General features: G+C 55.2%; 6 protein-coding genes and 1 long non-coding RNA gene across 15 annotated transcripts; 5 read left to right on the forward strand and 2 right to left on the reverse strand.

Moving 5' to 3' along the window:
• Window positions 1–454: 454 nt before the first annotated feature.
• ARID3B (AT-rich interaction domain 3B) lies at window positions 455–33807 on the reverse strand. 4 transcript variants are annotated; one of them, XR_010614750.1, is made up of 10 exons: window positions 33586–33807; window positions 30319–30998; window positions 21735–21806; window positions 20169–20241; window positions 9336–9519; window positions 8133–8392; window positions 7310–7567; window positions 4997–5098; window positions 2496–4360; window positions 455–1353 (listed from the first exon to the last, which is right to left on the reverse strand). XR_010614750.1 is itself a non-coding variant. In XM_065688993.1 (9 exons), the coding sequence occupies exons 2-9, from the start codon at window positions 30907–30909 to the stop codon at window positions 4206–4208; spliced, it is 1692 nt and encodes a 563-aa protein (XP_065545065.1). In that variant the 5' UTR covers window positions 30910–30998; window positions 33586–33807; the 3' UTR covers window positions 455–4205. The 4 variants fall into 4 exon arrangements, 3 of the variants coding, with proteins under 3 accessions (XP_065545065.1, XP_065545064.1, XP_065545063.1); XM_065688993.1 differs by having other exon boundaries at window positions 455–4360; window positions 4997–5095; XM_065688992.1 differs by having other exon boundaries at window positions 455–4360.
• A 47-nt stretch (window positions 33808–33854) lies between these two features.
• On the forward strand, window positions 33855–35845 carry LOC136019136 (actin, cytoplasmic type 5). Of its 2 annotated transcripts, none has more exons than XM_065689014.1 (2): window positions 33855–33964; window positions 34462–35845. In XM_065689014.1, the coding sequence occupies exon 2, from the start codon at window positions 34473–34475 to the stop codon at window positions 35601–35603; it is 1131 nt and encodes a 376-aa protein (XP_065545086.1). In that variant the 5' UTR covers window positions 33855–33964; window positions 34462–34472; the 3' UTR covers window positions 35604–35845. The 2 variants fall into 2 exon arrangements, with proteins under 2 accessions (XP_065545086.1, XP_065545088.1); XM_065689016.1 differs by having other exon boundaries at window positions 33922–33946.
• A 488-nt stretch (window positions 35846–36333) lies between these two features.
• Window positions 36334–42551, forward strand: UBL7 (ubiquitin like 7). 4 transcript variants are annotated; one of them, XM_065689012.1, is made up of 12 exons: window positions 36334–36434; window positions 36748–36971; window positions 37493–37612; window positions 38247–38329; window positions 38437–38521; window positions 39169–39226; window positions 40011–40144; window positions 40485–40534; window positions 41171–41338; window positions 41519–41641; window positions 42009–42172; window positions 42255–42551. In XM_065689012.1, the coding sequence occupies exons 2-11, from the start codon at window positions 36788–36790 to the stop codon at window positions 42144–42146; spliced, it is 1143 nt and encodes a 380-aa protein (XP_065545084.1). In that variant the 5' UTR covers window positions 36334–36434; window positions 36748–36787; the 3' UTR covers window positions 42147–42172; window positions 42255–42551. The 4 variants fall into 4 exon arrangements, with proteins under 4 accessions (XP_065545084.1, XP_065545085.1, XP_065545082.1 ...); XM_065689013.1 differs by having other exon boundaries at window positions 42292–42551; XM_065689010.1 differs by having other exon boundaries at window positions 42009–42551.
• Window positions 42552–47293: 4742 nt separating this feature from the next.
• On the forward strand, window positions 47294–78765 carry SEMA7A (semaphorin 7A (JohnMiltonHagen blood group)). Of its 2 annotated transcripts, XM_065688988.1 has the most exons (15): window positions 47294–47855; window positions 48117–48226; window positions 67905–68038; window positions 68926–68976; window positions 69214–69309; window positions 69689–69773; window positions 70364–70474; window positions 71320–71459; window positions 71821–71999; window positions 72183–72291; window positions 73155–73353; window positions 74911–75026; window positions 75741–75892; window positions 76370–76437; window positions 76813–78765. In XM_065688988.1, the coding sequence occupies exons 4-15, from the start codon at window positions 68959–68961 to the stop codon at window positions 77160–77162; spliced, it is 1623 nt and encodes a 540-aa protein (XP_065545060.1). In that variant the 5' UTR covers window positions 47294–47855; window positions 48117–48226; window positions 67905–68038; window positions 68926–68958; the 3' UTR covers window positions 77163–78765. The 2 variants fall into 2 exon arrangements, with proteins under 2 accessions (XP_065545060.1, XP_065545059.1); XM_065688987.1 differs by lacking the exons at window positions 47294–47855; window positions 48117–48226 and adding an exon at window positions 53632–53815.
• Window positions 59377–62036, forward strand: LOC136019145 (uncharacterized). The gene is made up of 2 exons (XR_010614755.1): window positions 59377–59476; window positions 59921–62036. It is a non-coding gene; the product is annotated as an uncharacterized LOC136019145 (long non-coding RNA).
• A 5503-nt stretch (window positions 78766–84268) lies between the features above and the next one.
• Window positions 84269–88075, forward strand: LOC136019127 (cholesterol side-chain cleavage enzyme, mitochondrial). Its single transcript, XM_065689002.1, has 9 exons — window positions 84269–84572; window positions 85052–85207; window positions 85337–85536; window positions 85879–86082; window positions 86513–86673; window positions 86749–86915; window positions 87047–87125; window positions 87306–87497; window positions 87595–88075. Exons 1-9 carry the CDS (start codon window positions 84337–84339, stop codon window positions 87715–87717), a joined length of 1518 nt encoding a protein of 505 aa, XP_065545074.1. The 5' UTR covers window positions 84269–84336; the 3' UTR covers window positions 87718–88075.
• CCDC33 (coiled-coil domain containing 33) lies at window positions 88024–130279 on the reverse strand. Its single transcript, XM_065688730.1, has 23 exons — window positions 129970–130279; window positions 128851–129308; window positions 127629–127808; window positions 117441–117604; window positions 112980–113104; window positions 111226–111335; window positions 110387–110488; window positions 110164–110255; window positions 109897–110017; window positions 106112–106241; window positions 105883–106004; window positions 105553–105624; window positions 100707–100832; window positions 92560–92666; window positions 92241–92274; window positions 89924–90119; window positions 89754–89842; window positions 89424–89555; window positions 89176–89248; window positions 88854–88975; window positions 88635–88718; window positions 88427–88522; window positions 88024–88171 (listed from the first exon to the last, which is right to left on the reverse strand). Exons 1-23 carry the CDS (start codon window positions 130277–130279, stop codon window positions 88106–88108), a joined length of 3111 nt encoding a protein of 1036 aa, XP_065544802.1. The 3' UTR covers window positions 88024–88105.
• Window positions 130280–136528: the final 6249 nt, after the last annotated feature.

The raw sequence follows: 136528 nt of genomic DNA on the forward strand, positions 1-136528 counted from the left end.
GCACCCGGCTTTAAGGGCAGGTGAGTCCTTGGGCTGCCCCAGCTGAGCTCCAGTGAGGAAAAGCTGGAGCTGGGAAAAGCCAAACCCCGCGGTAGGGAGGAATCCTGGGGGAAAGGCTCTGCCGTGGCCTGGCTGCTGCCCCGGCAGGCTGGGACCAGAGCCCGGGCAAAGCGAGCCCGTAACAGGGATGCTCGGGCCTGTGAGGAGGGCGGCTCCCATGCAGCGAGCCCCAGCATCACCGCGCCGGTACCCACCGCCCCGAGCTGCACCACACGAGGCTGACACAGCCCAGCTCTCCTTGCAACGGCCCAAACCAGGAGCACAGAGCCCTGCAAGGACCCAAACCGCCCCCAGCCCACAGGAACACCTCCCTGGCATGAAGAAAGGCGCTGGGAAGCACTGCAGTCCTCTTGGAGCGAGGACCCCAGGACAGAGGAGACGCGCAGGGACGGCGTGTGAAGAGGTAGAAGTTTATTGGAATATAAACATTCAGATAACCTGTAAGATAGAAAAAACCCAACAACAACATATACAGACACGTGTTGGAAGGAGACGTTGAGGTATTTATCCACCGCCTAGGCTATCACACCTTTATTTAGTTATCTTCTTTTTAAATAGCTAAGAAAACTAGTAGCAAGGCTGCTGCAGCTGCTTGGAGAACCGGTGTTCCGATGTGAATCCCTACGGAGCACGCACACAGGCATGGGGCGTTCACATTCACTATGGGAGCAGAGCAGCCTCCCCCTCGCCTCTTCCCCCTTTCCCAGCTCAACCGGACGCCGGGAGCTGCCGGAGGAGGAGAAGCAGGTTTGGGTCTGTGGTCTGTGTTGGACATTGAACCCAGCGGGTGGCTCCCCCCCGGCAGCAGCAGCATCGGAGGCTGCGTGGGGCCTCTCTCGTTTTGGTGTGTGAGTTTTGGCTGCTCACTGCAAAACCTTGGCTGGTCTGGAGCTGGAGGGAGCCTTCAGCAAAGCAGAGCGCTTCACCCGAGGAGCAGGCCTACCCGCAGCATCGAAACCCTGAGAACTCGACAATCGAACACGGGCGAGTGAAATGAAGGGCAGGCGGAGCGAGCAGGGATCCCCCGTCCTCACTCAGCATCCCCTGGCTCCTCTGCCCCATCCCTGCTGCTGGGTTCCGTAACCCTGGCCCCAAAGCCCGGCACCTCAGTAGATCTGGAGCTCAGCAAAAACAAGGGTTAAGCCAGTGTTAAAGCCGGGCTTCGGGGAAGGGTTACTCTTCACAGTCTGAGGGGTCCCTCCTGCGCACCGCGTGCTGAGGAAGGACCAGTTTGTTGTCGCAGCTTATTTTTTTACTGAGGTATCTGTTACGCATCCCGACTTGCTTCTTTCCCTGAATCGGATACAAAACAATCTGTTAGTCCCTGTCTAGTTCCAGTCTAGTTGTGTAAAGCTTATAAACATTAATACTCTAGTAGTGTCAGAGCTGTTGGAGCAGGTCAGTGATTCGAGTGCCTTTCTGTGCAAGAACACACAATGTTAGCATGTGATACATAAGCAAAACCACCCATTACTAAACCTCTGCTCCCCAGGACCAGAGAAGAAAGCGTAAGGAAAAGCAAAAAGTGCCCCAGTCCCACTGAGAGGAAACCCCACCCCCAAAGAAAAACCAAAACCAGGTAAAAAAGGGAAAAACCCAACAATCTGAAGGAGTCCCAGAGGCTGGAAAATCCTCCCCGAGGAGGAAACGCGGTGGGGGCCTCGTGGGATCTGCCAAGCAACCGCCCCACAGCCAGTGCCCAGCTGCGCACTGGGATACCCGGGAGCAGCACCTCTCTCAGGACACGTGCATCCTCCTCTTCCTCCTCAAGGCCCCAGGATGGCAGCAGCAGGGTCAATCAACCCCTGGCATCTCAGCTCACCATTAGAGAGTGTGAGAGCCTCATGCGACTCGGAGGTGCTGCCTGAGGCTTACACAAGCCTTAGCATGAGTACTCAAGGCCAGAGCAGCAGCACAGCCAAGGAGTGCTGGGGGATTACGAAGGAGAAGCTGACATTTGAGACTTTAAAGGATTATTCATTCATTTCTACGTACATGTTTAAGCCCAATCCTCCTGCTCCTGACAGGGCTGCTCCTGGCTCCATGCTTTTTAAAGCCACGGCTTTTCAGTAGTATAAAGCAAAGCGCTTCCGGGAGCAGGACATCCTGGGAGCACAGGGCTTCTTCCCAAAGGCTGCCCAGCGTGGCTTAGTCTTGCTGTGCAGGCACAAGTAGCTCCATGGGGGATAAAGTGGTGGCTGGCTGCAGCACCACAGGACTGAGCCGTGCTGCCGGGGGCCAGAAACCGTGTCTGTGTCACGTAACGTGTCACCTAAAGCAGAGCTGGCACCTCCAAGATGCCCTGAGCACCTCTGCCAAAGGCAAGCACAGATGCAGGAGCTTGGAAAAGCCACCGGGAGCTCGGAGACACCCTCGTGTCCAACAGGAAGGACAGCTCTTTTAAGTAAGGGGTCACTCCTGCCCGCTTCTCCTACCTCTACCTGTCCTGCTGGGCCATGCACGTGTCCTGGGGCGATGCTGCTCAGGTTGTCCCTGCTGGCTGAAGGCTGGGGAAGCCATTGCTCCTTCGCTCAGCCTTTTCCTTTGCCTTTTGCCAAACTTTGTCTTTGGTGATCGAGTTAAAAAGAAACAATAAAACACAACGTCAGCACAAGCACGTACAAAAGCAAGCGATAAGATATGCCGAGGCTTCCTGAAGAGGTTCAAAACCAACCAACCCCAAACAAACAAACAAAAACCCCCAACAACAAGTACATATCTGAGGTATTTCATCTGCTCAACAAAACCTGACTCGGGTCTGGAGGATGGGAAGGACGTCACCAGGGCAGGATGGTGCTTGCACCCCATCGCCAGGCTGGGGAAGGCCAAAGAGGAAGAGGGACAGGAGGAGACCACCTGAGCTCGTGGAGTCACTAAGGAGAGCCAGAGCCAGCCTTTGCTTGCTGGCAGCTGGAGGTCTGAGGGGAACAAGGGCAAGGAAGGGCTTGATTTCCTTTCCTCTGCTTCCACCCAGCAGAGCAAAAGGTCTCAACTCAACCGAGAGCTGCTTTCTTTTTGCTCACGTGCAATTAGAAGGGGACTGGGCTTGTTCGGAGACAAGAAGAAGATGTGCGTGACGTTCACCATGATGCCTGCACGCACCCCGCAGACCTGCTGAATTACATCTACACATCACTCTCTGCTGTCTTGGTGCCCAGATGCGGAGAGCTTCTTCCAGCAGCTACTGAAAGACACCTTATGAGAAGGAAGTCACCCTGGGAAGCCTCCATCAAGCTAAGGTTGTGTCAAGGGGGCGGAGGATCAAAGCACCAAGCCACCAGCAGTCCAGGGTGAATGTCAGTGGGATGAGTTCCTCAAGGGGAGAGGCAAGACAAGGTGAAGGGTATTTAAAACTAGGCTGAAAGCCTGAAGGCAACAGGAGTGATGAGGCCAGCACCAGCCAGGAGGATGAAGTAGCTGATGGGATGGATTTTAATGTGTCTGTGGGTCAAATGTAGCAGTGAGAAGGTGCCTCTCCTCTTGCCAAGGCCTCAAAGAAGGAAAGGAGGCTCCTAAGCCAAGAGCACGTGTTCAACATACAAACACCAGAGCACAGCAGAGCCTGAAGAGGAAAAGCGAGGAGGCTTTTGGCCTTCCGCAGCACAAGCCACATGAGGCCGGGGTCTCAGGATTGTCAATACATGGAGATCTTCTGTGGCAAGAGCCCAGTGGCTGCTGGTTCGAGGAGAACCAAGTTTCCCTGCCCCATCTCCAGCTCTTTCCACCTGCCTTGGTGACGTCTTGGCCATCTCTCACCCATCCCGCAGCTCCTAGAGATGATCCCTGATTGGAAAACGCCAGGCATGCCCCCCCCCCCTTCCCTCCATGTCCCACCCCAACAGGAACACAGCAAACCCTGGGAGGAGGAGGACGAAGAAAACAAACAGCAAAAGGGAGGAAAGAAAGGGGAGAACAAAGAATAAAGGCTGGGCAAACAGACGATGAGGAAAAACTTGCTGGCATGGAAAGGTTTCAGCAGCAGCATCATCATCATCATCATCATCATCATCATCTTGCCGTTGGCCAAGCCCAAAACCAGGTTCCTTGAGATGAGGTAAATCTGTGCGACTCCTTCCTGGCTCGCTCCCTGCGGAGGGCAGGGAGGAAGCTGGAGGCCAGTGTGAGACAGGAGGCCGGGCCTTCCATCAGAGAGACCAGCTGGTGGAGGGCTCTGCGCCGGGGGTTCCCCGCGATGAGGTAGGGCTGGGAGAGCAGTGGGAGCTGCTGCTGCTGCTGCATGAGCTTTGGGTGCTGGAGCCTGCAATGAGGTGGACGACGGGCTTCTGGGCAAAGAGCACTCCTGCAAGGCAGGGGAAGGGAAGGGTTAATGGGACTGGGGGTGGCAGGGCTGAGAGGACAGCACAAAGGGCATCCATCCAACCCCAAATGGCCCAACAGAGAGGCTCAGTGCAAAACCACAAGCCTGTGGCATCAGGGGTCACCAGGATCCAGGGAGGGATCCCCTGGGACTTGGCTCTGGCAGGCTTGTGCTTACAGAGGGCAAAGATCTCAAATGGCTTCAACACCTTTGGAGGAGAAGCAGCTTTGATCGTGCTGCAGCACCAGGCCCCCTGCCTTGGCTCTGTCACCTCTGTGACCTGCAGATGTGAACGGCTTGAGCAGAGTATGAGGGGGACAATTCCCACTTCAGAGACGCAGGAGGTAAACCTGAGTAAAGCCACTCCTCAGGAGAAGAGGGATACTGCTCCTTCCTCTGAACACGTCTACAGGCATCCCTTCCTTCAGACGTTTAACACAGCCACCGCCAGAAGGAAAGGGCACTTATCCCTAGGACCAAAGGCAAGAGAAGCCACCTCCTGCTGAGCTCCCCAAGCTGGGCAAGTTGTGTCTGGTTTACTTTGGCAAAGGCCAGCCCCAGGATCATGCCACCCTCGCCCTGTGCCACCAGCCTGGCTCTGACCAGGTTCTTTCTCACCAGCGTAAGTTGTGCCGTTGATCTCCACGGACATGTTGATGCTCCCAATGCCATTAGGTGACAAGTTCAGTGCCGCTGCTGCCGCCGAGTCTGCTTTGTCTTCTTTCAAGAAGGAAGAGGTGAGGGTTAGAGAGAAGCTGCCCTGGTCCCTGCGCCCCCAGGGATGATCAAAGGTGGACACAACCCTCCCGGTGTCTCCTCTCCCCACACAATGTATTACAAGTCTACAAAGGTGGGTGTTTCAGTATGAACTAAACCCACTGGCATTCACAAACCTCTCCCTGACTCAGTCTGGAAGCCAAATTAACATCCCCCTCCAAAGCAGCAGCACAGCAGACAAGGCTGGATGCCGCCAGCTGCATGGCGGCTGTGGGGAGCCCCAGCACAGGGCTCAGGCTGCAGCAGCCCCAGTGGCCACTGGAGGGAGGGGACTATCCACAGTGCCAAGGACTGGAAGCCGGGAACACTGCTTCCCTGCCCTTACAGTGGCAATGGGGGTTTTTTGCACCCCTGGAGAGTCCTTGCTAAGCTGTGATAGGCTCCAAAGCACCTCTCCAAGCGCAGCGTTGTTTCTGTGTTGTCATTGGGAAGGTCAGACTTGCCCACAGGCAGCTACGAAAGGTGGGAAGAGGCTCACTGAATCCTGAGGGCTCAGCCCGTGGAGACTAAAATCATTCCCAGCATTTTGATGTAGGAAGTTCAGGGGGGAAGAGAACAAAAACAAAGCGAGATGAGAGGGACTGAACGTCACTTGATCAAATTTGAATTCCCTTGCTCTCACCGGTTTCATCCTTTGTTTGGACGTGAATGTGAAATTGAGGTGACCTTCAAACTGATGTGAACTCCCAATCCCACTTAACTCCACAGCAACCTGCTGCTGCTTCCAAGAGGAACCTGCCCTGACCCTCTGCTGTACATACTTCTGGCAAAGGGTCTCCAGACGGCATTTACCAGCACTGCTAGCAAAGGCCTTGAGAAGAAGAACCCTTCCCTTTCTTTAAGCCATGCCAAACTTGCCTGGCCTTGTGCCTCCACCCAAATGTACAATTAATAGTGCGGCTGAGACCTTTAATTTCAATGGATCAGAAGGTTTGGAGGAAGCAGCTGCTGGGCCCAGCAGTTGTGGAGGCTTTGCCTGTGCAGTGAAGTGCAGCCCCGGGGACAGGTAAAGGAGCCAGGGCACTTAATCAGCTTTTGAAGCCCCCATCTAAGAGTATTGATCCTGACAACGTGACCTTTCCAGGGCGACTCCCCTTCTCCAAAGCATTTCAGGAGTGCATTTCCCAGGCCATGAATGCTGCTTGTAGGTGACCTTCTAACCCAGCCTTGCCAGGAGTTCTCTGCCTGGAGGCTGTGGAGGGCTGCAGCAGATGTTGGTAGCAATCACCTGACTTGCTAAAAGCCATTGGGCCCCCCTGCAGATACACAGGTCTTTGTGGCCTCCTCATCACACCTGACAAAGGATTCCTAAAAGCTGGATAAGCCTGCTACCCACACGGGGAGAGCTGGTACCTGCATGATTGATTCAAAGGGTTCCTGAGCAGGAAAGGAGAGAAAATCATCCTCTGCAGCACAGTGCTGGTTTGAGACTCAGAGCAGGGCAGGGGAGAGCTGACCATCTGGCACATGATGGGCTTCCCCTCCAAAATGTTTCTACCCACTGCAGAATCAGGGCTGCCTTTGGCTAGATTAAGTCATGCTCTTGGACCTGACATATACACCAGGTACTAAACATGAGGGGGTTGGAAGTGTGGCCCAAAGCAATTTCAGATGATCCATGTGCTTCCCATGAAGCAAGGAGCATCCTTACGGCATAAAACAGCACTGCAAGAAAAACTGAGCTAGCATCAGCTGAAACCAGTCAGAATCACAGAATCAACTAGGTTGGGAAAGACCTTTAAGATCATCAAATCCAACCATTACCCCAGCACTGCCCAAACCACCACTAACCCATGGCACACATCCAAGTTCTGTGGAGACATAACACCTTGAGTCCTGCAGCAATCTCACTATGCCCAGCACAGGAGATCATAGGCTAACATGGGTTTTATCACCTTAGATGCAGAGCTTTCTGAAGCTAGGATGCTTCTGCATCCAGGCTGGATTCAGATGATGCTGGATTATGCATAAGAAAAACCTAAAGCTTTGCAGTTATGCTCCATTTTAAGAGCTCCCTGACAGTGACTGCTGCCTGGTACCCAGAGAGATAACCAAACCTGTGTGCAAAGAGCTGTCTGGCATCCAGGAGCAGGAGCAGTTCCCTCCCTGCTGCAGCCTGCAAAGGCATTTTGCACATGTGGAGGTGCTGCTTACCCTTGCCATTGATTTTGATCTTCATGGGGATCTGCCGCGCCATGCTGAAGAGGTTGCGCTGAAGAGCCTGCTGCACAAGCCGCTGCTCCTCCTCGCTCATCCGGGACACCTTCTTCTCCGGAGGCTCCCCCGACTCCAGCCTCTCCCTCAGCTGCTCCAGGGTGGCTGTTCTTGCTGCCACAGTTGCCTGCTGGCTAGCCAAGGTCACTGGCACAGCAATACGATTTGGCATAGACACAGTCAAGGGCACACCGTCACCTAGGAAAGGGAATCACAGAATGGTTTGGGTTGGAAAGGACCTTAAGATCATCCAGTTCCAACCCCCTGCCATGGGCAGGGACACCTCACAACAGACCATGTCACCCAAGGCTCTGTCCAACCTGGCCTTGAACACTGCCAGGGATGGAGCATTCACCACTTCGCTGGGCACCCTGTGCCAGCGCCTCACCACCCTCACAGGGAAGAACTTCTGCCTTATATCCAACCTGAACTTCCTGTTTCAGTCTGAACCCATCACCCCTTGTCCTGTCGCTCCAGTCCCTGACGAGTCCCTCTCCAGCATCCTTGTAGCACCTTCAGACACTGGGAGCTGCTCTGAGGTCTCCATGTAGCTTCTCCAGGCTGAACAGCTCCAATGTTCTCAGCCTTAGTCCCTCCCACAGCCCTTCCTAAAGCAAGGTTTAAACCACAGGCAAACCCTGAGCCACCCAACTCCCACTCTTCTCAAGTCCAAAGTCATCTGGGTGGGTAAGGCAGGAAACAACCATGCTTCAGTGCCTGCACCTCTTAACTCAGCCCCCTCTTTGCTGTGGAAGCCACTGACCTTTCCTGATGGCTGCTGCTGGAGACACCCGAGGGTTGCTGGTCCCGCTGCCCGGCGCCACGCCGATGATGGGGAAGCGGATCTTGGGGGGAGACAGGAGGGAAGGAGGCCCCGTGGTGCTGGGGGAGTAGCTGAACAGAGAGGAGCTGTAGCTGGGCCGCCTGCCTTCCCGCCTGTTGCCATCGATTGCAGCCTGAAGCTCAGCAGGAGAACTGAGGGATTTCTTCTCGCATTCGTAGGCATAGAGGTACTTCATGTACCTGGGGAGAGGGGAGCACAGGGCAACTCAGCAGGACATGGAATTATTCAGGAAGGCTTTCAGACCGAGGTCCTCCACAGCTCTGGAGTGTTTGTGTGCATATCACGACCACTGCTGTGCTTGGTTTGATAAGGACTGAGCAGGGTGGGTGCGGAGCACAGCTCAAGGAAACCCTCACTTTACTCAATGTCCGTAGGAAAGCACCTGCTTACAAACTGCTACACCCACAGGGGCAGAAAAGAATCATCCAGAATTCCCTTACAGCTGCGATACCATCTGAACTCACAAGAATTAACGTCTTGGACCAGAACATTTAACACAAAGAGGGAAGTCTGAGGAATTCCCCTTGTCATTTGTACTGGGCAGCACCAAACCTCACTGCTCTCACCGCACTCCAGCACCCACGTTTAGAGCAGAGCCTGTTCGTACCAAAGGCTGCAGGAATGGCAACAGAGGCGCTAATAACTTCCAAGAAAACAGAGTTTGCACAAGAGCAGGGGTGGGCTCCCAAAGCCCAACCTTCCATGCTCAGGTCACTAAAGCACAGCTTCGCCCTGCTGCTTTCACAATGGGCTTGGTTTCACCATTCTTGTTCCTCTGCTTATTCTACTTCTTTTTGCCTCCTCAATGTGAAGTACTACAGGTCAGAAAGCAATCCCCACAGTTAAGTAGGTGCTACATCCAAGTTTCCACACGGCAGTAGTGATAACAGACATGAAATGATCAAGTTCATACTTGATGCCTACAGCTCAGGAAGCCTCTCCCTTCCCTCCTTGCTGGGTCAGTGCTCTCTTCAGAGACACAGCCCCAAGGAGATTAAGCTCAGATGAGGCAGGGAAGGCACAGGGTAGAATTTAACCTTTAACATCACCCCGGTCCCTGCTCTGCCCTCCCCAGTCCCCACTGGGTGTTCAGACCCGTGCTGTTGGACCTTCAGGACTCACTGGGTTCGAAGCGTGAAGGCGGCGCTGGTGATAGAGGTGGGCAGATTAAGGCCTTTGGTGATCTCTCGCCAGATCTTCTTGTTGATGATTTCCACCAGCCCTCCTTTCTCAGTCACCAGCTTATAGAGCATGTAGAGATCCAGGATCTGCTTTGCCATGATGGGGATCCGATTGATGGGAGTTCCTGCAGGGAAACAGCGGGGAAGGAAGCACGGAGTCAAGAGAGAAAATGAGGCCAAGAAAAGCAGCAGGTTGGAGCTATCGATCTTCTTCCTAATAGGAAATGGAGGCAACTCTATTTGTAGCCTGACTTGAGGCCTCTTGATGGGCGAGTAAATGAGGCAGAGAAGTGTAGCTACATGGCACGTCCTTTCCATGACAAATCCTTTCCTGCAGGCAAAAGCAATTATCGGACAAATAATAACCTGCAGCTAAGAGCAACTTCTGAAATAGAAAGAGGGGAAGTGGGGACTATTCAGTCCTGGGGGTGAGGGAGCAGCACAGAGGAATCGTGTTTTATGAGCTCCCAGGGCAATCTCAGATACAAATCTGCATTGCTCATGCTCAGGAAGGGGCTGAGCAGCTACTTGTGAGCTGGGATTCAACTCCCTCACTTCCCAGGATTTGCTATCCTGTATCCAGATGTGTACCATGGCATAACCCTGGGGTTCTGCAACCCAACTACTGCTGGAGCAGCGATGTGTTGTGAGAAAGCTGGAGCAATCATGGGGATGGTGGAGGTGAGCACATGAGCAGGGAAAGGGAGCATCACACATGGGTGGATGCAGGGAGAAGCACCAGGCATCCAAGTGCTTTTTAGAGTCCAGAACAAGGTCCTGCTCTATCCTTGTGAGGACAAAGAGGGAGATAACTTTATCCTTGTGGTTCAATTGTGTCATCTTGTGGGTTAAGAGAGGTAAGACAATGTGATTTTTAAGCCGATAGGGCCCTTTCAGCAGCACCTTCAAGTGCTAAAGATGCACGGCTTGAAAAGGCCAAACTAATGAGATTGAGGCAAGGAGAGGAAGAGGGGGGAAAACTGCTGATGTAGCAAACCTTTTCTTCTGCATAGGAAACGCCGTCCTGGATCAAAGAGCCATCCATCTGAGGCCAGTATCCTGCCTACCACAATGCTCAGCACCAGCCTTCACAGGAAAGCCTGGGAAGTGCCGTAATGGCCAATTATGGAATCCCCAACCCACAGGGGAGGCTTCTGCCACCGCTCAGCAGCCAGCGACTCGGTTAATGCCCCAAAGCAGAGCAGTTTATGGCCCTTATAAATGGGGTTTATTCTGTTGAGTGAAAAGGAGCTCAGCTTGGCCCTGCAGATGTCCTCATTATACATGGAAGTGTAATTTTTCCCCCCTTCTCCTTTCTTTTTGAAGCCTGTTACGCATTAGCTCGTGGTACCAATTCCCAACGGTTAACGGGATGCTGGGGAGGAAAAGGAAACTTTTCCAGCTTTAAAAGGGCTGCCTTCAACTGCACCAAGTTCCTAACTCTTCAGCTGTAAGAAGACATCAAGAACAACCTGACGGGGCTTGGTCTGCATGCTGTCATTTTAGATCTTTCTTACCCCTTTTCCTTGCCTGGTCTAAACAACCCTTTCCTTATCCAAAAGGAAAGTCCACAAAGCAGTAATTCCAGATCCTCTTCCTGCATTTCAGAGATGACAGCTCCCTCCAGGAACTCAGATGCTGGAACTGGATGAGCTTTAAGGTCCTTTCCAACCCACACCATCCTATGATTCCCAAACTCCTCGCAGCTTTCTCAGCTGTGCCATTCCAGGACCCGGTTCTTCCCAAAAGGAATAACCCTCAGCCACCATTTTGTCTCGGTGTGCTATTGCAGGGCTCCGGAGCACACTCAGCGTCATTCCAGCCACGCGGAGGGCTGGGAGTGCTCATGTTACCAGCCTGGAGTTATCATTCATCAGCTGAGCCCAGGAACCACAGGCACACCCAGGCACTGCGAGTGAGGAGCAGGGAAATGCTTCTCTGCCAGCTCTCCAGGAAGGGCCAGGGGTGCGTCTTCCCACCTGAAAATGCCCCTTCCTTGATGGCTCAGCATTCCTGCCCCAGCAGCACGGAGAGCCAGGGTGTCCCAGGCAGCGCCTTGCTGCACTGAAGCAGGACCAAGACCCTCTCCCCAACCCCTCCAGCAACCCCGTGCTGCTCAAAGCCACCCGTTTCTCCCCAATCCAATTTAGGGAAGAGCATTAACTTGCCCAGAAGGGACTTTCATCCAGCTCTCCTTGGACAGTGACCAGATGGAGAGTGAATGGGAAGGGTCACGGATAAGGCTCCTCAGGCAAAAAAGCTGCTAATGCAGGACTAGAAGGAAATAATCTACTTTGTGATACCCTGCATTTCTCCTAAATGCAGCTGTACCCTTGTCTACATTCTCCCATCTCAGCAGCTGAAAAGGTACACGAGGATACTTCTCCAAACGCTCCTGTGAAAGGCACAAAACATCACCTACACCAGTGGGAAATAAAAGCTGAAATGGGTTTCTGCTCCTAGCTGGAAGAGAACAGCAATCAGCTCTGCCCTTCATGCCTCACGTTACTACCCCTTCGACACCTTCCCTTCCTGAAGCTTGCTTTTAAAGAAGCCCCACAGACCAAAGCGCCCTGAAATGTCATTAATAGCTTTATAAACTAAGCTGAAACCTAGAGCTCCCCCCCACCAGCCCATAAAATTCCTTTATGCAGGCTGAGAAACTTTACAACAGGGAGCAGACTACTTCCATCCCTCTACTACTGGGGCAAGGAGCTGGAATCATTTTCCTCCTGTGTTTTCTTATAGTACCACACCAAGTAATATCCCCCTGAGCTGGGGTTTGGACCTTGTACTTTTCAGAGCAAGGTGGAAATGGGCATGTTCCCTAGGATCTGACTGCTAAACAGTGGAGGAGCACAGGAAAGCTGCTCCCATTCTCTTCTCCACCCCCAGTCCCTGGCTGAGGAAAGGCAAAGCGATAAAGTCTTTATTGGAAACCCCCAGTGCTCCAACAGGAAGGGCTGAAAAACGAGTATCATGGGAGGATTGGATGCTGAAGCCGAGCGGATCCTTTCACAGGCGGCTGCAAGGCTTGTCAGGGGCCATGATGGATTACTGTCATCTGGCAGCATCAGGATTAATGATGTGGAGGTCAGAGGGGAGAATTCCAGAGGGAAAGGTCAGCAGCCGGGGGCACAGCATAAGACTTGTTGCCTTTTGATGGCAAACTCATTTTACTGTACTTCCAAGGCTCTCTATTCTCCCGGCTCTCAAACGCTGTACTTACTGTGCCTGCAAAGAGCTAAAGCCTATCTCAGGAAGAGGGCAAGCAAGATGACTGCCTCCTCTCCTACTTTTCCTGGTCTCTTTCTTTAGTACAACCCCAGCTACATAAGCATGGGCCATTCCTATAAGGAATCAGCCAAGGGGGGTCACAAGGAATCTGTTTCCACTGGAAAAGGGATGATTCATAGCTGAGGAGCACAGGAGACCACAGGAAGACAAACTCTAGGGCAGGGAAACTCTGGAAGGAGAAGGAAGAAGCACCCCATTACCCATGGTTTTCCAAAGGGAAAGACAGCTCTAACTACAATAGCAGATTCTGGAGTAAGGAGTTTTCCTGGAGGAAGCCTGAATGTATCTCTATCCTTCCAGGGAATAAGCAGCCCCCTCTGCCAGGCTGTTTCACCCCATTCAAGAGCCTCTTGTTTCAGGCAGATGTCAACAGAAGGCTTCTAGGGATAGGCTTCAATATCCCCTGTGTCCCCAGTGCTGGAGAGGAGCAACTGTTTGATTTCCCTCCTTCAAGAGCTATTTAAGAAGGGCCTGAGGAAGCTGTAAGCCCAGCTAATCTCTAAGGACTGCTTCTACACCTCTTGGCAATGAACCAGGGGCACTGGCTGAGCCAGCACACAGCTTCTGCTCCCTAGCCACTGGCTCAGGGCTGGGGCTCGGCTTTCCATTGCTTGAAAGGGAACTAAGCCTTGGACCACGGTCTTCCTCACTCACCCAAGCATGCTGCCAAAGTTGGGTTTTCTTCTTCCTCTTCATCCTATCTAAGCCAGGCTTCAGAGTGAGGTCTAAATCTGAAGGTGTAAACTGCTGTTAAACAGCAAAAACCTGCTCCTCTGAGACTGTTCTTCGCCAAATTATTGAAGGTGATTGACGAAAATGAAATTGCAAGTCCCCTGCCAGGGCCACTCTGTGCTCTGCTCCCCTCGTGCTGAGCCATGCCCACTGCAGGGAGTTCCCCACATCAAGCAGCCTAAGCCATGACTTGCCCTGCACTCAAGAGACAAAGAGCAGTTAATTATACCCAGCCTGGAGCAGTACTTTTCCAACCACCTCCCTTTTTTTCCCCCCTATCCAATTTACTTTCAGAAGTGGCCAGTTTTTAGTAAGGAACAAAGGAAGGTGAGAATTCCAAACATTTATTCTGCAGAGCCACATTCACATTGCAATAAAGCACACTCCGGAGTGAAAAACAGGCAGAGAGGGGGCATTCTGAAGCCACAACCTGTCCAGGTAAGGAAAGAGCTGCTCTTTCCACCTTTCACTCTGAGGATGTTCAGAAGAGAAGCAGTATCAACCAGCCAAAAGGAACAACTTTCCCCCAGGAGCCTGGCAAAGGCCACAGAGATTGAAAATGTATTTGAAGGAACTCTTGAAGAGATCTTCATGTTTCTTTGACGGGAGACAGTGTAATTACCCGGTAGGAATGCTCTCGCCACTCTCCCACCCCTGACAGAGGTAAAATACAGTTCAAACACAAGCAAATCAACTTGAACCCTGCACTATCTCAGCTCCTGGTGTGCCTTGAATTCCTCTCCAAGGATGAACCCTGGCTGGCTTCATGCAGAGCTGCCTGCTCAGCCACCCCAGCGTTAGCTGTTGGGTTGACTTGATGGCAAAGTAAAAAGCAAAGCCTCCAGAAGGGAAACCAGCTTTTCCCTATCCTCCTTGTGGTGCCACAGCTGATGTAATCTCTCCCTACCCATGGCACTTCCCCAGCAGGCATCCTCACCTCCCAACAGGAATGTCACCACCTGATCCGCAAGCCTGCAGACCATTAGACACTCCTATCAAAGCGGGAGCTGGGCTAGAGGGTAATTAATCATGCTCTATTTGACAGGAGGCCCACTTCTTATCTGCACCCCTTGAAACGCCATCAGTTGCTGCTTCCCTCCTCGATAAATGAGGCTGACAGCAGCCCCTGATCAGATTTCAGCTGCTGAACCAGAGGCAGCAGAGCTGGCATCACCCCTCTTGTGTTAGCCAAGGCTCCAGCCACATTCACCTTCCCAAAGCGGGCTCTTCTCCATCCCCCAAAGCAGGCATCCCACAGAGATTTCCAGCTCAGCTATCATCCAGCTGTTTGGCTGCCCAGTGTATTTGCTATTATGGATTTCTTCTGCAGATGTGTAACTGCCAGCAACTGAGGTGGGTTTCCATACCTATGGCCTCTGGACCAGATAAACTGTTCTCTAGGCAAAGACAGGGACAACTGTCCAGGACAGAAGCAAGGCAGGATGCACACAACCTCAACAACTGGAGCATCTTCATGCCAAATGGTTCCACCTTTTCCATCCACCTGGATATCTACAGGGCCAGCTCTCTCAGTGCTGAGCTAATTTCACTGCTTGTGGGCTGTTAAGATGTAGGGGAAGAACACCTGGACCACAAATATAGGTCCAAGAACACCCATAGCGAAGAGGAAGTGTTGATATAAAGAATGAGCTGGAGAAGACCAGGGTTTGAGAGACAAACATCCAGTTAGAGATGCTGAAGGAACATGGCACAATTTAACATCTCCATCTTCAGGGGAAGTGAGGAAAAACCCCACTTTGATTCCATCATTCTGTGTATGCAGGAAGGAGCACTTGAGATTCAGACCTGGCAATCCCGGAAGCAGGTAGCTATCAGATGAATACAAAAGGGTTCATGCAAAGCAACACCCCTCAATCCTTTCCAATTCATGTGTGTGCCTTGCCCAGTGCCAGCTCAGTTCATAACAACACAATTCATCTGCTCAAACCTCCTTTGTGTTGGCTAAACTTAAATCTCCTGGAAGCCAGAACCAAGGCAACTTCCAACAGTATTTTCCCATTACAACTGCAGCTTCCGATATGATTTCTCCTTGGAGCTAAAGCAATCTTCACTCTAAAGCATGAGTTTTCAGTTGCTTAAAGCCAAGGGATATTCATCATTCGAATCAAGCTGTGTATTCTCCCTGAAAATATGGGGAATTTCCAGGCTTTTTTCAAATCAGAGAGAAAAAGCTCATGCCTCAAGTCTGCAATGAATGTTTTGATGGCTGAAAACAGAAGGGGGAGGAAGTTTGGGTTTCATCGGAAGGACCTGCTGATAACTGCTTCTAAGTTACTGCAGTTTGCAAGCAAGTGAACTCCCCCAGAATACCAGCTGATGTAGCTGGTGGAGACTTAGTCACTGGGCACCTGTGGTTGATGAGCAAAACATGGCCTGCAAGAGCTTTTTGGATGCTGCAGAGAGCCCTACCTCAGGGCCAGGACGGGGCATCCCCAGAAGAGCTGGGTTCAAGTTGTCCGGAGATCCCAAGCACTTTGCTTTGCACATGGTTTTATCCCACATCCCTTAGAAGTGTTTCAGTCCATGGAGACTGGAAGGCTCAAACCACTTAAAGAATACTGAGGAATGTGAAGCAGAGTGCCAGTTCCCCCAGGAACTTCAGGGAAAGCCATTCGATAACAATATAAAGGTAAAACCCTACAAAAGTTCACTCATTCCCACTGCTCACCATCTGCACAAGACACTACTCACCACTCTTCCTGATGCTAGGCATGGCTGACCAAAGAAGAGGCCCTTTAAAGTAGATGCAGGAGGCAGAGACGTAGCTGTGTACAAACCCAAGGCTCTCCTGGGGAAGAGGACTCTGCCTGGTTGATGGGGACCATCCAGAAGACACCTGTGCAGTGCCTGAAGTGAGACCTTTCCACTGCAGAACATCAGTTGCTATTCAGGGAAGCATTTGCTGTGGCTCAGCAGTAAGCAGGTAGCACGAGCAAAGGATGCTGAGAATTTATGTCTATTGATGTCTCATTTCAAGAGCTATGCTGCTTAAAGCAGATTCAAAAAGACCCCCAAGAGGATCAAAAGAAGAGCCCAGCAAAATGGAACCAGTAGAAGACTGAAGTGCATTCCCTGACCAATCATTTCACAAACACCACTTGGCTCATAGATACAGGAATCCACCAGTAAACGCTTCTGTCACTACCCTGGATTTGTTGTATTTCCCCATCCAAACGTGCAGACAGAGCATCCAACAGCAGGAAAACATTAAAACCACACGCTCTGACTTACAAAGCCCCTTCTATGTATATACACATAAAGCCCCTGAATGGTCAAGCCATCTGGGAAAACCAAGGTCAGGCAGAAACCTTGACCAGCACGAGTAGAGCTGTACAATTGGAGACATTTTATGAGGTCTTCACAAAGGCAGTACTTCAAACGAACAAAACAGCTTCCCCTGCAAGGCAGCCTTTCCTCACACACCAGAGCACGTGCTTGGATCTCCTCCCCATCAAACCCTTCTAGAGGAATGTCTTGCATGAACGCTGCTGATCCTTCCAGGGGATCAAACAGTCCCCACTACTCCAGTGCTCTCCCAGCCAGCACTAGCAGGGTACCTTCCGCTCAGCTCCCTGAAAAGGTATCTCTGACACCAAGTCTGAGCTCAGTAAATGAACTTGCCCATCTGGTTACATACATTTCTGTTATACAATTCTTTCTAGTAATACAAAAGATGGGGCAAACACAAGATTATCCTGAGTTATTGTAATGGATGCAGCTCTAGCCTGGGTAAACTGCTCTGCCTGCAGCATCCTCAGTGGCAGGCAGAACAAATCCTGCCTCCATGCCTGCAATGCAACCCCCTCCACAGGGCACCAGCAGAGAAGCCCCAGCCCGTGGCCTTTACAACACCCTGAACCACAAACTTGCCCAGAGAGCAGCTCCTCATGCAGCAGGGGGTTAAGAATACAGCTTTGGAGAACCCAGACCTCAAGCCATCAAGGCTCAACCTGTCACCAGCCCCCAGATCAGCAATGAAGATGGAGGGAAGCCACTGCTGAAGGTTTTTATCCCCACTCAGTCCAAGGAAAGACAACTTTCGGGTTGAGACTGAGCAAAAGCTGGACAAAGGGAAGGTGAAAGCGGTAATACAGCAAGTGAGCATCATCCCTGTCAAGCGGCATCAGGTCAGTCCTGTCGCAGGCATGGTTCAAAGCTAACTGCTCTCTGCATGCTAACTGCTCTCCCCTCCTCACCCCATCTGCCCCTTCAATCACAGCCATGGTGGGACCCATTCACCTAAACACATACAAGGAATAAAACATCCAACAAAAGAAGAGTTACAGCTTTCCTCTCATCTCCCTCTTCCATCATTATTGCCACTGAAGGGCCATTTTATCACTTGCAGCTGTGGTCATTCAGGGACAACCTGCTGTGCTCAGAGGCAGATGAGACCTGCACATTTGATCTGCATTAAGCCTGTTTCATGGCTTCACATTTCGAGGTACATTCCTAACAGCAGCACCAACCACCAAATCTTTTCATCCCTCCAACTACTCAGTAGCTCCTGTGAAATGGGGCATTTATCTTCCACATCAGAAGATGGTGCAGCAGCAGTTAGCAATCTGTGCTGCAAATCCAGCAGCCCCAAACAAGGAGGGGGGCTCTTCCTGGACAACAGCAAAAGCCTCATCTTTACACCAGCAATGTTTATTAGCAGAGCTGCTTTCCAGTCCCTTCAGAAACAAGGTGCAAATGAAGCAGCTCTTCACACATAGGATCTAAGAAACACAGCACTTTGCTCTCAGGTGCAGTACAGCTGCTGAAGAAACAGGCCAAGTTAGAAGAGCTCCTGTGCAGCAGGACACAGCAGCTCACACTCATGACAGAAGAAAAGCAGCCTCCTTTAGCTCAACCTACGCTGGTCAGTTCTATCAACATGAAGATAATTTAGCTCCCCAGAGTCCTTCTCCCTATTGCTTTTCGGGAGACCCAAACATACAGCAAACCCATAACTACCCATATTCTGCAATTCAGCCAGCTTCCCAGCACGGAGGCTGGATTTGTTCTGCCTGCCACTGAGGATGCTGCAGGCAGGAGCAGTTTGCCAAGTGCCCAGGCTAGAGCTGCATCCATCACTGGACAGCCAGGGCCAAACCTTTCCAGCCCCTCTGGCAGAGGACTGTCCAGTTCACATCTCTCCCCCATGGGTCCTGGGCCCTTGAGATTTCAGTTTCAGTCCTTCCAGCAAGCACAGAACCCAGATGATTAAAAGCTCAACTCCAGCAGCAAGCAGCTGGTGACCGGCTCAGGCCCTGCATGGGCAACGTGTCAGTTATGAATAATTGAAAGGGAATAGGAAGGAGACACTGAAGTATGAAGCAGATTTCTCTCTGGGTAGCTGGAGGTTTCTATTGCTGCCAATCACACCCTGCAGATGATTGTCTTGTCTGTCAGTCATTCCAGCCCTTACATTAACATGTGAGCTCAGGTTAACATGGGCAGGTAAACTAATCAAGCTTGGTTAGCCAAAACCACCAGCAAACCCCAGCTCTTATTTTTACCTGCCTTGGGCAGCACAACCTCAAACTGCAGGAGAGGGAAAGCTCACCCAGGTCATGCCAGGGAAAACAGGCATGGATAGGAAGGGCAACTGGAATAGCTGCATTTTGGATCGCCTTCCCTCTGCTTGGGATCTACTCATCCACAGAGCAGGATGCATCTGAAGATGCAGGGCTCAAAAACCAACTGGAAATAAGACTCTAACTCCAACACAGCAACTGGATCACCTTCAAATAGATAAGGCTGAGGTGGTGCCCCTTTATCCTTTATTAAACTCTCAGAGAACAATACTGTGACATCGAGGCAGCCCCACTTCCAAATAAGCATGACTGGGCTTGTTTGCTCCAGCACACTCTGAAAGCATCATGCCAAGAGGATGGAAAGGGTCCTTTATACATCTGCTCTTCACACCTCCCTTCAGCAGACTCTTTGGGAACAGTGAAAAGGTCTATAGCACAATTTAATGCTTTCTGTCTTTGTTGAAGAGTGTCTGGCCTGGAGGGGTAAAGAAGAGCACCACAAAGGATCTACCACAGATGTTCAGAGATGTGTATTTTATACAATAGCATATCTATGTACAAGTTTATTATGTATAGTTTGCAATGAGAGGACTGAGCTTTCATAACTAGGGGACAAAGACTTGTGGCGTCCCAGCTGAGCTCCTTCACACATGCATCACCACTCCTGCAGCCAAGAGAGATGCAAGTTGGTGACACCACAAGGAGGAATGTGAGAAACTGGGCACCTCCTCACTCAGTTACACAAGATAACTGAACAGAAAGCTGACACATTGCCAATCTGCAGGAAATGTGGCTTGGTGTCTGTTTTCCCAGTCCCCAGATTGTATGCTGCTACTCCATGCAGGCTGTGAAGGCATTCACACTCAGATTCCAAATGCCAAGGAAATCGAACACAAGAAGATGTGTGATCATACCACACGAAGGGGAGACCAGAGAATTCCTAATGGTACTGGGTTCCTTGGGGAACTAAGCTTCTTGGTCTCTCCAGTGCTTGGATAACACAAGTATTAGGTAGGAGGATAAAGAAATAGCATCTGTGTAATTAAGTTACAAAGCAGGTCCTTTCCTACCACGCTCTTCCACCTGATCTGCAAGTTCAAGGGCTAAGTGTGTTCTTTCAAGATCAGAAGGGAAGAAGTCAGAGGTAGCAGCACCCCTTTGCCCTATTGTACCCCATCAAGTTCAAACAAATGCTCACTCACCCCTCTTCTGCATGAAGATGAAGAGGTCATCCAGGAACTCTTTCCGTTCAGGGTCACTATCCAGTTCATAGAGCTGTGGGGGGGAAATAAGGATGAAGGCACAAACCACAATGCAACAGAAAATCAAGTAGTAATATCAGCTTCTTCCAATGGGGATCTGGTGCTTGCACTGGAAGGTGAAAGCAAAACAAGGAAGGATTCCTGAGCACTTTGGTGGCCAAGGCTGCTGTGCCAGTTAAAGGACCCTTCTTACTGGTTGCCTTGCTCAGCCCCTCAGTAACTCATCCAGGCACAGCAGTGACCAGTGCCCCAAAGGGAACAGGATTCGACCCAGTTAACAGCACTACTACAGAGCAGGGTTTGAAACCACCTGAAAGCAAAGGGGAGAGGAAGTATTAAGGCAAGTGAGACAGAAAGATGAGACAACCCAAAGGAAGGTGACAGTGGTTCAGGGCAGCTTAGTGTCTGTACACTTGAAGCACCGTATGGGTTAAGCTCTCTGCAGCTTTTCCCAGCCTCAGGATTCCCTCCTTTAGGGATTGTCACCTAAGTGACAAACTGATCCCTTGAAGGAGAAGAGGAAAGGAGTGAGCTTTCCTCTAATGCCTGCAGGAAAGACTCCTCTAAAATAAGCCCCAAAGCCTTCAAAACTAGCAGAAACCAGCCTGGAAATTAGCTGCAGAAATCATTTTACCAACAGGCTTAACCACCTAAGCACTTAAAGCTCCCTAGGCAGCTATTCCAAAGGAGAGGCAGTGTGTGCTAGCGTTAGCCACTGCTTTTCAGAAGGAAAAAGCATGAGTGTCATCTCACAACTGCCTCTTGCCCAGAAAGATCTAATTCTCACCTAGCAAGAATCCTGTGAGGCCACAAAGTGACAGGCTGAGAGGGCTCAAGTCCATCCCTCACTGAGATTCAGGACAGATGACAAGAGAGAAGACAACACTCTACATGAAGAGTTCAATTCCTTCTCTTGTCTGCCCTGAGGAGGAATCCTGCATCACTCCAGGGAATTACATGCTGCTTGTGGAGCAGCTCAATGGAAAAGCAAAGATTCCCTGGGAAATACATATTCCAGCCTCTCTGTAGGTGCTGCTAGCTACTTGGTATTCATCCAGTCCAGAAGAAGGGCTTTTTTGGGCTCATTTCCTGTGAAGCTCTGTGCTTTCTCACATCCCAGCTCATGGAATAGAACACAGCAGTGTATTTGCAGAGCAATTAGCTGCCCCCTTTCAGAAAGAGCCAGCTTGGTTTCAAATGAATTCCTCTGGCTGATGTGACACACAGCTGCCACATTCAAATCCAGGTTCACAAAACAAAACACCCTTCTCTCAGCTGCAAAAAGTATTGACTAATATTATAAATGCCCGGAGTCAGGTTAATAAGTCTTAGTTCAAACCATATTCCAGTGAGCAAAAGCAACAAAATAGCCCCAAAACAGCAGGTCTGTAAGCAGGACAAGCAGTTTAGTTACAAATTCACTATAGAGGAATAGTGAGGGCTCCACAGTGACCCTCTGGCACAGATCAGGGGAAACCCCCCCCCAAATCCCATGATGCTACTAACCTTGGCAAAGTCTCGGGAAATTTCTCTTCCTCTGCATCCATCACCTTCATCGCTCCAGGTCACGCTGCCGTTCTAGGGAGAGAGAAACAACAGGGTGTAAGGATCTGCATGGAAAGGCTTTGCAGGCAGTTTCAAACACTTTCAAATATGCATTTCTGGGGCAAAAACATGCAAAAGCAGCTGCTGGTTTAGACCAAGATGACCAGAAAGATGGGACACCGGTGCATTTGTCACAGCACACTTCCCTGGAAAGGGAAGTGGCATTTCACCTTCCAGGCTGCTACTGAAGGCAGGGGAAGTTTCCAGCCCTAAGTTTTTCCCCATGGAATTGCATCACCAAGAAGTTGTCTTGGCACCAGGAAAAGCAATTCCAGAGGAAAGTCCTCAATCTGCTGAACCCTGTAGGAGGTGCTCTGCTGCAGTGAGGTTCAGCACCTAAAGAGGTGCTCTCTGTGCACATCCTTTTACCAAGTGCTCATACTAGAGCCCCTAGGAAAGGTGCAGGTGTTACTCAAGCATCCCTCCCTCCTACCAGGCAATACTTGGAAATGCCCTTCTGTCCTCCCCCAGCTTGCCTGCAAAACCAGAACAGGGACATAAACCCCCTGGAAAGCTTCTTGCCCACCCAGGACATTTCCTCCTGGAAGCTGCTGCATGTGGATTGTCCTCATAGAAATGGAAAGCTCAGCTTTGCTGGATTAAGGTTCATTCTTCTCAGGCATTAAAGGGATTACTCTAGTTGGGCCTATTCCACTTGGTAAATCATCAGCCTGAAATGATCACCAGAAGGAGCAGCCCCTGGCAGTATGGCACAGGCCAGATGAATGATCATGAGATACATTCAAGCATCTTTAAACCATAAACTTCTTGAAGTGCTCCAGAGCCACTCAATGCAAGGGAAGAGCCAAATCCACTCAACACAGTACCTCTGATTACCCTGTCCTGACAAACACACAGCATCCTAGCACAGAAGAGCACTGAGGATAGATAGCAAGAGGTTTCAGCACAAGAAAAGCCAGCATGTAAATTAGAGAGGTGGTCCAATACCTGAAATCTCGGAGTCATCTGGTTGTGACACATCCATTGAATTAGAAAGATGAATAGCTCCCGTCAAGGCTGGGCAAAGCTACACTTCCCCCTTTAAACAACACTGCAGTGAGCTGCCCTAATGCCTGCTGATTTAGTTTGAGCCAGTAATTCCTGCTGGAAAGTCAATTATCCAGTGAGTCCCATCAACTGAAAGATATTTAATGGGGGATTATTGCCACTTCTGTTATGTCAGCTGTTTATTGCAGCAGATCAATTCCCAGCCCTCTTTAGGAAGGGATCTGAAGCCTGGTTTTGTTCACAGGAGGATTCGTCTTGGTGTCCTTTGCTAGCAGAGATAAAAACCACAGGGTTTTGCTAATTATGGTAACATCCAGCTGCTCCTCAACCCCTCCTGCCTGTTAACTGGGATCAACAAACCTGTGTGACCAGTTAGAACAAGAGAGAGTCACTTCAGAAGGCAGCAGGTAGTTCCCATCCTCAACTTTACACACTCCAAAGCACAATGATTTGGAGGGAGCTGAGCCAGTTTCTTCCCAAGTGGGTATTTCCTTATAAATCCAGAGGGCAAAACTGCTCCTGGTGTTAAACTGGGTGCTCCAGGAAGCAAAATACTTGCTTTCATTGGGAACTTTGGTCATGCTGAGAGCTTATTCCGCTACATTTGAAGAAGGGACAGGAAGAAGAGGGCTTAAAGGAGACAATTCTTTACCGTCAATGGGTTTGAACTTGCTAAAATACCAGGGAACAAAACTTTCCATGGGATTGAAGACTCTTGAGAAGTTATTTTACTTTTTCTATGTGAAGACAAGGGGTAACTGGAAAAGAATGCCAAGATTAAGGTTTGATACGGAGAATAATCAGAGTACCTACAGCCTACTTCCCATAATACACCCTAAGATGCTTGAGAGCACAGAAGTAATGCTGCCCCACATCCCACTAGTGAAAAGGAGCTTAAAGCTTGCTGAAGCCATCAGTGTTTCACCATATGTCCAGAAAAGTGGCAGAGATGGATATAACCTGGCATGACACGGAGTGAGCCGAGGTGAGAGCCAGCAGCCAGCCTTAGCATTTCCTCCTGCAGTAGCTGCAGAGGTTTAAAGCCAGTTACCACTCCCCATGTTAAGCTATCACAGGCGATAAGGAGAGGGTTTCTCATGCACCTCAGTGTACACCAGCACAAGCTGGAGGCCTGAGGACAGAGCACAGGTTTGGTCTGGGTGGCAGAGTTCGCAGAGTCTCGGGCGAGTGTGAAATGTCAGCTCAGCAGCTGGGAATAAAGCCTTATTTATTCAGAGAGCAGAGTACACGCGCTACAGGCGCTTTCCCAGGCTCAGCTTTGATCTTGAGGGACCACTGCTCACCAAAACCTTTGGGTCCGTGCCAAGGTTACAAGGGAAGGTATCAAATACTGGCAGGGTTCAGAACAGCGACTAGAGCACAACTGGAAGGGGTAAACCAGTAAAGAGCCCCACAAAGCTCCTGAAGCAGCTCCTGAAGCAAGGGATGCTTCATATGCAGAATAAACTACATTTTGCACAGCAAGAGAACTCAGCAGGAGCTTTGGTATCAAGCTTCCTTTCCATTCCTCCTAGGAAAACAAAGTTACCCTATGCTGAGAAGCCCTCCTCTGTACGAACAGCAGGGACCTGAGAAATCAATATATCCTCACAAGTCATTAAAAGACCTTTGTATAAGTCAGGCAATAGTCGCAGGAAGGAAAAAACACTGTTGAGAGAAGCAAGGCATTCTCTGGGGAGAGTCCTGCTTCTCCCTCTGCCTGTTTGCATCAGGGGAATTTGCTGATGTTTGACAAACAGCCTCTGCATTACCACCGGCAGGAATTTATCTGCTTTCTTGCAGAAGAAGGTGGGAGAAGCCCTCAATGCAAAGCCTGAGCGGGAAGGCAGAGGTGTTGGGAAGGGCTGGCCACCTCCGCTGCCTTCCCCCTGCAGACACCTCCATCAGAGCCCCCCAGGGCTCCCCCTGCCCGAGAGGCTGCAGACCTGGCTTCAGAAGCAATTATATCTGGACCTATTTTAGGATTACTCCCTAACCACCTGGAATATCTTATTAGAGGGAAGCTCAGATGTCCAGAGCAATTTTGGTTTCCAATCCCACATTCAAAAGGCAGAGTTAACCCTGAGTTGCCAAGCAGACAAGAAAAGGGGAGGACAAACACTTTCCTCCTTTGCCCAGCCCATTCTTTTGAGGACAAAACCCTTACAAACAAGCAGCCTCAGCCCCTCTCAAATGATCCCATCTCACATGTCTGCCCCTCACGGAGAGCAAGGAACTAATCAAACCCCTGTGCTCAACATGAAGTATTAAGGCAAACAGAACAACAGCTCAACATCTCCTTCTCCAGTCCTGCCTGCACAAGCTGCAGTTAGTGTGCAAACAGGGACCTTGATGAGAAACTGGAAATGCTCCTTTTCCAGGTCATTCCCTTCTCCCTCAGTTTGATCCAGTTGTTTGAGAGAAGCTCAGCTAAAGCTCACTGAGGTTTTCTCAGACTACCAAGTTGTATTCAAATGGGAAACTGAACTGGAACCTATTAAAGCTTTAATATGTAAAAGGGAAACAAAACCTTCTGGCCTGAAACTCAGCATCATTCTGCACCCCCTTACTGCAGACCTGCTGTCTTGACAGAGCTTTTAGGCTAGAAACCTGCTGAAATACCCACTTAGGGCCAAGGCTAAAGGTTGCAATGCAAAAGAAATCCCCTCCCCTACCCCATGGGTTAACTGAAAGCACTGAGTCAATGAAAAGGTAGAGGGGCAGCAATTTCAGGATTATCAGAGAATCCCCCAAATTCCTTTTGTGGGTTGAGTTAAGCCTTAGGAAGTGAAACAGATGCTATTAGAAAGCAAACTGTTGTACTACAAACCACTGATAAGATCAGGACTACAGCCCTGAGCTGCAAGTTCTCAAGCATGGAGAACCAAGTTATAATTACTGCGTGCACAAGCTCTGCTGGAACTGGAATAAACCCTTCCCAGTCTGACTAATAACAGCTCAATTCAATAGCTGCAAGCTTCAAAGCCTGCTTTGGAAAACCTTGGAGTGATGGCAGGAATTGCAGGGAGGATGGGGAAGGAAAGAAAAAGAATGGATTGAAGTTAACAGATTAATTGCCTGTATTTATTAAGGCCTAGCGAGCACGGCACCAACAGAGTTTTCTGCTTCCTTATCCTTAAGGAAAAGTTGGGCTCTTTGTGAATGACTCCTATTCACAAATACTCAGAGGAATTAACTAAAACCTAAGTGACAAGAAGATTTTTTCAGTGCTATAATGGCTGTGGGAAGAGAAATTCACACTGCCACAGGAGAGTCTCAGATTTACCCTGAAGTGAGGAAACACAGTGTAAAAGGACAACACATGCGAGCACCTTCCCACCTCCTGTCTCCAGCATCAGCTGGAACGTCTCTAAATTGGCACCAAGAGAAGCTGAAACTATCCCTAAACTTAGCACCTGAAAAAAGATGCTAAAATAAGCCTTATCTTCCCCAGGATATAAATGAGCTTCTCACTCTACTCCTTTGCGTCCAGATTTAGCCCAGTCACTGCAATATTACATAGCCCTGCTGAAGCCTAGGCGATTGCCTCCTGAGACGAAGAGCTGGGGGAATTCTCTGATGTCTAATACAGGCTGTTTGTAGGCTGCTGCCTCCAGTCATCATCACAAGCTGTTTTCTTGGTTCTCCTCTCTCGTACTTGATGTCCTAACCAAAAAGGTGACTGTTGCTCCAGTCACTGACGCTGAAGTTGCAAACACCGAGCGAGGTGCTAAGGCAGAAGCAGGCTGTCACGGGGATGAAGACTTCAGCAAACCTAAGCCATGAACTGCAAGAGAAGTTCATGTCCTTACAGAGAACAGCTTTCAGCAAGAGAGAAACCAACTACCTGACATGAGCTCTTCATGAAGAATTCTCCACCCGCACCATCACAAAGATACTGAGTGACCCACATGAGAAATTAAAAATCCTTATGGATTGGGCCCTGGACACCTGAAATAACTTTGAGGCAAAAAATGCACTGTGTGAAATGCAACTTCTTTCTCCCTGGGACCTTCACCCCCACTGGATTAATGAGTATCTCCTGAGCAATACCGCAATACACACACCACTTGAGGCACATACTTAAAGGTTCTGGAATCTCAGCCGCTCATTCCTAGACCCTAGAGCAAAAGCAAAGTAATTATTTTAAGCTGACTTATCTTAATAAACCCCATGACCTCTGTCGAAGTTTAGGGCAGGATTTTCAGGAGTAACTGGTGATTTCTGAGAATCTACCATGAAACATCCCCAAAAAGCAGACCAGAAACCACTCTCAGACAGCTGCTTCACAAGGACTTACCTTGCTGTGTTTAAGGCAGCATTAATATCAGCTGATGCCTGAAAACCTTGGCTTCATTTTTACATCTCACCCAGGAATGCACATACCAATGTGTGTGCTGTAGTAAACAGCCTGGCAAAACAGCTCCTGGTAGTGCTGCACACCAGCCTGGAGTGGGAAAGGAGCAATGCAGAGGTCCTGCCTTCCCTGCATGGCTCTCCCTGGTAACCAGAGCCATCCCCAAGCAATGTGAGAAGCCATGGGCCGAGGACCCACACCTTCCAGCTGCTAAAAGCATCATTTTCACCCACAGAATTAAAGCCTCAGCTTCTTTCAAAGACAGGCAAAGCCACAACACCCTTTTCCCAGGATTTGGAACAGATTTGCAGGGGATTCAAGCGAGCTGAGCACAACCCCCCCCTGCCCCCAGCTCTTCTTTCGGGCCTGCAACTCCCTGACAAGCAACTGCACTCACTCCCTTGTTGTTTTGTGCTGACAAGATTCCCACCGCCCCTGTGCCATAAGCTGAGCCAGCTCTTTTGTCTGCTGCCTTGTTCTACAATTATTTACTTGGCTATCCAGGACGGAACAGAATGGGGCTTCATCTTGCTGGTAGATTCCACCTTTCTGCCATCCTCATGCCATGTACCTTCCAGGCAGCGTTAAATACACTTCCAACATACATTTTTCTCCAAGGGCATCACTTTCAGAAGCACAATCTACACTTGAAAGAAGAAATAGAAGTGACTTTCCCCCCCTCCTTCTGCAAGCAAGAGCCATTACGCATACCACAAATACTCCCAGAGCAGAGCTAGCTGGAAGCAGTGTATCCCAACTGGTTATTAGCCTCCATCTCAAGAAGAGCTAAAAGAGACACGATGAGGAAGCACTTAGAAAACCAGCTGGAGAACACAGGCTCTTCTGCATTTGATCCTGGCTTTTTCAGCCTAGCACAACCATTTTAGACAAAGGCAGAAGAAAAACCCCAGTATCTTTAAAGTAAGCCTTTGAAATAAGAATGTCAAGCTGTCATGCCAGCTAACAGCTCGTCTGCCCACCACATTCATTCCTACACCTCCAGCAAGCCTTACCAGCTCAGAACTGGTACACTGCAGTTAAATTTTTACTCCCTGCTATGCAGGCTGCACTGGTGAATACAAACAAGTTCATCTGCAATATTTACCCTGCCCAAGGTGAATATTCTGCATCAGCATCACTAATACTGGCCACTTCAGTATGGCCTTTTGAGCACCTTAAGGACAGGGTTTACCAGTACCACTGTGAATATAAGCTATGCCTTACTGGGGCTGTACTGGAAACCCAGTATTCCATCTCCAAATGCCACATTTGCTTTTAGTTTGGCTTCCTAGGGAAGTTCTGTGCATGCTGGCTTCCAGAAGAAGCTGGTCCGACATCAGACTAAGGTACAGTCTTCTACCAAAACACTTGATTACTGCTGCAATGAGCCATAGTAACTGGATCAGTGTTAGTGCACAATATGCCAGCTGTAAACCAGTGCTTTTATCCTTATATTTTTTGCTATTCCAAATCAGCTAAGACCAGATCTGGCTTGCTTAATGGTCATCTTCCAAGAACAGGGCAAATGACCTAGGAATCAAGCCTATCAATTCAGCAAGATTCCCAGGACTCTCACAAGATAAGCAAATATTGGGAAGAAACACAAAGACATCCTGTTAGCACCAGCTGAGCTAGACATAAAACCAGCCAGAGAAGATGCTAAGCTTATTCAGGGTTATTTTGAACATGATCCCCCTAACACCAGAGCCCTGACTGTAATTCTCCACCCAGAGACCTTGAAGAGGAAGTTACTCCAAGCCAGTAAATACAGAAGCAACTTCTCTAGTGAGCATCCCCTGTTGTACCCACCTCATGTCCCTATAACAGCTTGAGCAACTTCTTTCAACCCAACCTCTCTGGAGAAGCACACCCAGAGAAAACACAGCAGGAGCTGGATGCCTGCTGCATCCCATGCACCAGGGCTACTTCACCAGCACACTTTACAGGACCAAGAGTACAAATGCCATTCACCTCATCACTCAGAGGAGTTCCTGCCATGCAGCAGTGCAGAAACACCAAAGCAGTCCTGGTTCGCAGGGGACGAGCCTTATGGAATGGGAGAAAAACTAAAGGCTGCTGAGCATTAGCAGTTCCTCATCAAACTGCTGCCTGCGACAGCATGAAATGAATGATCTTGTGCATGCAACCCAGGGGAGAACCTGGCCAGAGAGCCCACAGCAAGCCTTCAAACACCCATGTTCACCAGCCAGCACAAAGCAGCTCCCACTTTCTTCCATAGGGTTTGCAGGAGGTAAGAAAAACCAGCTCTGGTTTTGTCCACAGTTTCTTAGCTCAAAGAACTCTATCTGAAGCAAACCCTCTTCACACTCAGGTTAACATCTGTAGAAAAGAACAATTCAGTCCTACTTTGTCTTTATTTAAACCATGCAGTCCTTTAGCTCAATTTCAATACACATAAATGCTGCGTAAGTCTCTGACAGCCTGCTCAAGTTAGCTCTGGAACAAAACAGCACCCAAGTGCTACATTAACTGAAATACCCACTTAGAAAAGAATCCTTAATCCTCTGGCATTTACCTACAAGGAGTAGTAATTCTTCATTCAGAGACAGAATTAACCTCCTGCCAAAACCAAGCAGTAGCAAGTTAGCACTCCCCTTCCCACACATGAAACAGAGTGGCTCTGCTTCCCCAAAGGATCAGGACATACGCTCTTCCCCACCTGCCCACACCACAAACCAGAAATCCAGCCAACATCACAGCATCCCCCAGGTCTTACACAAAGGGGTTATAGATGTGAAATAACTCGAGGCATTAGCAGGCAAGTGTCTGCACCCAAAATAAATATAGCACCAGCCTGTTCCCTCTGAATGGCAGCACAGCAGGGAGATAGAAGATAATAAACAAGCCAAGGATCAAACCTCTACCTACTCAAAAAGGTTCTGAGAGTGTGGGGGATCTGTATCTGTGAAGCAAATCAAGCTCTTGTGCTATCTCTTTATAATAGAACAAACCTGGAAGAACACACCAGGGCAGCATTACTCCGCACATGCCCTGCTCTCCCACTCTTTCCAAAGCTCCTATAACAGGGTACCAGGCTAAAGAAACTCTTGGTCTGGCTGAATCTGGGTTTTCTTAGAAGGAAGTAACATTAACACTGACCTGTTTGAGCTGCTCGTCCAAGCGCCAGTTCTGGCGTCCAGACGGGGAACCGGCATACGGTTGCTTAGTAGTGTCTTTACCCTGTTCTTCCTTGCCCTGCTGTCCCCGCTGGAGCCCCGATGCTGGAAGAGGATTCGAGGTAGAAGCCACTCTTTGGTTGTGATGGGCAACTTTGGGAGCATGGAAATATTTCAGAGCAGAGCAGGTTTCTTTCCCAGTCACATCAGCGCCATCCTCAAGATTGCCGCTTTCTAAACCCCCTTCTTCTTCCTCCTCCTCTTCCTCTTCTTCCTCCTCCTCCTCTTCATCCTCCTCCTCCTCTTCTGGCTCAGAATTCATGCTGCTCTGATCAAAAGCCCGCGTAGCTCCGGCTGCAGGTGGGCCTCTGGCCAAGGGACCAACAGTGGAGCCGCCTGAAGCCCTGCCAGATGTGGCTGCTAGGACAGCCTGCTGTACGGCCAGCTGCTGAGTGTAGAGCAGCTGGGCTTCCCTCATCTGCCTCTGCTGTCTCTCCCTGGAATCCATCTGCAGAGGCGTTTGCTGCTTCTGCTGCTGCTTCTGCAGCTGCTCGACCACAGCTTCCAGCTTCATCCCGCAGTTTGCATGGCTGGGAAAAGAGGGGGTTGGTTTTGACTTTATCTCACAGGGTTCAAGCTCCGACCTTGGGAGATTGGCAGAATCTGAAAGATAGACAAATATTTGTCTGTATGAATATAAAATGCTTTCATCTTTTCCCCAGGAAGAGGATAAATAGAGTGCAAAGCCAATACTCTTTCCTGTGCAGGAGACCGTGAAACAATCAGCTTCATGTTTAACAGCCTCAGGCTCAAACTTGCATTCAATTTTCAGACTGTTTAATTGTATTTGCAAGCCGAACACATTTGCTATAACCTCAGTTTCGTACACCCCAAAGACAGCATCTGAAATGCCTTTGTCCAAGGTCCCAGCACTTTTTCCTTCTATGCTTCCTAAATAATGACTTTTGAAATGTTAGGTTAAACATCGAGGGTTTGGTGCTTCTCAAAATGCTGCCTTAAAAGGAGATAGCTGGGTGATGAGCTTGACCCTGTTTCTACTGGAAAATGGGCAGGGATTTACTGCCCACCAATTAGATCTACATTATTTTATGCTTTCATTACATGAGCAAATTCTTTATACTTCAGCCATCTTTCTTGCTAAAAACATCTCCAAACCACAACTATATTTAGCTATTATTTTCCCCAAGGAAAGCAAGATGAGAGTCCAGCAAACACCACTGTAGCCTGAATCAGACTGCTGAGCACCAAGCAGCTCCTGCCTCTGGTTCCCGGAGTTGCCAGCGCATCCCAAGCTCCAGCCATGGCCTTCCCTGGCTTTTCCCAGCTGCAGGATCGCTCTCAGCTCTGCATATGGACCCACAGCAAGCCCGCGCTGAGCCTGCTCTTGGGCAAAGAGCACCACCGCAGCCTGCAGCCAGCCTAAATCCTAGAAGGACGACTACGCCTTTAATCCCCGAGCATTAAAACCAGCGGGTGTATTTTGGACCCTGTGTCACAAACTGGACCTGCTGACAAAGACTGGCCTCCTCAGGGTTGTTTTCATGCAAAGAAAGATGCTTAAACGGATCCCACTTGCTACACTTCAAGGTTCACTGATATCAAAATACAACCAGCTCAGAGAAACAAAGGAAAGGCCAACTCCAAACAAGCGCAGGCTCCCAGCCACCTCCCACCACCCTGTTTACAACCAGCCCCAGTTCAAGCCACATACTTCAAAAAGAGACTCCTTTGCTAGCACTCCTTTCCAGACCAGCCCCAGTTCTGCTCTACAACAACAAATAACCTACCAGACACCGCTTTTAAAAGTGAAAGGCAACTTCCAGCACCCTCAGTGCAACTCAAAGTCGTCTTCTGAGGTGGTCAGATGGAGTTTCTCACACAAAAGTGCCCACCAGCTCCGATGCCCAACTCATTTCTCCTCCACAAACTTTTCCCTGTGCTAAATACCAGCCCATCACTGAAGTGAAAAGCCTGGCTGGTGTGTTTGCATCTTTATCTAGCAGCAGCAGCACAGCTTTAGTGTGCAAATGAAACAATATAAAGTGGATTAGTGCAATAACGCATTACCTGGCAGCTGAAAAGACTCTTAGATTCCTTTTGAAGGCACAATACACCATCTGGCCTAGCTCCACACACACACTCTTCCAGTAAAGCAACAATGAACCGGTTCAGGTGTTGCAACACAACCATAAACCAAGGCAGAGAGCCTCTAGCCCACACCTCACTGCATATTGTTGCACCTGAGGCAGGGTGAGGCATCACCTGGGTGATACCGAGCAGTGTTACTACACGCCTCAGGTACATGCAACAATAATAAAGGAGCTGATAGTGGGTTTCCATGCGGAGCAAACACACCTCAGGTGCAGCACCACCCTGGTATGCAGCACCCGTGGCATTCCCAGAGCGCAGGTACAACTGACGATGCGTGGATGCACAGGGGCTTCTCCAGAGCCCAGCCTCCCAAAAAGGTGAATTCTGGCTCTAGTAAACATGCCCTCGGCAAGAACTGGTGGTATTGGGAAGAGGCAGCTTGAGGAGGAGGAGTGGGAAGATGCAGTGCTTGCAGCAAGTGATTCAGTCATGATACCAGGACCGAGTTGAGGATAACGACTGCAACTGGCCCAGTAACGTTAACCCCCTCCAGGTTTTAACACCCATTTTGCCCCTCAGCGGGGATATCCCTTACTGTCTGGGTCTCTCCCGCAGGCAAGGCAGGGAAAGGATCCAGTTTAACATTCAGGTCCCCCCGCACCAGCCTTTGTGCGGGTTTTAATCCCCGGGAGAGCGTTTTCATTAGAAAGCCACTGGCTTGGGGTGTTTATGACCAGGGTGCTTTGGAGAGCGCTCGGGAAAACAGACCCTTCCCACCGGGAAGCACCTGGAAGAGTTAAAGCTTGAGCGGAGCGGCGGGGCCAGCCTGCGCCCAGCCCCGCGGAGCTCTCCGCTGATGGTAAACAACGACCCTCCCCGCCCCCCGGTAACACCGGAGGCCTCCCATGCCCCGCAGCCTCCACTCAGCTACCCATTCCCTCCTCCGGGGAAGGGCGGCTGCACCCAGCACTCACTCCCCCGTAAGCTCCAGCTCCGCCCCGCTCCGGTACCAAGCTCCGGGGCAGGCCTGCCCCCCCCCCCAGCTTCAGAACCAGGCCCGGTGCAGGCCTATCCCGCCCCCCGCTCCGGCAGCACCCCGTCCCTCCGCCGCTGCAGCCCCCACCCCCGGGTCCGTTACCTCCCGCCGCAGGCCCGGGTCGCTGCCGCCCGTACGCGGCCGGCTCGGCTCGGCTCGGCTCCGCCCGCAGCACTGCCTCCTTCCGCCCCGCGCCGCCCCGCCTCAGCACCGCCGGAAACGGGGCGGCGGAGGCGGGGCCCGGCTAACGGAAGCGCCCGCCCCGCTTCCGGGTGCAGCCCACGAGTACCGGAAAGCGAACGCACCCGGAAGCGAGTGAAGAGAAGAGGGAAAAGAGGGCGGAGTTACGCTTTATGCGGGAGCCAATTACATTGAGGAACGCACGGCAGCTTCCGGTTCCGGAGGGATAAAGGCGCGGGCGCGGAGCCGGGTGCGGCAGTCACTGCGGAGGCGCCGGTGCAGGGCGAGGGGCGCCGCGCAGGTGAGCGCTGAGGCGGCCCCGGGTTCAGCCTCGCCGGTCCCCGGCGTCGGGTTGGGGAGCCCCGCCGATGGTGCGGCCCGCGGAGGGAGCAGCGCTTTGTGTCGGGGCTGGGCTTTGTTCCCTGTGAGGGCGTTTGTGGGGGCTCTGCTGGGGGCTCTCCCCTCCTTGAGGCCTGCTGGGCCTCTAGGCCCCGGGGGAGGGAGGGGAAGGGTCGTGCATGTTCTCCGGTGAGCTGCAGGGGTAAATACGTGTGTGGTTGGGGAACGGATGGGTGTTCTGGTGTCTCCTCTCTGCTCAGGCCCTGTGGGGCAGGCTTTTGAGATGCCTCAGTACCACATCTTGCCCGAAAATCCTTACCCCTGCTGCTGGGGCTCCATAGGGTAATAAATCCTTTTAGGCCTGTAATGCATGGGGGTAAGTGTCAGGGCTCCCTGATGTTCCTGCTGTGTTCTCTCTGAGGGGGGATGCTGACACCTCCCTGTTCCTGCTCACTTCAGGCCCGGTAAGCATGGCGGATGAGGAGATAGCTGCCCTCGTGGTGGACAATGGCTCCGGTATGTGCAAGGCAGGCTTTGCAGGGGATGATGCTCCTCGAGCCGTGTTTCCCTCCATTGTGGGGCGTCCGCGACATCAGGGTGTCATGGTGGGCATGGGGCAGAAGGACAGCTATGTAGGCGATGAGGCCCAGAGCAAGAGGGGTATCCTCACCCTGAAGTACCCCATTGAGCATGGCATCGTCACCAACTGGGATGACATGGAGAAGATCTGGCACCACACCTTCTACAATGAGCTGCGTGTTGCCCCAGAGGAGCACCCTGTCCTGCTCACTGAGGCCCCCCTGAACCCCAAGGCCAATCGGGAGAAGATGACCCAGATCATGTTTGAAACCTTCAACACCCCAGCTATGTATGTAGCCATCCAAGCTGTGCTGTCCCTCTATGCGTCTGGCCGCACCACTGGCATTGTCATGGACTCTGGGGACGGTGTCACCCACACTGTGCCCATCTATGAAGGTTATGCACTGCCTCATGCCATCCTGCGTCTGGACTTGGCTGGCCGCGACCTCACTGACTACCTCATGAAGATCCTCACGGAGAGGGGCTACAGCTTCACCACCACAGCTGAGAGAGAGATCGTGCGGGACATCAAGGAGAAGCTCTGCTACGTTGCTCTGGACTTTGAGCAGGAGATGGCCACGGCTGCCTCTTCCTCCTCCCTGGAGAAGAGCTATGAGCTGCCTGATGGGCAGGTGATCACCATTGGGAATGAGCGCTTCCGATGCCCCGAGGCCATATTCCAGCCCTCCTTCCTGGGGATGGAGTCCTGCGGCATTCACGAGACCACCTTCAACTCCATCATGAAGTGTGATGTGGACATCCGCAAGGACCTGTATGCCAACACCGTGCTGTCCGGGGGTACCACCATGTACCCTGGCATTGCTGACAGGATGCAGAAGGAGATCATAGCCCTGGCTCCCAGCACCATGAAGATCAAGATCATCGCCCCACCAGAGCGCAAGTACTCGGTGTGGATCGGGGGCTCCATCCTGGCCTCACTCTCCACCTTCCAGCAGATGTGGATCAGCAAACAGGAGTATGATGAGTCTGGTCCCTCCATTGTCCACCGCAAGTGCTTCTAGAGGAATGCCCTGGGCTGGAATTGTTCCTTATCCTTGGTTTAAGTAGTGATGGAACCCCCCATTAGGCTGTAGCTCTCCCATGGCTGTTCCTCCTCCTCGTGGCTCGGAAGCAGGCCGAGGGTGGTTCACTTTTCCAATGTAGCAATGGTAGGATGACACTACATTACACTTGCCACCTTTAGTTTGGTCACAGCTGACTCCTGCGTAGGAAAACAAATAAACTTCTTAGGCTTTAAAACCCACAGGAGGCCGTGTTGGTTTCTTTCAGGGTGGGCTTCTCCTTGCTGTGAAGAATTATGGGGAAAGGGTTTCAGACTCAGAAGGCACCTAAAGCGGTACTTAAAACCTAAATGTTTGGGGCATAAATCCTGTTGTGGCACCTCTTACTCGTGCCACTTTAAGAGCTGTTAGTGAGGAAAGTTTGCCTGGGATGTGGCTCTTGCTCCACTTTGTACTTTCATGGTAACTTGGCCTTTTTTAGATCACAAACAGCTCTTCTTGTCCAAAAGCTGCGTCCCTGGCACGGTGTTTGGTGGCTGGAGCAGCACTGGAGTCTCCTTTTATGGGAGAGGGTGACAGGATGGAGCAGGAGACGGGGCTGGGGCTCAGGGGAGGCTCCTGCCTGCTTTAGGGACCACAGGAGCCCCTTTCCCTGCGGGAAGGGGATGGCTCGGGCTCCGGCAGCGCTGTTAATGGGAGGGGAGATGCGCGTCCGTCGTGTCCCGGCGGACTCAGTTTCCCAGCGTGCACCGCGCAGCACTTCCGCTCCGCCGCGGCTGCGGATACCGGGGCTCCGCGGGCAGCGCAGGTCGGGGTCCTGCCGCGGAGGGGGTGAGCAGCGGGAGCCACCCGGACCCCTCGCTCCCGGTCTCCGGGCCCGCAGATGGGGGGTTCGGGGGCTGGAGGGAGGGAGGGATTGGGCTGTCTGCGCGGAGAGCCGGGCCTTGCGCTTGGCTTCCTCCTCCGCTTGGGTGCTGAGGCTGGCGGGGCCGCCCCTCTTAGCGCAGGTTAAGGCAGAGGTGGGACCTGGCAGCGTGTCTGCGGTGTGCGGGCCTCCCGTTGGCGTCTCCCGGGGCGGGGAGGCTGTCCGTGTGCTGCTCGGTTGGCGCACAGCCTCCCCTTGGTTTGTTGCCCTCCTTGGCAGGTTCTAGGCTGGCGCGGCTGCGGTCGGCGCGGAGGCTGCGATGGCGCTGCCCGAGTGGCACATCGCGGTGAAGCTGGCGGATCAGCCCCTGGCTCCCAAATCCATCCTGCACCTGCCAGAGACGGAGCTGGGGGAGTGCCCGCTCGGGGGGTGCAGCATCTCCTACCTCAAGCAGCTCATCACCGGCAAGCTGCAGGAGTCCGTCCCGGACCCCGAGCTCATCGGTGGGTGCCTCCACGTGCCGTGTCCTGCTGCTGCTCGGGGTCACCTCTTCCTCTCCTCACTGCGGCCAGGGCACAAATGTCCTTCTGCTTTGTGGTGTCGGGCCGGTGGGAAGACTGAGCGCAGTGTGGGGGGTCAAGGCATGTTCCAGAGCCTCTGCTGCGCCGTCGTGGCCTTAGTGCCTTGTGATATGGATGGTGTTTGCTTGGGATCATAGTGCTCCTGCAGTGCTGATGCTCTTGTTAAGGCATCTTTTGACTTCATAACAGCAATGTGTCCTTGTGAGCTCTGTGGGAGGGGTGGGCGCTTCTCAAGGAGGTGACAGAGTCCCATTCTATGACTCTCAGCTCCATGATTTCTCTATGTTAGGGAAGCCCTGTGCTGCTGACCACAACACATGTGGAGCAGTAACCCCTAGGCAGTCCTCATTTAAAGACCCCAGGCCCTTTCTGAGCGTGCTGGAGATGTTTAACTTTAGTTGTTCATCTTTAGACATTTCTGTTCGGGTGTTTCTCTCTCCTAGATCTGATCTACTGTGGCCGTAAGCTGAGGGATGACCAGACACTTGATTTTTATGGCATCCAGTCGGGCTCCACCGTTCATGTCCTGCGCAAGTCCTGGCCTGAGCCTGACCAGAAACCAGGTGAGGAGGAGGAGGAGACTTTGGGGTACCGCTCAGATCTCCTTGGCTGTATGTTCAGTGTGGGCGCCTTGTGACCGTGGAACAGCTTCTCTTGTCGGTTGTCTCTGGGAGGCTGATGTGGGGTGTGCAGGAGGAACTGATCAACACGTTTTGGGGGGGAACGCTCCACCTCTAACAGCAGCAAAAGGGAGTTATGTTTTCTTGCTGATGGGAGACTTAAGGATTAAGCTATGTAATGTGGGCAGTGAATATCCCTTAATGACTATGATCAGTTTTAGGGTGTTACCAGAGAACCAGGAGCAAAGCGACTGCTTACTCAGCTTGAGGGATGAGCATGTGTGTGTGTGTGTGTGTGTGGAATAAGATGAGTTAGGTTAGAGCTGTCACTTGAATACAGCTCGTTTCGTGTGTGTAGAAGGACATATGTATGTATTTTTGTATGTCTGGAAGCTGAGAATGCAGTGACTTGTGCTGTGGTAACTGTACTGAGGCAGTCATTAGCCTGGGCCCTTCGCCTCTGGGTGAGCTGAATGCAGGGGCATTAAGGAATCGCCACTGCTATTGAAATCGAAGTGGCACGTAAAAAAGGCTGGCAGAGGGAGAACTGTGTTTTGTTCTGCTTTTCCTCCCTCAGAGCCTGTGGATAAGGTGGCAGCAGTCCGGGAGTTCCGGGTGCTTCACACTGCCCTGCACAGCAGTCCTGCCTACAGAGATGCAGTGAGTGGGGCCTCACGTTGTGCTGGCTGGTGCCTTTTGTCTGTGCTCTCTCTGTGAGGAGGGTCCCACAGTGGAGCCTCTGCTGATCTGTTCTCATTTCTTCTCAGGTCTTCAAGATGCTGGGGAACAAGGAGTCACTGGATCAGATCATTGTAGCTACGCCCGGCCTCAGTAGTGACCCTGTTGCTTTGGGTGAGTCCAGATGTGATCCAGAGGATCGGAGGAAAGCCAGATAAAGTTAATCTGTGTTTAAGTCCTGCTGCGGGAAAGGGAGAGTTCCCTTTCTGTGCACAAAGTGCCGTGTTGGTCCCTTTGCGGAGCATTAAGAGTCAGTGCCTACTTGTGTCTGTTGTGGCTGTGCTCTGTTGGTAGTGTTTGGGGATGGGTAATGGCTTCAAAAAGAGCCCAAAGGAGAGCAGTGGGGATGGATGCTTCCTCCCTGCTGCAGTGTGTTCATTAAATCCAGATTCTTCTGGCCTGGATGTTACTTGGCTTTTTGGCACGTTGCTGTGAGGGAGGGGGACTATGGGGTGCAGTCACAGCCTGGCTGGAGTGAGCCGGGTTTAATCCTGCCCTTAAGGTGGAGCTGTCTGTGCTGGAGCACAGGCTGTGGGATCTGGGAAAGCCCCATCCCTTGGGTGTGTGGCTGTGCTCCAGAGTCTCTCCAGAAAGACGTAAATGCTTCGGGGAGAACAATGACAGAGTATTTACACTGCCTGCCAGTGACTCAGTTCCTGAAAAACAATGAATTCTTCTGGTGTTTGCCATGGCTCCTGTTTGACTGGCTCCTGCTTCTTGTATCCTGTCTCCTTCTTGTCTTGTTTCCTCATCCCTCCCAGGAGTCCTGCAGGACAAGGATCTCTTTTCAGTGTTTGCAGACCCCAACATGCTGGACACGTAAGTTCACGTAAGCTGGTACAGTGACTAAGCAGTGCCTTTGTTGTGCTGTTGCATAGGCTGCGGCTCTTTGGGTGGGCTGGAGAGTTCTGCTCCTGCCTGCCAGGCAGATGCACCAGGTCAGAGATTCAGGATAGGACACTTCTTCCTCAGCAGCAGGAAAGAGGGAGCTGATACTTTGATATACATCTACCTCCACTGTTGGATTAACCAAAGGATATTTAGTGGGATATGGGGCTGTTATCATCTTGGGTTCCTAGAATCACAGAATGGTTTGGGTTGGAAAGGACCTTAAGATCATCCAGTTCCAACCCACCTGCCATGGGCAGGGACACCTCACACTAGACTGCATCACCCAAGGCTCTGTCCAACCTAGCCTTCAACACTGCCAGGGACGGAGCATTCACCACTTCTTTGGGCAGCCTGTGCCGGGGCCTCAGCACCCTCATAGTAAGGAACTTGCTTATATCCAACCTGAATTTCCCCTGTTTCAGTTTGAACCTATCACCCCTTGTCCTACCCAGGTTCAAACCTGGATCTGATCGCTCACAGCACAGAGTTGCTCCTATGAGAGCATAGGGAACATGCTTACAATGGGAGGGTCAGCGTGCGATCAAGGAGCCCCAACTGCTTTAGCTGTGTGGCGCAGTGTGGGGGGGTGTCTTGCTGTCCCTGCAGAGGCAGCAGTGGTGGGGCAGTGCTGGGCACTGCTGTGCTGGAGGGTCTTGGCTGGTGTGGAGCTGCTCATTTCCCTGTGTCCACAATTCATTCTCTCTCTCTCCAGGCTAATCCCAGCTCACCCTGCCCTGGTGAATGCCATTGTCCTTGTCCTGCACTCGGTGGCTGGCAGCACCCCGCTCCCAGCCCCGGACACATCCTCCCGGGGCATGTCCTCTGGCTCCTACCGGGACATGCCAGGTACGTTCAGCCGCACACCTGAGTGGGGACCCTGCAGAAAGGATGTGCTGCAGGGTTCGCAGGCAAAGCTGTACTGACACACGTCGGCCTCAGGGCCTCTCCCAACCAAGTGTGTGTGATGATTGTTGTAGGAGAGTCCTGTGTGTGGCCTCTGTTTTGTGCAGGTGCTGGGTACTGACCTGCTGCACATGAAATTGCTGGTGCTGAGGCCTCTGTCCTAAGCAGTGTGTTAGCTGGGGCTGTCCTAGCTGTGTGGCCAAGGGCTCCGTGAGATTCTCATCTGGTGTCCAATTCCTGCCAGCACCGACTTTTCTCTGTCTGATTCTCCCTTCTGTTGCAGGTGGCTTTCTGTTCGAAGGTCTCTCTGATGATGAAGATGACTTCCACCAGGTAAGCAGCCAGATGGGGTGGAATGGACTTGCCCTTAAAGCCTCTAAAGGTTTTCTTTCTTCCTGTTTCATGCACATCACAAGCCGCTCTAGGGCTATCCTGGAGACAGACACAGACTGTGGTGTGCCTAGATGCTGTTTATGGTAGGATTTTCTTGTGTGCTGAGGTAGGGTCGCAACAGAACAATGCAGAAGTACAACTTGGGACAGCGCTTGTCCTCAGCTTGATGCCCAGATTGATGCAGAGAATTGTGCATGGATGATGGATGAGTGTGACTGAGAAGGGTGGGAGTGTTGGTCCCTGCCCTCCTTCTGCAATATAGGGAACTTTCCTTTCCAAAGGGCAAAGTATTTTATAAGAGAAATTGCACATTTAGGCCAAAAAAGTGCCAGTTAATAGCTAATTGCTTTGTTACAGGCTAAGAACACTTTGGTTTTAAGCTGATGGATGATACCGTGAAAGGTTTGTGGGAAAAAGCACATCCCTTTCTGCCATGGTTAGTTCTTAAAAGCTTTGCACTTGTGACTTGCAAGTATTGTAGGAAAGGAAGCCCTGGGAAGGAGCACACCAGCCAGGTGTCCCTGGGACATGGGCACCAACATCTGAGGTGGTTTTGTTCCCTTTTCCTCCATGCAGAGCACCAGATCCACACCATCCAGCAGCACCTCTGGTTCCCGCCCGGCTTCCCTTGGCTACACTGGGGCTGCTGGGCCACGGCCCATCACCCAGAGTGAGCTGGCCACCGCGCTGGCACTGGCGAGCACCCCAGAGAGCAGCTCCCACACACCCACTCCTGGCACCCAGGTACCGTGGCAGCACTGGGAGGGCCTCCTGGGGCACACAACCAGGGCAAACCCTGCTCAGGTCTGGGCTGAGTTCTATACGGGCTCCAGTAAGCACGATGGGAGATGCAGCAGGCATCGCGCTGTGGCCCTGGTTCCTGTGCCAAGTGTTCTGCTTCGTGTACAACTTACTTCCTCTTAGGGTCATTCCTCTGGGACCTCCCCGATGTCATCCAGTGTCCAGTCAGGAACACCCATCACCAATGACCTCTTCAGCCAGGCCTTACAGCATGCTCTGCAAGCCTCGGGGCAGCCCAGCCTGCAGGTCAGTGTCACAGGCTCTTCCTTCCACGGCCCATGAAAGAAAGGCCTGTATTGCATTGAGTGTTGCAGGGTGGAGTGGTTCTTCCTGCTGCCTCCTGAGGCAAAGCAGAAAGGGGCATCACTAAAGAAGTGCTTCTTGCAGGAGGCCGGATAGATCAGTGCTCAAGTACTGGGTGGAAGTGGCGGATTTGGGGAGTTTTCAGCACAACTTTGAGCTTTCAAGAGCTGTTTGCACACTTAGCATTGCACATGTGAGCCTGAGAGAGGTGGGAGAGTGCAGCGTGGAAGAGTGGGCTGTGGGGAAGACTGGTTTCTTTCCACTTGGATACTTGTACCTACCCTTAACTTCTTCTGTTTCCTGTTTGTAGAGCCAGTGGCAGCCACAGCTTCAGCAGCTGCGAGACATGGGCATCCATGATGACGAGCTGAGCCTCCGAGCCCTGCAGGCCACTGGAGGGGACATTCAGGCTGCCCTGGAGCTCATCTTTGCTGGTGGAGCTCCCTAGCTTCTCGGGCAGGAGAAGCTGCACTGGTGAGTTGTGCTGAGGCAGCTCTGACATTCCTTCCCTGGGACTTGGCGCTGAAACTTCTCTGCACTCTGTTCCTCTCTCCAGCATGGAGCAGCTGAGGTGGCTGCTCCTCTCCTTGCAGGTGGGCAGTGTGCTCCTGTTTGGGTGAGGGCGGCTCCTCCACATACCCCTCTTCCTCCTCCTCCTCCTTGCCACCAGAGACAAGACCTCAGGACTTGGTCCAGCATGGAGAAAGAGGTGGCTCTGTGTTGGAGAGGTGTTCTGCAGTCTTATTCTCCTGCCTGTTGTTTCATTCCTGCCCACTTGACGTGCCTCTGTCCATCTTGTGGTGCTGTTGTGGCCCCTCTGTGTTGAACTGTATTAAATGGACTGTATTCACTTGCCTGTTGTTTGGGTTGTGATCTGTCCTGGGTTGTGTTCTTGTGGCGTGGAGGGAACTGGAGAGCCATGTTCCGCCTGTTGTAGGACTGTTCTGTCAGCAGAGGGCACTCCTCTAACGGAGTATCTGTGTCTGTTAGAGCAGTGCTTGGGGTGTAGCTGACCTGCACAGCCTCCTGCCGGAGTTAAGCCAGCACAAAAGAACTGCTAGAGCTCCAAGAAGGTGCTGCAGAGAAGCATCACGTCTCTTGGAGCGTTGTATTGGGTGAGGCTGGTGAGTCCTGCAAGCTCAGAACAAGGTGCAGGAGGTCATGGCCACCACGAGGTGACAATAAAAGGAGTAAATGAGAATCACGAGAGTTGAGGCAGTTGTCAGAGTGTGAGATGCTGCTAAATGACCTGGGACAAGTGCTTTGTGACTGCCACAGGTTAGTCTGGCTGCAGAGTGTCTTCTCATCTTGGGGGCTGTGTTGGAGGTCCTGAGGACCTGAGCTGCAAAGACAATTCCAGTCAATGGGAACTGAAAGGAGCCAGAGCTGGACCAGGCTTCACTCTGATTGTATCATTGAGATTAACAAGGCATGGAAGAGGGAGCTGGTTTGCCTGGAATGCCATCATGCATTAGCAGGGAAGCTAAGAGTGGAAAATGCTCTCCTACCTTCAGGCTGCCTGTGCTCCCCTCTAATTCCTCTCCAAGCGCTTGCTGATAGGATCTCAGCTCTCACCCAGCAAATGCTGGGTTGTTCTCTCCAGGGGGTAGCTCATTGACTGATAGACTTTAATCCTGTCTAGAGGATTAAGTCTCTCAGGAGGGGAGGGACTGCTTTAATTTTTCAATATGTAGGAGATAGGATGTGATGGACATAACCAGCTTTCCTGATTTGATACACCCACCCAGGCCACATGATGGCTCTGATTTTACATGGGTGAAAACTGATTCGTTAGCCCCCATCCCTGGTGCCTTCACTCCTTGCTTTTCTGGGGGAGTGCACAGCATCTGCCCAGCATCCTCCCTCCCTTCTCCACTCTGGGGACAAGCCCTGCTGTCAGCCCTCCATCCTCCCGGGATTAGCTGTATTGCAGATGCTGCTGCCCCAGGCCGGCTCTCCCAGCCCTGCTCAGGGCTGGCAGGACTTGCTTTGAGAGCAGGGGGACTGGTTTGCTTTGCTGTTCCATGTCATTCCTCAGCTTGGGGTTATTGGTGTCCCAAAATGGTATTTCTTTTCTGTCCTGAGCTCGTTTTTAGGGTTTGATCACTTTGTTGACCCACATTTAACATTCTTCCCTTATAAAGGCTATTTCTGCTTTTCCCTGTGTCCCAGATAATTGAGAGTTGCCTGGCTCTTTTGAATAGAAAGAACTTTTTCCTGATTTCTTTTGCAAATTGTGATACTTGGCTTGGAGCACCACATGAGCCACCTTCTCTGTCTGAACTGGCTATAGCAGTGCAGAACTTGGCACTGATGCTGTTCACGATGCGGCTGCTGCGTGCGCTTCGCTTCCCTCATCTCGCCTGCCTTTGGCTGCCTAGAATAGACATGCTCAGCAACCAGGCAGATTTAGAGATACAGGGATGGGAAGAGAGGCTCTGCCTGGCACTTGCAGGGCTGGTGCTGGAGAAAAAGGAGGAGGAGGAGGGGAAACTTTGCTGCAGGAGCTCCTGTAGGAGGATGGAAGCTCAGGGATCCTCAGCTCTGGCTCTGCAGCAGCAAGGCGAGCGCTGTGTTCCTGCAGGGAAGTTGTGATGTGCTGACTCCTGCCTGTTCCTTGCGCTCCATCCCTGGTGCTGCTGCCCTGACACCTTCCCCTCCTCCTCCTGCACCAGCTTAGGTTGGTCCTTCTGGGTTTGGGTTAGAGGTGCATCCATTCTCATTGGGACTTACGTGCATCCTGCATCCGCCACGCTCTGTTCGCCAGCCAAGCATCACTGACACTGCTGCAGGAGCAGACTAGGAGGTGCTTGGCTGACCTTTGGAGCTCAGAGCACAGTTCCCCAGTGTAAGCACTTGCAGTAGGGACTTTCTGGGTCTGACGTAAAAGAAGTTTTGGGGTCAGTTCCTTCTTTGCCTGCAGTGAGGTGATGGGAAGCAGTAGCTGGGTGTGTACAGGGGTAGTGGCAGCAGCTCTTTGTGCTCCTGTAGCCTTGTTGTTTGTAACCAGATGTGCTCTGCTTTTCTACTTTGACCACCTCTGATGGCTTTTTTACTCTAAGACAGTCCTGAGCTCACTGTCTCCATGAGCAGCAAAGCAGTGTTGTGTGTGTGTGATGGGGTGGATTTCCAGCCAAAGGATGAAATGGAGGCAGAGCACAGTGTCCCAGCATTCACATCCTGATGGCTTTTGCAGTCCTGCAGCCTGTGTGACTGCCACCTCCATCTTCTGCTTTCACAACCATGTGTGAAGTGAACACAAAAGGCAAAACCTATCCCAGGAGCAGAAGTTGATGCCTGAGGTAGTGACTGTAGGCACAGTCTCTCTGATGTGGGTGTGCTTGGGTCAGATCACAAACTGCCAAGGTTTCTAGCTCTTCAGCCTTGCTTTCTGACTCCAAATGACCCGTGTTGGAGCGATTTCCCCTCATCCTCCCATATTCTTCAGGATTTGGGAAGAAATGTGTGTTCCTTGCTCACCCAGCCAAACAGAGGCTCTTAGTGTCTCCTGCCTGAAGGACCCTGGCACAGGAGCCAATTCCTGAGCTGGAAAAGGCAGCAGAGCAACTTAAGCCCAGCTCAATGTGCAGTAGCCAGAGGCCCATCCGTCCCAATGCCATTGTGGCCACTGATTCACAAGCCTGGTGAAGGTGCCTTTCTCCAGTGCTCAGCATCTCCCTTAGGATTTCTAGGGTACATCCAGTAGCAGGGAATTTGTCTGGCAGAGCCCTTGAACATCAGCTTGATTTCCTTGCAAAGGACTCAGTGGTTTCCTGGCTGCTTTCAGCTTTGTCCTTGTGGGGATGCCAAAGTGTCAAAAACACCTAATCCTGTTCGGTTTTCCTTCTGTTAGCTTTGTGCTGATCCCATGAGCTAAATGGTCTCACCAAGGGAAGAGGGGGCAGCAGGACCCCTCTTTTATTGTTTCCTTTGCAGCAATGAAGTCTTGATCTTCCTCTTTCTCAGTCAAACTTTGGAGGAAGGAGGAAGGTTTTACTGATATTGGGGCAACTGATGAGGAATAAAGTGAGAGCCCAAAGGACAGGGCAGCCTCCAGGGGGGATTTAGTCCCTTTCCTTGCAAGAACCAACGTGTTTCTTTAGAAGAGGGAAGCTCTGATTTTAGCCACAAAGCATCCTTTTAAGGAACTGTCCTTGTGATGCTCACTGAGCTCATCACAATAAAGCAGTGTGATTTTAAGGCAAATGACTATTGGTGAAAGCAGAAGTGTACTAAAAATGTCACACTATGAAAATATGTCTATTTCCTGTTATATTTATAATATTCTGATATTTGTAAACCAGTGTTTCTAAATCAGTGTGTGTAATTCCAGTTCTGCCTTACAAGGATCCTTGTGTTCGAGAGTATGGTAAGCAAAAGGAAAGGTCAGAGGAAAGATGATAAACATCCCCTGCTCTACCCTTTGAAGCCAAGACAATGGCTGAGCCACTGGCTTTGAACATGAAGCTTCCTGACTCCAGTCCTCTTGAACTGAGCCTGGAAACTTCAAACAGCATGAAACAAACTCCCTCTCCAATGCTTTTAAGGTGGGAACAGGGAGTTTGGGGAGCATTTCTGACCACACAGTCTCTTGAGGTGATTTCCAGGGTGCCAGCACACAGAATGCTTGTCTCAAAACCACTTTGAGACTTCTTATTTCAGTGGTGGGGGGAAAAGATGCCTTAAGAGTGTGGCCCACTTGGTCAGCAGCGTGCATTAGCTTAGCTGTTGAGTTTGAGGGGAAGCTGCAGAGCTGCAGGGTTCCACTCGAGGAGTGATAAAAGCATCAGATGGGTTATGTAGGATCAGAGCCTGTCTTCCTGCAGTGGCCAATAGCAGATGCTGCAGAAGAAACGTAAGAACAGGGTGAACAGAGAAATATCCATCTGGAAGAGATTTTCCAGCATGCCGTTGGCTGAGGTTTAGAGGCTTTCAGAGCTAGCTACGGGGTGTTTATAGTCCACAGACCCAAACAACCTGTTTCTTTAAACCCAGAGAGACTTGTAGTGTCCCTGTACCCTGCAGCAAGGAGTCCTGTGGCTTGGCCACAGCTTCAGAGCCCATGACCCGCAAGCGTGTTCCGCAGCTGGAAGGAGATGGGCAGCCATGGGGCTGCGGCACAGGTAACTTGTGGGATGCCACGCTCCGAAGGGGGTGATGGTCTTGGAAAGCTCTGAGGTTTCGGTTTTGGGACTGAAGCAGCACTGGGTGACAGGGACAGTAGGAAGGAACCTATTGCTCTTGCTAAAGCAGAAAGTGTTGCTGGTGGCAGTGTTGCTCTGGAATCCTGCAGGACAGACTCCACACTGTTTACCCTGTGTAAAAGTGCTTTAGGTACGGCCCCATTCCAGAGAAGGGATGAAATGTTTACCGTCCTGTCTCCACAGGATTCCTTTCTCAGCTGTAACTCCCTGGCATTAAATGCTTTGATCCCAGAGGATCTTCAGTTACACATAACTCAATCATCCCATGGATCCTGCCAGCTGGTGTCTGGTCAAGCAAGTTCATGTCCATTTATTCTTTTTCCACAGCATGTTTTCATCCTTCTCTTCATCCCCTCCCAACAGTCTGTGACCTACTTGCTTGTGGCTTTCCCAGTTGAGTTGCATGGAAGTGATTTGGATGCTGAAAAAACAGGAAGCAGGTAACAGACATGAAGCCTGCACAAGGAAGGGCAGCTCTTTCCTACCCAGGCCAGTGTCCTCTACAAGAGTTTTGAGACTTTCAAGGTAAAACCAAGCTCCTGAGCTGTTCCCACTGTCCTGCTGGGAGAGATGGAGAGCTTCCTGCATCTGATGGGAAGAGAAACCAGCGCATCTGTGGTGCTGAGCCTTCGTATCACCAAACAGGCTCTGGATTGAGAGCCAAGAACAGTGCTGATCTGCAGGCACTTGCCTTCTGCGTCACTTGGCTGAGAGCTGGCCAGCAGGGGCTGAACTGGGAAGGAGGAGCAGGAGATGGACCACTTCTGAGCTGCCTCTCCCTTCCTGGCGAGACAGATAGTGCTGCTGGAAGCACTCAAACACTGCGAGGTCAATGTGATCTCTTTCAAGTAGTTTACTTCCCTGAGCTTCATCTTAACATGCCTGGTGAGCTTGTAAGAGACTCCACTGGCGCGTTTCCCAGCAGCGGTTTGAAGTGGCTTCCTGAGGACCAGGTAACTTGCTTAGTTCCTTAGAGGAAAATGTGAACTTCAATTCCAACCCATGTTATGGCAGGGGATGGACGAGCAGATTGGGGAGTGAACCTGAACTTGTGTCTTACCACAAGGACTGTGTGGGTTTAATGGAGATGAGAAAGGGGGCTTATAAGCTTGCTTATGGGATGGCAGGGCTGGGCCTTTCTTAGGGCCATTGAGTGGGAGTCAGGGTTGCTGAAGAGGCTGTTTTGCCCACTGCTGAAACATAGTGTTCCACAGGAGAGCGTGGGGACTGCTCTGCAGCACTGGGTGATGCTGCCCTGGAATCCAGGCCCTGGCAGGAAGCAGAGGAGCACAGCAGTTGGGAAAAGAGCCACCGAGAGGTCCAGGTAAGCAGAACACAGCCTGGCCTGCTGAGCCTTAATAGGAAGCCAGAGCTGACACACTGTGCAGCATTAATATATCAACCTGCAGCTCTTGTGGTGGGTCAGTCTCAACAAAGCAACTTATTGCTGTTCTTTTTAGGTTTAACATCCTTTTAACTATGTTGGGCTCTGCATTGGGGTTTATTACACCGCCTAAAGCCTTTGGCATCTGTGTCTGAGGGGTGTGCCCATGTTTGGCTGTCGGTGTCATGGGTGTGCATCTGCTTTGCCTGCTTTCCAGCTCTGTCAGGAAGCTGTCACTGAACAGCTATTGCCAGTGCTGCTGTTAACGTGACGAGCACTCAGGTGAATGCGTTTGCCAGGCAGACAGGTGCTTAATGAAGAGGGTCATTTAGATGGGCTGGATTTGTGGTTTACCCACAGGCAGCGCCTCTGTGAGCTCCTGCGATGGCTGTTGTGAAGCTCTGGGCTGGGAGGTGCTGGTGGGGTGACCCCAGGGTTCCCCTCAGCAGCAGATGGGAAAGCACTGGAGAAAGGGAGTCCCAGTGAGGGGGTTTGTGCTGCTCTCCAAGGAGAGTCCGAGATGGCTCTGGTTTCCTTGGCCATGGAATCACAGAATGGTTTGGGTTGGAAAGGACCTGAAAGATCGTCCAGTTCCAGCCCTCCACCATGGGCAGGGAGGCCTCACACTAGAACATGTCACCTAGAAAAAGGGGCACATGATTCCTTCACCCCTTCTCTGCCTCACTTTTAAAGCCCTGGGGGTGGCATTTAGCACACGGGGGCTTCTGACATATTTAATGATGCTTCTTGGGGCAATAGGTTTACTGTGCTGTCCTGCAAGGGATGTGAGCTAGGGAGGAGGATTTGGGGGTTGGGAGCAGGATGCAGCAGCTTGCAGATAAATAATCTGCTTTGCTTCCTTCCCACCTCACTTTGTCATCTGGAAGACCTGTTGGTCAGTGCCGAAAGAAATAGGGAGTAGAATTTTGCTCTTTTCCTCTCAATTCCGTGCTTGTAAATCAACTTGTTCCTGAAGGCATAATGCAAGGGGTAAGACATAGATGCTCTGATCTTCTAAAGCCCTGTACTCAGGTCCCAGCCTCATGGGACATCAGCCCATCCTGCAGCAGTGTCCCAGAGGATTTCTCATGCTCTGTGTCACAATTGCAGTCTCACAGTGTTATCTCAGGAGGGACTATGGAAGCACATGCACACGTGGCATGACAGGCCTGGTGAGCATCCTCAGCCCCTTGTGCCGTGTTCAGAAAGGTCTCTTTGCATCATCTGAGGCTGCCATCGCTGATAGCAGCCAAAGATTGAGGTGTGCTTGTCTGGTTCTGGAGGAGAAGACACAACAGAGGAAAGATGTTGCCTGGCTATTGCAGTGCTTGTGGTGTTGATGTTTTTCTTTCCATGGAAGACTGGTCTGTGTTCAAACCCGTCACTTCTACTGTTTGTTTGCCAGGGTCACATTCCTGGCCTGGGGTCAGCACAAGGTAATTGCTATGTTCTTGTGAATAATCTTGGAAAGGTTTGTGTAGGAAGAGAGCTTAAAGCTCATCCAGCTCCAACCCCTGCCACAGGCACGGACCCCTTCCACTGGAGCAGCTTGCTCCAAGCCCCTGTGTCCAACCTGGCCTTGAGCACTGCCAGGGATGGGGCAGCCACAGCTTCTCTGGGCACCCTGTGCCAGCGCCTCAGCACCCTCACAGGGAAGAGCTTCTGCCTAAGAGCTCATCTCAGTCTCCCCTCGGGCAGGTTAAAGCCATTCCCCTTGGCCTGTCCCTACAGGCCCTTGTCCCAAGCCCCTCTCCAGGTTCCCTGCAGCCCCTTTAGGCACTGGAGCTGCTCTCAGGTCTCCCCTTCAGGAGCCTTCTCTTGTCCAGGCTGCCCCAGCCCAGCTCTCTCAGCCTGGCTCCAGAGCAGAGCTGCTCCAGCCCTCGCAGCATCCCCATGGCCTCCTCTGGCCTCGCTCCAGCAGCTCCACGTCCCTCTTGTGCTGCTGTCCCAGAGCTGGAGCAGGGCTGCAGGGGGGGTCTCTGCAGAGCACAGCAGAGGCGCAGGATCCCCTCCCTGAGCTGCTGCTCACGCTCTGGGGGTGCAGCCCAGCACACGGGGGGGTTCTGGGCTCAAGCGCACACTGAGGCCGGGTCATGGGGAGCTGCTCCTCACCCAACACCCCCAAGTCCTGCTCCTCAGGGCTGCTCCCTCCAGACTCCCCCAGCCTCTGTTTGTGCTGGGATTGCCCTGCCCCAGGGTCAGGACCTTGCCCTTGCCCTTGTTGAACTCCATGAGGTTCACATGGTCCCATCTCTCCAGGTCCCTCTGGATCCCATCCCTTCCAGCGTGTCACTGCACCACACAGCTCGGTTCATCAGCACGCTTGCTGAGGGTGCTCAGCCCCACTGCTCCTGTCATTGACAAGGTGTTCAGCTCCTCTCTAATGAGAAGATGTCAAGTAAAAAGGGAGGTTTCATAACAGTAGCACTGCCTGGACCACAAACATCCAGCAGCCTGTCTGCAGTGATGAATAGAACTGTTCCTCCCGAGGAAAATCTGTGCTTGATGCTTTTCCCAGGTTCCTCGAGGAAAGCTGCTCCTCATCCGTGTTGGAACCAAGCAGCGTGATCTGGAAAAAGCTGCACATAAGTTGCACTGTGGAAGTTCTGATACTTGAGGGAAGCAGATGGAAACCTCTGCAGGAGGGGCTGTGCCTGGAATCGCATTGCTTGTGTCAACACTCGTTGGCTAGTGGAGGACATGGGATGTGGCTGAGCAAACAGACTCTCTCACAAGAGCCCTTGCCTGCTTTGGGTGGGTGTGTAGTCAATGCACAGCAGGTTTTGGTGTGTATTCAGGGCCCTGTTCTGTGCCCAGCACCTCCTGCAAACTGGGACAGGGTTGGAGCAACCCTGACGTCAGCTCTAGGCTCTTCCCAAGCGCACAGGGTGGGCTTGGGAGCACTGTGTGAGCATTGCACTGTGCTGTGTGTGCTGCGGGACAGCCCGGCCTGTGGGAAGGACTCGTGGTGGGCTCTTCTCCCACTCTGCCACTGGACCCTGCAGATGTTGCCCAGCTGTTGGAGTTGCTTTGCCAATGTTGTCCTGATGTTTCTGCAGCTGGAGTCAGGCTCATGCTGCTGCTGCCCTGAAGGGGCTTGTGGGGAGGAGAAAGGACACTAAGGGGAGCTGTAGCTTCTGGAGGCAGCAGTGGGTGAAAGCTCAGCTTTGGTGCACCCCCTTCATTTGAAGAGCTGTAACCGCTGCTTTGGGTGGGATGTTCCTGTGTATTTTCATGTTCCACCGCTCACTTTTTCCTCCCCTGCTGCAGGCTCCTCTGCTGAGCTGCAGGCAGTGAACTCACGCAGCTTTGTCTTTCATGTTTAGGCACCAGGCTGCCTCCTGAGTCTCAGGAGATGATGCTACAGCATCGTTCTGCATCCAGGGCCATGATACAGCTATATTCATGGGGTGGCTCAGCTCCTGGTCTAGGAGATGGAGTGATCTCGTGGCGAAGTCGAAAGAGCCCAGAGCCGAATGCTTCCAAAGTCTTCGGGCAGTTTGAAGCTGAATTTTACACACAGGAGCACTGTGTTTAGCTGTAGGTAGGAAGAAAAGCACCCCTGAAAGCAAACCATGCAGAGTGCCCAGCTGGTTTCGATGGGGGCAGAGGAAGAGGGAAAAGCAAAGGATTTACTGTTCTAATGAGGCAGAAACTCCTCGTTCAGCTCTGATCAGAACCCTTCTGTGTTTCCAGTTGGCAACTCAGTCAAGAGTGGGAGTTGAAAGCCCATTTCCCAGCCCACCAGCTGCGTCGTGTCATAAAAGGCAAAGCAGATCGTAACGTATGCAGCTCTCATAGTGGAGCCCAAATTTGGGGTGGTGCAGAATGCTAAGTCCTGTGTTTCTGACGGAGCCAGCACGGGCTGCGTGGCTCAGGCTGTTGATGTACAAATGATGTTTCTTTGTCACCCTTGACTGTGGAAGCGTCTGAATGAATGAGATGGGGTTTTGGAAGGCTCCTCTGCAAGAAAATGAGTGATAACGGGGTTTAGCACCTCTGGGAGCAATGGGGCCGCCTCTGGGGGGGGAAAGGGGCAGTTGTTTCAAGGTGAGCAAGAACACAAAGTGATTCAAGGCCGGGACTTACCATGGCTGAAAGTGAGAAAGCAGAATGCTCCCTGTGTTACCATCCTGTTATTACCCGAGCAGATGCTTGCTTAAAGGGAAAGATGAAACCCTGTGTTTCAAGTTGATGGGGGAATTCCTGTGGGTCCTTAAAATTCACCATTAGCTGCCTCATTAGTTTCTTGCTTCCTCCAAACTGCCCCCCTCGCCCTGCCACTGTTCATCTGCAGGAGCACAGCAGTCCTGGCTCTAGCTTCAATGCTTCAATACCAACTTTAAAGAGTGCAGCTGCGTCTCTCTCAGCCTTCCCAGTTCCCCATGGGGTTCTCCTATTCTGCTCACGTCCAACCTGGCTTTCCTTGCACGTAATTCCCTGCTCTTCTCATTAGCAAACCTCACAGTGCTTCAGATCGGCTCTTCCCAGCCTCCTGATGGGCACTCGGGAGGATGGGGAGGTTTGGCAAAGCAAAGTGACTTTCCAAAGGCTGGTGCCACGGCCCTGGGGCAGGCCAGCCCCTCAGCACCCTGTCCTGTGGGAGGACAGCAGCATCACAAGGCAAAAGGCAGGATCTTAGGAAAGGGGGTGATTTCTTCACCCCAGCTCACTCCAACACTCCCAAGCATGAGTTTGGCTGGTCTGGCAAGGCGGTTGTGACTCCGGATGCAGGACACAGTCATCACCACATCCCTGCTGTTTGTCTCGTAGTCTTCCTGACTTCTCATGATGAACAGAGTTGGGCAGTATTTGGCTTCGCTAGGAGTGGCCCTTTGCTATTCTGGTGGCAGGAACAGGAAGAGAGCTGGCACACAAGATGTGCTGCAGCCTTGCTGCATCCTTCTGGTGGCAGAGGGGGGTCTTATCCTAGCAAGTGGTTCCTGCAGCCTTGTTAATATTGGGGCAGGACTTTCCGGCCTCCGCGTTCCGTTTAATGACTGGGAGCGGTAGTTCTTTGTTATCTGTCTCTGTACCCTTGCCTGCTGTTGACTTCTTCAACGCACATTATCTGCATTCTTTGCCTTGTATCTGCCTTAATATTCCTCTTGCATATGTGGGTAAGTTGTTTGCAAGCCTTGGGCCAGCTGCACCTTTGCTGAAGAGCCCCAACGTGGGCAAAGCCATCAGACTCCCACCTTCCCCTTACAGAAGAAGAGGGGGGGGATAAGCAGGAAGGACCAAAACCCCCATCAAAGCCTGCACAAAGCCAGGTGCTGAGCCGCTCGGGGTCCTTTATAAGGCGGTTGTAGGAGGAGTCCCGCCCCTCTGCCCCCATCTATTGGCTGTCTCGCAGAGGCAGCGCTGCAGTTGTCAGGCTCGCAAGCCGGGGCTCGCTGCTCGCTCGGCAGCTCGCGATGGGCAGGAGGCGGCCGGTGGGGCTGGCGCTGGCCCTGTGGGGCTGCCTGCTGTGCGGCTGGGCAGCGGGGCGCTCCAAGGTGAACCCCAGGATCATCGCAGCTCCCCAAGGTGAGTGCCGCGGTGCGGGGCTGCGGCAGCGCTGGGTGCAGCTTGCCAGCTGCTCCCTGCGCCGCGGGGTTCTACCTGTGCCTTTGGAGCAGAGTTGGGCTTTTCCTTCCCTTTGTCCCTTCGGGGAGACTTTTGGCCTCCATTAACACACGCTGTGGTCTCGGGAAGGGGCTTCTGCCTCCCTCGAGCGCTTTGAATTGGGTTTTTGGAGCCGTGTTCCTGCTGAGTCCTTTTCTTTTCCTATTCTCAATGCGTTTTCCCACAAGCCGGGTCTAGGGAAGGCTGTGAAAGCCCTGAAGCAGCCACAGTAACCGTTCCCTCGAACTTGCAGAGAGAAATGAAGTGTGCTTGCAGCCTGCAGTTAATTTCCTATTCATCTGCTGCACTTAGCATTGAGTTCAGCGAGTAAATATTTGCCCAAGATCTCTATTCTCTGACAAAATATATACATGTGAAACGGCACGCAAGGACTTAGAACCAGCTCTGCTCTAAGCTCGAGCTGAACAAAGACCTGTTTTCAAGCAGCAAGCTTAGAGGACAGCCCAGGCTTCGGCTGTTGAAAAGAGCAGGCGACCGCTGGCTGCTTTTATCGCATCTCTTCCAAGCTTTTGGATCCATCCCCTCTAGGGAAGCTTTAACAAAAGCCCCCGTCTTGTCCCCGGGGTGCTGGTGGTTGTTAAGCCGCGAGGAGCTGAGCTGCGGCTCTCACGCTGCTCTGCAGTACAACAGCTCCTCTGTCTCCCCCGTTCGCTGACAACTTCAGAGGACCCCAATTTCCCGTGGTTTATGCTGGGCCATCTGTTACTCTGCTGTTCCTGAGGATGCCCTTTCCCTGCAGGCCCAGCGCTGCGGGCGGGTGGAGGGCGGTGGGTGCCTGGCTCAGGGGTGTCCCCTCTGCACACAAAGGGGACAGGCAGAGCAGGGAAGGGCTGCTCCTGGGATTGTGTCGCTTGTTTTATCTGCTGGCAAATGAAGCGGCTCAGAAAAGGGGATGCGAGGTGGGGAAAGGCACAGCCTGAGACTGGACAGAGGATGGGGGTCATGCGTTTCTCCATAGATTATTTCCCCTGCCCTGCTTACAGGAAAGAAGGGGGGAAGTTGAATTGCTGGGTGCTGGTGTGGTTGGAAATGACTGTCCTGGAGTGAAACTGTGCTGAGGGGTGAGAGAGGGTTCAAGTGGTTGGTTTGAACCTGTCTCCATGGGCTGTGCTTGCCGTGCACGTGGAGTAGGGGCATAGAGTCCCAGGAGGGTTTGGGTTGAAGGGACCTTAAAGCTCATCCAGCTCCAACCCCTGCCACGGGCAGGGACCCCTTCCACTGGAGCAGCTTGCTCCAAGCCCCTGTGTCCAACCTGGCCTTGAGCACTGCCAGGGATGGGGCAGCCGCAGCTTCTCTGGGCACCCTGTGCCAGCGCCTCAGCACCCTCACAGGGAAGAGCTTCTGCCTAAGAGCTCATCTCAGTCTCCCCTCGGGCAGGTTCAAGCCATTCCCCTTGGCCTGTCCCTACAGGCCCTTGCCCAAAGCCCCTCTCCAGGTTTCCTGCAGTCCTTTCAGGCACTGGCAGTCTGGCCTTTCCCAGAATCAGAGGGTGGCTTTCCCGACACTGAACACAAGGAGAATCTGTCACTGAGACACACTGAAGCCAATTAGTGTTAGGACGCTTCCCTGCAAGGGGATCAGCTTGTGCTCATCTCTGCTTCTGTCTTTTAAGAGCTTAGCTGGGACACAGGCCAAGAGGGATTTCAATTAGGGAGGTATCAGGCGTAGCTGTGTGGCACACTCGTTACTGGCAGTCCTGTGTCCTATTTAACAGATCACATTCTGCTTGCTGTAACCTCCGCCCTTCAGGAATAGGGTCCGTGGGTGAGGAGTAGGGCAGAGAGGAGGGTGAAGCGATGGCTCAGGGGCAGAGGGGATGCTGTGGCTGCCAGGGTGCCTTCTAACTTCTCTAATCCTGCAGACATAGTGCAAAGCAAAACCTGCAGGTCAGCACATTGCTGCTGTGTGCATCCAAGTAGGCAGGCTAATCTCTTGCCCTGGGGTGACAAGGCTGCAGGGCTTGGTTTGCTGCTTCAGCCCTGCTCCTGGGTGCTGGGAGCTGATGGGGAAGAGCAGCGATCAGGGCTGTCTGCATGGGTGCTCATTGCCTTTGCAGTGGTGCAGCGCCGGCCTTGGCCCTGGGCTCTGCAGGCGCTGGCAGCTCTTCGTGTCTTTCAGTCTCTTACACGCCACAGCCCATCAGTAGCACCAGGTATGGCACAGCCTCAGCAGTGACACCTTGAGATGCTACAGCCCTGCGAGTGAAGGGAGAGGCTCCTCCAGGAGCGAACAGTGCATGTGAGGGGTTCTGTCCTTGCACTGCAGTGCTATTGGGGAGGGGGACCTTGGTGCTGGGCAAAGCTGCAGCGGCCCTTCCATCCCGCAGCCTTGCTCTCCTCCCCAGCACCCTGGCCTGGCTGCAAGCACCCTGAACCGCTCTGATGCATTGCCCCATGGTCCCTTATTGTCTGGTTTCACAGCGGGAAATAGGTGATGGGACGTGGGGAGCTGGCAAGAAAATGCAGCTGGGTTTAGGTGGCACAACCTGAGCTCAGGTCTGAAGGCAAAGAAGCAGAGTCAGGCTGACTTGGTGCATGGAGCTTCTGTACTGAAGGAATGTCACAGTCCTGGGCATTTGGATGTGGTGTGGGGCCAGGGCAGTGAGAAACTGGAGCACCGTGTCCTGCAAATGTGCCTTTCTAGGTATAAAGTAGCATGTACAAAGCGTGTACAGAGCCAAGCGCCGAGGCCGGGGCTGCTGTCCTGCTTTTCCTTTGCCTCCCTGGCACCTCAGGCCATGAGGAGGTGAGGAAGGGGTGTGCTTTCCCCCAGGATCAGCCCGGTTTCAACACGTGCCCGAAGGGACCGCTGGAGCCCCCAGCACGGGTGGGCAGCCCTCGGGGCTGGGTAATCACTTACTTGAGAGCGCATCTCACTCTGCAGGATTTCTTCCTCCTAGGAGGAGGACACAGGGAGCAGTGGGCTGAGGGCAGCTCCGGACCTCTGGTCGTAGCTAAAGCTCTCAAGGTCCTTTTCACCGACAAGGTCCTTGTCCCCATTCCGCTCTGCAGCTGGCCCAGCACGCAGCTGGGGCCGGGTCTCTCCTGGCCATTCCCCTCCCCAGTGTCCTAATGAAGGCAGATTGGAGACGGCAAGTTCCCTGTGAGATCTGCAGAGTGGGAGGGAGTTCAGCCGTAGCAGCCTGGTGCAGAAGCGAGTGCTTCAACCTTGCACACCATGTTCTTGCTTCTCTTCCCTTTTATTCCCATCCTCCCCCTGCCTCTGTGTATTCTCCTGACTCAACACTGACCAGCTGGGCTTTGCTTTGGAGAAGGTGCATTCACATCCCACACGGATGTCAGCAGGGATGGTGTTTACTCTGCAGAGCTGGAGACAGCCGTGTCCCGGGGCTGGGAGGATACAGCCCCTCTGTATGGAGCGGGATGCGGCATCCCAGCCTCGCTGTCTCCTGACCGGAAAGTCACCGAGCATGAGGGGAGCAGAGGAGCACAGGGAGGACCGTGAGCAGCCTCAGGGCTGGGTCAGGCCGCTGTAGCCTGGGGCCTTTGGTGCTGCACAGGAGGAATTTTTAGCTACTGCCATGCTTTAGGTTGTTATGTCCCTGTTTACTCATGCATAGAGTGAGACAAACTCACAGCCCTTCTCTCACTGCCTGCTGCATTTACACCTTGGGGTAGGACGGGGCCAGTTTAATTCTTCTCCTGTTGCTCACTGACAGATGAAGCTGGAAGGGAGGACAGGTTCTGAGCTGGTGTGGAGCTCACAGCTCCCGTAAGGGGGAAAGAAGCACTTGGGTTTGGGCTGGGTCAGCTGCCTGCAGCCTGCCCTGGGTCACGGGGGTGTTGACACGGCAGCTCCTGGAAGCTGCCTGCAATAGCTCCTTGGCTCTGCCAAGCTCACCTTGCCCTGGGAAAGCTGTGCCAGCACCTCCGAGTGCTGCGGGGGCTCCTCTAGGAGCTCCCCGTGCCCGCTGGAGCAGCGACACCGCATCCTGCAAGGAGAGAGCTGGGTCCGGCCTCATACTGGTGGGGAATGGTGGCAAGCTGCAGGGCTGCGATGCCAGCGCCAGCTTCACTCCTCGCTGACAGCAGCACTGTCTTCTCCCGTGGTCCCACGGGTGTGAAGCATCTTTGTTAGGACAGTTTCACATGAAGCTCTCGGAGCGTCGACATTTCCAGGAGGAAGCTTCTCACTTTCCCAGCAATGCTGTTTCCTGCAGATGGCTCCTTTTCGCAGGGTGGGGGATGCTGCTCTCCTAAAATGTTGGTGGCAAATATTTTTTCCTCTGTGCAGATTGAACAGGGAAAAACAAAGCAAACAAACCCAGCGAGTGAATCACAGCCACCTCCTGTTCGAGAGCACGACACAACAACAACGGGGATGGGCAGAATCATCCAAGTTGTGGCTGCTGCCTTGAAACAGGGCTGGGAAAGAGCCAGAGGCGAAGTGCCAGCCCTGGGGCTGACTCAGGGTCAGAAGTGCAGGGGACTGGCCTGGGAAGGTGATCTGGAGTTGGTGTAGTCTTAAAGCAAGGCCAAACTAAACCAGAGCCGGAGTGCTTGAAGCCAAACTAAATCAGAGCTGGAGTGCTTGAAGCCAAACTAAATCAGAGCCGAAGTGCTTGAAGCCAAACTAAATCAAAGTCCCGAGTACAAGATGCTTTTTAAAGAAGCGTGTATGCAGGAAAAGGGCTGGAAGGTGGGTTAGAAGGATGAAATTGCTTCTTTTGCAGCCACCTACATCCTATGGTGTGCAGCTATTCTTGGTTGCTCCAAGAATAGGACTTTTTCCTCCTGTTGGGCACTCTTTTGAGTCCCAGCTCCACCCGGTGTAGTAGGCTGTGTGTCTGACTGCGTCTGGTGTGACAGAGGAGTGCTGTAAGAGTGCCACAGGAGCTGAATGCGGAAGCATCTCTGCCCATTGCTTATAATTGCAGAGCAGTTTAAGTCTGGAGCAGCAGATTTTGTGTAATAAACGTGATGCTGCCCTTGATGACAGCTTTGCTTCTCTAGTGCTATAACTAGAGTTTGAACCCTCGTGGCTGGAGTCAGCAGCCTTCTGCAGCGATGACTCCACATCTAATGACCCACTTGGGTTCAGCTATTTCACAGTTGATAGTTTGAACTATTTAATAGTTAAATAGTGTAACCCCACTTGGGTTAAACTGTTCACCTTTATCAGGCATGCCTGGACTGCGAGGGAGAGGCTGTCGCAAGCTGAAGGAGCTGCAGGAGTTTCCTTGGGGAATGCGTGGGCATTCCCAGCCCAGACACTGGCCCTTGGGCTGCTCCCAACACCCCCGGCCATGGGTTTGCCCGTGTCTTGGATCAAGGCAAGTTTTGGAAAGGCTGATGCAAGCGTCTGGTTTCAGATGACCGTAACAAAGTGGTTTGGCTTTCCAAGGCTGAGTAATTATAGAATCATAGGGTGCAGGCGGGGAGGGGTGTGAGAAGTCTGGATCTTGTGGGTTCCTGCTTAGGGGGGTGGGTCAAGCAGGCAGAAAGGGGGTGCTGGAAGGTCTGCGTGTTCCTCCCTGACAGGAAAGCTGCGGGGCTGAGACCTATCACGCTCATCACAGGGATGGGAAGCCTGCAGCAGCAGGTAGGAGCGCAGCGGAGCCCTTCCCAATCTAATGAGGAAGTCCCTTTGCTGCGTGCATAGCCTCATCTGATTTCAATAGGGAACTGAAACGTCAGGCTCGCTCCGGAGCTGCAGATCTTCCTTCCCACCTTTAAACCTCTGCAGAGGCTCCACGGGGGACTGCAGAACTCCCCTTGCCCTGTGCCCACCTCCTGCTTATCCTCACCTGCGCTGGGAGAAGAGGTTTCCAGCTGCCCTGCCCTAAGCAGCAGCAGGGAGGTGGGCGATGGCTCCAATGGAGCTAAAAGGGAGAGCGGCTGCTTTGCTGGTGGATGCTCATAAAGGTGCTTGGGGCAGTTTTTATCCTGGCAGGCTTTTTGTGATAAATCAGTCTCTGGAAACTGACCTTCACACTGGGAGAGGCAGCTGCTAAACCCATCCCTTTGTTGTTCTGCTGTTTTCCAGTGACCATATGATGAAATAGCATAATCGCAGGCCGAAGTTCCCCCGCTTCCGGCAGGAACACGGCGCAGCTCAGGACTGTCATTAGGATCTCCAGAAGAATGGCTTTTGGGAAGGAACAAAACCTGGCTCTAAATATAGCCCCCGCAATCGGTAGGGTGCAGCCAGCAGCTCGGTTTCAGGCTGCTAGGGAGAAGCGTACCTGCTGGATGACAAGCTGCACCCGTGAAATCAAAGCCTCTGGACTCATCTTGCAGTGGCACAGGCTTCAGTGCTGCATAATTGGGGGGGGGGTGAGCACGGAGGAGGAGGGCAGGGGCTACTGGTAACGTGTTAGCATGCGTACAAACCTCTGCCATGCCTGGCATGGGGTCTTTTTGTGTTGCAAAAGCAGAAATCCATCGTTCCTGGAGTGGGAATCGCTCCGGTTCGAGCCTTGGGAGCGTGAGCGGAGCCCTGCAGCGCTGCCCGCGTGCACGAAGCCCTGCCTGGTGGTGGCACAAGCTTTGAATTCAAGGCTCGTTCCCTCCCCGCTGCAGGTTGGGGGGCTCTTTTGTCGCTGGGGACTGATGCTGGCCCTGGCCCTGCGGCCCCTCACAGAGGGGGTATAGGCTGCATAGCTCTCAGAAGAGCTTTCGAGCCAGCATCCCCATGCCCAGCAGCTGGGTTTCCAAACCAAGAGGGGCTTTTTATCCCCTCATTCTTCCTGCCCTAGCTCACCCCAGTGCTGAATACTGCTGCCTGCTGCCAAAGGCGCTCCGGAGCTTACCAGAAATAGAGCGAAAATCAGGAATGTGCCAGGATATTTGCCTTCTGCAGTAACTCTAAAACAGTATATTTGTCTAGTTAGAGCCTGCTCTGGGAGCTGAGCCTTTCCGCTGTGCCAGCGCCACGCTCCCGGGCATTTGGATTGCACACAAGCTGAGAGCTTTTGTAGGATAGATCCCCAATAATGCAGGCTCAATTGTTTCCTCTGCTCCGGAGCGTTTTGCTGTTGATGGCAGGGATCTCTCGAGGGCAGCAGAAAGCAGTCACATGAGTACCTCATGATGGCAGGGTCTTCAGGGGAAGAAGGCAGGGAAAAGGCAAGCAGCATCCTAGGGAGGCAGCTGGGAATGTCGGCTGGCCAAGGGTGGAAAAGTCCTCCTGTATGTAGGTGTTACTGGTATAAGATACCCATGGCCTTGCTCTCTCCTTCAGAGGGGTGCTTGGAGGGAGTAGGAAGCAGCTGGGGAGGGGTGTGAGGAAGGATAGCGTGAGGTTTGTTGGCAGATGATTAAATGCTGCTCGTCTCCAAACTGTCTTGGGGGAGAGACAGGATGCGAAATATCAAGCAGATAAAACCCGTTGTTCTGACTTGCTGTGAGCTGCAGATAAGAGGAAAGAGATGTGTAAGGCATCAGGGCTGGGTATGAGTAATGTGGGCTCCCCAGCTGCATGTCCCCTCTCTGTGCTCTCTGCTCTGGGGTTCCCACAAGTGCATGCACCCCTTAGCACCCCTTCAGGCTACACGGCCCCCACATCCTCTCCAGCCTCCTGCAGGTTGCTCGTGCTGCCCAGTGCTGGGTTCTCTGCTCTGCTGTGTGAAGGGCACAGATAAGGATAACAGAAAGGAGAGCAGCACACAGCCCTTGCTCTGAGCTGTGCTGCTTTCGGGAACTGAGCCGCATTTCCTGCAGGATGGAGGGCATGGAAAAATTCCAGTCAGTGCTTTTACCCGCCCCGAACCGATGAGAAAGCGCTTTGCCTTCCCTGGGAAACTGTTTGACTTACTCCATCCTTTCTGGATGCTCTAGGGATGCATTTGTGGGACCATTTGGCTAAAGCAAAGGCAGCTGCTTGTTGCTGCCCTGCCTGGCCATTGCCCTTCCCTGCCCTGGTGGGAGGGGTTGTGAAAGACATAAGAGGTGACTGATGCCCAACCAGGGCTGGTTTGACCCATCTGCCCTTTGGCTGTCATGGGTATGGGTCTCCCCGTGGCAGGGAGCTGCGTGGTCCCCAGGAGAGGGCTTTAAGGAGCAGGAATCGCACGTGTCTATGGTCCCACTACAACAAGAGAGGGTTTTAGCACTCTCTGGCTGCCTGCTTTCCACTGCTGCTCCCCAGTGCCTTTTGACTTGTGGGGGACCACAGAGGAGTTCGGGGTGGGGGGGTCCCTGCAAGCATCCTGAAAGGAAAGTGAGAGGGGAGTTCAAGGGGGGAAAGCAGGCCGCACAAACCCCTCCTGGGGAGCACCAGGCTGGTGGGCACCAGCTTGTGGCCGTGCTCCCAGTCTCCTACGTTGTGCCGTGCAAAAGGGATGGAGGGAGACGAGGATGATACTTGGCTTTGGGAGGGATGGTGTTTTCTGTGGGATACGACTGGTGTTGGAGCACGGAACCCGAGCGGTGCGGGGCTGCCCTGGGCACCGAGTGATGCTCCCTGCGGGGCGATCCTGCGGCCTTCCTGTGCCTCTGCTTCCCAGCACTGAGGAGCAGCGGCAAGGACACCAGCTCCGCGGCCGCAGCTAGAGCGAGCGGGCAGCAGCAGGGCAGGCTGGGGTGAGGAGGGTGGTTTCACACTTGAAGTTGCATTTTCACCCCTTTCCCAGAAACCCCTCCCACAAAAGCGTTTCGTTTCCCGTGGGGTGCATTGCAGCTCCTGTGTTGAACCCGTGCAATTACTGCATGGCAGGTCAGAGCAAACCCCCCCCCCCCAGACGTCATCCCTGGGCCACCTCGCCTAGAGACAAGTTGTTCCTATAGAGAACCCCTTGGTTTATTGTTGTTCCAGGGTGCCAGAAGCCCATGAGACTGCTTGAAGTGTCCATCCTTGGGGAAGAGGGGGGGGGAGCGCTTCCCTGCTTCCCTTGTGTCACGTCTCTCCCTTTGGGCAAAGTCAGAGGGAAGGAGAGCCCGGCAGCTTGGTGAGCACAGCAGCTCCTGGAGGCACGCTTGTACCCGCTGAAATGTCTCAACTTGGGAATTTATAGATGATCTAAAAAAAGACCCATGGATCTCTGAATTCATGCCGGCATTCGTCATGGAGCTGGGGAGACAGACGGCGCATGGCTCTGGGATGGGAGCGGTGTGGTGCACTCCAGTCCTTCTCCCAGGGACGGAGGGCACCCGTGGCAGCCCCCCCTGGGGTGTCTGCATCCCTCTGGGGTGGGTGTCGTGACTTCCCATGCTCCCGTCATCCGCTGGTGGGGCTCCTGGAGCTGGTACTGGTCACACAAGTAGGAAATCCAGGGATTGTCCTCCCAGTTTTCAATAGTGAAACTGGAACTGCCCTGCGGGGCATTGTCAGAGCTGGGAGCAGGAGCTCTGCCCCCGCAGTGGGTGACTAGGGCAGGGGATGTGGATCCCATTCCCAAGGATAGCAGTTGGTTTCCGTGCGCTGGGCTGCTTGTCATGCATCCTGCGTGCGCGGGGAAGCGGGAGCGGAAGAGGGATGGGTGTCATCGAGGCAAAACGGCTCTTGTGTTCCCAAAAGCAGGTGCTCCAGAGCACAGAGTCAGCCCTGACTCACGGCCGGGCCACGCTGGTGGCAGATGAGCGCTCCTGGCGCAGGTGTAGAGGATGAGACCCAGGGGACTCCCGGCATTGCCAGCCCTTGAGTCAGCATCGAGCAGGCGGCTTTTCCTTCTGCTGGCAGAGCCAGTCCCAGTCAGGCTGCAGCAGAGACATGCTGCTAGCGGGGTCATGGTCTGTTCTGTCTGTGCCAAAAGGAAGGAAGAAATAAATCTGGAGATGAGGAATTGTTTGGAGAAGGAAGGGACCAGGAAAGGATGCGACCGGTGCCGTGATTCAGGCAGGAGCGTGCCGTCAGCCCCCCCGGCAGCAGAGCAGGTGGCAGTGTCAGCAGCGTCACGCGGGGAGGGTGGGATGCAGGATGGAGATGAGTGAGTGTGTTACAACGTGCTGCAGCAGGCAGAGCTGCCGGGCTGCCGGGAGCATCGCCTGCCGTCGGGAAGCGCGGCAGCACCGGAGATGGGGCTGTGGTGGTGGGCTCCGGTGCTGCGCTGCTTTACATCCCGGTTTGGTGGGTGGCCAGGCCCTGTGTCCCCATGGAATGGCAGCAGGAGCTGGGAGAGCACAGGCAGCGGTGTGGGGGATGCCAAGGAGAATGTAAACCCCACGCTCGGGTTTCTTCTCTTCATGTACTGACGGGGGTCCCACGTCAGGGATTTATGAGCAGCACATAAAGGATCTGCCTCTTGTCTGCAGCAGCTCCCAGGAGGCAGCAGGTTCTTCCCTTGTTCTCCTTCCCTTGTTATCTTTCCCAAGCTTCTCATTTCCCCAGTTTCTCATTTGACAGTGCTGGCAGAATGGACCCGTCACCTCCACCTTAAGGAGAGGTGGTCCTCCCCCAGCACCAGCAGTTCACCAGGGACTGAGCGAGTGCCTGGGATGCTGGAGCTGCTGCTAGACCAGGGCACGGTGGAATGCGGAGTGAAGCAGGAGCTCTGCAGCTGGGTTAGCCCTCCAGCAGGGATGGGAGCCGGGTTTGCCTGCAGCCAGGCTGCTTCTGTGGTTGTTCTGGAGGTGAGGGCACGCTTCCCCTGCACAAAGCTGTGGAACCCTGACATTATCATGGTGCTGGGGCGGCTCCTGGTGCCTTTCTGAAGGAGCGAGAGAGACTTTGGTGTGGCGTTAAAGCTGGGTTTGCCCAAGCCAGGTCTAGGGAGGCAGGCATGTTTCATCCTACCAGACGGGAAGGGTTGCTCTCTCTGTTATCTGCATTGCTCTGCGTGTTAAAGACAGGCCTCCCTGCCCTCATCTCATCCAGAGCATCTCCCTCTTCACTGCCCTCCTTCCCCGTGACCTCACCCTGCAGGCATCCTTCCGAGATGCACCGGGCTCCTTCCTTCGCCCTCATTTAATATCATTCTTCAGGCTGCTGTGGTACCCTCCATCTCGCTGCGAGCACAAAGCTGCTCTTTCTCCCATTCAGGCCTCGCTGGGGTTAGCATTTCAATTGACAATCGGGCCATTGATGTGCGCGCTGCCGGTGGGGTTTGCAGTAAATGCCAGGCAGAGGGACCAGTGGGGTTAGGCAGGCACTGGAAAGAGCCCTGTGTCCTCTGCAGCCTTGATTTTGGAGGCAGGGTGGCGGCAGGGCCATGCCTTCCACCTCCCAAGGGGGTGAGCCTTTCTTTGCAGTGCCAAAAGCAGCCTGGGACTTGCTAAGAGAGGCACATTCCCTTCTCTGGGACATAGTGTGGGTTGTTGGATGCTCTCTGCCTCATCATCTGGAGAGGGGCTTTGGACAAGGGCCTGTAGGGACAGGCCAAGGGGAATGGCTTGAACCTGCCCGAGGGGAGACTGAGCTGAGCTCTTAGGCAGAAGCTCTTCCCTGTGAGGGTGCTGAGGCGCTGGCACAGGGTGCCCAGAGAAGCTGTGGCTGCCCCATCCCTGGCAGTGCTCAAGGCCAGGTTGGACACAGGGGCTTGGAGCAAGCTGCTCCAGTGGAAGGGGTCCCTGCCCGTGGCAGGGGTTGGAGCTGGATGAGCTTTAAGGTCCCTTCAACCCAAACCAGGCTGGACTCCTGCAGATCAGGTTAAAACAGTGCTGGAGCCGCAAACACGCTTCTGGGTCCTGGCTAGCGGAGCTGTTTACTCGCAGTGATTCAGTGCTGTCCCTGGGGAGCTGCAGGGTAAATAATACATTGACGCCATCCAAATGATCGGTTTGGGCTTGTTTGTTGCTGGCTGTTTGGAGATAAATGTGCTCTTGCAGGTCGGTGTGAGCCGCGGTTCACAGTGCGGTGGAAAAGCCTCCAAATGAGACCGAAGGGAAAAGGAGCACGTGGGGCTGAGGTTTACAAAGGGGTGAGGTGCAGGAGGAGCAGCTCCAGGTGTAAATTATCCTGGATTAGCAGCAAATGGAGGGGCCGGGATTGAGGTCTGAAAACAGGAGCTAAGTTTGCCGAGGTTGGGACAGACCTGGTTGCGGTGCTGGGTTGTATTGGTGGTAGCCGGATGGTTGAAGGGCTGTAGGGGCTCCTGTGTGTGTGCCTGTTGGTTGGGTCAGGAGGGGGGTTTTGAGGGCTGGACAAGGAGATGAATCCTCCCTGGCAAGCACAGCCTGAGTCTGTGGCTGGTTTGTTCCTGGGCTACCTGCATGCCCGGTTGGCTTCCTGCTTGGAGGCAAAGGAATTGCATTGTCACTTGGCAAAGAGTGGGTGCCAGCTTCTCCAGCAGGCAAAGCGTATGCTCAGGAGTCCTTGGACAGGGGAGAGGCTGGGGCAAGTGGAGAGGTGAGCAGGAGCAGGCAGGGGCTCCCATCCCTAGCTGCTGGCTCCCAACTGCTGTATTCCCATCCCAGTGTGCAGGGGAAGGGCAGCCGGAGGTGGTGTGTTAGCGAGGAGCTGGAGGGCAGAGATGGTTTCTGTACCCTGGGACATCTTCACCCCTCTCTTTGCTGCCAAGGTGACTTGTGAAAGAGCAGCCCGTGGGGCTGGTAGGGTTTCCCATCCCAAGGCGGGGGCTGGCCGCATCCCCGCATAGCCAAGCCTTGCTGGAGTTTAACCCCGCAGGGATTGCAGGCCCACCAGCTTAGGGAAGTGGGGGGGAAAGGCACAGCTCAAGCAGGCATTCAGCACCCCAGTGACCTCTAATAAGTCTTGCTCACTCTTGGCTCCATGGCCTTGGCAGGACCGTGCGCAGCATCCTGCGAGCAGAGGGGGGCTGCTGGGCTCGGCAAAGATTGTCCTTTGCCATGAGCAGAGGGACACGTGCCACTGATTAATTGCCTGTCTGTGCAGGCAGCCAGCTCCCGAGGCACACACAGCCTTTGTCTGTCACTGGGAGCAGCGGCATTGCCAGCAGAGAGGCCCCCTCTTCTATGGGAGAGGGCGAAATGAAAGCGGAGCGCCCTGTCACACCAAGCAGGGGTCATCCCGAGCCCAGGCTTCTGCCCCTTGGAGGAGAAATCCCTCTTGTGTCATTGCTGCAAACTATGGCAGGGGACAGGGAAGCCTTTGAGCCCTGGAATGGGGACTCAAAGCTGCCCAGGGGTGGCTGCAGCATCCCGGAGAGTGCTGTGGGATCAGTGGATCCATGGACGAACAGCCAAAGCCTCGGGGAGGAGGCTCACAGCTGCGCCACGGGGCTGGCCTCCCACACCTGAGTTGGCAACGCAGAGGGAAAAGGAGGATGTTTTTAGGGAAGAGGAGCTGGAAAAGCTGGAAGGTGAAAGCGGAAGGAAGGAGGGGAAGGACAAGCGGTTCTTCCTCACAGCTGGGCCTGCAGAGCTTCCCATCTGCAGCAACCGGCTGTGACGTGGGTCCTGGGTCTTGCAGCTCACTTCTTGTTCACCTCTGGGGGTGGAGATGGAGTTGCAGCTTTCTGTGCATCCTCCCCCTGTCACTCGTGGTTCCAAACCCTGTCCATCCTTCCTGGCCCGTGGAGGGAGGGTGCTGACAGTGCAGCTGGAGGCTGGCGAGGAAAGGTGTGCTGCTCTGGGGCTGGGAGGAGGTGATGGGCATGGGGAGGTTGATCCCCATCTGCAAGGCATGGCAAATGCAAGAGGGTGCATGAGCCGCGTCAAGGAGATAGTTACTTGGAGGGGTTGCCAGAGGATGTGCAGAGAGGGGAGGGAGCCCTTTGTCTCCACGCTGGGAGGCAGGAGGCACCGGGCCATTAGAGCAGGTGGGAAGGGGCCGCTTCTAAGTCACTTTGAGCTTCTGCTCTCTATAGAGCTCCAACAGCAAAGTTTCCCTTTCTCCTCCTCCATCACCAGCCCTCCAGGGATGAGGCAGGGCTGCTCCATTGCTCCAGCTCTCCTGTCTCCTGGGGCCACGGGGACAATAGCTGAGCTGGGAGCCTGGGAGCTGCCTTTCCCTGCCTGCCTGGAGCCAGGCCAGGCATCCCTGCGGGGCCTCAGCCCTGCGTCCTTGTTTTCCTCATCACTCCCACCGAGGACATGGGGAGGGAGTGGATCAGCCTGAGCTGCCTGCAGATGCTGCCGTTGCCCTGACCAGCGTGTCCTCTGTGCTCTTGTAGGTGCAAAGGAGTATGTGTTCCCCAGGAGTGAGAAGTACCCAGTCTTCTATCATACAGAAAACACCTCGGCCATCTACATCGGGGGAGAGGGAAAGCTTTACTACTATGACTTTGCAACCTATGAGAACTACGTGGTAAGGATGCTCTGCTTGCAAGTTTGGCCCCAGAGCTCTATAACAAAGTGTCCAGCATCCATCTCACAGCCCAAACACTAGATACCTTGCTCAGGGCGTTTACCAGCAGTGAAGTCAGGCCTGGAAGGGTCTGGTCCCTGCCCCATCCATCCGGGAAGCCCCAGCATGGGCAGGATGAATGGCTGCAGCAAGAGAAGTCTCCTCTGCTAGCCATGGTGGGCTCTTCCCAGGCTGTGATCCTCCTGAGGTCTTTGGTGCCCAAGAGGGAGGATTCTTCCCATGAGGGACCCTTTCTTTAGCGTGAGCCGGGATGCTCAGGCTCATATCGCTGCCGGGAAGCTATATTCCCCACCCTTCCCATTCTTGGAAGGCAGGCTGCTTTTCCTCAAAAGCAGGAAGTTCTGGATCAGCTGGCAAGTTACTACAGCAGGGAACTGCCCCAGTTGGTTTCTCATGACCCCTTCTTGCCCTTCTCAGACAAGTCGGTTGCTGAACTTGGGACCCAGATGCTTCCCTTGTTTCTAGGAGCAGTGTGGTTCGCGTGTCCCATCCCTCGGATGCCACCACCCCCTACTGAGCACCCATTCGCTGCAGTGACAGATCCTCTCCCCAGATCCTTTGGCAAGCAGCCCAGCCTGGCTGCCAGTCATGCTGCTGCTTCTCCCCATCACCTCGAGGGCCTGAGAGATCCAGCCCAGCATCCCCGAGGGGTTTCATGTACCGAGGTGTGGGGAAGGACTGCCTTGCAGTGTCTGATGGCCCCACTGACGTGCTTGCCTTGGCTCTTGTGAAGAGGGTGACCAGCGTGTGGTGCCTGGGGCTGAGCCCACTGCAGTTGGCTTTTAAAGGGAAGGAATTCAAGCAGATCTCTTTCTCTCTTATCCCAGGAAGACTTCCCAGTGAAAAATGAAGGACAGTGCATGATGCCCGGGAGCTCGGTAGGTCCTGCCTGTGGTGGAACAGCAGATGGGTGAGGGCTGGAGGACTTGGGTTGGAGGGCTGCTTGGGAATGAGCTGTGTATGCTCCTCATGCACTCCCTTTGGGTGAAGACCTCCAGTGCCTGTGGAGCAGATCAGATGGGATGATACTGGTCTCCCCCTCTGGTTTTAAGACCCATGAAAGCACTAGGGGTGCAGTAGCAGTGCTGCTCATGCCTCTCTTCTTTCTCTTGCAGGAGGACAATAAGAATTACCTTACCTTAGTGGAGAAGTACGGAGATGGGATGTTAGTGTGTGGCACCGGTGCCTGCTCTCCCACCTGCTGGAACCTGGTATGTTGTGACCACCTCTGATGGCACCACAGAAAAGCCCTTGCTCTTTTGTTCTGTGCTATCTCCATCTGTAAGATGATGCCCTGATCCCCCTTCCAACATCTGCAATGCCCAAACACCATCTCCCTTGAGGAGCTCATCACAGCAGAGATCTGCACGTGCCACCTCCATGCTCAACTTGTCACAGCCCCCTAGTCCTCACCTCCTGCCCGCAGCAGGGGCTCTGCATGGCCCATTTGACGATAGGTCCTCCTCTCCTTTGGGCTGTGCCAGCCAAGGAGAGCTGCACCCCTCCTGCCCCAGGGGTGGATGTAGGCCCCTGGCTCCCCTGCCTTCCCTGTACTGATGACCCTCAGGGACTGTTTCTGTCCTTACCCAGACACAGAGGAAGGAGAGCACTCCATGGGATGGGAGAGGCATTGCTCCTTTCACCCCCGACTCGAATACCCTCGTCGTTGTTGATGGTAAGTGTGTCTGCTCATGTGTTATCAGTGCTGTGCCGGGAGGCTGGGCGCTCTGTACCAAACAGGGGCACCTCGGGGCTGCTCCAAGGACTTCGTCCCTCTGCTTTAGCTGGAGATCAGCCTTAGCCCTTCTTGCTTTGTCACATCGAAATGCACATCCTCCTAGGACAGAGCATAGAATCATAGAACGGTTTGGGTTGGGAAGGACCTTAAGATCATCCTGTTCCAACCCCTGCATGGCACAAGGTTGGTCATTCCTCTCCAGGGCATGAGGGTTGAGTCTCTGCAGGAGGGTAGAGTGCAGTGGAGACAGCAGGGAAGGAGGGTCCTGCAGTAGCTCCACTGCTCTGGGCCTGGCAGAGGAATGGGTGAGGATCATTCCCAAGGTAGAGCAAAACTGTGTCCCTCTGCTCTCTAAGGACAAGGGCTGTGGGAGTCCTGCCAGGACTCAGTGCTAGGCAGTGGGGCTGGGGTTCTCCGCCTGTATCCACCAGCTCTGTGAGTCCACGTGTCCAGAGAGTTCCCAGTTCTTTTCCTTCTCACAAGCCCCTCTGGAAACAGCCCGCTGCAATGAGCCTTCCTACCCACAGGTCACGACATCTACTCCACCATCAAGAAGAGCCAGCAGAACGGCAAGATACCGCGATTCCGCCGGGTGAGAGGGGGAGGAGAGCTCTACACAAGCGACACGGTGATGCAGAGTGAGTACAGGGGCCATGCTGGAGGCATGGGACCTGCCTCTCGCCCCTCCATGCAGATAGGTTGGGCTCTGTCAGCCTACATCTGGGGGCCCTAAGTACACAGCACAGCGTGGAGGGCAACGTCCTCTCTTGCTGCCAGGTCACCTCTTTGCTTCTAGGACCAAACAGCTGACAAGTGAGTGCCTCTTGCTCGGGGTGAGGAGATGGGGAAGTGGAGAGAAACGTGTGGCCAGTCCCCTGGCAGATGCTGGAAGGAAACGTGGTTGTGTAAAGCTGCCCATCAGCTGCTGTAATAGAAACAGGAAGAACAGCTTCCACTCCGGGCAGTGACTCTTTCCAAACCCCCAGCCAGGGCAAAACCTTGGAGCAGGAATATGTTGGGTGGGGAATAGGGAAAAAGGACCTCTGTCTGTTTCCATGAGCTCAGTGGGACACTGGGAAATGGGAGATTCCTGAACCCCTGGCCAAAGGAAAGAATCAAACCAGGGCAAAACAGAGCTTGCAGGATGAGGCAACCTAAGTACCAGCAAACAAACATAGAACTGGAGCCACGAGGCTGGTCCCCTGCTTACACAGAACTCCCTGCCATGCGGATGCCAGCTAATGATGCTCAGAGGGACCTGCTGCTGCTGGGGATGCCCTTTGTGGCGGTGGTGTATTAATAGGAAGAGCATGGCTGGGTTTTCCACAGCGGAACACAAACAAGAGTGCGGCCTGCTCCCACCAAGGGAGCTCCATGATGAGAGTTCTGCTGTGCAAGAAGGGAGAATGGGCTGAAACAAGAAGAGAGAGCGGATGAAAGGTGTTCAGGCCAAGGTTTTCTGATGGCTCCCTTCCGTTTACAGACCCCCAGTTTGTCAAGGCCACCACATTAAGGCACGAAGAGCCTCACCAGGACAAGATTTACTACTTCTTCCGTGAAGACAACCCGGATAAGAGTCCTGAGGCCCCTAGAAACATCTCTCGAGTGGCCCAGCTGTGTAAGGTACCACAGGAACAGAGCGTGGTGGGGAGGCAAGGATGCTGCAGGGGTGGCAAATAGACATGCCAGCTCACTTGGTGTTATGGGCACGTGATCTGGCCCCTTTGGCTCAGTTCTGTCCTGTGCCACAGAGTTCATGTGGGGTATGGCTGTACCCTTTGCCCTTCCCATCCTCTGGCTCCCATCTTGCCTACAGGAAAGATGTCTCACTGGGATGTTAGAGGGGTACGTGACTGTCACAGGGACCAGCATCAAGTGTACCTCTGGAGCACCCCTCAGTTACCCATCCAAGATGCTGGACGGGGGGGGCACTTTGTGTTCTTCTCTGCTAAACCCTGACTCCCTGCTTTTCCTCTCCCTCCAGGAAGATAAAGGGGGAACCGGTTCGCTCTCTGCTTCCAAGTGGACCACCTTCCTGAAGGCCAGCTTGATTTGTGTCGACCCAGTCACCAAGGGCAACTTCAACTGGTTGCAGGATGTCTTCTTTGTCCCTGCGAGTAACTGGAGGCACTCCAAGGTCTACGGGCTCTTCACAAACACCTGGTGAGGGTCTCTATGAAGCAGAGAGAAGTCCTGTCCCACAGCCCTTTAGTCTCCCTGGCAAGCATGTGGGTGCAAAACAACCAGAGAGGACATAGCAGCAGCACGATGCACAGAGCCATGCTCCAGCTGCAATGGGATGGCCAATGTCTCCTGACCCTCTCTCTTTGTCCCGTTGTCTTGCAGGGGAAGCTCTGCTGTTTGTGTCTATTCCTTTGGGGACATTGACAACGTGTTCCGCACCTCCAAACTCAAAGGCTACAACGGTCCCAACCCAGAGATCAAGCCTGGGCAGGTGAGTGAGGGATAGGAGCTGCCCAGATGAAGTGGGGAGGCCTCCCAAGAGCTGGTCCCTGCTCTGGCAGTGCAGGTGGGGGCACAGTCCCACCACTGAGCAGGCCGGGGAGGGCTGGGGCAGCGAGGAAGGTTGCAGGCACTGTGGGGAAGACCTCAGCTTTGTTCCCAGAGACAAAAGGAGTCTGGGTAAGGTCCGACACCTTCATAAAGAGCACAGGGAGATGGGCTCAGACCTGCCTCAGCAAATGGGTCTGTGAGCTCTGGTGGGTGAAGCTGGAGGATAGAATCACAGAATGGTTAGGGTTGGAAAGGACCTTAAAATCATCCAGTTCCAACCCCCTGCCACGGGCAGGGATGCTTCACCCTAGACCTTGAACACTGCCATGGATGGAGCATTTACCATTTCTCGGGGCACCCCGTGCCAGCGCCTCAGCACCCTCACAGGGAAGAGCTTAGATCCTTAGATCCAACCTGAACTTCCCCTGTTTCAGTTTGAACCCATCACCCCTTGTCCTGTCACTACAGTCCCTGATGAAGAGCCCCTCCCCAGCACCCCTGTAAGCCCCTTCAGACACTGGGAGCTGCTCTGAGGTCCCCACGTAGCTTCTCTTCTCCAGGCTGAACAGCCCCAATGTTCTCAGCTCTCTCCATACAGGAGGTGCTCCAGGCCCCTGAGCATCCTCATGGCCTCCTCTGGACTTGCTCCAACAGCTCCGTGTCTTTCTTATGCTGAAGGCACCAGAACTGCACACAGTGGGGTCTCACCAGAGCAGAGCAGAGGCGCGTGTTCTGCAGGGGCACCACGGGTAGGACTCCACCAGCCCTGACCCTGACGGTGCCTCTTGTCCCCTCCTGCCGCAGTGCGTTTCCTCTGGCCAGCACACCCCGAGTGAGACCTTCAAGATCGCTGACAGCCACCCGGAGGTGCAGGACCGGGTAGAGCCCCTCTCCCCCACCAAGAGCCCCCTGTTCCACAACAAGCATCGCTACCAGAAGATCGGGGTGCACGAGGTCTCGGCGGGCGACGAGCGCCGCTACAACGTGCTTTATCTGGCAACAGGTACTGGGAAGCTTTCCCTGTGGAGTTCCCTGGAGCTTGCTTTCCCCTCGAGGGCAAAGAATCCAAGGGCACCAGACAGGACCCCCAGTGCAGAGCGAAGCGAGGGGCTGTGTTCCCAGCTTGGCGTATGTTTGTCAAGCAGCAGAGAGCTGCCAAGTCCCAGCACAGCTCGGTACACACAGATTTGGCTGCATAGGCAAAGGCTGAAGGCAGCATCCCAGCATGTGGGATTTACCCACTTGGGCTGCTTCAAGCCTGTGGTAGGTCTCAGGCCAAGTGTTTTTAGGGCAAGGGAGGGGTAGCACAGCCCTCCCCACGTGTCAAGCAGAAATCCTTTGCGAAGGGACCCACTCCATCACCTCTTGCCCCTGCTTGCTCTAGTGCAGCAGCACGGGCTTCAGGTGAGGCCAGCACCTCTGCTTGGAGGCACAGCCAGCGCATCCCAGCTGCTGGTGGCCCCGGGGCAGCCGGGGATGCTGCAGAGCTGGGACAAGGCAATTCAGGTGCATGTGAATGGGATGGAGAGCAGAAGGCTGGTGAGCTGCCTGGGTTCACATGCAGTGCAGCTACTTACTGCATGGAAGGCACAGAGGTCCCTCTTGTGCCTCCCCGTCTCTGTGGGCTTGCTCCCTACAGCTCTGTCACCCCTTTTCCTGCTCTGTGCTGGGCTTTGTTCACTGACTCTTGTGGAGGGGTTTTCTGGGGCTTTTGTTTCCTAATCTGTGCTTAAAACAAATGCAGACAGCTCGCAGTAGGTGGCCTGGCTTGGATTAGGGCCCACACATGCTCCGGTTGGTTTGATCCTGCTGAAAGCTGTAGTTTGAATGCAGCTAATGCCTTGCAGAGCAGTCAGGAAGCCTGCTCCAAGGTGCAGGGCTTGGCTGCCCACCCTTGCTGCCAGGCATGGAGGCACCTGGGGGGCCCTAATCCCTGCCTGACCCGAGGTCACATCTTCCACCTCCCCTGCTTGGAGGTGAAGGGAGTGACTCCTTGGGAAGCGGAAGCCTTGCTAAAAGAGGGTAAACAATGAGATTCCTGAGCCGTGTTCCCTCAGGGTCTGCCTTCCCACCCCTCCACCAAGCTGACTTGTTTTCCTGACCCACCGGTTTGGAGTCATTTCACTGGGATGGGAGTCAGTTTAACCAGAAGAACAGAAAGGCAGAACTCCAAGTTTCAGCCTCGGGCAAGTGACGAGATGATGCTTGGGCAGGAATATCAAAGCAGAGGAGCTCGAGAGCTGCTGGGTTTTCATGCTGAGGCTGGTCAAAGCAAGCAGAGCCAGGCCCAAAGGGTGAGGAGAAATGGGCTCCTCGTGGCTGGGAGGATGACAGTGGTGACAAAGCTGTGCTGTGGGAAACAGGCAGAGTAAGCAGGCTCCTTCTCTGTCTTCTCTGGGGTAGAGAATCCAGTCAAGCCCTGCTCTGTGGCAGGGGAGTTGTCCGCCACAGAGAGGGCTGGAGGCAGTGCTGATTCTCTGCCTGCCTTCCCCACAGCCCCTCTGCCTTGCCTCTCTGCTCTCAGCATGCTCCATCAGGGCTCTCCCCTCTTTCTTTCCAGACAAAGGATCCATCCACAAGGTCGTGGAGCTGCCAGACGGGGTGCAGAACATCATGGAGCTCCAGGTCTTCCCGAAGAAGGACCCAATCCAGTCCATGATCCTGGACCACAAGAGGGTGAGTCTCTCTGTAGAAAGGTCGGGCTGTAGCTTTAAAAGCAGGCAGCAGGGGAGGCAGGGACAGAGGTTTAAGGACAGCCCATGGAGGTGAAGGAGCCTCGGAGTGGGTTGTGGGAGGTCCTGCTTTGCTAAGGCTGGGCTGCTGGCCCCAGTTCTGGGTGGTCAGTGGGCAGCAGAGCTTTCTGGGCACCTCCTCTCCTCCAGAGGCATGGGAAGAATGAGGCTGTTTGCTCCCAGGCCAAATCCTGCAGTTTCCCTCTCATTGTCCAGCCTTGGTGGTGGGTGAGCTGTGAAGCAGCGCTGGTGCTCCATCCCAGAGGTGACAACACTGCTATCACCTCATAGAGCAAACTTGGTTATCCACGGGGCTGGTGAGGGAAGGATGCTGCTGCCCCTCCCAGGTCAGGGACTGCATTCCCTGGAGACCTACCGGCCCACTGATGAAATCATGGGATCCCAGCCTGGTCTGGGTTGGAAGGCAAAACTCACCCAGTTCCAACCCCTGCCATAGGCAGGGACCCCTTCCACTGGAGCAGCTTGCTCCAAGCCCCTGTGTCCAACCTGGCCTTGAGCACTGCCAGGGATGGGGCAGCCACAGCTTCTCTGGGCACCCTGTGCCAGCGCCTCAGCACCCCTCTCACAGCCAAGCTGCAGGAGAAGTGCTGGACACCCAGGTGGCACCGGGATGAACCCCTCTGCTTTCCTCCCGCAGGCGATGCTGTACGTGGGCTCAACAGACAGAGTGCTGGAGGTGCCCATGGCCATGTGCAGGGTGTATCGCAACAACTGTGACAGCTGCCTGCTGGCCAGGGACCCGTACTGCGGCTGGCTCAACGGCTCCTGCCAGTCCGTGTACCTGAACCGGTGCGTGATGCCATCAGCTTCCTTCTGCTTGTTTCCCTGTGAGAAATACCCACACTCGGTATGCCCCTGCCTGGCACGTGGTTTTGAGGTCATCTTCCTACCACAGGGAGAGATGAGCCTGTGGTGTCCGTGCAGTAATAGCACACACACACGTCTGTGCTGTCCCGAAAGCCAGCCCTCCCGCAGCACCCTGCTCTGGAGGGGGAGAGGTCAGTGGGGTTTGAGCACCCAGCCCCTCTTTTGCTGGTAGAAACATGCACAGGTCTGCTGGTTGTGATGCTCTTCATTGTGGTGACTTGCTGGGTCTCACATTTGTCATTCATCACCCTCCTGAGTCGTGTGTTTGTGCCTACCCGGGTAACATCAGGTGTTTAAACACTTCTTCCTTACCTAATCCACTGCATCTTGTATGAGCAATTCCTTTCTTAGCCCTGAAATGATGCTTCCCTGATGTTAATGCTTGTTCCTGTCTCCTAGGGAGGTGCATCAGAACCTGAACCTGGACCCATGGCAGGGGAAGTGCCAGAAGGGGGACATTAAGGAAGGTATGTGAAGGGTTTGAGCTGTAGGCTGTGAATCCAGGGAGTGGTTTGGGGCAAGGGGACTGATTCTGAAGCTTTTGTTTGTTGTGCAAGGGGTCACAAGTCATTGCAGGGGAGCTGGGAATGACCATGCTGAAGCCAGGACACCTCCAAGCCTCCGCTTGGGGTTAACTGCTTGATAATGCATTTCTGAGCTGGGCGATGGGGCTGGTGTTTGCTGCTGTCCTGGGAGAAGAGACTTCAGGCGTGGGTCAGGCCCTGCTGTTGTCATTCAGTGGCTGTATGACTTGTCCCCATTGACCCAAGTGCTCTTCCCTCCAGGCCTGTGGGAGAATCCATGGTTCCATGTCTCATCCCCTTGTTCTCAATCTCTTCCAGCGGATGACTATCAGAACATCACAGTCGTCCCCTTCTCCCGTTACTACCTCAACTGCCCCATCGAGTCCCACTATGCCACCTACAACTGGTACCACAACAACAGCCTCATCAAGACGTGCAACACCACGCACCCCCAGCAGGACTGCTTCCACTTCATCCAGAACGTGAGCCACATCCACTACGGCCACTACGTCTGCATCTCGGAGGAGGACGGCTTCAAGCAGGCTCTGGTGAAGGAGCGCCTGGTCAACCAGCTCAGGTTCATGTCCCAGAAGGGCCAAGCCACCATGACCTTCGCCTCTTGGCTGCAGCTGCTCCTGATGGTCGTGTTGGTGGAGCTCTTCCACTGACCACGATGGGGCTGTGTTCCCACCGTCCTGGCTGCTGCTGCTGCTGCTCCTGCACTTGCTGTCTGCTCCTGGGGCGACTTCGTTTAGTCACTCCTTGGACGTTAATCTTTGCCTGTCCCCAGAGGGGTCTTGGGCAGCAGCCTCTCCACCTTTGGCTGTGGTGGAGGAGGCATGGTGAGGAAGATGGGACTGCAGGGCCAGCTGGAGCAGGGTTTGGGGACAGGGAGGGAAGGGAACAGGCGGGGGACGTTCACTGTACCCAGCAGCATGGTGTCAGCCTCCCCGCTGTGGACGTTCAGGGGACTCCTGCCTATGTGCATGCACTGATCCTCAGGGCACGATGACTCCTCTCTTTAGGAACGTGCATGTGATGAAGAAGAGGAGCCAGCCCTTGGCCTTTGGAACTGGTTGATCTATGCTTCACTCCAAGTGGGGACTGATGCCTCCCATTTTTTGTGGCTAATGTCTGTTAGGGTTGGAGGCAGCTGGAACACTCCCAGTGTCGCATGTGAATCCCCTTCTGGTCTGGAGACTTGGGCTCTGGAAAGGGTTGAGGTTTCATTTGATTTCTGTTTTGCAGCTGGCTTTGATGTGGAAGGGAGATTGGGAACTCGCACTGGAAACCTGCAGCGGCAGGCCCGGAGTGAGCATTTTGCATGGAAAAGCCTGGGAAGATGACTAGATTTGGGGTGTGGGGAAGGACAGACCGAAGGGGACAGGAAGGGAAGGTGGAAGCAGAGCCCAAACCAAACCCAGGAGGCCCTGGGGAGGAGTTTGAAACGCACAAATCCTCTGCAGGCAGCTTAAGGGCATTTCTGTGCGGGCAGCGGGCAGCGCCTGCTCCCTGCGCCTCTCCTATGGGAGAGGGACCGGGCTTCCTCAGGGATGGAGGCAGCAGGCGGCTGATCTCAGGGCGATGCTGATGGGCTCGGGGGTGCTGCCGCGGCTCCCCCACCGCCCCGAGCAGCTCTGCTTCTCTCCCTCACCATGAAGGGCCCAGGGGCTTTGCTTCCCTTGGGCTTTGAGGTCTCCAAGCAAGACTAAACTGTGAAAACCGGGATGTTCTCCCTTGCACCCGCGGGCAGTGGGGCGATCCCACACCTTGTCCAAACCTTCCCCAGCCTCGGGCTGTGCAGCGGGGGGGACACATCCTATCTAATGCTTCCAATAACCTCTCCCAGCGGCACAGCTCCTGCTTCGTGCCTGCTCAGGGACACTCAGGAGTGCCCGAGGGGTCTTTATGGCGAGGGGGAGAGATGCCCCGTGTCTCTCGTGACTGCAGACTGTGGAGAACGGGCCAGAGCTTCCTACTGCACTACATTTCCAAGATACAACCCCCCCCCCCCCGAATCTAGGATAGAGCTTCCTTACATCCCTTCTCAAAGCACTTTAACTTTGTGAACTAACAAATACCTATTTATTATCAACTGGTGATTACTGCACTTGTATAATTTTATAATACTCTAGAAAGTGGGGTCCAAATTAGAGAAGAGGGGAAAAAAAAACCACAAACAGCTACCAAAAAACAAACCAACAACCTTTCAGAGCTGTGACCAAAGTGAGAATGTGACCGCTCAAATAAAGAATGGAAAAAGAGCAGGAAGCAATGGGAAAGAGTGCTGTGTGTCTCACCGGGAGCAAGGGATGCTGCTCGGACCGGGGCTGGGGTCTCTCTTGTCCCCCTTCTATGCCCCAGCCCTGATGCAGAGGCTGCGCTGGTCCCTGATGTGCAGTGGGGTTGGAGCTGACAGCAGAAGCCTCCCGTGCCTGGTCTCTTCCGTAGCATGAGGTTTGGCAGAACAACCCTCTGCTGGCACCGGCAGCTTGAGGAGGAGGAGCAGCAAAGCTGCTGAAGCAGCTCAAGTGTGAGCTCCCTGCAGCCACCGCGGTGGGAGGAGGTGGGGAGCTCACCCTGGTGCCCAGGGGTTATCACAGAGCCACAGCCTGGTTTGGGTTGAAGGGGCCTTAGAGCTCCTCCAGCTCCAACCCCTGCCACAGGCAGGGACCCCTTCCACTGGAGCAGCTTGCTCCAAGCCCCTGTGTCCAACCTGGCCTTGAGCACTGCCAGGGATGGGGCAGCCACAGCTTCTCTGGGCACCCTGTGCCAGCGCCTCAGCACCCTCACAGGGAAGAGCTTCTGCCTAAGAGCTCAGCTCAGTCTCCCCTCGGGCAGGTTCAAGCCATTCCCCTTGGCCTGTCCCTACAGGCCCTTGTCCCAAGCCCCTCTCCAGGTTTCCTGCAGCCCCTTTAGGCACTGGAGCTGCTCTCAGGTCTCCCCTTCAGGAGCCTTCTCTTGTCCAGGCTGCCCCAGCCCAGCTCTCTCAGCCTGGCTCCAGGGCAGAGCTGCTCCAGCCCTCGCAGCAGCTCCGTGGCCTCCTCTGGCCTCGCTCCAGCAGCTCCACGTCCCTCTTGTGCTGCTGCCCCAGAGCCGGAGCAGGGCTGCAGGGGGGGTCTCTGCAGAGCGCAGCAGAGGGGCAGGATCCCCTCCCTTGGGTGCTGGATGCAGGCACTGGACAAGCAGAGCTCCAAAATCCCATGCACTGAACCGTTTCCTGCAGCCCTTGGGAAGAGCAAAGCAGAAGGGGTGGGAGCAGAGCACCGGGGCGATGCCGTGTCCCGTCCCCCCCCCCCCAGCTGCACTGACACCATTTTGGCTGCCCAGGTTCTGTTTTCTTGCCCTAAAAGCACGTTGTGAGGATGGGATCGAGTGCCCCTGGGGCAGCTCCCGGTAACAGAGAGGCCCCACAGATCCACAAAGGGGTGGCAGCATCATCCCCATTTCCCAGCCTTTGCCTGCGCATCCTCATCCTCGCTCCCTGGGAACAGCCAGGACAAAAGCCGGAGCCCGGTGCCGTATTTCCTGACAAAACCAGCAGAAGGAACGCTTGAGGCCGGGTTTATCCTGGGCTGCTGTTTCCCTGACCTCCAGCTGTTTCCTCGAAGCACAATGAGCCGCAGGCTGGGGTTTGCTGTGTGCTTCGGGGCCGCTTTGGGGGCATGGCCACCCTCAGCCACTGCCCGCTTTGCTCAGGGAGCTATTCGGGGCCGGCACAGGAAGGTCAGCTCCCGCAGCCCTTCTCCAGGCTTCTTCTGGAAACAAAGCCTCCAGAGGGTTTGATTTCTTTCCCAGCGCTGGTTTTGGGAGGTTATGTCTGCCTCCAGCCTTGCAGGCAGGACAATAGACCCAGGAAATCCTGTGCCTGCCTAAACGGGATGCAAACGCTGCTGAGAAACCCCCCTATAGTGGCCTGCTTGCTCCATGCAAAGCACTCCGGGCATGTGCTGAGCTGCATGTAACTCCGAGCTGCTGTTCCAGCCAAAGCATCCCCCCGGGCAGCTTTTCCTGGTGGGATGGGAGTATAGAGCATCCGCAAAGGAGCCAGCTGGAGCCTGGAATAGGGGTGCCCCCAGGGCCAGGAGATAGGGAGGGGATGGAGCGGTGCTGCCGCATCACGGGAGCGTTTCCCATCCTCCCCGTTGCCTGGAGCCGATGAGCCCGAGCCCTCTCCTGGCGTTTTCCTCCTATTACATCTCATTCTGGGCTCGGCCGCTCCAGCCCTTCCCGGACGCACCTGAGCGAGCGGGAGCCGGTCCGTCAGCATTCCCGTGTCACAGCTCCCCCATGGGTGTCCTGCCCGTCCCGCCTGGCACTGCCTGGCAAAAAGGAGCCGGGAACTGACCTCCTCTCACTGCATCGGGTACCCGAAACCGTGCCACCCCCCGGCTCCTTCGCCCCTGCTCCCCCTCCCTCCCCAGCCTGTTTGCCTGGTCCCCGGTGTGTCTGTGCTCCATCCACCGGGCTGGCTGCTGCCCTGCAGCTATTCCCCCCGTTTCGCTGTGGATATAACCAGCCCGGAGCTGTTGTGTCTGTCCCTGCATGGCTCTGGGCTCCTCCTGCCCATGGGCCGCGCTGGGGCACGGGGACAGGACGTGGGTGATGCTACGCCACGAGGCAGGTGATGCAAGTGGGAAATGCAGCTGCTTACTAGAAATGAGGTGCTGGGGAAGTTAAACACCAGATAAATCACTGTTCCTCTTATGTGGAGCCATGAATTTCCCCCTCCAGCCATGAATTTCCACCCCGAGATCCCCCAGGGGTGACGACAGCCAAAGAGCACGTCCCATCAGGGCGAGATTCCCCATCCCAGCTCAATGGAGACCCCAAAACCAGGCATCGACCCAGCAATTTCTGGGCCTGCAACTGCGCACAGTAACTGACTAAGAGGAGATTCGCTTTAACGGAGCAAGGCAGTGAAAACGACCTGGAATTGCCCCTGTTTCCATTAAAGCTTGTCCTGGCTGGGTCCATCCTCCTGATGAGCTGCTCTGGGTGCTCCAGCCTCCTGCTTTCAGCCCCGAGTGCCCCAGGGATGCTGCCCAGCCCAGGCTGGGGCACCCCATCCTGTGCTCCAGGGAAGCCCCGCGGCAGAGCCTGCCTGGTGATGCTGCGGGCTGCAGCAGCTGGAGGTTCTCTCTGCCCCAGCAGATCGCTGTGAGGATGGGTTTCAGCCCCACGCTGAACCACGCTGAGCAGCAGGTTTAATGCTGAAAGTCTCCCAAGCACCTGCGGGTGGGCAGGAGCTGGAAGCCTGCGGTGAATGGATCCGCTCATGCAGAGAGCAGGGAAGCCCCCGCATGAAATCACTGGTGGGAGAGACGTGAAAGCCACCGTCCTGTCCCAAGGGATGGGCGCGAGGAGCGGGGAGCTGAGCAGCACGGGGCCATGAATGAGTCCAGGTTGTGTTTTAAGGTAAGAAAGCAATGCGGTCAGCTCCGTGCCCTTTATCCTGCCACCAGTTTCATGCCCGCTCTGCTCCACTCCCCATCCCAGCAATGGGATGCAGTCCCTTTGCTCTCCCCCACAACGGACCTGCTTCCAGCATCACCTGATTGAATTCAGCCCCATTCTGACCAGTTCCCATTGGCTCCACACAGCAGAGGTGCAGGAAAGGACGAGCTGCCAAAACACTTCCCCTCTGTGTGTGTCGGCATTCCCAGCCCCAGGAGCTCCGAGGGATGAGGTCAAGGAGCGGAGACTGAGCTGAGCTCTTAGGCAGAAGCTCTTCCCTGTGAGGGTGCTGAGGCGCTGGCACAGGGTGCCCAGAGAAGCTGTGGCTGCCCCATCCCTGGCAGTGCTCAAGGCCAGGTTGGACACAGGGGCTTGGAGCAAGCTGCTCCAGTGGAAGGGGTCCCTGCCCAGGGCAGGGGTTGGAGCTGGAGGAGCTTTAGGGTCCCTTCAACCCAAACCAGGCTGTGACCCTGTGATTCCATGGGGGATGAGTCACAGCTCCCTCTGGAGCTGACCCACACCGGGAAAGCCCCATAGGTGGAAAGCGAGAGCACAACACCCACGGGATGCCACCTCTTAGCAAGAGGAAAACCCACTGGAGGGACCCTCCTTGTCCCAGCGGGGTGGCACAGGGAGGAGGCCACCGCGGGGCCGGGGGGGGAAAGTCTGTTTCAGCTCACTGAAAGCACCCGGGGACGTGAAACCAAGGCAGGCGCGGCTGCGGTCGGGCTCTGCCTGCAGAGGTGCAGAAACGCTTCCCACAGCTGACGTGCCCACCATGGGGGGGCCACCTGCCCCCCGGCCCCACTGCTGCAGGGATGCTGAGGGCTCCTGACCCGTTTCCTGCCCCCCTGCTTCGCACCAGAGCCCCCCAACCGCACAGGTTCCGGCACCCCCCTGCTCGCTTCCGTTGTGCTGAGGGTGGAAACACCGCTGGGGGGGGGGGGGGGGTGCCCCCACGTTTGGAGGCCTCAGAGGGAGGAAGGCAGAGCCCCCCCGCAGGGTGTGATGGAGCCCATGAGCTGGCTCCAGACGCTTGGGGAGGTGGTGGAAAAAGGGGGTGCGGAGGTGACACTGGGTGATTGTCACCTCCCGGGGCTGCGGGTGGTGGCTGCTGGGGCCGCGCTGCTCAGCCCTGTGCCCGTGTTGTCTCTCCATGCCCATTAATCCCGTGTCCGTGTTTATGGTAGCACAAAGGTGGCCCAATTGGACTGACCCCATTCCTGTGGACAGAAAGGAGGCACCAGGATAGGGATGGCGCAGGGGTGAAGGACAAGGGGGGTGATTCTGTGCCACCATGTGTGTGTGGGGCTGCTCCGGGTGCACAGTGACTGGTGGGTGGGTGCTCACCCAGGCGAGTGTCTTCACATTGACAACGGCACCTGGGACAGGAGGGCGCAGAGCCGGTGCCTGGCAGGGAGCAGGGACACGGGCAGGAGGGCGCAGAGCCGGGGTCGGTGCCGGCCCGGCGGCAGCAGACGGGGCAGACGCGCCCTCAGGTGGCCGTCGCTGGTATCGCAGCCGCAGAGCAGCCCCGCTCAGCATCCCCGGTGCAGCATCCCCGCTGCTGCCTCGTTCCTCCTCCCGGTTCCCGGGGAAAGCGAAAGGCCGCGGGATGCTGCCCCATGGGCACTCCAGGGAATGCCCAGGGACCTGCCTGGGATCCTCCCATGCCCTCCAGGGACACCGCAAAGACCCCAGGGACACCCCAAAGGCCCAGAAATGCCCCAGTGCTCTCCCCAGCCCCATTATCTCTCCTACTCCCTAGCCGGTTGCCACTGGGTGTTACTGGGACTGGGAACAAGGGACCTTGTCTGCCACCAAGCTCGGTCCAGGCCACAACACCCCTAAAAGCCATTCCCTCCTGGCAGGGGTGGGGGTGTTTGGGGCTCCTGCTGATGCTCTGGGGCAGGAGAGCCCTGGAAGGGGGGACCTGCCTCCCCATGCACCCCGTGTTGCAGGGAGGGTGGAGGTGAGACCCCCCAGCAGTGTCCAGGCAGTCCCCAAGTCCGTGACCCATCCTGCCCATGCTTTATTCTGCCTTTTGTCCCCTAGATCACCGGTGTCACTTACTCTGCAGACAAAACAGCTCTCCCCTCGCAGGCTGGGGTTTCCTTTCGGCAGTGGCACGTCCCCCCTTGTCACCCCACGCCACTCAAGTCCTGGGCATGGCAAGGCTGGGTTTGGGGGCGGGGGGGGGGGGGGGAGTGATGCTCTCCAATTCCCTTTGGCTGCCCCTGCCCTGTATCTGCCCCCTTGCCGGGGCGAAACGCCCTGTGCCCGGCCCCGTCCCTGGGCCGGGAGGCGGGCGAGAGCATCAATCCTTGAGCGGGGCCAGGCTGGAGATAAGCGCAGAGCAGCCCCGCTCCGTCCCTCGCCGCTCCTATGCTCGCCCGCGCTGCGCCCAAGCCAGGCACCCTGCGGGGATGCGCCCCGGCCCTGCGCCGCTGGGCTGGGGGGGCCGCCACCCCCGCCGTGCCCCCCCCTCGCCCCTTCAACCAGCTGCCCGGGGACTGGAGGGCCGGCTGGCTCAACCTCTACCGCTTCTGGCAGGAGGGCGGCTTGCACAGCCTGCACCACATCATGGCTCGCAAGTTCCAGCAGTTCGGGCCCATTTACAGGTGAGGCAGAGCCTGACCCCGGTGTCCTGCCCTGCTCCCGGTCCCGGCTGCCTTTCCAGCCGGGATGCTGCTGCTGCTGCTGCTCCCAGCCCTGCTCCGGGCGAGAGGGCGGCTGAGCGGCTGCGAAGGGGGAGAGGGGAGACCCGCGCCTTGCGGATGCGGGATGTTGGGAGGAGGGATCCTGCACCTCCCCTTGATTTCCGTGGGGTCTGGAGCTGATATTCCCAGGAAGGATGGGGGTCCGGGTCCAGCAGCTCCCTGCTTTGCCTGCCTGAGCCCTGGGGGTGTCTGATCCTGGTGCTGAGTCCTTGCATCCCCTGGGACGTGACCTGCAGGTGGGATTTGATGGGATGCGAGGGGGAGAGTGCTTGATTTGGGGGTGCTGGGCGAAGGTGTTTGATCCGGGGAGGTGAAGGGCTGGGGGGTGCCATAGATGGGGGTCAATGCATGGGGCTGACCCCCCCTCCTCACCCCGGCAGGGAGAAGCTGGGTGTCTATGAGAGCGTGAACATCATCACCCCCCGGGATGCTGCCACCCTCTTCCAGGCGGAGGGGTCACTGCCGGAGCGCTTCACTGTGCCCCCATGGGTGGCTTACCGCGACTACCGCAGCAAGCCCTACGGCGTGCTCCTCAAGTGAGTGGGGACCCGCAGCACAGGGGTGGTGGGAGCACCGGGAGCACCAGCAGGGCAATGGGGATGTTTGCCCATGGTGGTGGTGGTGGGGGGACAGACATCTCTGACCCCCGCTTTGGTATCCCGCAGGACAGGGGAAGCCTGGCGCTCGGACCGGCTGATGCTCAACAAGGAGGTGCTGGCACCGCAGGTGGTGGAGGGGTTCGTGCCTCTGCTGAGCCAGGTGGGAGATGACTTCATCCGGCGGGCACGAGCCCAGGTTGGGAAGAACGGCCGGGAATACTGGACGGCCGACTTCACCCATGAGCTCTTCCGCTTCGCCCTGGAGTGTGAGTGTCAGCAGCAAGACATCCCCCCCACGTCCTGAAACGCCCTTTAGCAGGAGGTGGGCAAGGGGCCACATTTCCTCCACCTTTATCCTTAGAGGTAAAAAAACAAGCTTTTGCTGCGGGGTCTGGGGGGGGGTTCCTCTGCAGACGAGTAGAGAACAACACAACACGGCTGCTAAAGCGCTGCTTTATCACCGGCTGGTCACCAGCCAGCAGCCAGCCCTGCCCACTGAGGGATGCCTTCGTGGCCCCGCAGTGCTCGGAGTGAGCAGGAGGTCCCCATAGCCCCTGGGAGGGTGGAGGGGACGGGGATGGGTCTGCTCAGAGGTGCTGTGCTTGCAGCCGTGTGCCACGTGCTGTACGGGGAGCGCCTGGGGCTGCTGCAGGACTTCGTGGACCCCGAGGCTCAGCGCTTCATCGATGCCGTGGCCCTCATGTTCCACACCACATCCCCCATGCTCTACCTGCCACCCGCCCTCCTGCGCAGCATCAATGCCAAGACGTGGAGGGACCACGTGTGGGCCTGGGATGCCATCTTCTCCCAGGGTGAGTGCTCCTCCTCTGTCACCCAAAGACCCGCTGAGGGCCTGGCTCCGTAGGGCAGCATCATCTCATCAGCACGGGGTCCTTCTCCTGGGTCTAACCGCCCAGCACAGGGCCACCAAGGCTTTCCACATCTGGAGCCTATTGGATGTGGGACCATCCAGGAGCGATGGAAAGGCATCACATTGAGGGTAGCACCTCTCCCAGAGAGGCTTGCGGCCTCAGAGGGCTTTTGGCACCTGGTACAGCCCTCCTGGTAGGGTGTACCCCTGTGCACCCTCACCCATCACCCTCTGTGCCCACCCAGCCCCAGCTCCGTCCTGCAGCAGGGACCACGGAAAAGCCACCATCATGGGGCAATGACGCACATCTGCTGCCTTCCTCCTCCACCATGGCCCCGGGGGAGGAAGGCCACATCCGTGTCTCTCCCCAGCGGACAAATGCATTCACAACGTGTACCGGGACCTGCGCCTGCAGCGCAAGAGCACCACGGAGTACATGGGCATCCTCTGCAGCCTCATCCTGCAGGACAAGCTGCCCCTGGACGACATCAAGGCCAGCGTCACCGAGATGATGGCAGGGGGGGTGGACACGGTGAGGGGCGTGCAGGGAGCCTGGGCAGGGAGCGGGGCCCGGCCGGTGCTGAGCTCGCTCCCTGCCCCGCTCCAGACCTCCATGACGCTGCAATGGGCCATGTTCGAGCTGGCGCGGGCCCCGGCGGTGCAGGAGCAGCTGCGGGCAGAGGTGCTGGCTGCCAAGCGGGAGGCGGCGGGGGACAGGGTGAAGATGCTCAAGAGCATCCGGCTGCTCAAAGCTGCCATCAAGGAGACGCTCAGGTGAGGGGGATGGCAGCAAACACCCCAGCCCCGTCCCTCCTGCACTGCTCGGTGCCGTGGAGCAGGGCAGGACATGGGCAGGGGGGTGTTGTACCCAAAGTGAGGTGCACGGGACCTGTCCCCGTACCCAGGCTGCACCCCGTGGCGGTGACCCTGCAGCGCTACACCACACAGGAGCTCATCCTCCAGGACTACCGCATCCCTCCCAAGGTGAGCACCGGCTCCCTCCTCACCCCGACCCGCTCCGCATGGGGCTCTGGGTGGGTGGGTGGAGGAGGGACCCAGGGCATGGATGGGTGACATCCACTGGGGCTGGACCCCTGCACACCAAGCACCAGCGAAGCCCCATGGGGAGCTCAGACCCACAGGGCTGATCCTCCCTCTGTGCAGACGCTGGTGCAGGTGGGTCTCTACGCCATGGGCCGGGATCCCGAGGTGTTCCCGAAGCCGGAGCAGTTCATCCCGCAGCGCTGGCTGGGGGCTGACCCCAAGCACTTCAAGGGGCTGGGCTTTGGTTTCGGCCCCCGGCAGTGCCTGGGCCGCCGGATCGCGGAGCTGGAGATGCAGATCTTCCTCATGCAGGTGAGCATCCCGCTGCTGGGATACAGCGAGGAGGCACACGCGGGTGGGTATCGACAGCGCTTTGCTCCTCCATCCGCTCTGCTCTCCCCCATCCCAGATCCTGGAGAACTTCAAGATCGAGACCATGCGAGCAGTGGAAGTCGGGACCAAGTTCGACCTCATCCTGATCCCAGACAAACCCATCTACTTGACCTTGCGGCCGCTCGAGTCCCTGCTGTGAGGAGCCAGATCCTGGGAGCATCCATTTCATCTCCTTCCAGCCTGACTCCAGCCCCGGGCTGGGGTTTGGGGGACGGCTGGGACGCTTTCAGGGCCACAGCCTTGGCTGCTGCATCTCTGCCTTCGCTCCAGCGCGCTCAAGGCTGCGCTTACGCCAATGGGGGAGATAAACCAGAACAACCCCAACCCTGCTGCTGCCCCACGGCGCTGTGGGGTGGGTGGGTGCTGCTGCACCCCCCCCTGCTGCTGGGGGGTCCCCAGGGTGGTCCCCGTGGCCGTGCTCCTCCTGATGCTCTGCTTTGCCTCTGATTTGCTCTGTGATGTCTCCATGTGGAAAAGCACCGGCTCCTTTCTGGCCAGCGTTTGGTGTCCTGGTGTCTCCGGCTGGGTTAGGGCAGGGAGGCCAGGGGCTGGGGGCTCCTCAGGTGGGCCCTGGACATCATCATTGGCAGGATCTGCTGGGGAAAGGGGGGAGCTCTTGGGGAGATGTGAATCCGCAGTGTGGTGAGGGGGCTGCAACAAGAGGGTCTGGGGTACCGGAGGCGATGGGATGGGGGGGGTCAGCCCTAGGGACCAAGGGGGGTCAGCCCTAGGGACCACCCTCTTATCCAAGGCAACCCCCCTGATGTGGGGTGATGCAGACCCCCCCCCTATCCCCCCATGTCTGTGTGGGCAGAGGGGTGGCTCTGTGGGGTGTCCCTGGTGCTCACCGTGGTGGGGACGTGGGGGAAGCCGTGCTCCCGCTCCAGCAGCCGAGTGCCCAGCTCCTGCTTCTCCCGGCCCCAGCTCCGCGCTGCCTCCTCCAGCTGGGACAGACCCACACCAGGCTGGTTTCACCCCAGGAGGGGCGCACACAGAACCACCACCCCCCCCCAAAACGATACCCAGAGCCCCCTGCATGGCGTGGGTGATACCCACCTGCTTCTCCAGCACCCTCCCTCGGGCCTGTGCCTCCTCCAGCCTGGCCAGCAGGAACAGCTTCTCCTTGCCCCCAAAGCCACGCTGCGATGAACAGGAGCGGGGAGAGGCAATGCCACATTCCCACTTCCCACCCCTGCTCATAGGGGTGGTTCTCACCCCGTGCAGACACAACCTAGGCAATGCCCCCCAACCCTGTGCCTCTCTCTCTGCTCTCACCGGCAAGGCTGGGGGCTGTGGGGCAATGGGGGGCAAGCGATGGGGGGCCCTCGCCAGCTCCTCCCGCAGCCTGCAGTTCTCAGCCAGCAGCACGGTGTACGCCTCCCTGGAGGGGCCTTCGCCTGCGGGATGGGGTTGGGGGGACACTGGGATGTGTCTTACACCCCCTGCATACAGAGATGGGGATAGGAGCACAGGGATGGATGTAGAGGGCTCAGCATCAATGCTGATGGCCCACTGCAGACCATCCCAATGTGCCGTCCATCAGAAGGGGATGGTCACCAGCTCCCCATCTGAGGATCCCATCCCTTCTTGCACCCACCCGTCAGCTTCCCAGTGCTCCTGCCTGTCCCAGCAAGCTTCTCCTGCAGCATGCGCTCCATCACCTCCATCACCTGCAGGAAGGAGCAGAGCCAGCCCCATGCCACCAGCTCAACGCAAAGCTGTGGTGACCATCACATCTCCCCAGACACTGCAGCGCTGGGGTGGGCCGCAGCATCCCATCTGCCCCACAGAGCACCGTGCCCCCCAATCTGTCCTTCTCACCCCAGCCTCATGCCCCACGCTCACCTTCTCCTGCTGCCGCACCGCCTCCTCCAAGCCTTTCATCTTGGCCACCTTCTCCTGGCACCTCCTCAGTGCAGTTTGCTGCTGCCGGTGGGCTCGCTGCAGCAGCACCAGCTCCTTCTCCCGGTCGTTCTTCTGGGAGGGGAGGAAGGGGAAAAGCCCTCAGGGACCCTGTGCTGAGCCTCAAGCCTTGGGGCATCGCTTGTTGGGCCGGGAGAGCCCCATGGTGGGGGTCCTGAGCCTCTCAGGGCATGGGTATTGGGGTGATGCTCTCCCTGCTGCCCCCCTGCTTCTCCACCCCACCCTGACCCAGGCAGCCCGCAGTGTCCGTACCCGGATCAGCTCATTCTGCAGCTGCTGGACACGGTCCTTCAGCCTCCTCATCTCCGCTGCGCCGGCCACCAGCTGATGCTTGAGGGTGGCTGCAACAGCCGGAGCCACGTCCTCAGCACCTGAGCAGGGGCCAGGGCTCCAGGACAGGGGTCCCCGTCCCCACCACACACCCATCCTGTCCAGCAGCTCCTCCCGGGTCATGACATCCGTGTCCCCATCCGTGAGCAGCTCCTGGCCCAGCTCGTCCCGCGAGGCCAGGCTGCGCCGCAGGTGCCCGTTCTCCACCTCCAGGCTGGTGACCTGCTGGCGCAGGGACAGCACGGCCCCGGCCATCCGCTCCAGCGCCAGGCGGTAGCTGCTCGCCTCCTGCCAGCACAGAGCAGAGCTGCTGCCAGGCAGGGCTTGCCCAGCACCAAGAGCCCAGCACCGAGAGATGGGTCTTGAGGATCGTCAGGTCCACCATGGAGCTGAGGAACAGCCAGGGTTCCCCCTCTTCTTGCAACCAGCCTTTTCCTTCCCATCCATCCATCCACCCATCCATCCATCCATCATCCAAATATCCATCCATCCATCCATCTATCCACCCATCCATCCATCCAGCCATCATCTAAATATCCATGCATCCATCCATCCATCTACCCATCCATCCATCCACCCACCCATCCATCCATCCATGTCTCCACCCACCCACCCATCTATCCATCCATCCATCCATCCATCCATCCATCCATCCATCCATCCATCCATCCATCCATCATCCAAATATCCATCCATCATCCAAATATCCATCCATCATCCAAATATCCATCCATCCATCCATCATCCAAATATCCATCCATCCATCCACCCATCCATCCATCCATCTATCCATCCATCTGTCCAGCCATCCGTCTGTCCAGCCATCCATCCATCCATCCATCCATCCGTCCATCCATCCATCCACCCGTCCACCCATCCATCCACCCATCCACCCATCCATCCACCCATCCATCCATCCTTCCACCCATCCATCCACCCATCCATCCATCCATCTGTCCATCCATCCACCCATCCATCCATCCATCCACCCATCCATCCACCCATCCATCCATCCATCCACCCATCCATCCACCCATCCATCCATCCACCCATCCATCCACCCATCCATCCACCCATCCATCCACCCATCCATCCGTCCATCCTTCCACACATCCATCCATCCATCCATCCTTCCATCCACCCATCCATCCACCCATCCATCCGTCCATCCTTCCACACATCCATCCATCCATCTGTCCATCCATCCACCCATCCATCCATCCATCCACCCATCCATCCACCCATCCATCCATCCATCCACCCATCCATCCACCCATCCATCCATCCATCCACCCATCCATCCACCCATCCATCCGTCCATCCTTCCACACATCCATCCATCCATCCATCCTTCCATCCACCCACCCACACATCCATCCATCCATCCATCCATCCATCCATCCATCCATCCATCCATCCATCCATCCATCCACCCACCCATCCACCCACCCAACCACCCATCCATCCATCCATCCATCTCTTTTCCATCCATCCTTCTTCAACCATGCATTCTTCTCTAACTACCCATCCTTCTATTAATCATCCATCCATCCACCCATCCTTCCATCTTTCTCTTCTTCATCCTTCCTTCTCCAGTCACGCATCCTTCTCTAACCATCCATCCATCCACCCACCCTTCGCTTCTCCAACCATTCATTCTTGTCTCCTGCTCCTCCAAACTTTCACCTCTCCACACGCTCGCTATTCCCATCAACCAAGAGATCCCCCTCCGTTTCCTCATCTCTTCCTACCATCCCCTTGGGGGAAAACCAACTCTCCCAGAGGATACTGGTGGGGGGAAGCAGTGCTGGAGCTGGGGTCACCCTCAAGCTCTGAGCCTTATGGGATTTGTAGGTCTTTAAAAGTGAAGAACAACAGGAGGAAGTGTGTTTTACACAATGAGCCTGGGGGGTTTTTAGCACCCATGTGCCTGGGGAACACTGTGCCAGGTGATGCTGTGGTGGGGAGTCATTCCCTAAGGAAGGTTTTCCCCTCCTGAATACCTCTGTGCTGCATCGGGAAGCATCCCAGCAGCGGGACCTTGGCCGGGTGCAGCCGCTCGCCTGCAGCTCTGCTGGCCCCGGCTCCAGCCTTGGGGATGGCCTTGGCCAGCGGCCCACAGGGGTGCAGCAGCATCACTCAGCCTTGGGAAGGGGGAACGGGAGGGAACTGGGGGCAGAGGCTCAGCTCCCTCTCCCCATCTGCATGAGAGCTGTTTGATCCGGGCCTTGGCTCATACTCAAGGTAAAGCCCCCTCCAGCCAAACGCTTGCTGCCCACCCGCAGCTTCACTTGTGCAGCACAGAGCTGGCAGCAGCCTGGCTTTGGTCCCCATGGGAGCCAGGACCTGCCCTGGGGATGCTGCTGTCCCCCCATTGCCCCCTGCTCCTCACACATCCCCTGCACTCACCGGCTCCGGGTGGTCCTCAGTGATCTCCTGGGACCTGCGGAGCAGAGAGCAGGGGCAGCCTTGGCCAGGAGCGAAACAGCAACAAAGCCTTGGCCAGGGAACCCACTGCAGGAGACAGGAGCCTGTTTGGGGTGTGGGGGACAAGGCAAGTGCTGGTGGGGATGGGGGTGAGGGAAGACTGGGAGCATGGAGCAGATGGGGAGTAAGATGGGCAGCGACGGGGCAGGAGGGAGAACATGGGGAGAATGGGGGAAGGAGGAAAGCTCTCCAAGGAGGATGAAAAGGAGTCAGGAGGGCAAAACCAGAGAGGTCCTTGTACCTCTGCTCCTCCAATGGTGCTCTCATCCCGTGTGAGATCGGCTGCTTTCCAGGCAGGATGCTGGCCATGGCATCACCCGCCGGGAGGGACACATCATCCTGATGGAGCTGGCAGGAGACACCAGAGAGTGAGGGTGAGGAGCAGTCTGAGAAAGTCCTCCAAGAGGGGTAGCAAGGTCCTTCAGCCCCTTCCCCACAGCAGGAGCAGCTCTCCTGGAGCAAAACACCTTTACTTAGGGGTCAGGATCCAGCTCTGCCCCAAAACCTTTGGCATCACCGCCTGTGGTGCTTCAAGTGTCCCCCTATGGGGATGTAACATGGGGGGGGGGGCACAAGGCTGGAAGAGCTTCTTCTGAGGATGAGGCCACTTCGGAAGGTGCGCATCTTCTCATGGCTGGGCCCTCGAGCCATACCCCCATCCCCACCACTGCCCCAGCACTCACGGTGGAGGAGAAGGGTCTGTAGAACATCATCATCCCCGCTCCTGGGGTGCCAGTCCCCAGCACCCCGCTCCTGTGTCCAGCTCTGCCCGCCGGTGGGTTGCCAGGTCCTGCCTGCCCCAAACAAACCTCCCCCAGGGAGCAAATCCTGTCCCTGTGATGGACTTAGGGAGGTGCTGGGGCCCGGAGCATGAGGAAACGCTTTATTCCCAGCCCCGTTCTGCTGGCAGGGGGATTTCAGCAGCCTGGCATGCTGGTGGCTGTTGCTACAACACAACCCTCCTCATAGCAACTCCTCCCTGCAGCAGCTCAGCACCTAAAACCACCCAGACGGGTGCATTCTGGGCGCAGCCGGCCCTGCTGCTCCTTCCGCAGGGATCAATTCCCCTTTAGCATCCCTTAGAACTCCCATCGCTGCTTCCATGGGGGCCAGCAGAGCTGCCTGCCTAAAGGAATTCCTTGGAAACACCAGCCCATCCTCCCCATCCCACTTTCATCCCACCATTGCCTTATCTCCTCCACCCAGCAGCGCAGACCCAAGGAGGTGACTCGGTGGCCGGGTGGCTCTGGTGGTGACAGCACCTCATTTCCATGCCTTGGATGCGGGCATGGAAATGCTCTCCCCTCCCAACATGCTCTTCTGATGTTTCAAATGCTCAATTAACTTCTGAGGACCCACATCTTGGAGCTGCTGGGTGGCTTTGGGCCTCAGCTCTTCCTTTGGGCTCCAGTTCTCCCTTGGGAATTATTCTTCTGAGCGGAGAATAATTGCCTGAATAATTTGCTCATTAAACTCCACTTTCATCCTGAGATTGAATTGATGGTGCTTTAAGACAAGGGATGCTCTCCCCCAACCCTTTCAGGGTACCCACAGAGCCTCCTGTGCCTTGCACCCACTGCAGCATCCCACATCCACCCACTGCAGCATCCCGCATCCACCTGCTGCAGCATCCTGCATCCACCCCCTGCCTAATCCTGCATCCACCCCCTGCAGCATCCCGCATCCACCCCCTGCAGCATCCTGCATCCACCTCTCCTCCAGTGTTTGTTCAGGAACAAAGAGTCGGTGTAAGTCAATGGAACCCCTATCCTGTGCCATCAATTTTTCATCAAGGAGCTGGTGGGAAGCATGCCATTATCTGCCCCATCAATAATGCACAGGGCTGGCCTTGGCTCGCTGCTTCCCCTGCCCGTGCTGGAAGGTGCTGGCTTCAACCGCAGCTTTTCCAGGCTCAAACACCACCTGCAGAGCCTGGAAATCCATTCCCAGCCTTTAATCCCAGCCTAATGCTGCTCAGACCAACCCCCAGCCTGTGCTCCCACTCCCACAGCAGCATCTGGGGGCAAGGCCCCCTAAAACTCCTATCTCAGATTGAACCACTACATCTCTCCTTCCCGAAGGGGTCCAGGGTGAAAAGCTGGGAATTCACATCCGAGATGATGGAAGCTTTGAAACTCCTGGCACTCCCTATTTATTTCTTAATATTGCTTTCTTCCTCCCCATCATTTCCAAGCCTCTGAAGCTTCCTCTGCCTTTAGAGCCTTTCATCCGCCCCCCGAGCTGCCTCCCTCCTTCCCCTATTTGCTTAGGCCAAGTTCCTTTTTCACTATTTACTTAACAAATTGCTCTGAGACACTTTGATGTCTCCCATTAACTTCGGCTGCCGCAATCGATTCATCCCAACACGGAGCAAAGCAATAAACCTCTGCAGGAGGAGGTGAGAAAGTGGCCAGAAATAGGGTGTGCAAGAGGATTCTGTGTCCCTGTAGTATTGCCTGACCCCATCCTTGGCCGGGGAGGGGACAGAAATGCACCCCAGAGGCAGGCTGAGGATGGGCTCAACTCATTGCACTTGTGAGCATCTGAGCCCCTGGCAGTGCATCAGCTTCTCCTGCAACACAAGCTCCTTCCAGCTCAACAAATAACACGTCCCCGGATGAGTGTTAAGCCCAATTCCGTAATTGTTATGAAGATGGGATAAGCTCAGATTTAAATATCTGAGAAAATATATTGCTGCAGCGGCTTAGGGAGATCAGAGAGGAGAAAAATCCCATTTTCTCCTCTTTTCTGTAAGAAAAGCTCCTGGAACCATCAAGATGCCTTCATTCCTCACCCATTCCCTTGGGACCCTGGTATCAGCTGGGGCTGTGGGGATGCCAGGTCCGCAGTGCCCCCAACCCCTCTTTGGGAACACACTGGTCCCAAACCCATCCTCAAGCCATCATCTGGGTGGATGTATCAATGGGGCAAATGGGGCTTTTTTTCCCCTTTACTTCCAAGATCCAAGTGTTTCCCTGGTGAATCCCAGCTCCGGGGTGGGGGGGATTTGCAGCTTCCCAAAGGGAAATAGGGAGAGTTTTAGCCCTGCACATCTTGGTTGGATGCACGAGCCGGCGAAAGGCAGCAAATAAATGGGGTTTTATCTGATTAAACCGAGGCTGAACTCCCTTCCCATGCATGGGGGGGCTGTGCTGGGGGGTGTATATTAGCCAAAGCATTACAATTCAATTTAGGAGCTAATTGGATTGCATTGAAAAGCGCTTCATCTGAGCCCTGTTCCATTTAATAGAGACACCAGAGCTCCTGCTCCCTTCCTAACTGGAATGTTGATTTTAGGGCCGGTGATTACCATCGCTATCCGGCTCCAGGCCCAGCTGCCGGCTGCTGATACCGTGTTGTACAAGGAAATAAAAGCCTCTGGATTACACGGGATAACACAGGGAAGAAGGATGCTCTCTGTGGAACAGGCCGCTCCCTCTCGCCCGCCTGCTCCTTCAAGATAAGGCTTGAGAAAGCAGTTGTGCCACCAGCAGGGACCGCGATTCCGCTGCGAGTCGCTGCTGGGTCGGTTTCCTCAAAGGAAAAAGGGGGGAAAAGAAGGAAATAAAAGGAAACCGGTGGCTGGGAAGGATGGGGTGGGCTGGGATGGCTTCTGCGAGCGCCTGGCTCCGCCAAAACAGCTTTCTCCCCCCCATCCCACTGCATGGAGCTGCTTTCGGGAGGGATGGGGACAACTGAAGTGATGGCCCCAAGTGATGTCCTGCTGCTGATGGTGACCAGGGGGTCAGCAGAGCCTCTCAGGTGAGTCTGTGCTCCAGCACTGAGCAGAGCATCCCGCAGCACCACTGCTCTCCCGTGACCACAGAATGGGGCCAGAGCTAAGAAAGCCCCCTCCTGAGATTACAACATGAGGAAAAGGGGTTGCCATGGGGCTCCCGCTGGGTCTTTGCAGGTTTGTTTTCTGCTGGGGAAGCATCCTCATCTGTGTTTGGGGATAAACTCATTTCCAGCAGCTGTGGATGTGGAGAAGAGCAGAAATAGCCCCAAAATACCCCCAGCGCCAGCGGGGGACTTGGCAGCTCCCTGAAGAGTCTGTTTCCCAAGCCCACCGTTCAAAGTCTGTGCCTGGGACCCCCATAGCCTCATGTTCAAAGTGCTCTCAAAGCATTTTCATCCCCTAGCTATGCAAAACAAGTGGTTTCATAGGGGTAAATCCCACACGAACCTGGTGATGGGCTGCTGTGACGTGCCCTTGGCCTGGGAAGAGGGGTTACTGCCATCCATTACCATGTGAGCTCATGGATTGACTGGATTTGCTGATAAAACGCCCTTTGCGCATCAGCAGTGAGCATAAATCCATCAACACCCCAAGCCACCGTGCTGAGAGCAGCCAGCACCGTGCAGCACCCACTGCCCAGAGCACCCATTGTGCTCAGAACCCATCACCCTCAGCACCCACCGCCTTCAGCATCTCCCCAGCTCCCATCCTTCATTAAGTAGCACCAGGAAAGGCTGAGAAGCCACTAAAAGAGGATGGATGAGCCTTTCAGTGCTCTCTTCACCGAGGGTTTAGCAGTGCTGCCAGGACTGGCTTGGGGCAGCACATACACCAACACAACCCCCAAAAACACACACAGAAAGTGTGGGTTTGCTGCCAGTTTTCTCTTTTGCCCTGCTCTGGTTCCCTGCTGAAGTCCCTGCTCCGTACCCCTTGCAATCGCAGCCACCCAGCCCCGCACAGGAGAAGCAGGAGCTGAGCCCCGTGCCGGGGGTGCTGGCGCACCCATGGGTGCCCCCTCACCCGGGGCAGTTCAGAGCGGCGCATCCTCAGCGCAGCCGTGCCGGGCTCCCGCCTGCTTCCCGGCCGCTCCCAGCCCCGGCACCCCGCGCTAGGCAGGGCCCCGGGGCTGGCGCTAGATGGGGCTCGAGCACCTCGGCCTTGCAGCAGCCTTCGACAGTGCAGCATCCTCAGCCCCAGCAGCATCCTCAGCCCTTGCAGCATCCTCAGCCCCAGCAGCATCCTCAGCCCTTGCAGCATCCTCAGCCCTTGCAGCATCCTCAGCCCTAACAGCATCCTCAGCCCTTGCAGCCTCCTCAGCCCCAGCAGCATCCTCAGCCCCAGCAGCATCCTCAGCCCTAACAGCCTCCTCAGCCCCAGCAGCATCCTCAGCCCCAGCAGCATCCTCAGCCCCAGCAGCATCCTCAGCCCTTGCAGCATCCTCAGCCCTTGCAGCATCCTCAGCCCAAACAGCATCCTCAGCCCTTGCAGCCTCCTCAGCCCCAGCAGCATCTTCAGCCCTTGCAGCCTCCTCAGCCCCAGCAGCCTCCTCAGCCCCAGCAGCATCCTCAGCCCTTGCAGCATCCTCAGCCCCAGCAGCATCCTCAGCCCTAACAGCCTCCTCAGCCCCAGCAGCATCCTCAGCCCCAGCAGCATCCTCAGCCCTTGCAGCATCCTCAGCCCCAGCAGCATCCTCAGCCCTTGCAGCATCCTCAGCCCAAACAGCATCCTCAGCCCTTGCAGCCTCCTCAGCCCCAGCAGCATCTTCAGCCCTTGCAGCCTCCTCAGCCCCAGCAGCCTCCTCAGCCCTTGCAGCATCCTCAGCCCTTGCAGCATCCTCAGCCCTTGCAGCCTCCTCAGCCCCAGCAGCATCCTCAGCCCCAGCAGCATCCTCAGCCCCAGCAGCATCCTCAGCCCTTGCAGCATCCTCAGCCCTTGCAGCATCCTCAGCCCAAACAGCATCCTCAGCCCTTGCAGCCTCCTCAGCCCCAGCAGCATCTTCAGCCCTTGCAGCCTCCTCAGCCCTTGCAGCATCCTCAGCCCCAGCAGCATCCTCAGCCCTAGCAGCATCCTCAAGCCCTAGCAGCATCTTCACCCCTTGCAGCATCCTCAGCCCTAGCAGCATCCTCAGCCCTAGCAGCATCTTCACCCCTTGCAGCACCATCTCCCCCCACACCATCCTTTTCCTTTGCAGTATTACCATCCTCTGCATCCTCCTCACCCCTTGCAGCACTCATTGCCCCTTGCAGCACCTTCATGCTTTACAGCACCCTTTTCACTTGCAGCATCCTCAACCTTCACATCTCTTCCACTCTCACCTTTCTGCCCCCTCTTTCCCCTTGCCCTTTGCAGGCCCAAGGCATTGCTGGGCTCAGCAGTGCTGTACCAGTCCCTTCCCAGCTCACTGAGGCACAAGACATTGCTCAGCAGGCACAGGAGCCCCCATCATCCTCAGCTTCCTAGAGGAATACTGGACCCATTTCCACCCAGGAGCTGGAAATGGGTCTAGCAAAGGTTCCCAAATGCTGTTGCTAAGCAAGAAATCCTGCCCCTCACCCTGGCTGCCTGTTCTACCATGCCACAATGTGTTTTTGGGGGGACAACGTGCGCTTCTGGGCTCTCATGTGGTGGAGCTGGTGGCACACATTGAGCAAAACACCAGCAAGGCAAAAAGGACAAGAGGCATTTACTTCTCCCAGCTCCACAAGAGGCCCTTTGGCTTGTAAATCCCTGATGTCGACAGGTCAGGGGAATGTGGGTGATGGGAGAGGGGAAAGAAAGGCTGGAAGAAGCAGCAAATGTTTGAGGAGGCTGGAGAAAACGCTGCCCTAATCGTTAAGTGCTGCTTGTAAATTATTCATGGACTGGTAAGAGAGGCACAGATCTGTTCAGCGAGAGGGCAGGAGGGTAGGAAAACACGGCGAGGCTGAGCCCAGCCTAAACCCCAGCCTAGGGTCAGAAAGCCTGGCCAGCAGAAACCAGCCTGACACCTTGGTGAGCCCAAGGGGAGCCCGATGTCCCAAACCCAGAGGGTTTTCTGCATCCGTGGGCCAGGGCAGGGTTACCCCATCTCCTATAATATTCCTCATCCCTTTGTGCTCCTCATCCTCCCCCCTGTCCTTAATGAAGGCATTAACAAGCAGGACCTCAAAAGCCGCAGGGTAGGGATGGGGGATCCGGGTTTGATCAGCAGGAGTGGAGTGGGGAGAAGTGACAGGGCTGTGATCAGCCGCCTGCTCCCCCCCAGAGCAGAGCTGCTGCCGGGGGGGCTGTCGTGTCTTGGCTCCCTCCTGCACCACGCTCCATTAGTAGGGTGTCAGCGCTGATTCCCGGGGCTGTCAGGAGATGGGCTTTCCAGGCCTTCCCAAGCAAATCCCCTGCGCTGCAGTGCAAGTGGACTGAAAGTAATCTGTGCTTTAGGGGGAAGAAAACGGCTGTCAAAGGTTGGGGTGGGGGGGAACAATAACCCTCCCACCAACGCTTTCTGGCCTTTTTAGCCTGCTCAGGCAGGGCGAAGCTTGTGCAAACCCTTCCTGGGCTTCACTGCCCCACTCAGGCTTTCAAATTGGATGCTGGAAGCATCCTTGAGGCCACTTCCCACCCTCCCTCGCTGTATCAGCACAGGGATGCTCGTGTGAGGATACAGCGAGCTGGATTCGAGGCTGTTCGGAGCATCGGCGCGAGCAAAGAGCAAAGCCAGAGATGAAAACACATCACACAGACCACACAGTGATGCCAGGGCTGACTCCTGAAAGGTGTTTGTCTTTCTCTGGACCCTCGGGGTAGTTCAGTCCATCACACTTGGCCCTCGCATCCTTATCGCATTGAGGCTGTGCTGCGGTACCCGCCTCCGCACGCCCCATTACGGGTTTCCATTAGCCTGGGCATAAAGCAGCCACGGAAAGGGAAGTCATAAAGCTCAGTGGAGGAATTAAAACAGCTGGAGGAAAACCAAATAGCTGCTCTGTATTTGTCTTTTTATGGCTCTTATTTGATTGCTAATTTTCCTCCTGCTTTGCAGCCTGAATCGCAGGGGCCGGGATTAGGGTGAAGGTGGGGTTTGGGCAGCTGCTGATGGGGAAATAACTGGGCTTTTGGGCAGTGCAGGACTCCCCCCCCCCTTCCCTCCTAGCTATTTAATAAGCAGAATTGGGGTTTAACGACCTGTTATTTTTAAAGCCAGATGGCTTAAAGTACAGGAAGATATTAAGACCACGAGGGCTGGGTTTAAATCCATCCAAGGGCTCCATTTACCAGCACAAAGGAGGAGGAGAACAGCTGCTTTTTCTTTCTCCTGGAACCAAAAGGTACTAGCTGGAGGTGCCTGGGGTGTCCCAACATAATGCAGCCATGAAAGGAGAGAATTTGCTAAATGGATTTGGGATTGAGCGATCAGATCGAAGCTGGCGCATCCAGGCTGCCCCCAGCAAGGTGATGGGATGCTGCCTCCCCTCCAGCCCTCGTGACCCCCAAACCAGCAGGAATCAAGGATGTCGGCACTGATGGAACAGCTCCTCCACCAGCACAACACATAAAGAGATTAAAATCTGGGGTTTATGCCAGTTTTGCACTGTTGCATGTGCCTTTGGGGGGGCTGGCAGGGTGATGCAGCTGGCACAGCATCACTGCCCGCTCTCGCGGGTTCTTACCTGGCAATAACGTGGGTGCACAGGGGCTGCTCGCAGCTCTTTGCTCCTCTTGATTGTGCTGCCAGAGGCAGGGTCCAGGCTGGGGAGGACATCACTGCCTGATGGGGTCAGGAACGCCGCTGGGCTCTGGGAAGGGAGAGGCAATGGTCTGTAGGATGGATGGATGTGGTGACAGGGGCAAGGAGACGGCACCGCTGCGTGGCCAGACTAGAGAAGAGAAGCTGCGTGGAGACCTCAGAGCAACCTTCTGATATCTGAAGGGGGCTACAAGGATGCTGGAGAGGGACTCTTCATCAGGGACTGTAGGGATAGGACAAGGGGTGATGGGTTCAAACTGAAACAGGGGAAGTTCAGGTTGGATCTAAGGCAGAAGCTCTTCCCTGTGAGGGTGCTGAGGCGCTGGCACAGGGTGCCCAGAGAAGCTGTGGCTGCCCCATCCCTGGCAGTGCTCAAGGCCAGGTTGGACACAGGGGCTTGGAGCAAGCTGCTCCAGTGGAAGGGGTCCCTGCCCGTGGCAGGGGGTGATTCTATGTCCCCTGACCCACCAACCACATCCCCAGTGTGCCACCAGGACCAGTGTGATGGGAAAGAGCTGTGGGTCGGCCGTGCTCAGCTCCTATTTGCAAGGTGGAAACAGTAGGTCTGCGCCCAGCTCAGCCCATCTCTCCCCTTCCCTGGCAGGCAGGAGGTGGGTTCCCAGGTCCTATGGGTGCAAAGGGATGCTGAAAGCCACTTTGCTGCAGGTCACTGGGTGCCTGGCAGATAAGACATCTCCGGCACAGCAGCAGCTCCTGCCAGACCCTCTGCCAGATGCTGCTGGCAGCAGTAATGTGATTTCCCTGCCCCTCATTTCCCTGCTCTGTGCACCCCGCTCTCCTCCCGCCAGCCTGGCTTTTATAGACTCCCCTCTAATCCACTTAGAGGGGGAAGTTGGATCTAATGGAATAAACGATGGAGTGCGTGCGCTCCTCGCTGCCGCCTCCCATGGCGAGGTCACACACAGGGACCCTCTCCATGGTCTGGCCATCCCGGCTCCCAGTACAGTGGCAGGCTTGGGTGACGGGGACCAGCCTTGCTGCTGGGATCCTTGCACTCGGACCCAGCACCCAGCACCCACCTCTTTCACCACCCTTGTTTTCCCCCTGCCTCCCAGATGCTCTCTTCCTTTCTCCAGATGCGCAATCAGGCTGAGCGCCCTCTCCAAATGAGCTGTGGGCATGGGCAGCGGTGAAGTGGCCCTCGCTGTGTATTACTCCGTGCCTGCACCCAGCCTCGCCTGATTAGCGCAGGTAATGAGAGCAGTGAGCATCCCTCGCCTCTGACGGCGTGTCCGGAGGCATCCTCGTGCCCTTCCCCACCACTGCCTCATTAACGCCATCAGCATCAGCATCCCTTGCGCCGCCGCATTTCATTACGCCGCCGGCCCCGACCTCAGCCCAGCTCCTCCAGCATCAAAGCCGGGGTGAAGCTGCCCCCGCCCAGCCACTCTCCCCCTCCGCGGGGAATAACATCATGCAAAATGCAACAGTTTAGGCTCTGCCTGCAATTACGGGGGCCGGCAGACAGCTGCTGCCCACCGTGCCGTGCCGGAGCCATGGCCAGCCCGGCCCCACCACCACGGCCCATCGGAGAGCTGCTCGCTGGAGCACACGTGCTCTTAATTCAATTAGCGCTGCCCTGAACGCTCCCCTGGGAATGGCAGGAGGAAACCAACAAATTCTCCTTAACAAAGACATTCCCTGCTTTTTCTTTTTTTCCTATTGGATCCTCGCTGGCTCGGCTTTCCCTGGGTAACGCAGCTCCCAGCCCGCAGCGATGCCATAACACCTCTTGTAACCCGCTATACAAGAGGAGGAAGGGGTTCTGTACTTGATTGAGAGGTGTCAATCAAGAGCTGGCAAGCAGGAGCAGTTCAGCTTTGCTGAAAGCCCTCAGAGGGTTTGCTGGCTCGCGGAGACAAGATGCTTCCCCCAAACCAGCTCTTCCACCAGCTCCTGCATCCCCTGAAATGGGGTTTGAGGGATGCAAGCCTCAATTTTGGTGCTTGCAGAGGACAAACCCATCCAGACAGGCTGAAACAACAGGAAACACACGGCGATCCCCGCTTCCCGACCCAAGTGTAAACCCGTCTTTCTGCCAGCCCAAAAGGGGGTTTGATGGCGGGGCTGGCACGGTGACAACTTACACCCAGGCGCTGTGACAATTTACGCCAGGCGCCGATCTGCTTCTGCTTTTAAATGGCAGCAATTACATAAATTAAGGCTGTTTAGGCGATGCTGCAGCCAGCCTGTTGATTTTCCTTCCCCTTGCCTGGAAAAAGCAGCTCCAGCTTTTCCCTGCTTATCAGAGGCTGTCACCACGTTCCCAGACCTCATCTCGGGTGACGGGAGCAAAAGAGGGTGGCAAAGGCTTGAGGTGACCCCGAAGGTCCCAAGGGCTGAGTTAATGGGCTGAGCAAGGGTCGTGCCAAAACAAAGTGCAAAACAAGGCTGGTTAATAAACAGGGGCAATGAATAAATCCCTTAGGAAGAAAGATGCCTCCGGTGTGCATTTCCCAACCCTTGGCTGGGGCTCAGCATCCCCTGGGCACATCGGGGACCGCATCCTGCTGTGCCTGCACGTGGATTTGCCACTGGTTATTGCATGGTCAAACCCAGCTTTCCTGGGCAAGATTTGGGGTAGGACAAGAAGAAAGAAGGGAAAACAGGAGCCCTGCCTCGATCCACAAGCTGCTATGGAGGTGGATGATGTCGGAAGGAAGGTGGGTGAAGTCAGAATGGAGGCGGATGGAGTCGGCTGCAGGTTTTCCCCTTTCAACCCTTTTTGAGCTGTTAATTTGCGCAAACGAGAGCGTTTTGCTGAAGTCTTTGATTTCTTTGTCTCCCTGAGATGATCAAAGTCTTTTGTTCCCCGTTGGGCTCCAGAGAGGGAGCGCAGAGGGAGGAAAACCGGCTGGGTGGGGGCCTCCGTGCCTTTACTGGGGTGGCTGCAACCCAGCGCTGCCCTTTCCCTGGGATAACACGACTCCTTTTTGCTCAGCCCTGGTGTCGGGGCTCTTGGCTTTTAATAAAGCAGCTGCTCCAAACCCTTTCCCCGCGGCTATTACAAATGGAGCAGCGTTTTGAGACCCTGCCTATTTACGGGAAGCTCCTTATCCTTAGAAAGCCCTGGTGCTGAGGTCGTTCTCTTGGTGTGGAGGGTTGATGTGAGCATCTGAAGCCCAGGAGCATCCAAAACCTTGGTAGGAATCGGTGAAATCCCTGCAGAGGGGGGGACAGATTTATGCCTGGCTCCTGGTGAGCCAGGGAGTACAGATGGCCCAGGGTTTATTTAGCTGTTGTTTGTTATAAAAAGCCCAGCCAATCTAGGTTATACATTTTCAGCTCTCTACATTAAAATAAAGGATAAGAAAAGAAACAAGACGAGCTTGGTGAATCTGTTCTCCTTTGCCAAGTGGCTGGGGAGAGCTGTGAGGCAGGGCGGGCAGGGAAGATGCTGCTGCCTTTGCCTCTTACTCCCCATTTGGCTCCTTCTTGGCATCCTAAAGCTGAGCTCAGGACTAATCCATGAGCTGAGGACTTGGAAATCCAGCTTTCAACATCCCTTGAAACCTGTGGCTGCCTCAATGGGGAGAGAAGCTCTGCCCTTGCAACATCACCGCTGCCCTCAGGGCTGTGCTTTCGGGGTGCTGGGGATCACAGGCAGCCACCTGGGCCATCATCCATAGAAAATCCCGACTTCCCGAGAAGAAACGAGCCCTTGGCAAAGGCAAGGAGGAGCCAAACCTACCCTCACCCTGCTTGGAAGCATCGCTCATTCATTTGCATCACTCCAGATCCGTCTGCTGTGGGATGAATTAACCAGATGCAGACCCAAGGCTCGCTCTGGCTCTCCTGCTTTTTGTCTCTGCTCCCTCTCTTACATATATTAAGGAAGGCAGGGCTGGAGGGGGGAAAGGGAGAGGCTGGGGTAGAGGAGAAGAAACCCCCTCGCAGCTCCCAGATCAAAACAATAATCAGCTAAATGAATTCCGCAGCATTTTCCCGCATGACTGCGAGTGATAATTTAGTGCAGCAGCCAGCTGGAAGCAAGAGGATTAATTCTGCACTTAGTGACACCCATGTGAATAATTCATCACACGCAGACCCCTTGTCGCTGACCCCCCTGGGCAATCACTGCAAAGCCCCCCACCAGCCGGCCCCGGGCCCAACGCAGCGCCCTGGGGGATAAGGGGGATGCGGTCGCCAGCCGAGCATCCAGACCTGTCCCACATTTACCCTATGGACAGGGTTTCTCTTTGCAGATGGGAGCAGAGCCTGGTGGCTGAAGTGATTGAATCCATGGCCACATCCCAGCCTGCCCAAGGAGCAGTCCTGGAGCCAAGGGTTAGCGGAGTTCCCTCCTCCATGGTAAAAGCAGCCAAACTCCCTCCCTGCTGTGACATCCCTGGGGAGCACGAATGCTGAAGGATGGAGACAGCTGGACATTTGTCACCGTGGTTAACCAGCCTGGCCCTTCTCTGCACTGAGACGGGGAACAGCCTCTCCCAGATACCCTGCCTGTGCCCTGCCTGCTTCCCTGCCTCCCGCTGGAATGTCCCAGGAATATGAGCACATGACAAGAGCCCTGGGAAAGTGATGGATGTGTGAGGGCAAGAATGATGCTGCTTTTTCCAGCTGTCCAGTGGCACAATCCAGAGCCCTGACACAACAGGCACAAGGGATAAAACCCAGATCCCTCTCAACTGATGCCCACCTGAGAGGTTTGGAGAGAGGGCAGCAGCTCTAGAGAGCCCTGTCCCTGTCCCTATCCCTGCTTGCCTTGTTCTCCATCCCCAGCATCTCACCTCCGACTGAAGAAGCTGCAGGCAGAGCCTCACAGTCGGGATGGCTCCAGTTGTGGTTTTGAGATCTGTGCCCTGGGGAGGCAGAGGAAGGGTCAGAGCATCTGTTGGAGCTTTCAGAGGCTTTGGCATCACTCAGATGCCATCCAGAGGCCCAGAGCTGAGTTTCGGAGCAGAGAGCCCATCTTCCCATGGGATGCTTGGGGCTCTGCACCATGCTGCCCATGCAGATGTGAAGGTGGCATCTCCGTCCCACCATCCCAGCACCTATAAGTACCATCACCTACACGTACCACGATGGGGTCACCCTGCCCAGCATCACCCCAAGCTCACCTGCATGGCGAGGCCATCCACACTCATTCCACCATTCCATGCCACCAGCTCCAGGAATACACGGCTGGTGAGGGGCAGCACTGAGTATCCAATGGGAGCAAGGGTGCCTGCAGCATCCCACACTGGGGAAGGGGCGAGAGAAGCTGGCCGGAGGCATGGCAGCCCAGGAGGTACCCCTGGCCAGAACCAGGGATGAGGGAGAGCATCCCCGGTGGGGTCCCAGACTCACTGGCTTTGTATGGATAATATTCAATAGCCAAGGCGGTGTCTTCGGAGAAAATGGTGGCCACGTCCCGGCCTTGGAAGAGGAAGGAGCTGTTCCAGGTTGGCTGCTCTGGGGGCCCAGCTGCTCGGGACATCTTAGGAGACAACAGGAAAATTATCCTTCAGATACCTTCTCTCTCTAGAGATAAGCAGGGAGAGACGACAGAGAGGAGAGGTGGGGGTAAAGGAAAGCACAACTTGTGCATCTCATCCCTGGCTCCAAAGCAATCCCGAATCCTGGTTGCTTGGGCTGGTTTTCCCTGGGTCTTCAAGCTTGGCTGCTTCTTTTGGGCTAATCCCTGCCAGCATCTTCCCCTCGCAGAGCCACAGCCCATGGACCAGTTACCCGCAGTGGGAAGAGCCTGGAGGATGAGCCGCACTGGCCCAGGGTGAGCCTTAGATATCTATCGGGCAACCTGGTGCTCACATGCAGGAAAGGGATGATATACGGACCCCAGACTCCTGCTTATGGCCCGGGTCCAGCTCACCCGACAGAGATCGAGCAGTGGGCAACACGTTAATCCCCTGGGCCGTGCTCGGCCGTTGGAAATGGCATCGCTCCATCCCCTCCAGCAGCTGCTCCCCTTCGCCTCCAGCTCTCCAAAGGTCAGCTCTAACACCGGCTGCCCAGCACTGAGGAGTTATTGACAGCAGCTCCTGTTTAATGCTGTTACTGCATCCCCTCGGCCAGCATCGCCCAGCGGGGCAGAGATGCTGATCGGCTTTTCTGTGTCAGCACATTTCTGCTCCACTGGGGAGGATGGAAGAGCAAGGGGGGGCTCTCCCTCTGCTTGTGTTTGGGATGCTAATGGGCATTACACACCTTGGAGACCAGCAGTGGTGCATTACCCAGCCCTGGGGGCTGTCAGCAAAGAGAGTGAGGGGCTGGGAGGCTTCAGAGCCCAAAACCACCTCCATGCTGGGCTGCATTGGGCATCACTTCAGTGCTGGCTCAGCACTGGGCTGGTTCTCTCAGCCAGTGGCTCCCTAGCATCAGATGGGGCTTTTACCTGGGATACAGCTCGCTTTGACTGCAGGGAGCCCAGTCTGTGCCTGGAAATCCTTAGGGAAAACCCACACAGGCAGGGGCAGCTCCCAGCAGCCGGATGTGGCTCAGCACCCTCCAGCCTGCATCCCAGCCCACAGGGCTGCTCCATCAGCCTCACTGAGCCCGATTTGGTGGGGGAAATCTCCTAAACCCCATCAAATGCCGCCTCCAGTTACTTTTCCTGGCATGGCCCTGTTCAAAGCCCTGCGAGGTGGTGCTGGTTCAGCCTCAGCAGGGAAGAGAAAAGTCAAACATGGGAGCAGATTGTGAATTTGACCCCAATTGTCGGAGGTCCTGAGCCCACATGGCTCCTCTCACCGGGGCAAGGATGGGAGATGACATTCCCGATCCCGCCTCCGGTTCTGGGGGTGGGTGGCAGGGAATGCTTGCCAGGGCTGGGCTGTCTCCCACCGGCTCGGCGGGCCAGATGGATGCTCTGCACTGGGGCATCAGAGCCAGTGCACTGATTTGGGCAGACGTCTTGGCACAGCAACTGCCTCTGCCAAGGGCCACCTGGAGAAACACAACAAAGGGGATGCGGAGGAGGAGGAGGCTCCTTCATCCCTCTTGGCTACTCCAGTTCATCTCCCGAAGCCTGGTTCGAAGGCAGCATCGTTGGTGTGAGTAGAGGTAGAGATGGCCAAGCTCACAGCATCTCTCCTGCCTCCCCAAAGGATGGGACCATGCCCTGGTCCTCACGGCTGCCTGTCTGACCCCAGAACAGAGCAAGAAACTCCAGAGAAGTGGGTTAAACTGGAGGAGAAGAACCCAAAAAGAGAGGGGACGAGCATCATGAAGGCTTGAGCTGGGTGCTGGGAGGACAGATGTAGTGTGACTTTCAGTAGGAGTCACAGTGCAGTGCCCATCCATCCCATGGCTTCACCATTGCCACCAGCATGTCCAAACCCATCCCTTTTGGTGAGAAAGGAGCTGCTGGCCCAAGGAGAGCACCCCAGGAAGGGTTAACCAGGTAGGGAAGGGTTAACCATCACTGAGACCCCGCTACGTAAGAGGGGTGCCCTGCTGAAGGTGAACCCAAGCGCTGTTGTCTGCAGACGCTGATGGGAACCGACAGGCGAGAGGACACGCTGGGCTGGCAGGAGTATCGAATCCCATTAGCCTGGCCAGGAGTTAGCTCAGGGAAAGCCATTAACCCCTGGAAACGGAGCAGCAATGCTCCCTCCTCCTCCTCCCAGCCTCCCCCTAACCTTTCCTTAGGAGCTCGTCCTCTCCAGGAAGGAACCGCATCCTACAGGTGGGGAGACTGAGGCAGGAGACAGGACGTTGTGCAGCATCCCCAGGGAGAGCATCCTCCAGGATGTGCAACGACAGGCAGAGCCATGTGGGCACGGAGAGGAGGAGGAAGAGGAGGAGCAGGAGGCAGCAGCATGCACGCAGGCCAGATGGCCAGGTTTAATCACTTGTCCTCCCTCGTTGGGCTCCCACAGCTCCGTGCTGGCACTGCTGCCTCTGTCAGGGCTGTGGGGCTTGGCTTGGGCTCATCCCACAACTTCACAGGGGTTTGTGTGTGTTTATCCACAGAAATCCAAAGAAAATGCATTTTGGCTGCGGTTAGAGGAGAGAAATATCCCTGCTCTGCTTGGGAAACTGCAGCCTTGGGATGCTGCATCCTGCAGCAATGAGATGGGGGGGACACAACACAGGGACAAGCACATGGGAATTCCTTTCCTCATATCTGCTCATCCCCTGAACCCATTGCTGGGGATGGGGGTGCTGGTCACAGGAGGACCCCAAGAAGGTGCAGACCCAAAGCAGAGGATCCCTAAATCTCCCCCCATCTCTCACCTGCAAAGAGCAACACTGGGAGGTGCGGGGGAGCAATAAGCCAACAATTATTGTACTGAATGAAACGCACTAATGATTTTTATGGTAATTCCCCCCCTCCTGGGCCATGCGGCATTTGGCCGCCCTCCTCCAGGTAATATTTTATGTATGGGCTCCCTGAACGTGTTGATACAGGGGCTTTCTGCTCCGAGATGATCTCAATTCAGCGCACGGGGGAGGAGGAGCGAGGTGGGGAAGCGCGAGTGCAGTGGGTGCAGGACCAGCCGCAGCACCCCCTCCGGGGCAGCCGGACGTCTGCCCTCGCCTCGCTTGCGGCTGGCACTGTTCGGAGGCAAAGGGATGGAGCAGCTCCGGGTCCACCTTCACACGGCCCCATCACGCCTCCTCCCCACCACAGCATCCCAGCAGGGCCCTGCCTCTCCCTCCTTGCCAGTTTTTGGCAGGGCACAGGAACAAAAGCGGGCCCTCCTGCTCCCGATGATGCCGAAAGGGTAAGTTGCCCTGGCAACAGCTATTCTGATGATGTCGCTACCTCTCCCGGTGGTACTTGAGGCCCGGGGAAGAGAAGGTCTCTGCCTTCAAGAGGCAGCACTAGAGCTGGAGGCGAGAGCGGAGCAGGGGGGAAAATGAAGGACAAAGGCACAAGCAAGGAGCTGCCTGTGGGTTTCTGCAGGCAAGGCGAGGCGGATGAAAGCACTGTGTTCTTGATGCTCAAAGCATCGCTTTGCCCCTAAAGCATGGGGTGCTCAGCTCCCCTGCTGACGGAGGGATGCTCATCGGTATCAGGGTAGGATGCAGACCTGTGCATCCCAATGAATGTAAAGGTTGGGCTTGGTGATCTTAAAGGTCTTTTCCAACCTAGTTGATTCCATGATTCTCTGTGTTCAGCACTGTACCTGTGGGTGGCCGTGGTTGGCAGCTTGGGCAATGCAGAAAGCTGCTGCTGGAGGGTCTGGGAATGTGATGGTGGTGGGGGTGATGCCGGGACAGGAGGTGGGATGTTTCTCCATGTGGCGCCTGATAAGTGATGGAAAAGAAGAGAATCAGCGTGTGTGGGGTCACGTTCGCACCTAGCAAGCCAAGCACCACGGGAGGTGGCTATAGCAACCAAGCCCAGTGTCCCCCACCCGTATCACCGACAGCCCCCCGTGGCCATTACTCACTTGTACTCCTGAACATTGGTCACAACTCTGGCCACAGCCACCAGGGGCCCAGCAGGGGTGGCCAAAGGGGCTGACAGTCCCTGCAGCAGCACCTGTGGGTCCATGGTGAAGGACCAGAAATAAGGGAGGGGGAAGAAGATGCCCTAAATCAGCATCAACAGCCACATGCAGCAGCATCCTCCCCACATCACGGTGCTCTGGTCCATCCTGGACCACCTCTCACCTCCAAGGCCACGTAGCTCAATCCATCACAGCGAGGGATGAAGCTCCCTTTGCGGGTGATGGTGACGTGCAGCACCGTCCCCACAGGGTCCCGTGTCCTTGGCTGTTTGAGAAGGAGAGTGAACCATGGGAGGAGGAAGGGTCAAGGCCACCAAGCGCTCCGGCAGCCCAGCGCTGACAATGAAGCCCCAGCTGATGATGGAAGCTCACAGTGCCCCTGAGCCTTCCCGGAAAAGATCAATGTAATAAACCCTACTGCATTTAAATATTTAATCACTCCCAATCTCTGGGCAGGGAAGAAGAAACTCATTTCTGCCAAAGAGCAGAGGGGAACCTGGTTTGGGGAAGGTATTGAGTGAGTTTCCCAGGTCTCAGCCACACAGGGAGCTGTTAAAACCCAGTCCAAACTGTTAACACACTGGGATGGAGAAATCCCCACCGAGGGGCTCCTCTCTGCAGCTGGGGACCTGCCTGCCCTGATTAATGCACAGCAGCCCCTGCGCAATGAACGCTCTGATGTAAAGCCCGGTCCCACATCTCCTTCCCCAGGATGCTGAGGGCGAAAGCACTTCCCAGCCTGCAATCCCATCGCTTTTCCTCCACGTTTTCCCACTGGAGAGAGATGGAAAAAGCCCCGCACAAGGCCTGCCTTGTTCTCACCTTGTGGGAAGCTCACAAGCCTCTTTGTGCACCTTCCCCAGCTCGCCAAATTCGGTTTTCCCACCGGGATTACACCGTTACACAAGGCTCTCTTTGCCTGCCACCCCCCTCTACAGCTGGTGAACCTCCAAGTAATAAGAGGGAATAAGAGGAGGATGGAGGGGCAGGCTCTGTACCTACCAGCACCAGCCTGCAGCGGTGGGGCTGGAAGGGCTGGAGGTGCCGCACCGGCAGCTGGAATGTCCCCAGTGCCTCCTTGGTGGCTTTATCTGCCACAGTGAGAGTCAGGGCTGGAAGGGAGAGGGTCAGCCGTCAGGATGAGTGGGGCTGGCCATGGGATTTGGGGAAGGGGAGAGTGGGGGAGGCCATGGGGGGAGGCTTGGGGAAGGTCTGGGTGATGGAGGGACAGGTGATGGGGGGATTGACTCATTCTCAGCAGCCCCTTCCCCTCACAGATGACGTTGGGGTGAACAGGGGTGGGATTTACATCCATCCTGGGTTTCTATACACACACGTGGATCCCTAGGAGCCATCGAGAGCATTCCCAAGGCATCCCCAGGAAAGCAAAGCCCGTGAGCAACTGGCACCGATGCAGCTCAGATTCCCATCTAGGAAGCCAGAATTTCCCACTGATGCATCTAATCCACCTCCCCATCTCCAGCCCACCCAGGGTACAATCCCTGCCCTGGGGCAGCCCATGGTGGGCCCCGTCCTCTCAGGGGTGCCTGGTACCCATCTGTTCCCCAGCACAGCAGCATCACCGCATGGATGCTGGCACCCCCAGCTCTTCCTTGAGTCTCAAGCAAAGCTGCAATTTACTTGACAAGCACCAGGAGCCTTTTATGACAAAAAAAGGAGCTGATGGAAGGGAAAACCGCCCTCTCTTTATGCTGCCATCAAGACTTGGGCTTCCCTTCCCCCAGCTTAATGACAGTGCCGACGCACCCGCCTTAACTCCTGCTTGGCCAACCTGGCAGTGCCACAGGTTGTGTGTGTCCCCGAAATGAAGACCATGGACCAGGTAAGAGCATGGACCAGGTAAGAGCATGGACCAGGTAAGAGCATGGACCACGCTTTCCAGAGCCCCTGCTTTCCAGCAAGTGCTTGGTTCATATGGTGATTCTCTCCCAGCTCCTTCTGGAAAGAGCACCAGGGACAATGTTCCAGGGTCGAGCAAGAGACAAGTGGCTTTTCTGCTACTCGTCTCCTATGATGGATCGTGTTTGGCAGCCCCACCAATTGAAACTGTATTTATGGGCAAAAAAAGGGTGGAAATTGTATTTCTGGGCAAGAAAAGGTGTGAGCTGCATCTGGAAATGACACCTCCAGCCTCAGCGTCTGGGGGATGAGCACCTCTGAACATCTGGGGGATGCCAGGAGGCAGAAGAGAGGGGATGGCGGTCCCAGCATCTCTCCCAGTACTGCACGGGGCAGGTCCAAAGCACATCAAAAGCTCCTCAATTTCATTTAGGTCAGGGTCTGATGGGATTAGGCGTGATGTGAAGATTGGCTCCCACAGTTGGTTTTGTAAGGGTGTGATTAGAATCAAATCCCAGCCCCTAATGCATTGAGTTTTATCACAGTTACAGACTTAGGAACCCAGCACAGGGAGTAGTAGCACCATGACATGGGTCCAACCCGTACAAGGGGTGAGGATGGCAGTGGGGTAAGATGTGGAATGCTCTCACCTCGTGCTTATTCCCATGGGATGCTTTGGAGCTCGACACTGTCACTTGCCCCATCCCGCAGCTGGAGGCATGTCCCTCTTGGTCCTACTCTGAAGCCACCACAGCCATGCATGGCTCAGGGCACAGCTTGTCCCCATCACAGCTGCTCTCTGCCTGAGTGCATCGGCTCCCCAATATCCCCAAATTAACCCTTTGAGGAGATGAGCCCCATCTCACCCCTGTCCCCATGGTCCCCGGTGCTCTCACCTGCCCAGCCTACATCTTCAGCATCCATTTCCACTGTCACCTCCTCCTCCCAGGCGGGCGCATGGGTGGGCACTGAGGATGCTCGGGTCACCTCTGGCTTCTGCTCATTCCCTCTGCTGGTCTCACTGGGAGGAAAGGGGAGGTGAAAGAGGCCGGTTGCTGGGTGTGGAAGGGGAATGCATGAGCAGGGATGAGCACTGTCCCAGCTCAGCGCAGCCAACCCTTGGATAAAAGGGGCTACAAACCCCTTTTAGCCAAAAGGCTATTTCAGACCCCAGAGGCTAATTATGTGCTGTATTGATGAAGGGACAGGGAGGAGGCTGCTGGGAAAGGAGAAGATTGAATGCTAACGACTGCCATCATTAAAGTCAGCACATAAAGAGGCTGAGCATTAATTACAGCAGCCATGGGCCCTGGGTAATTCGTCTGTGCTGGTGGAGGCCTGGTTTGGGGTTGTTCCTCCCCCTTGTATCAATTGATCATCAATTCCTCATGAGTTTGGCTGATGATTATAATGCCCTTGCTCCCTGGCAGACCTTTGAGGGGACCCAGTGAGCCTCTTGGTGTTATCCTGGGAATCCCAAGAGCACGGTAGAGTGGTCCATGGTGACCGCAAGTCCTCTCCATCCCTGACCATGGGGTGAAGGGAGATGGTGACGTGGTGTCAGGTCAATGTGACACAGATGCCCCAGCCCTGTCGTTGGGTTGCTCTGGATATGAAGGTGATAAAGTGTCCAGTGCTGGCTCCCTAGGAAAGCTCCTGCTGGAGCAGAGCCAACACAGCTCTTAGGGAGAGGTTACCAGAGCACGGTGGTGGCTGAGAGCACCGGTGGCACTTTGACACTGCTGGAAGCTGGAGAAGCCAGCTCAGGGGAAAGGAGATGGTGAAGGTCCTTCCAGCTGTAGGGTGAGCTCCAGGGAGCGGTGGGACCAAGCAGGTTCATCCCAGATGGATGGGAGGATGCTCTATGCTTGCAAGACCTCCATCCCCTCTCCTTGCTGAATGGACCCTCAGCCATGCTGCATCGACATCCCATGCTCCTCGCGCATCTCCCACGTGTTCCCTTCCCCATGGGGAAGCCCACCTGCATCCTGGAGGGATGGAGCCGAGCTGGCCAGCTCTGCCAGGTGGGAATTAGCATTGGGCTGGCACCAGTTGTAGAGGGGCTGGAAGGTAACGAGCTCTCCAGTAATGAGCTCTGTGGGGGATTTGCTCTACCAGCAACGTGCTTGGAGTCCGAATGAAGGCAAACCTGGGCTGGGGGGTGGGAGGAGGAGGAGGGTGAGAACAGGCTGCTCTGGGCCCCCTTCATTATAGACTTGCCTAAGGATGAGAGTGCATTCAAAAAGAGCTGTGAAGTGGGGAGGGGGGTGGGGAAAACCTCCACAACACATGGGGATGTGCTTCAGAATCAAATGAACAGGCCGGGGGCAGCAGGAACGGCAGAGAGGGGAGATGGTTTGATGTCTCCTCCTCACCCCAGACCTGGAGGGGCAGGAGAGGGGGTCTCCAGCAGGCAGGCACTGCAGATCGCACGCCCTGGGGCAGGACCTGGCTGGGATGGACCACGAGATGCTCCTCTGATGCTCATCATCCCTCCCTGCCTGTGCTGGGGCGGGCGTTTCACACTGCCATGCATGTGGGGATGCACCAGCCACCCACTGCCGTGATGAGAGATAAAGGGTAAAGACAGACGCCCCCAGGGAGTTCTTATACATCAATGTCTCAGCTGCAGCACGTGGGGACAGTGTCACTCAGCACGGCGCTGCGTGCAGTACCCTGGGCACAGCAAAGGGCCGGACCCAGCCTAAACATTCATCTGGCATCCCAGGGCATCATCTCTGCAGGGTAAGTTATTTCTTGGGCTGACACCCCTGCAGTAGCAATGTGGTGGTGCAGGCACAAACCCCCTTGTGTAGCATGGCCAAGGCTGCAGGCCTGACACCCAGGGTGTTGCTCATGTGATAGTGCAGGATGTGGCCTTGGAGAAGGCAGCGCTGCCCCCACCACTGTGCCTGGGGCAGAGGTGTAAGAGCGATGCTGAGCGGGATCAGAATGACAAAGGGAGAACTGCTCGTGTGAGAAACCCCCTTTTCACATTGCTCCTGACCCTCTAACCCTGGCTCCATCTTCATCCCACCATGACCTACGCCAAGTGCTGGGGCGAGGAGGGGACCCCCAAACTCCCACTTCCCACCCCCACCTTGCTCCAGGGTTATCAGCTGAGCCCCAGGTTTATTTCTGGGTATATGGCAAAGCAAGAAGACTTTGCTTGCGGGAGCTCCCTAACCCCTTCCAAGGTGGAGCATCCCATCCACGCCACAGCCAGGACCACTGCCTGCACAGCAAACCCATTGACATTGGAGCCCCCATTCCAGTGGCTGGGAGCAGACGGCGCATTCAGCAGCGACCTTGAGTTTCTTGGTGCCGAAGAACAGAAAGGAAGAAATGAGGAGGTGCTTTTGTGGTACTTGATGTGGAGGAGAAGCCGGGCAGAGCCAGTCTCTCCAGTCTCTTTGTGCTGTTAATTGCAAACACGTTAATGGCAAAGCAAGCCAAGGTCATCCCTGCATCACACCGGTCCAGGAGCAGTTTGTGAGTGAACGGAAGATGTGAAGCAAGCCCACAGGTGCCCCTGAAAGCAGCGAGGGGGGATCTGCTCAGCACTCGATGGATGAGGAGCAGAGCCAAGCCACTGCCGCATCCCCACAGCATCCCTGGAGGAGAAGCCACATCCTCTCCGGAGCAAGGATGAGCCAAAGCCTATCTGGATGCCTGCGCAGGCTCTCCTGCTCCTCGGGGTCTTTCAGGTTCACTCTGCCGAGCTATTCCCTTCCCTATCCTCTGCACGGAGAACTGGAAGCAATGCATACAACTATGGAGGAGAGATAGCGGATGGATGCAGCTATGTCTGTGGGATGCCAAGTCCAGTCATGAGCAACTGGGCACACCGCAAAGGGCTGGTGGGAGTGGGATTGCTCAATTCTTCCCATCCCACTCCTGGTTTTGGGGATTGATGCTCTGGTGATGCTCAGTTTGAGCTCAGGCTGGCTCCACTGGTGGTACCCAGCAGCTTTGGGGTGGGGGGGATCAGCTGCCATCAGGTCCCCATCCACCAACTGCTTCTGCTTCCCATCTATAAACCCCACCTTTTAACTGCGACATGCTACTCTCCTTCAAAAGCAAGTGCCCTGAGAAACAATAACTGATTCCCTTCTGCCTTGGCTCCCTCACTATGGTTACTAAAAGGCCCCTCATGTGTCCTGCATCCCTAATACCACCCTCCCCTCCATCACTCCCCCGTTACCATGGCAATGCGGTGATGGAGCAGCACCAGAATGTAAAGAGAGATGCAACAATCACACGCCACCCTCGTGCTATCATTTAGGATATTGATGTTTAAATCTCCTGAGATCATCTGGGTATAATTGGTTTATGGAAATAGAGACAACTCCTGCGGGGGAGTTACTCGGGCTGAGAGCGGGACCTTGTTATGGGGGGGGGTGTGAAAGAGGGGAAGGGGTGATGAAGGGGCAGCAGTGGGGGCTGCCAGCCCCACACCATCCAGTTCCCATCCGGCTGCAGGTGCCAGCCAGCCCTGGCTGCCAGAATTGCGATGGAGAGATGCATCCCTCCTGCCCAGGAGACTCCGGGATGCAGCTGGCACCAGGCACTGTGGGGCTGCCACTGTGGCACTCCAACAGGCCTCAGGACCCCCTTCACCACGCAGCTGAGGGTCTCTGCACTGGAAAATGCCCAGCAAGCAACAGTTTGCTCCACACGCTTGCAGAGGTGATGTTTCCAGGCTGATTGCCCCCAGTGGAGGAGCCCCACGCCTGTTCCCTGGTACTTGGGTACCAGCTTGCCCAGCACTGACCCAGAGAAACCCAGCTCTGCATCCAGGAGATGCTCCGAAGCCACTGACTGCCACTTTCTCCCCCCTTTTCCATGGGAAGCGGTGCCAAAGCTTTTCTGCCTCCTGGAAAGGCTCTTTGGGAACGTGGGCTCACCCTGCAGCAGTGCTGAGCAGAGCGGCCTCCCTCTTAACACAGACCAAAGCCTGACCGGCTAATTGAGTCCCCTGGCACATGCATAATGCACGAGGAGCCAAGTTCTCCTTACCCAAGCATTCTGTTTTATTTATTAAAACACTCTTTTATTTATTGTGATATCATCCTGAAATCCAGGCAGCCTTGCCCTGTGGATTCTTTGACATCATTTTACACTTTCAATATTAGGAATGCTTTCTTCCTGATGCCCAAGCAAGCCAAGGTGGCCCATTCCCTGTTTTTTTCCCATCCTGGCTCCTCTCCGCACAGTGAGCATCCTACGGAGGTGGTGCTTGTGCATGTGCCAGTAGAGAGGTTCCTCCCTCCTTTAGTCTTGCAAAGGTCAATAACAGCTCCTAAACCCTTTCTCTGTGTCCCCACTGTCCCCCTTCCTAGATGCTGGGTACTCACATGACAACGTACGGCCATGGCACCCGGCCCTCCCGTGTGGCTGGCAGGTTGCTGGCACCATGGAAGATGATGGTGATGGATTCCTTCCCCAGACGGGCCACATGGCCCCCACTGGCCACCGGGGCATGGCTGGGGTCCTCTGTCCCAGCAGGGGATGTGGATACCTGCGGGGAGCAAGCAGAAGAGACATCAAGGTGGGGAGCGCAGGCATGTCCTTGTCACCCAACCTCATCCCCATGGCCCCAGCTCAATGCTGGGAGCCCAGATTGGGGAGATGAAGTCCTCAGAACATCCCCATGACCCAGACGTGTCCCCTGCTCAATGCTGAAAGCCTGGATGGAGGAGAACAAGCTGAGGAGATGGTGTCCCCAGCACATCCCCATCACAGCTCCCTCTTCCCTGTCCCCAGGGCCTAGCTGTGGCTCTGCACTGTGGATGTCCCCATGCCATTGCAGGGGCACAATGTGCCAGGCTCCCTGGGAGGACACCAGCAGCATGAGAGCATCCTGCTGGGGTGAAACCAGTCCAGGATCCCTGCCCCGCATGGCCCCACTGGGGCCTGCTGCACCGTGGTCCTGAAGACCCCTCGCCAGGTCACCAAGACTGGGATTAACCATCTATTTCTTCCCTATGAGGATGGTGAAGCACTGGCATAAGGTGCCCAGAGAAGCTGTGGCTGCCCCATCCCTGGCAGTGCTCAAGGCCAGGTTGGACACAGGGGCTTGGAGCAAGCTGCTCCAGTGGAAGGGGTCCCTGCCCATGGCAGGGGTTGGAACTGGATGAGCTTTGAGGTCCCTTCAACCCAAACCAGCCTGGGATTCTATGATTCTGTAATCTAAAGCACCTCCATTTCCCCTCCCAGCCCTCTGACCTGCCAACACCCCCCCTGCTCCCCCTTCTCCAGCCCAGGCACCTCTGCAATTCATAGGGATCCTGCCGGAATTGGGATCTCAGCCCAATCCAGGGAGGAAAAGGGGCGAGTGTGGGAGCTCCCCCTCCCCGTCTCATTAATTCCCACCAGCTGATGTGATAAGGAGCAGCAGAGCCGCAAGCTGCCGCTCCTCACACATGGGGGGACTGCCCCTGCTCCCATCACACCCCTTCCAAGTGAGAGACAGCCCTGTCCCCACCGGCTGCATCCTCGCCTTGGCCAGCACGCAGCCTGAATGCATCTAACACTGCACAGGGCTGTGGCTACAAGGGGTTAAAAGCCACCCTGCATCACTTCAGAGCCTGCAGAGCAAACCCTGCGTGCATCCCGCTGACCTCCTGGGGTTGAGCAGGGAGCTCCAGCCCATCAACGTCCCCGTGGGCTTCTCAAAGCCGCTGCCTGCAAATCCCCTCCGACACGTGGCTTTGCCCCCAAACTCCATAATGAGGGGCTGGTGTGTCCTAAACCCTCTCCCTTGTCTCTCCTGAGGGTGATGGTGATGGGCTTGGCAGTGTGGAGGTGACCTGCTGCCTTGGGGGCTGTGAGCCCAAACGTGAGGACTGCGTTCAGGATGGAAACCTCAGGGCCCTGACCAGCAACAGCACTGAAAGCAGCTTTTTGCCCCCCTTATTTCTTTGCTGTCAGCTCAGAAGCCAGCTGGAGCTCGGGGTGGGTGTTGGGGACAGGCTCTGCATCCATGACAGCCAGAAAGAGGGACCAAAGGAGCAGGCACACAAAGTGGGGGAGGATTCCCTGACCTGCTCCGTGGATGGATCTCAATCCCACCCTGGCCCCAGCCCCACGGCAATTATCCCCCCGCTCAACAACCCTGATGGAGAGGGGAAATTACAGGCTTTCTTGACCTGACGTGGGATGATGGCTGTCAGGTCAACCCCCACGGGCACAGGCGCTCCCTGATACAGCCACAGCGGCTCCACGCTCTGCTCAGCACCCCCTGAGCCCCCCGAAGCACAGGGCAGCCTGTCCCAGTGCCTTCCCAAGGCTTTGCCAGAGAGGCAGCAAAAAGGGGGGGGAGACCTATGATTTTGCCCCATCCTGGCATTGGCAAAGAGGGAAAATGCAGGATGGAGCTTGGGGAAAGAGGATGAAAGCACAGGCTTGGGTATAAGGCCCCTTCCAAGAGGCAGGATCCTGGATACACAGGCAGGAAGCCTGCACAGGAGTGCAGGCAGGGATGCTCTCCCTGGAGACCCATCTCTCTTTCCAAAAAAGCATCTGTTCAGGCTTCAGCTTTGGAGTTTTAGCGAGTATTTGCATCCCAATTACGCCCTAAAATCCCAATCCGGAGGTATTCCAGCTGGCTGAGATGGGAAACAGCCCTGCTTTGAATTGCTTGGACACATCTGAGCTCGCTGACGGAACCCAGAGTGTAAGCTGTGATGCTGGATCAGTGTCCCACACCCTTATTTACAGCTCCAGCTCATTATTTTGGGACAATTTCCCCTATTTTCTTTCACATTCCAGATAACAGACACAGGTTTCTTAGCACACACCTTCCTACCCACCGCTTATATTCACATCTCCCCGGAAAACAAGGTTTTATCACTGCAATGGTTACAGCATGACAATTAGTGAGGGGTTTTGATGGAAAATGAATGAGGGTAAAGCTAAGTAAAGCTCAGCAGAACAAAACAGTTTAAATATAGCCAGCACGAACAATGCCAGGCTTTGTAGGCAACTGGTACCCGAAACCTTCTCAAGGCTGTGATTAACTGCTGAAATAAACCCCGGTCGCTATTAAAGCCAGGAGGAAACTCAGTATTCCTTCCAGAAAGGAGGAGCCAGGTAGAGCCTACGCTTGTTCTGCAGCTCTTTTACTCAGCTGGAAGAACAACTTCCCCATCCCTGCAAAGCCGAGGGCTCTTGGCCAGGAGTTTGCAACCTGTTGTTTGTGGAGGTGGAAGAAAAACACAGTTCCCTTATTCCTGAGGGTCTCATCACAGGTTTGAGGTCCCTTGGAGCATTCCCTGAGCATCTCACACTGATCCCACACGGCACCTTAACCCCAAGCCAGCCTTAAAGCACCCTCAATGCCAATTATTCATTATCCAGCCTGCGATGTTGCGGGGAGGTTGATTAACGGGGCTGCCGGAGCTGCCATCATCCTAATTTGTTTTCCTATCAACTCTTTATCATCAGGACCGAAGCACCGGGGCCCAGACAGCTCCTCTACAGCAGCGCTCAGCCAAGATTAAATTGCTTCTGGCTGCGAGCTGACAAGACATAAATAGCCTCAAGAGCCCGGCGTTTAGTTCGGGGAGGACAGCCCGGGCCGGGAGCCAGCAGGGACCTCCAGGCACGGTCCTGCAGGGCTCCTCCATCGCAGCTTCACCCCTGCCCACGGCAGGAGGTTCTCCTCCAGGTTTGACTCTTTACGTTCATTGAGCAGCACAAGACCAGAGGTGAGCACCTGGGGCTGTACCACAGCGCTCCTCGGCATGAGGCACCACTGCTATGCAGGAGAAGACACCGGTCCCTGCCCTGCCGTGTCAGCTTTATCCTCCTCCTGAGACTTCATAAAATAATAGTAGGCTCCATAAGCGAAGATGGACTGGGGCTGGTGTGAGTTTTCCTATGTGATGTCTCCCCAGGCTCCTTTTAAGCCTCCTTACGGCAGCTAAACACCAGCAAGCTGCTTGCCCTCCCCTGGCAGCCGAGAGGATGGGAAATAAAGTGCCACTTGGCTTTAAACAAGCAGCAGGATGAGGCCATAGGTTACACCTCCAGCACCACGGGACATCCGAACACAAGGTAGGGCTGGAGCATGGCCAGGACATCCCAGAGCCAGGCCAGCCTGAGGATGCTGCATCTTCAGGTGCCCCTTGGCACATCCTAACTGATCCAGCCACCTCTCAGGGCTGGACCTCAGGGCTCTGGGATGTAAGAGGACACCACAGAGCATCTCCTGATAACAGGGATGAGCAGCCCATCGTGGCTCCATCACAACAGCGAGCAAGCATGCACCTCCAGGCACAGGGAACTGGGACAGGGAAAGAGATTTTACACGTCATCAGGCAGCAAAATGGGATGAAATATGGGTTTACAGCAAGGACACGGTGGCTGGTGGGTGAGCAGATGCAGCTGCTTTGCCCAGACTCACCTTCTCCCAACATGCTGCATGAAGGACAATGGAGCATCTGGAATTCCTGGCTTCTAGGGGTGGGAGATGCATTGCTCCATGCCCTGCTATCCCCCTGTCCCGTGTCAGTCCCACAAGCTCAGTGTGTTCAGGGTGCAATGTAACATCCCACATCCGTATGGGTTTGCACCCCCCTCGAGCATCACGGCTCCTCGGCTGTCTGCCGCGCTCTCCAAAGCAACCGGAGCCTCGGTGCTAATCAGATTTGAGGCTGTGAAATCTCATTTGAGGCTCTATTAATGCAGAGCTGGCATGACACAGGCCCCGGCCTGTCTCCAATGAGGAAAACAAGGAAAGCAATCTAGCTGGGAAAAATGCATCTCCCAGAACAAGCTCGGGGGAGCCGGCCCAAAGCAATTACAGTTAAAAGGAAGATTAAAACAGTATCAGCACTCTTCTTCCTCCGACCCCTGCTCCCACCCCGGGGAGAGGAGCACTGAGCTGCATTGATGGGCATCTCCAGCACTGTGGTCCCTCAAGCAGGGATGCGATTGCAGTGGGATGCAACCCCTTCAAAGCAAGGGGCTTTTGCACAATGCAGCAGTGGAAGGGTCACGGGCTCATCCATGGTTTGTTATCCTGATGGGTCCAGGTGCTTCTTTCCCTCTGAGGTTTTGCTCCCTGGTGCCTCGGAGCTGCTTGGTGTGGGATGAGAGGAGAGCACAGTCCCCTATAATGACACCTACCACTGATGGAGAAGCCCTTGCCCTTGAGAAGTAGCCTCTAGGGTGGCACAGAGGTGGGTACACAAGGAACAGCCATCAGCTTCCCAAATGAAAGGAGCTGGCGAGCACATGGTTTCTGGGAGCTAGCGAGCGTATTCGCCCCCCTGCAAAGGCTCTAGACTCTGACACAACACACAGCCCTAAGATAAACAGCCATATGGTTGGAGAACTTCAGCTCCTCAATGGCCCGAGGCAGCCCGAGCTCAACCCAGTTGTATTACAAGGGGTATTTCCCAACACCTTCCTGCAGCAGGTTCAAATCATCCTCCAAGGAAAAACACCCCGAGTGCTTAAAGCCCTTTTGTAGATCCCCGGCAAGGCAAAAGCGAGAGGAAGAAAAGCAATGCAGGAAAGCAAACACTGTTTTATTCATCCTTTCATCCTGCCAGCCTCAGCCCGCTCCAGTAACCCCCATTGCTGCGGGCAGACACCGCTGCTCTGCTCCCACTTCCCAGCCAGCTGCAGGGATGGGGACTGGAGGGGGGGTTGGAGAGGGGGTTCCCTTGGATTCAGGCTGAGCTTGATATATTCTTATTATTCTTATTTTTAAGCAAGTTGTTTCCTCGAGGGGACCCTGCGGGAGCTCATTACAGATCACAGGGTGGTTTTAGAGCGCTGGGAGGAAGGATGCTCTCCCCCATCGGCACACAGGGATGCAGGCTCCGAGCCCATTTCCCCGGGGAGCATCATTGCCGCCGGCTGGGAATCCCTTTGGGCTAAAAACCGCCAAATTCATTTTCCTTCCATTTATGTGGAAAACTCCCAATTCACCTGTCAAATAATTAAATGGGCCAGCAGCCCAGCACCACCCCGTCTGCTCCATTAGGAGAGCTCTACACTGTCTATATTTATCAGCAGCATCAGTGCAATTTCCTCCCCCCTACCTCTTAAAACGGAGCAATTTTCTCTTTTTAACCCCATTTGCTTTTCTCATCAAGGCAGTTATTTGACACTTAAAGGGACATGATGACTGAAATTGCAGGAATTAGAGCTAGCAACCGCTCTGCCTGCCTGCGTTTCCTTTGAGCACCCAAAGAGTTAGGGATAAGCAAATGGAGCAGCAGCTTGGGAAACCTCTTGAGGATCTGGCTTCTCCATTTTAGCTAAGAAAACATGAATTGCCACCCTGCACTCCTCCATTTCCATGCCAGATCTCCACTGGGGCAGGGAGAAGCATGTGGAGAACAGGACTTTCGGACCAAGCAGCCTCAGGTCCTCAGTGTAATTTAGGGAATGTCATTTCCTTTCAATACATCACTAAAAACATTCGTTCTCACACCCCCAAATATCATCCTTCAGCAAATCAAAGGTCTGCAAGCAGCACCCCAAAGCCGTTTGCTTCAGGTCGCCTTTACCCTGGTCCTTCCAGCACAGGAATGATGCAGGGATGCGGAGGAAGGCAAAGTCCCCGATGAACCCGTCAAGGCACGCTCCTCCCCAGGCTGACAGCTCTTCAAAGCCCTACAAATTGCTCACCAGAGCAGCGTTATTCATCTCTGCCACATCCTGGGGCGAGCCCTGTCAGCAAAGTTTGTTTTTCAGCTTCATTGGGCTTTCAGTGAGAGGAGGCAGGCCCAGCCCCTCACCCTGTTGTCAGGGCTGGACCCCTTCCACCCTGCCTGTGATGGCTGCTGTCACTGGGATGAGTGATGGATGAGCTGGCCAGGAGACACGTGCCATCCATCACCCGCTAACAGAGACCTCTGCCCCAGCTCTGCTCCCCGGTGATGGGAGGACAGAAGCTTTTGTCCACCATCATCACTCAGTGAGATGGGGCACATCGTGAGGGCAGCTGCATCCAGCTCAAGCATCCTCGCCCTGCCTTGCAGCCCTGCTGCCCCCATCACTGCAGAGAGAATCATGGAATGGTTTGGGTTGGAAAGGAACTTAAAATCACCCAGTTCAACCCCTGCCAGGGACACCTTCCACTCCAAGCCTCGTCCAGCCTGGCCTTGAACACTGCCATGGACACAAAATCAACGTCTCGCACCCAAACCAGCCCTTCGGCAGAGCCAGGTGGTTGAGCCAGGCTTGCAATGGGGTCTGCATTGGGTTTGAAGCAGTCAGCAGACCCCAGGGCTGCGCTCTGCTGCCCACCAAAAGGCAGTGGAGCCAGCACGTGAGCTCAGTTCACAGCCCGTCATCCGCATCTGGATGAGGACGGGGCTCCTGGGATCCCCCCTGCTTGAACCCACCCCAAAAAGGGGCCCAACAGTCCAGCTGTGGCTCAGACCCCTCCAGATCCCTGTGTCTGAAGTACAGGGTCACAGCTTTGCTTTCTGTATCCTGCTTAAAGAAACAAAGCTGATCGGGTTTTGCTCATCCCTGTGATTTATGTTACACCACACACGCTTTCCTAGGGAAGCTCTTTAGCTTCATGGTGAATCCAAAGGGATGAAACAAAGCATAAGCAGGGCCAGGAGTGGGTTTGGTCCCATTTTTCAGACCTATCAAAGCTCCACAAGTCACAGTCAGCCTTGCACGGCATGGATGGGGTGGCCTGACCACGGGAAGCACTAGCTTCCCAGTATCCCGGTGCTCTTCCAGCCTGGGAAACAAGCTGTGTGCAAACCCATTTGTTTGCTGCGATTCCTTGTACCCCGACAGCAGCAGATTGCTGTGCTGGGATGGGTGCCTCGCTGCCAGCTGGTCCAGGGAGACTGGAAACAAACCAGCTTGCAACCACGTCCAAGTGCCAAGGAGATCTCCCAGAGCTGGCTCCTTATCCCCAGCTCCACGTGGACCTGCTGCCTGTGAAATGGGAGCAGTTCCTGGCGGAAGGGCCAGGCTCCTGCTGACCTGAGGGCTGATTCCCCGTAACCGAGCCCTGTGCTCTGCTGCCAGGTCCCCAAGGGTCCTGGTGAGCCCAGTCCCAGCCTCCATCCCTGCCAGGCTGGGGGAGGAAGTATTTTGGGTTGAAGGGACCTGAAAGTTCACCCAGCTCCAACCCCTGCCACGGGCAGGGACCCCTTCCACTGGAGCAGCTTGCTCCAAGCCCCTGTGTCCAACCTGGCCTTGAGCACTGCCAGGGATGGGGCAGCCACAGCTTCTCTGGGCACCCTGTGCCAGCGCCTCAGCACCCTCACAGGGAAGAGCTTCTGCCTAAGAGCTCAGCTCAGTCTTCCCTCTGGCAGGTTAAAGCCGTTCCCCTTGGCCTGTCCCTACAGGGTAGTATCCCTGGGGCTGACAGCTCAACACAGTGACCGAGATATCACCCATGGCACACAATCGATCTGCTGGTGCCGTGAGCAGGTTCTGGGACAATGAGGCGGCCGTCTGGCTCCGCAACACACACAAGGCATTTGAAGAGCCAGAAGAGCCTCCTGCTTCGTGCCTCGGAATACATTATCCACAGGTGGCTAGATGAGAAAAATCGTTATCCCCATGACTTGGCCTTTCATGTGGAGCTCAGCACCCATCCATCACCCCCACCGCCCTGCAGATGAGATGCTCAGCACAGGGGCAGCATCAAGGAACTGGTCTCCCACTGGGATTCGCCCTCATGTCTTTGCCATTTGGGAAAGCAAAACAGATGGATGCAATACACGGATGCTCATCCAAGCAGCGGCCTTGCTGTCAGGAACCCCTCACTCTCCCGAAGTTGCCCCTCAGCATCACTGACTCCCCAAACCATTGATCACACAAGTCCTGCCTGAATTCAGGAAGCTTTTTAGGCTTTTGAACTTCAGCTTAGGGCTCATCTTCAGCGTGCACTGCAGGCTCAACGCGTGATGCTTTGAGATGCAGGTTTGGACCACCAAGAACTAAACCAGCTCCAGACTGACAAGCAGCTCCCATAACTTCAACTCTCCCTGGACTGCAGCATCCCAGGAGTGCTTTAGGAGATTAAAACCCCCTCCCAGCTCCACCTGGTCCACTCCTTTCCCCACAGCCCTCACCCTCCAACCCATTTTCCATCACTCCAGCCCCGCAGTGGGGCCGGGAGCCAACAGCCCCCCTGCTGCTCTGCTTTTAATTCCTAAATAAACCCCATCCTGGCACATACTTGCTGGGTGACATCAGCAGCAGGTGATTTTTCACATTCCCTCCGGGGGCCCAGCAGCACAATTGCATTTGCTAATGCCTCCTCCTCGCCTTGACGCCCCTGGCGTGGCTCCGCATCCCGCTCCGCATCCCAGCCGATTGCCATCGATTTCAGCAGCCCCGAAGAGTTTCCGTCTAGACATTTGCTGAGCAAACTCAATCAGGTCTCGCTAAACAGCCTTTCTGGGCAGTAAATCTGCAGCTGATCAGGGCAGGGATAGCACTTCCAAGTGCTGGGAAGGGCGAGGAGCTGCTCCAGGGCCGGAGGTGTTCAGCATTCTGCCTATGGCACAAGGAGCAGGCAGCTGCCCTGGGGAGCAGCTCAGCAGGGCTGGAGCAGCCCCATGTGAAACACATGGACCAAGTGCCCCAGAGGCATCAGCAACACATTTATCTTGTACAAGGGATGGAGCTGAGGCATGAAGGTGCCCTGCACCGCAGGGGAGAGGGATGTCAACCTGAGTTTTTCCCTACAACCCTATCAATGCAGTCACCAGGACCAAGAAGCACACTGAGGGCATCCTTGTGATAGGAGCCACCACCTGTGGAGACCCTTGTCACATCACCACAGGGCCCCTTAGCTCAGTGCTCAGTAAGGGCCACCCATCCCTGAGCCAGCAGCATTTGCTGCCAAAGACCTTGCCATCCAACCCACCATGCCCATTGGAAAACACAGGGTACTCCCTGGAAGGGGAAGAGAGCCCAGAGGATGCCTGCGGAGGGTTCATAAGATCAAGCCCATCTCCGGTGCTGTAATCCAGCTTCCCCAAGCGATGTTTTCACAGGTGTATGAGACACTTCAGAGAGCAGTGTGGACAACGCCTTCATCAGTGGACCTGTTATTCTTACAGCGAGATGCAGGAAATGGAGCCCCTGGGGTAAGGGTTGTCTTATTTTCCTTTATTTAGTCAGCTTTTAACATAACTAAGGGGCAAGAAATACAGATTATGTCAGCCCTGCCCTATGGCTTCTAGAACTTCTAAACCCCAAGGTTTTAGGAGTCTACGTTGGAGCTGCAAGATGAAATACGTAAGTCAACCCCAGATACCAGCAGAATTGTTTCTAGGTGGCACCATTCCTTGCCTGGGGACAGCAGCAATGCCTTTTGGTGTTAGAAAAGTGAGGTTTGGGGTCTCATTCCCCTATCCCCACAGCCGGGCTGGGGATGCAATGGCCTGGGAGCAGGAGCAGCACTGGTACCCAAGCTGAGCAGGGAAAGGATGGAGGTGGCCTTGTCTCCTTGCACCCCAAGCTCTAATGGGAAGCTACTCTGAGTAACAGCACTACATCCTGTTCAGGATGGTGTCTTCTCCGCCGGCTGCACTCACCTGCACTGGTGAAGGGGCCAGATCCGTGCTGGAGCCTGGCGAGGAGAGGTGGAAGCTGCTGCAGCTCAGTGCAGTGGGCACAGCCACTGAGGAAGAGGAGGAGGAAGAGGAAGGATGCTCATCTGCTGAGCCACTCGGGAGCTCGGGGGAGGAGCCAAGTGCAGGGCCAGCCTGCAGCCTCTGTGGGTAAGAGGAAGGACTTGGAGACCCAGCTCTGTGCTCCAGCATCCCTTTTCCTAGTCCTGCCCATAGCATCCCCCTTCATATCCCAGAAACACCCCTCTGCATCCATCCTCTAACACCTGGGCTTAGGAACATACCCTCCAAGGGGAAATCTTTTTCTTACCACCAAAACAGCCATGACCACCCCAAAACCATTTATTTGAGACTTAGAGACCCTTAGAGCCCTAGGGATTGCTCCTCCACAGCTCCAGCTGCCTTAGGAAAAGGGGAGAAAAGCCCAAAACCTATTCTTATTCAAAAACAAGCTTATTAATGAATCTATTAGCAGCCCAACCCTCCCTCCATCCCTTATAGAGAGCACCCACCCAGCTCCCAGCTGCCTCTGATGGGGGCTGGCTGCTTGCAGCCCTTAGAAGTGGGGGATAGAGGAGGGTACAGTGCTGCTGTGGAGGTCTCTGTTGGAGGGGCTGCCCTGCACTGGGAGGGTGAGGGTGAGGGTGACTCAGGAGGCTTGTTGGTTCTGGTCCTGCTATGGGTGAGGTCTGGCATAAGCTGTAGGCCTTATCTTTAGTAGCGGATGGTTAATACTGTGTTGGAACAAACTGGGGTGGGCAGAGCCAGGTGAATATCCGATAAAAGCTCTTTTCCTACAGCTCTGAGCATGGTTTGACTTCAGGATCCACTTTCCTGGCTTTGCTTGTGTGACTGTTGTCCCACCAAGACCTTGCCTGTACCTTGAGCTTATCCCAGCTTGCTCCTGTCCTGGATGAAGATGCTCCCTAACTCTGCTTACAAGCAGGGGACAGGCATCAGGTTTCTACCAAGAAGAATGAGAGAGGGGAAACTGAGGTAGGGGAGTGCTTTTTACCAGACACCCCTGGAGGCTATGGAGACCTTTATCTTTGTGCTTCCTACTCCAATTGGTGTCCATGTGGAGCCATCTAGCTACCCTAGGGCTAAATCCTGTCCAAACCAGCCTGGTCTGCTCTTGTTTAGCTAGAGCATAGGATCTCCAGCTCCCAAGTCCATGCTTCCCTACCTGTGGGGAGCAGGCATGACCTTCAGTGGGCAGCGAGTGATAAGCAGACTCTGGTGTATAGCGCAAGAGGCTGGATGCAGGGATGTCCAGGGCCGGGGATGCTGCTGCAGGGCTTGCTGCTTGCCGGTCCTCCTGGGTGCTGGGGGACAGTGTCGTGGGTACCACCAATGCAGTGGGTGCGCGGTGCTCGTGCAGGGATGCGGTGAAGGCCATGCGGCCGCAGTGCATCGCCGGCTGCTCGCTGCCTACCCGCAGCAGAGCCATCACCGCGCTGTAGCGGTACCAATCCTCATCCCGCCCGGCAGAGAGCTTCATGTGGGGCTGGTCAGGCCGCGGGTAGATGGCAAAGAAGCCTTCACCCACCTGCCTGCTCCTCCCCGGCCCCCCTGCCCTCCGGGGGATGCACAGGGCTTCGACGTGGAGCCGCACGTCGTGGTTCTTGTCATTCTTGCAGAAACCTGCAAGGACCAGCGTGGGGTGAGGCTTCCCCAGGGAGCTCCTGGCCCCAGGAGCATCTCCTGGCCCTGTCCATCAGCAGCACTGGTCATCCCTGCCCTCTGAGCACACCCAAGGGGGTATCCAGCCTGGATGCGCCTACAGCTCAGGTGGGGAATGTTTGCACTGTTGGGGTGTTGGTCCCACTCTGCAAGCTGGAGCTGCCCCATCCACCCCACTAAGCTCAGGCAGTTTTGATTGGGCACCAGCTCAGGGTTGTGGTACAAGGGGTTTGTAAGCCTGAGACAAGCTGTGCTTGCTATAGTAACTATAAGGCTCAGGGGGGACCTGATCGCTCCCTACAAGTGCCTGCCAGGAGGATGGAGCCAGGAGGGGCTGGGCTCTGCTCCCAGGGAACAAGGGATGGGACAAGAGGAACCGGCCTCAAGCTGCACCAGGGCAGGTTTGGATGGAGCTGAGGAACAATTCCTGCCCCAGAGGGTGCTCAGGCATTGGAACAGGCTGCCCAGGGCAGGGCTGCAGGCACCGGCCCTGCAAGTGTTCACACAATGTGGAGATGAGCTTAAAGGGCTTTTCCTGGTTGATTTTATGATTCAATGCTGCAGAGCTGTGCTCCTGTGTCACCTCCCCTGCCAGGTACCCCCATGGCACCCAGCCCCTTACCTCTGGGCAGGATGAAGGTGAATTTCCTCCTCTGGAAGCAGTAGAGCTGGTGGAGGTCCCTCTGCTCGATGGTGTCGGTGGTGCTGCTGCTGCCCTGGGTGACCTCCCCGCTGTTGACACGGAGCCGGATGCCAGCGCTGGAGCCCTGCAGCAGCGGGTTCTCCACCGTGAGCCTCAGGGCATAGCGGCCCCGCTGGTTAAACTGGGCGCTGAGCACCTCAAACTCAAAGTCCAGGGTCTTCTCCTCGGCCCTCAGCCGGGAGCGCTGCAGGGCCAGGGGGAGGTGAGGCTCCCTTGCCTTGCCCAGCATGGGGATGGAGGTGGATCTGGAGATGAGCCCTCCTTGTCAGCAGTGATCTTGCAGGTCTCTGCCCCAGAGCAAGCCCCTGCGGCAGCCTGGGGTGGGTTTCCGAGCCAAGCTGGCTTTGCTGCCGCTCTTCCCTTCTTCCCAGCAGGGAAAGCGCCTGGGGGTGCTCCTGGGTATGTGTTGGCTTCACGTCTCCGCAGGCAGCTTTCAAAGGCAGCAAGAGAGGGGAAGAGATCTCTGTCCTCGAAAAAGCATCCTCTGGTGCCACGGGGCGATGCTGAGAGCTTTCCTGCCCCTGGGCAATGGCAGCGACGTGGGCTTGCAACTCCAGTTTGTTTGTTGGGGAACCAGGTAACAAGATGCAAAGAGGTGGCTGCCTTCCAGCAAACAACCTGGGATATCCAGGGTGATGCTGAGCAGTGCAACACACACGGGTGTGCATGCAGGGTGTGCTGGTAGGTGCATGCATCCTTGTAGAGGGGAATCAATGGCTCCTTGAGCCCTTTTCCTTGGGAAGTTCACCAAAAAAAGGTGTTTGCTGGATGTTGCAGAGCCTTTGGGAGATGCTGGTGTTGAGGATGGTACAAGCCAAGCAGGTTGCTTCTATGTGGTGTTGACTCCGGTGGGACAATCCTGCTCCTCCTGCACCCCTGGGCTGTTTGCTGACCTCCTGCTGATGGGACTGGGCAGCCAAGCCTGCACTGATGCTCTGGGGTTTGTCTTTGGGGCAAGTGTGCGTTCGCTGGTGGCACAGGGTCAGGTAAGCCAAGGGAGAGGCATGGGGTGAGCCTATGGAGCAGTACTTGGCTGTTAGATCAGCTCCCCAAAGGGATCAGGGGCATTCACCCACCTAATCCTAACCCCTGCTCACTTTGCAGACAAGCCCAAAGCAGAAGCTGCCCAATGGCTCAAAGTGTCTACACAACAAGCAGCTGCAATGGCTCTTTACATGCACAGCTCAGGTGTGCATTTGCAGCCCTGCTGGGCTTTGGGCACCAAGGGATTGACCCAGTGCTGAGATCTTGCTGCTGCTGCTGCAGTGAGGGTTGGGGATGGCTGAAGGGAAACCGAGGCTGGTTGGGTGCCTGAATGCGTGTCTGGATCCTCCCCGGGGTGATGCCCCTGGCTGCAAAGAGGTTCTGCTTTCCTCCAGCTCAGCAGTGCATGGGCTGCTCTTTCCCACATGGGTGCGTGTTTCCTGCTGGTGCAACTGGAGCTGAGCTCCTTCACCTGCTGAACCAGCTGGGCATGTGGACCTCAGTCCCACCATGGGTATCTGGGACTGACATCGAGGGGCCGATGGTCTGGGGTGGGCAGGAGCTGGAACAGCACAGCCTGATCCTCAGCAGGAGCCCCTGGCCCTGTCAGATCTCATTCCTCCATCGCCGCTGGGAATAGCCCGTTCCCACAGCTTTCGGGATGCTCCCAGTGAAACATGAACCGGAGCCGGGATAGCAGATGGCCCTTCTCTGAGACAGCTCTATAGAACCCACATTCCAGTCTCTTCACGCTGGTGCAAGCTAGAAACAACAACATTATCTTCGGGGAGAGGGCTGGGGGTTAAGCCAGCATCTGAGACCATGGGGCACAGGGCTTTGGCTATGGGAGAAGCCCAGGGACTTATGAGGCATTCAAGACCTGTCTCAAAACCACTGCCTCCAAGGGTCCCTTTGGTAGGGTGCATAATGCACCCAGTAAAAACAAATCCTGGTCTCCCACAGCAGCCTGGTGCTTCCAGAAGGCTGGTTGGTCCTTCCGGAGCTTCCTCAGTTTCTAGTTGGGAGGGGAAAATACAGGCTGTGGTACCAAACACAACCTTGGCTGATGCATTTGCTGTGGTGAAGATGCTGCAGAGGTCAGGATGAGGACAGGAGGGAAACGGGTCATAATTCAGGGGGGTTGGGGCACTGAGTTGGGTTTAAAGCAGGAGGAAGTGGTGCTGTGTGTGGTGCTAAGCATGAGCTGGTGCACTGGAGAAGGGGGGGGGGGGGTCATTCCCCTGCCAGTCAAGCCTGTCGGGAAGCGTACTGGTGTCTCTAGGGTGTATGGATGTGCTGATGGCTGGATTGCTTCCTTGTGAAAGCTGCGAGCATAAATGCTTTTAGCACTGTCAAAGGACTTGGTGGTTCCTTCCCTTGATGGCTGGAGACCGCTCAGTGCTCCCAAAGCAGAGCTGTGTTGGATCAAGCTGGTTTCTCCCCATCGAGAGCTCAGGGTTAGCTTGACTTGAGTGTGTGATGCTGCTCTGAGCCGTGTCACCTGCAAAATCCTGGCCATCTGGGCTGTTCGTTTCATTTGGAGATGCCACTGCTGTGCAGAATGCCATCTGATGGGACTTGCTCCTTTCCCCCCTTTGCACCCCAAACCATAGTGGGGACCCTGTACCGCTTCCATGAGGCACAACAGCAGGCATCGCTGTGATCGTATTGGTGCCTGTGTGAAGGCTCTTCAGCTCCCGAATGCTTCCTCTGCCTCAATTAAAACCCTGCAGGCTCTAATGCAGGCAAATGGGAGCTATTTCAGCCTTAACTAGCAGGCTTAATTTCCTTGTGCAAACACATTACGGAGCCACCACTAATGACAGCATCATCAAAGACTCATTTGCCCATCATCTGATCTCAGGCACTGTTCATTCATGCAGCATTCCCCCAGCTGTACCAAAGGTGGATGTGCAGCAGGTCTGGAGGTGCCACCTCCATCATCTTAACATGGCAAACCTGGGGCTGAGACCTTCCCAAAACTAAATCCCAGTTCCCATGGCTCTGTTGGGAATGAAGTCGCTCCCTAGGAGAGTGTGACGTTTGCTTTTGGCAAACTGGATGTAAAGTGAAAGGTGGCCTTTGGCTGGAGCTCCGGTCAGCTCTATGTTTGGGTTTGGAAAGCTGTATAATGGTGATAAGACCTGCATGGTTCGGTCAAAAATGGGTTCCTCAATGTAAAAGCCTTTTCCTTTAGGGAAGGGTTCCCATTGGCACAATGAAAGGCTGTGATTTGCTCCTGAATCTCGATGCTCCAGCACCTTACCCACTGTTACAGGGCTAAACAGGCTCAGGACATCAGTGCATACAAGGGAGATTACACTTCTCCATAAGCAGAAAAGGGATGTGGGAGACAGTTTATGATGTAGGGAAGAGGCCAAGGATGCATGTGGTGGGGAGCTCCACACCCTTCAGATGCTGCTTAGGGCCGGAAGAGGTGTCGGAAGCAGGAAACCCATCCTGTGTCCTAGTTACCCAGCACAAGCAGCAGCACTGCGGGATGCCACCTAGCTCCTGGTTCTCCCACATCCTGTGGGGCTTTTCCTAGCCTGGCACCTTGAGCCGAAATGCCAAGCTGCTGGAATACTGACTTTCTGCAGGGCATTAGAGTGCTTTGAGGTGTTTCGGTAGCAACAAAGCCCTTCCATGGCTGGTGTGCATCTATATAGTGATCACTTTGCTAGACCAGGATGGGCACTGCTGGAACAGTTTTGCTGGAGGGGGAACCCTGTGACTCTGAATTCCAGGCTTTTCCAGCTCTTCTAAACCCTTCCCCAATCCCTCAGCTTTCCCAGGGAGCAATCCCAGGGAAGGGAGTTAAAAACACCCCAGCCAACCAAGCCTGCAGGTCAGTTTGTTCAGCATTGCCACAAGGTTTTGGATAAAAATTAAGCTAAATCTTCAACCTTGATTAATTTTCCTCCTCTGCGCTTGCTGTCACATGTATGTCACTTGCATGTCACATGCTGTGTGTATTTGTCCAGATTGTAGCCTTTGCTTGTAAACTGCTGTCTCCTGCGCTGAGTGTAGCTGGTGGGAAGGATGTGTCGGCCAAGGAGCAGGCAGATAAAGACAGCGTGGCAAAGTTACCTGCTCCTCCCAGCTGCCTGCACCCACTCCTGGGCAAAGCATCCCCCAGAGCATCCCTTTCTCACCTCCTCCAGGCTGTTTCCCACTGCTGGGCACCCATCACTCTCTGAGCCCTGGGCAGTATCTGGCCATTTCCAAGGGGGATGCTTTGGTGACGGTGTTCTCCAAGCTTGACCCAACCCCAAACTTCCCTTCCCTGTTCCAAACCCTCCCAAATCACGCACTGGGGACAAACGCAAACGAAGCCACAGGATTTGGGTGAAGGATCAGGCTCCATGTCCTACACCCATTCAGAGCTGGCCCTTTGCTTTATCCCAGGAGGCAGCAGCGATGTTTGCATCCCATGGAGGGGGGACACACAGCAGCATCTCAGCCCCTTGGGCTCCCCCCCTTAAACCTCAGCCCAGGCTCGGAGGGAGCAGCCACAGCCCAGCTGAGCCTGCGGAGAGCTGGGGAAGAAGGGGGCTGGCCCAAGCTGCCTCCTGTGCCGAAAAGCTCTGCCTAATCAAAGGGAGAGCGGAGCACGGGGTTGGTTGCTTTTAGTTTCCTAAACCCCAGGGTGGCCCCCAGCCAAGGCCTCCTGGCGATGGAGGGGATAAAGTTCCCTGAGCCTCGGCAGCCTCCGCGCGCTCCCGGTGCGCTGAACTTTGCCTCTAAGCTTGCTTGGCTGCATCCGCGCCTGATGCTTTAGACCCCGCTTAGCAAGGCCACGCTTCTCCTGGGACCCCCATCGGGCCAAGCCTCTGGTGCCCTGCCAGGAGGTCGCTGGCCGGAGGAAGGTAACTTCTTTCTGTTGTCTTTCCTCTTCTCCCCCTCCTTTTCCATCCTTGCAAACTTGGCATCGTGAGCCCGCGGGGTTGCTTGCACCAGGTTGTAAATGTGAGCTTCAATCTACAGCAAATGGGGGGGGGAATCCTGCTCTGGGGCTGCAGGACCCACACTCTCCCCCCTCCCCAAATCTCAGCCCTGCCCCTAAGCAGGGATTTTGCTTCCCCTGTTGGGAAGTAATCCCGGGGGGGGAAGCTTTTCCTGGGGATGCTCGCTCCCCCCAGCAGGGCAGGAGGGGAGGTTATGGGGTGCTCTGCCCCTAAGGCTCCCCCCAGCGCTGCTCTCCGTGCCATGGATAGCTTTGTCAGCGGGTTTTGGTGCAGTTGTGCTGACTCCTGACACAGCAGAGGGGCTGTGTGTGCAGCAGGTGCCACCGCCTTTGCTTTAAAATGAAGGGGTGGGGGGGGTCTCATGAGCCTAAAAATAACCTTAAACAGCCTCCTCGGCTTAGATGTTGAAGCTGCCTTTGCTTTCAAAGTGCAAAAGGGGCTTCTTTGGCTTTGTGGGGAGAGTGTTTGTGATCTCGGCGGGGGATTTATTATCTGCAGGCTCCAGCTTGCAGGGAAAGGGTTTGGGAAGGGCTGGACTGCCTGCATGGCTGAGGTCGGGGTGCAGGAGGGATGCAGGGGAGAAGCGGTTTGGATCGGACGAGAACCGGCTTCACGGAGCTGGGAGGAGGGAGGAAAACGCTGTCGGAGTGGGATGAAAACTTCCCCCAGCCCTTTCCCTACCCCGGGCAGGGGTTTTCCCGAGGGGATGGAGGCAGCCGCAGGCTGGGATGCTGTCGCCGGCTTCCCGCATCACTCACCAGTGCAGTGAGCTGAGTGTTCTCGGTCCCCCGGGGCTGAAGGGTGAGCAGCCGCTTCCCGGAGGTCCCAGGCTCCGGCTGGATGGTCCAGAGAGTGTCTGTGTGTGTGGGCTCTTTGGCACTTGTGTTTGGGGAAGTTGGGAGCAGCATGGGATCAGCACGCTGGGAAAAGGGCTGCTTTCCCTGCGGGATGATCAAAGGCTGCAGGAAGCTCCGGGCAAGGGCTGGACCTGGCATCTTTGGTGCTTGGAGGGCCCCAGGGTCACCGGCGGAGGGAAGGGATGGGACCAACTGTCTCCTTGCCCTTCCTGGCTGGGAGGCTGCAAACCCCCTGTTCTCATCTCATTTTGGGGCTCTGAGTGTGGTGGATTTGGGAATGAAGTTGGCTGGCTCAGCTTGTGCTGATGTGACACCAGGCTTTGTATCTCGGAGCATCATCTGGACCTGCTAAACCCACCTTTGAGTATACCACCTTCGAGTATGCCACCTTCCCTTTGATGTCCTCTAAAACATCCCAGTGCTACCTGGGGCTGCCGGGATCAGCGTGGCTCCTGAATGGCAATTGAATTAGAGGAGATCTCACTTAAACAACTTTCCCCCCCACACACCACTCCCTGAGCAGTTGTGCAATGAGATCTTTATCACTTTTATTAAAAGCTGTACATAAGGCATCACCATTAGGCTGAATGGGAGGAGGGAAGGGGGGGGTCGTTCCCTTAGGACTCCCCTATTCTCTTCCCCCCCACCCTTCCCCAGTTTAATTCATAG

Source organism: Lathamus discolor, chromosome 8 (assembly GCF_037157495.1).
Source record: "Lathamus discolor isolate bLatDis1 chromosome 8, bLatDis1.hap1, whole genome shotgun sequence".
Taxonomy (NCBI): domain Eukaryota; kingdom Metazoa; phylum Chordata; class Aves; order Psittaciformes; family Psittacidae; genus Lathamus; species Lathamus discolor.

Coding starts and splice junctions, on each gene's coding strand:
- CCDC33 (XM_065688730.1), bottom strand. CDS start 130,279: ATGCTGGGCAAGGCAAGGGAGCCTCACCTCCCCCTGGCCCTGCAGCGC. Junction 106,005..106,111: donor ATATTATCCATACAAAGCCA/GTGAGTCTGGGA, acceptor CCCCTTCCCCAG/TGTGGGATGCTGCAGGCACC. Junction 89,556..89,753: donor TGCAGAATGAGCTGATCCGG/GTACGGACACTG, acceptor CTCCCCTCCCAG/AAGAACGACCGGGAGAAGGA.
- LOC136019136 (XM_065689014.1), top strand. CDS start 34,473: ATGGCGGATGAGGAGATAGCTGCCCTCGTGGTGGACAATGGCTCCGGT.
- UBL7 (XM_065689010.1), top strand. CDS start 36,788: ATGGCGCTGCCCGAGTGGCACATCGCGGTGAAGCTGGCGGATCAGCCC. Junction 37,613..38,246: donor TGAGCCTGACCAGAAACCAG/GTGAGGAGGAGG, acceptor TTCCTCCCTCAG/AGCCTGTGGATAAGGTGGCA. Junction 40,535..41,170: donor ATGAAGATGACTTCCACCAG/GTAAGCAGCCAG, acceptor TCCTCCATGCAG/AGCACCAGATCCACACCATC.
- LOC136019127 (XM_065689002.1), top strand. CDS start 84,337: ATGCTCGCCCGCGCTGCGCCCAAGCCAGGCACCCTGCGGGGATGCGCC. Junction 86,083..86,512: donor GGATGCCATCTTCTCCCAGG/GTGAGTGCTCCT, acceptor GTCTCTCCCCAG/CGGACAAATGCATTCACAAC. Junction 87,126..87,305: donor ACTACCGCATCCCTCCCAAG/GTGAGCACCGGC, acceptor CCCTCTGTGCAG/ACGCTGGTGCAGGTGGGTCT.
- ARID3B (XM_065688991.1), bottom strand. CDS start 30,909: ATGAAGCTGGAAGCTGTGGTCGAGCAGCTGCAGAAGCAGCAGCAGAAG. Junction 21,807..30,318: donor TGGACGAGCAGCTCAAACAG/GTCAGTGTTAAT, acceptor CTCTCTCCCTAG/AACGGCAGCGTGACCTGGAG. Junction 8,393..9,335: donor GCCTTCACGCTTCGAACCCA/GTGAGTCCTGAA, acceptor CCCTCTCCCCAG/GTACATGAAGTACCTCTATG.
- SEMA7A (XM_065688987.1), top strand. CDS start 53,704: ATGGGCAGGAGGCGGCCGGTGGGGCTGGCGCTGGCCCTGTGGGGCTGC. Junction 53,816..67,904: donor GATCATCGCAGCTCCCCAAG/GTGAGTGCCGCG, acceptor GTGCTCTTGTAG/GTGCAAAGGAGTATGTGTTC. Junction 70,475..71,319: donor AAGCGACACGGTGATGCAGA/GTGAGTACAGGG, acceptor TTCCGTTTACAG/ACCCCCAGTTTGTCAAGGCC.